We start from the raw sequence: 144179 nt of genomic DNA, 5'->3' as shown, positions 1-144179 counted from the left end.
AGCTTCCTTCTTAAGGGATTGAGGAATCACGTACACATTACAAGGGTTGATTTGGTAAGCTTGGGTTAGAATAAATATCTTTCTACACTTCCTGTCTCTTTATTTCATTTATTTTTCAACTCTGCTTTTTCCACTTCACTTCTTTCCTTCTGTCTCTCTTTTATGGCTTTCTTTCTGTTGTCCTGGGTCAAAGTCTAATGGTAAAAAATAGGTGCATGATTTAAAATTTTGTGAACTGGTTACCCCATCTCAAACTCAAAAGAATACCATGACAACCAAACGCACTGTCTGGCCGCCTCATTTAGACATGGGCAGAATATAAGTTTTTTGCTGATGGAGCCCCCGTTGACTCAGTTGATGGAATATTCATTCTGACGGCCAACGACATAGAGGCCATCTGAGGAAGGGCATTATAGCACACCGCCCTATTTATGGTGTATGGTGTGACATCTTTTTTTCTTGTCCATCACCTCCAGGAAAAGCCTAGTGGTGACGGACAGGAAAAACCATAAGGACCGCCACATCCTGGAAGAAAGCTCTCAGGGTGTGCATGTCATCAGTTTTCCCACTTTGGGAAGTTTTTTGTGAAAAACAAAAAAAAGTAAAAAGTTTGGTCCGCAGCTGTCAAAACCAAACTAATAGGAATTGAGAGGAACTGCTGTGACAGTTGTTCGCTCCAATGCACAAAGATGTCGACTGGGCAGGTAGTCATTTCTAAATTTGGCAGGCGGTACTCCATAAGGATAGCTGAGATAATATCCTTCGCCACCCTGACGGACTGTACGCCAACCACCAAACTCTAAATCAGGCCCTAAGTCTCATTCCCCCAAAATAAGTACTGGTGCCCACCACTTGTGCAACCGCCAGCAACCACCAGCACAAATGTCCACATACCTACAATGACAATCTGTGGAGTAGCAGGCTACCAGTACGCAATCAGCATGAGGAAGACTCAATACAATAAGAAATAGAAGATATAGAATACCTGAGGATGAAGGTAGAAAGAACAATGAAAATATCTACTCTGTGCATCACCCTCTCCTCACTGGTCTTGTGAGGGTTGTGGCTGGCAGAAATTAGAGCCAGCAGTGCTGGGGACCAGGCACTGGAACCCTCCACATTAGGTGACAAGTGGGTGCATAGGGAGGGATTGTGAAACACCTAGAGATTCACTTTGGTGTAAGCCTCTGAAAGAACAATATGGCTATAGCACAGCTAGAAGATGCAGAGAGATGTTCTTGAAGAATTCTTCACAAAAGAGTGACAAGGCAAGAATAACTGATTCAAGGGGACTTTTTTTTAAAGGGAAGAAAAGCTCTTCTTGTTTCTGTGAGTTAAAAACAGGGATGGGTGATACACTCCACTCCGCCGGCAGAGTTCACAGAGTTTTGCCTATTCCACTTGGAACGTGGAGTTACAGCAAAACACTGCAAACCACCACGTGGGGAATTGTTTTTCTTGCTCGTGGCTTGTCAATGCTAAGTGGGCAAGTGCGAGTGAGAATTCGCATTCCCTAGCATGATTTTTGTGCCCCAGTGCGCCACTCTGTAAGATTTCTCAACGCGGGATGTTGCAGCAGGTCACGACAGCTCACGTTGAGAAAGCTGCCACTTGAGTAGAAAATCTACTTGAGTAGCAGAAAGAAGCAGCGCCCTCTGGTGTGCCACGTGGTGCTGTTCGTGCAAATTTTTCATCATAGAACGAGTTACCGGTGCTGAAAATCAACACAAGTAGTGCGACATGCTAACTTCACCAGCTCGCGGACCTGCGCAGAATCTTGCAGAATTTTTATGTAACTCTGCGGAATTCCGCAGAGTGAAACTCCTCCAGTTCCACTCACCACTAGTTAAAACTAGAAGATACAGTATCAAAGTAACATAAGAACTGTACTTCCTCATCAGCTACACCTAGTGTACAATTATTGTTGCTTTAATGCATATGACCACTGTCTATTATTAGTATCCAAGGTAGTGAATGTCTGTCAATTTAATAATGACTTATATAATTCTAAGGCATCTTTTTGATACATATCTTATTCAAACTGTATAACCATATGAACCGTATATGATATTTCTAAAGAATTTGCCTTACAACCATCTATTTTATATGTTTCAAGGCAAGGGTGTAAAAATATAGGCCATAAATAGTTTTCGGTATATGATCTGAAGAAAGTCTAGTATGTGTACCCATGATAGGGAGTGCCTGTCAGGTGTGCTTCAGAGACTGCATAGTGTTAATAGGATTCAAAGAAAATCCGGTTCACTTATATTTCCCACTCCAGTGATGCGCACAACGTTGCATCACACCCAGATAATTGGCAAACATGCCTCCAAGCTGAACACTCCCCTCAAGATAATAACTGTGCACACCAGCAGATCCAAACACATGCCAATGTCCTTTGGCACACACTTACATACACAGCAAGCTCCAAATACACTCAGAACAGCATCTAGCTGGCACTAGCCCACATAATCCATGGCTAAACATTAAACTAGTCTATTCAAATATCGCATAACATTATCCTATATGATTAATCTCTAATCATTATGCAACACAAGCAAATACCCTGACCATAGACCTCAATCACACGCTAAGCAAATGCACCTAACATAACCAAGTAGACCTTGTAGCACCCCCTTCTACCTCTGTATTCTTTGGAGGCCATTTAGCGCTGGGTGAATATGGGCATCCATCAAAAAACTGTAGGCGCTAGATCCACCAAACTTGTGGTCTCTGCGACCCATTCACAGGCAGGGGAACTTCTTTATTTCCAAAAGGAAAGCCTCAGCTGACTCCACCATCAGTCCACCAACTTTACAACATTCGAAGGCCTTCAACTACTGATTTTCCCTGGCCTGAATCGCCATAGAAAGCATAGTAGCGCTTGGCAGGAAAAGAAATCAAAATGTCGCTGACACGCAGGCAAAAACTGCCTGTGTGTCGTGGGCATTCATTATTTTTTGTTGTTTTATAGAAACGAAACACCCCCACCCAGAGCTCGCCTTTGCTCAGATAGCGTCCTGGGCAAAACGCAATTTGGCGCCCCCTCCCACTCGTTATTTTTAATTGTCAGTGTGTTGGGAAAATGGAAGGGATATAGGGAAGATAAGGGGGAAAAGAGTAAGGAGGAAAACAGACTTCAGAGCAATGGTTAGCATACTTTTCTTCCTAGTCAGTTTGGTGGGGAGACTGCTTCAGTCTGCTCCGGCGCCCCTTTGAAGGCCGGCGCCCTGAGCGTTGGCCCAGCTCGCCCATGCTATAGGCCGGCCCTGCCCCCACCACAATTTACACATTGTTTTTGAAAAAGCAAAATGAAAGTCGAGCAAATCGACCACATCGGTGGAAGCACTTTCAGCAAAAATGCTTGTGAATCTGTCAGAGAACTTACAATTTTGTGAGCCAGCTGCTATGTGAGCTGCTGGTGCGAGGATTCTCCCACCCAAGTAACTTGTCGGCCCACTCACCAAACGGTAAAAGACCTCGTATGTACTTATTTTCTGATGTATGTTATATATGACTTTAGAAAGCTGTACTTCAGAAATCGCATTGAAGGGATGTACTACTGAAACTCAACACCAACAATGTTGTGGTACATGAATATGAAGGACAGGATATCGAGGGACAAAATATCAAAAGGTAAGTGCATATAGGGAAGCATAGATTTACTGTCCCAAACTCCACATCCACGTACTTTGAATATATATGCACCATATAGGTACACATATAAGTGGACTTAGGGATACAAACCATAGACTTACTTGCCTGTCAATATTTTTTCAATATTTTGTCCTCAATATTCTGCCCCCTCAGTATGTTGGGCTCAATATTCAGGGTGCACCCCCATTGGATTGGTCGAAGATACTTCTTATTACTCTTAGTATGGGCCATGTTGTCCATATTGTAAACTCTATGAGGCTTTTGCAGTTAAACCAGGAGTGGACCGTGCAGGTAAGAGCGGTGAGGCGGGGAGCGGGGTTAGGGGACAGTAGACAGACGACAAGGTAAAGTTACATTAAAACAAAAGAAAACCGTGTACCTTGCGCTTGCCGCATTGCCGACTCGGCGATGCGGGGCGCGCAAGGTAAGTGTTTTTCCTTTTTTTGTTTAACTTTACCTCGTCGTCTACTGTCCACACCCTGGCCCATCGCTCTTACCTGCACGGGCCGCTCCTGAGTTAAACTAGCATTCAAATTATATCTTCCGACGTGAAACATACCACAGGTCAGCATGAGCAGTTTTTACTGTTTTTCTCATAACTAATCTGCAGCAATACAATACCTAGCCTATCCGGGCTGCTCAACAAACAAATATACATCAGCAGAATACACAGAGGGACGGAAGGACGAGAAAAGAGCTTAGAGCAAATTTCATAGTTTACTGTTCTACAGCATTGGGAGCAGATTGTATTGATAATTTAACGAAAATATGCTAACCTAGCAGTGCGGGGCAGCAGTCTGTCCTCTATGAATAATGGCCTTAGTTATATTGCTGTATCAATAAAGGAAGCATTAGAGATGGATATGAGTGACAAGGTCCGTCAGCAAGAAAATAAAAGCACTCAGAGCCTTATGGCTCTTTTAAGAGCGTACGGGGGGGGGGGGGGAGGAGAGCACCCAGCTGGCAGAGATCCGGGCCAGTCTCCATCGGACAGAGGGAGAACAAAATGGCGACCATGAAGCAGCAATCAGAGGAGGAAGGATGACTTAGCTCAGCGAAGACGGAAAATAGCATCTGACCTCTCCGGGGCCAGGGATAAACATGGCCTAGCACATTCAGGCACAAGAGCTCGTAGGTCTGAAGATAGAACAGCAAGTTCTGATGCTCATGACCGGTCCCTGACAGCTCTCACAGAAGGACACAGTACAGAACTCAGAGTCAAACTTTTAGAACCACCTTTAGTCACCAGTTGCGGATACAGCATGGGTAATCCCAAAGACTAGGGGTCAGATCCCCCCTCTTACCATACCTTTCACTGGTACCCTCCTACATCTGACTTGGTACCCCCTGAACACCCCTTCTGATTCCCTTCGACCCACCCCGCCATTATATCTTTTCCCCCTTGCCCAGTATCTTGCTGCACAACCACTCACTGGTACCCTCCTGCACACCCCTCACAGATCCCCTAGTACAGCTCTACTTGACCATCCTATTTACCGCACTCTGCTGAACACAACTTTCTTTCCCCTGCGCCACTCCTTGGTACACTCATGTGCCATCCCCCTATATCCCCCTCACCTCACCCTGGCACACATTTACTCATCCATTTCAACATCTTACATGCATGGTACATTCCTCATAACCTCTCATTAGATCTCTCCAACACATTTCCTGACACCCTACTTCTATTAATGTATGTATCTATGTGGAGGAGTGTTGTACAGGGTCAAAGGCAAGCACAGACTCAACAAGTGATAGGTGAGGTACTGGTTATTGGATTGTTACAGCATTGTGGTGTAGTGTCCTTTAAATTCTAAATTGGAGTAGTGTTGGGCGGTTCTGGTGGATTCCAGGTCCTGGGTGCATAGTTGGGAAGGCTCTGTGCCTTGTTTTTACTTTTTTTCCCACTGCTTGGTCTCCAGTCTGCTAGGGGCCAACCTGCAGGTGTGTTGAGAGGCTCCAGAAATGGTGAATTTGTCCTCAAGGTAAGCAGGGGTGCTACCTTTGCCTTTACTTTCCAACACAGCCTCATTTTCACTCTGCTCTACACCCCTTCCTTGCACCGACTTGTATCCCTGCTGAATTTCTGCACACTGCCTATTACACTACTGAACACTGCCTGGTACCTTCCAGCTGCACAAATCCATGATATCCTCCTAAAAGCAACCCCTTGAACCCTGCTGTACGCCCCTGCTTGGCTCACCCATTCCTAGAATCAGCATGGCGTAACCTTCCTTGCAACTCTCCTTCATCCTTTCACAGTATTCGCCCTCACAGTCCTCTCTGGTGCCCTCTGCACACTCTCCAGTGTCTCCACTTCCACTTCCACAGCACAGTGGGTTTGTGCACCGCCTCCTTACTATGCTACTGCACACCTCTGATTGTTCCTCTCTTGCACACACCACCATTTTACGCTCCAAGACTTCTTCCTTGTACCCCTTGGGCACACTTATGTATTACCTTACTCAAGTACTCACTCTAAGGGCCCTTTTCACCCCTTGTTGGTATCCTGAAGGCCTGTCTAATGCTCACCTGAAGCTCCACCTCAGGCCTCATGCACAGCTCTCCTCCCTGGCTCTGTTGTAAACCCCCAACTGTTAGGATGCTGCACACATTTGCTTAGTCCCAATTTAAAATCACCCCCCTCCGTATCACTCCACAATACTTCATTCTTTATTACTTCTTCACTCCGCTCCCTAAAACCCCACTGTACACACTACCAAACCGGTACTCTCCTGCACTCCTCTGCCTAGGCCCCTGCATCATACCCCTCCCTGGTACGTCACCCCACCAGTTACCGAGACCCTCACTGACTCCTCCCTGTTAACCTGCTGCACATAAGTCCCCAGGGCTTCAAGTGGGAAAAAAAGGTGGTCTGGGTCTCTAAATAGGAAGTGACTAAAGAGTGTAACAAGAAACCCTTTCCAAGAAATGTGACCTATGTAATTAAGGGCATGGCTTGAAACATATAAACTATAATCCTGTGGTTCACACAGCATGTCATCTGAACAGCATGTGGGTGCCTAGAGGCATGTACAGCAACAAGCATGCCTAAAACAAATCAGATGTATTGGTTTTGCCAGTGCTTGTTAGTAGAACCAATTAAAACGACCAATTTCTTGTGAAGGATTAGAGATGAAAATGTGTCAATTATGAAAATATAATCAGTGAATTAATCATTACTAAGGTCTGTGGAAGGAGTAGTGGTCTTCGGGGTGTCATTCAATTCTCACACTGCTTTCCTATACAGTCGCTCATTCTGCTAGACATGTGTGCACCTTATATTCTCACATAATTCTGAATTCCTTCATCTATATAACAATACATCTCACTCCTCATCTCTGTCTCCTGCAACTCCTTCATTCCCCCACACACAACCCAGCCAGTCCCCTTTAAGCATTGCATTTTTTTTTCCTCTGGTACTGGCCATATTTTGATAGCTGTGCAGATCCCTCACACACTCCCACAGATAGAGTTGCCACAAACCGACCGACAGGCACTGTGAGAAACTAGAATTGCCTTCAGTCTGAGCATCAGAGCAATCAACCGTGCCCTGTCATTAACACCCACCCAAAACCTGAACACACCCAGACACACCCGGAGGAGACTTATTTCACAGTATGTTCTACACCACAGTTGCATATTGCTTGAAAAAAGACTAGAGAAACACAACAGCTGGAAAAAGCAAAAAATCTTAGGAAATTCAAAAGGAAGTATAACATGGACAGGGCCGGACTGGCCGTAGCGGGCACCCGGCAATCCCCCGGTGGGCTGCACGGGTGGGAGCCGGTTTTGGGCCCCTGGGGGCGTTTTTGTTACAGGGCCGTTTTTGCAGCATAGCTGCAAAATTAGCCCTTTAACAAAATCGGCCGAAAACCGGCCCTGGCAAAGAGCTCAGCGGCACCCCAAACCCCGGGGTGGGGGGGCCCTGCTGGGCACTTTGCCAGGGCCGGTTTTGGTTCCCAGTCCGGCCCTGGACATGGAGAACAGAAACAGGAACAGCATTTATGACGTGGATTTCCTTAAAGGTGTTTACAGCCCCTGTTAATAAAATGAACTGTGTTTTACTTGTAAAGTTGAGGGCATGAATGGAGAGCGCAATAGGGACTGCCAGCCGCGGTCCATGCAGGTAAGAGCTTTGGGGCAGGGGAGCTGGGTGAGGGGGGATTTCGACAGAGGACGACGAGGGAAAAAATAATTATTTATTTAATTTTCCCTCGTGGTCATCTGTCGAATCCCCCCCCTCCGCAACCCGGCACCACTGCTCTTACCTGCATGGGTTGCAGCTGTCTGTTTGTAATAACTTCCTAGTCTGAGACCCACCAGGACCCAGCCCACTTAAAGCCATATGTGTCCCTTGACGCGTCTGTGCACATCTGCAATATATATCCCCATGTACACCATGACTGGTGCCCTTCATACATACCCCCACCCACCTGAAACACTTTCTTCACACCCCACCTTGGAACTCTCCTGTACACAGTTACCTAGACCCCTGCGTGAAGCCCACAAGTGGCACCCCTCCACACGGCCCTCCTTGATACCCACGTGATACCCACATGCACAGACCTCCCTTTCTGGCACTCCCATGAACACTCTTCACTGGGGCGCTCTTGCAGGCCCTGGCCTGGCCCTCTTCTGTACACAGTCATGCCATTTGTGCGCACACTGTCCTTTTCCCTTATGCACCCATCCGGCCTGCCCCCTACCACAGTGGTGCATTTATAGCCTCTCACATCTCTCAGATATTAATTTGACTCTGACCTGAATGAGCCCCACCCCCCTCCCGGAGGTTTGGGGCCCGCCTCGCCGCAGGGGCTACAGTGGCATGCATTGCACCCCGCCCTGCCGCACTCACATCCATGCACCTGATGTGCACACTGTCCATATCTCTTCCTGTTCTATCCTTCCACTATCCTTTTCAATCCAAATAACAGCTAACATCTCCTCCGTTCAAATTAATTTCGTATTTCACTATACTAATTCACCAGTAATCCTTCATGGGTTCCGGAGTAGAGTGCTACTCGTCAAAAATGCGCTTCGACGCCTCGTCAGGGGTAGTAAGCGCTGTATCAATGCAATTACCATAAAGTACAATACAGTCTTTTCTCTGCAGAGAACCACGCCTCTGCCGCGCACACAGTCCTGGCCCGCTGCCGCACACACACCAACATGCCCTGCGCTGATGGCCCCCTCAGGTGCGGGTGCCCTCTTCTGATGAATGCAGGCTGAACGTTTCCCATCCTTCCCCGCACGAGTCAGATTTCCCGAGCTACTGAAAATTAATGTTTAAATAGCGGCATTTTAGTGGGGTGAGGGTCAGGGGTCAAATGTGATTAGATCTGCTCGGAGTGTAGTGTAACAAACAAGGCATTGCGTTGCCAATAATGCGCAGGAGGTTTTTCATATATAAGTGCTGAGGCTCGCTGAAAGTAGCCCTTACTATTGGATTTCGTCCCCATTGGATTCTGCAGATGGCCAGGTTAATGCCCCTTTGTGCTCTGGATTTACGATGCCCCCAGTGTTAATGTGCTGCCCACCCTCCCCCACCTTGTACACAAATACACATATTTGTCTCTTTTTCTCGTGCCCTGCTTTCACGTTCCACAATGAACGAGTGATGAATAAAGGGCTACAGGGCGCTACGCTTGGCACACATTTATATAAAAACAACAATATAAACACTAATCTTAAAATTGTAACGCATGTGATAAAATATCCCCTGATGTATACAACAAATTGGAGTCTATTATATTCTAAACAAACGCTGTATTTTCATTTCTTATTTAAGACATTTTGTAATGCCTGAACAGGTCTGCTGTAAGAAAGTGGTACTCGCTTGAAACAATTTATTACATGTTAGTAGTGATGTCACAGTACCGCCATATCCTTACACAGCTGGGTTCGAGACTCCCCTTTCACGACCTCTACAATATAAGGAGAGACCGGTCATCAAACATTGGAAGCATTAGATACCTCGCCTACAGAAGGCAGATCTAGCAGGGTGACACCTCCCCTTTTGCCTTTTTCTGCCCTGCATACGTAGAGGAAGCTGCTAACAGGCTAGCTGGGGAGGATGTAGCCAAGCTGGGCTCGCTTCCACCACTGTAGCTGTCACAGCAACATAAAGGCAACAAGCAGGCAGAGGTACAAGGCAATCACCTTTTACATCTGAATGGTCATGGGACTTCTTGTGACTTGCAACATTTTATGTTATGTCATGTCATGCTGTGTTAGGTTATGCTGTTATGTTTCAGCATCAGCATAACAGCATCTACAACTAGTATGGCATTATAGTGCTTTACCAATCTGAGCATCTTTTTTGTATGGTCCAAGGATTTCTATCAACCGATTGTGCATGCGTTTGGTTATGTTTCATTGTGTGTAGTTGATTAAGCAGTGCTTAATTTCAGCCGGTGGTTTCTGGCGCTCAGCACCAGCACTTAATCATCAACACCAGCGCTTTTCATGAGCACCAGTTTGTAATTTACAGGGGGATTGTGATTTGCCCAGAATCACAGGATGTTGAGCTGACCCGAGAATCGAACCTGGTTCTCCAGCTCTGAAGTTGGCAGCTCTGGCCATTATGCCATATCCTCTCCCTACTTTCATGGTCAGTAGTTGGTTCTGTTTTAGGCAGCGCTAACAGGAGAAATGGGCTGGTGCAAGCTGCCTCCTGAAGAGAGCCCCAGCACATGTTTTTTTACAAATTGACCACTGTGATTAAGTGCTGTTTGATTTCTAATTTTATAATGGTTGAATTAACTAATTTAGAAGCAAACTGAGTTCCATGCTGCGCGAGATCTCTGTAATGTGTTGTGTGTATGGATTTCCGACTTGGGATGGGTGGTTAGTATTCCGTAGTCCGACTTATACATATTGTTTTCTAGACAGAACCAGTAGCTCAGTCATTAGTTATGAGTAACACACTTTAAGCTATCATTATCTGAATTGTCCTAGGATGTTAAGGTATCATTTCCTGTCAAAACGGTGTTGGCTGTGTGCAGAGAAGTCTGTCTTGTGTACTTATTGGGTGGTTGTGTGTTTTTAGGTCTCACCTGAGACAGCGTGCATGCGCTTGGAGACCTTTTGTATCTTAAACCAACCTAAAAAGAGCTTAGAGCCCACCCATGGCTTACCATTGGTTGGCATCCATGTCACTCTCACTTCTTTTGTCTTCATTGGTCAATGGTATCTGGGCCCATTCTGCAGACCAGTCTTACTCCAGACGCTTTGGGAGGATTTAGGTTTAACTTAAGTAGATCCCACGCATGCATGCACACACACACGCGCACACACACACACACACACACACACGCGCACACACACACACACACACGCACACACACACACATATTTTGGTTTCATCATTTTAGATTAAACACACATACAGAGACACAGAGACAGCAGCTCTGAGCCAGCATATATCGCATGAATTTCTCCACATAATGCAACTCTATGCCACTTTACTCCACTCTACGCCACTCCACTCTATTCTACACTACTCCACTCAATGACACTCCACTCTACGACATTCTGCACCACTTAAAGCCACTCTATGCCACTCCACGTTACAACAATCTACTCTATGGCACTCTATTCCAGGCTACACCAATCTACTACAGTCTATGCCACTCTACTCTATAACACTCTACTCCACTGAACTCCATTCTATGCCACTCCATTTTAGAAAAGTCTCCTCCACTCTACGGCACTCCAATCTAAGACAATTTATTCCGTTCTACGACATTCAATGCCACTCGGCTCTACAACACTCTACGCCACTCCACTCTATGCCACTGTACTCCACTCTATCACACTTCAGTCTAAGACACTCCACCCTTCGACACTCTGCTCCACTTTACGCCACTCCCATGTGTGCTACTCTACGCCACTTTACTCCACTCTATGCCACTTCACTCTATGCAACTCAACTCTATGACGCTCTGTGACAATCTGCTCCACACCTTTCTAGAACACTCTACTCCACTCTATAACACTTTAGTCCACTTCATACCACTCCGCTCTACAATAGTTCACTCTTTGACATGCCACTCTACCCCACTCTACACCAATCAGCTCTAAGAAACTCTACTTCACTCCACTCCACTCTATATGTGGCCACAGCCATTTTAGGACGTGCAGACTTAGTCCCCTGTCCTCAATAAAAGAAAAGGAAAAGGATGGGGGAGCAGGGTAGGTGTACTCTGATGCCTTGGGCCTGGTGTGGTGGGGGAGTGCAAAACCTGTATTTTTAGGTCGAGGACCGCCGGTCTGCCGAAGGCAGAACCGGAAGTCGGAGATTTAATGACTTGGAGAAGAGGGGCTTGAACCCGCCCCTCTTCTCCCCTGTTCTCCATTGGCTGGCCTCTTCAATGCTGGCCAGCCATTGGAGAAGAGGTCCCGTCACTTCGATCAGGCCCCGTCCTTTTCGGATCGGGTGGCGTGTTTTTTGCAGAAAGTCTAATTATCTCCTCCAGCCAATGGCTGGAGGAGATAACAGCAAAACACGCCTCCAAATCCGAAAACGACGCTGCGTTTCTCCGAGGCATTTCTGCACTGCCTCGGAGAAAGGCGGCGGTGTTTGATGACTGCTTGGAAATATGCTTTTTACAAAACGCTGAAAAAGCATCCACTTGAAGCCCTAGTGACACCACGACAATGTTACTGCTCCTGAGTTTCAAAAAGAGACAACAATATAATCATGCAGTGGCTGAACTCGACAGATTAAGAAATATATCCCAAATTATATGTAACAGTCGGTAGACGCATGCCTCTACAGTGTTCTCTTATATTTTGAAACCAGAATTGGTCAAGTTCGTATCCTTTCAAAGTTCCCTTTTCAAACAATCATTATCAACGCCAAGTCTGGCCCTGGCACGGTAGTGCGATTTTTGTTTAGTTTTAATAAAATTTGACACTTCAGACAGCAGTTTCAGCAGAGAGGACAAAGAAGGAATGGGCATGGAATCCAAATACAGAAACTGAAACTTCTCTATCAAGGGGAAACATCACTGCCAAAGTTCAGAGCTTGTGAAAAAGCGACCAGCGAAATCACTTGCTAGTTAATGTTCGGGGGGGGGGGCTAAGCAAAAATTTCGGGGGGGGGCTGAATCTTTAAACAGTAGGCAGAGTGGCGCTGATTTCGGGGGTGGGGGGGCTGAATCTAGGCAGAGTGGAGCTGCGGGGGTTCTTAGAAGGGGTGAACCAACAGCGAGGCCTCATTAACATGCAAATGGTCTTTTTAAAGACCTGTGAAGTGCTCGGGCGCAGCTTTGTGTCTGCCCGGGAAGCGGTCTCATCCCAGGCTGCCACACACGACGGGGGGGGGCTGAAGCCCTTTGAGTTCAATGGGTTTTGCGTGCCTGATCACAGGTAAATGCGGGAGAGAACGGGGTTGTTGAGCAGGGCCGGGCTGGCTTGCCCGGGCATCGGGCGTTTCCTGTAGCAAAAGTGCTTCACAGTTAACCTCCCCCATGACCCTCCAGCTGGTCCGACATAATTGCCAGGCCTACTTTGGGGTTCCAGTTCGGCCCTGTTGTTGAGTATCCTACCCAGGGCTTTAAGTGGGATAAAAAAAAATGGGTGGGGGTGGGGGGCGGTGTTGCGCGGGGTCTATATGACTTGTATTTTGCTGTCTCTTTCGTCATTGCATCCAGGCATAATGATACAACAAGTAACATGATACCTACAACAAGTTAGGACTATTGGCTTTGTCAATCGTTGTTAGTTGCATAAGATAAATTAGCAGTAACTGTGGCTTGTATATAATATTGAAAAAGCATCCACTTGAAGCCCTAGTGACACCACGACAATGTTACTGCTCCTGAGTTTCAAAAAGAGACAACAATATAATCATGCAGTGGCTGAACTCGACAGATTAAGAAATATATCCCAAATTATATATAACAGTCGGTAGACGCATGCCTCTACAGTGTTCTCTTATATTTTGAAACCAGAATTGGTCAAGTTCGTATCCTTTCAAAGTTCCCTTTTAAAACAATCATTATCAACGCCAAGTCTGGCCCTGGCACGGTAGTGCGATTTTTGTTTAGTATTAATAAAATTTGACACTTCAGACAGCAGTTTCAGCAGAGAGGACAAAGAAGGAATGGGCATGGAATCCAAATACTAATCATGCATATTAGTCTGGGCCACTGGCATTTTGCGATGCTGCAGCGTTTTCCTCATAATTATGGATTTGCCAAACTTCCTAAATAATGCTCGCATAATAAATCTCGCTTTTGAGAGTGATTAAGCTATTGACATTGTAAATAACAATGCCGTTTCTTTAAATGTTTTAAAAACAAAAACATAAACAAAAATAATGTCATGAGCAATGCCAATAGCTCTAACTTTAACAATGCCGAGACCGTTGCATTGTAAATGCTTGTTTTTATTAGCAGTCTGGTGATCTGCGGTCTCATCCCAAAAAAAGAACAGGCTTCCACCCCGTTTCAATTTTAACCATCCCCAAGTGGGCCAGGGCCTGGGGGTTGTTTTTTACTATTTTAGGAGAGGGGGCATACGGCCCCACTCCTTGAGCCATTGTAAGTCCCAGAGACCCTTTCCCTGGGGCTGCATCATTGTTTGAGGGTGGGGGGGGGGGGGGCATGCAGCTCCTAGTCATCCAGGGCCTAAAGAAATTAAAATGTGCCATGGGTGCCCCAGTCCCACCTGGAACACCCACAGCAATTACAGGTCTTGGGGCTGTGGGGGGGGAACCCCAAGGTCCATGCAGCGCTGCACGCTGCCCTACCTGCACCCAGCCGGCTTCATTGGTTTGCTCCTGCCAGGCAGGGGCAAACTTATGTTTCCTGCCTGTGAGTGTGAAGGCAGGTTGTAGGATTTCGGTTCTCAGCACATGCTCTTCCAGGCAGAGAACAAGTGCAACTCAGTGCCCAGCGGATGGATTCGCCGGGACACTGCTGCATTCAGGCCCCAGCGGATGGTGTCCTCTGAGCCATATTCTGGCTCGGGGAAGGCGACTCTATGCCTTCTCCCCAAATAAAAAATTTCAGCCCCTGGGATGCGGTCCCTGGGGCCTTGAAAATGATTAGTGAGGGAGGCTGTATGCCCCCTCGCTTTTGAACAGTTATTGTCCCCAGCGTATGGGGTCCCTGGGCCCACAGGGTGGCTTGGGGAGGGGGGTGCACTGCTCCTGATAAAAAAATAAAAAATAAAGCAGGAATGTGAAATGAATGGAGTAGCTGCTCAATTAATTCCAGTTGTTCAAGACATCAAAGCTCTGAGACAGGGCTGGACTGGCCATAATGGGCATCGGGCGTTTTCCCGAGAGGCTGGAAGGGTGGGAGCTGGTTTTGGAGCGGTGGGGGCCGGTTTTGCTACTGGGGGGCAGTTTTGCAGTGGTGCTGCAATATCGGTCGCCAGTAACAAAACCAATAAGTGTTTCCAGCCTCCCGGGGCCAGACAGTGCTTCCCCAGGGGCAGGTCCAAGAAAACTGCCAGGACTGCTTTGGGTTCCCAGTCCGGCCCTGCTCTGAGACTCCCATGTTTGGAATCTGCGGCATTTGATATAGCTAAGCTGTGATCACAGTACATAAAAACTACTCTTATGCTTTCCACATGTAGTCAGCCTCTTCACAAATAGTATAATTCTGCGCTCAGTACTCATTCTCCCAATTAGTTTGGAACTGGTACCATCTGTTGCATCATTATTTATAAAGTGGATGTAAAGAGTCCAGCAGCCTCTTTGGCGCTGAATGCCGACAGCTGCTCTTTGTCCGTTGCCAGTGTTTCTGCCGCACCCCAACCTGCCCCAGTCTCACTGGTGGATGGCCCACCTGATCAAAGGGTGCCACCACAGCAGAGGCCGCCATTAGCCCCGGCCTTCCCATGCCACCCCTCGGCCTTGCTCTTAAGTTTGGCTCCCCTCATTCAGCGGGATCCTTGTTGCATTAGTTTGGAACTGCTGACATGAGCAAATGACTCATCAGCAGGGATGTTTAGTGTTACTGTTGTGTGATCTGCAAGTTTTAATCAACCAATTGCCTGAAACCACTTGATCCCACTAATGATCACACCTAACTGTTATTATTTTTAATCTACCACAAAGAAACTGGAGTAGATGGATGGTTTTTCCCCTTGAGAGCACATAACTAATCCCAATAACTAACAATACCACTGGATTAACCAATAACCTTGGGTACCAGAGTAACGTGCTCGCAGTAAAGTGCTTTAACTTCTTACCAGAGGTAGAAAGCGCTATATAAATGCAATTACAATTACAACACTCTGCTCCACTCTAGGAGACGAGTCCAATCTATTCCACTCCACTCTATGTTACTTTACGCCTCCCCACCTTACAACACTTTATTCCATTCTACTCCCCTCTAAGCCACTCTACACAATTCCACTCTACACAACTCCACTCTACAACACTCCACTCTACTCCGTTCTGTGCCACTCTACTCCAATCTACGCCACTTCACTCCACTTTACATCACTCCACTATAAGACAATCCACTCTACGACACTCCACTTCACTCCATGACACTCTACCCCATTCTACGACACTCCACTCTACGACACTCCACTCTACGACAATCCACTCTACGACATTCCACTCTAGGACACTCAATTCCACTCTACCCCACTTTATCCACCTCTACACCACTCCACTCTACGCCACTCAACACAACTCCACTCCAATACACTCCACAACACTCCACTCTACTCTCCGCTACTCCACTCCACTCTACTGGAAGTGGAAGTGGAAGAGGTGTGGCGCAGCGGCCTGTGTGCCTGACTCCAGACCACAGGGTTCACGGTTTGATCCCCGACTCTGGCAGCAGGTTAGCCCAGCACCATGTGACTCTGGGCAATAGCTTGCTTAATTTTCCTGACGGCCCCCCGCGCCTGACACCTCTCCGGAGGTAGCTGTGCACTTTACAAATGCTGGCATTTACAAATGCTGGCATTTACTTCACTCCACTTTACTCCACTTCATTCCACTCTACATTCTATTACACTTCAATCTATGACACTCTACTAAACTCAACAACATTTCTCTCTACACCACTCCATGCAACTTTACTCCACACTATACCACTTCACTCTAGGCCACTCCACTCTATGACACTCTACTCCACCCCATTCTAGAACGCCCTACTTCACTCCATGGCACTCTACTCTACTTAATGCCACTCCACTGTCCGTCAGTGTACTCCTAGACACTCTACTCCACTTTGTACCCCTTCACTCTACAACACTCTACCACTCCACAACACTCTATTCCACTCTAAGCCATTCTACAAAACTCCACTCTACACCATTCTACTCCACTCTATGTCACGTCACGCCACTTTACTTCACGCTACACCACTTCACTCTACACCACTCTACCCCATTCTACACATCTCCACTCTACACCACTCCACCCTATGTCACGATAGTCCAATATACGCCATTCTCCGCTACTCCACTCTGCACCATTCCACTCTTTGCCACTTCCCTCTACAACACTCCACTCCTTTCTGGGGCAGGCTACTCCACTCTAAGACACTCCACTCTACGCCATTCCATTCTAGGACACTCCACTCTATGACGCTCCAGCCTACGCCACACTACTCCACTCTATGCCACTGTACCACATTCCACTCTTTGACAGTCTACTTCACTCAACATCGCTTCACTCCACTCCACTCCAGGACAATCCACTCTACTCTCTGACACTCCACTTTACTTCACTCCACTCCACTCATCTCCACACCGCTATTTTTGTAGCCATGTTGAACAGCAGCCACACTGGTGTATGACATGGCTAAAACACATTGGCAAAGCTATTAGCTCCCACATTGGCAATATCTATTGGCTTTGCCAATGCTTGTCATAGTATAGTTATAGCCAATCACCTGGCAAACCTAAAAGGTTGATTGGGTGACCAGCTAAAAGCAGAATAGGCGAGGCAGAGTAATCTGGTGATTAAAAAGGGTGATAGACCGAAAATAAATCATCTATGTTCATTTGTGTGTGTTAATGAGTGAGTAAATGTGTGAGTTAGAAAGTCAGAGAGAGCCAGAGAGTGTTTCTTTGGTGGCAGAATGGGAGCCAGTTAGGGAATTTAAATTAGAGGGATAACTGGGCCCAGGAGAATTCCCGGTAAATATGAGGCCGGCATTCACTCTATGAGTGTCTGCAATTGAACAACAGCCACCTGTCTCTACCTTAGGGACACATTTACTTGTGGAGCCTAAATGCTGAAGAGGGAGACAGTGAGAGTCAGAGCTGAGGCTGATCAGTTTACTCCCTGTCATTTCTCTCGACTTCTAGGTGGCAGGTTTCAGAAAGGAGAGCACGTGAGGTTGGTGAAGGCCATGCCCGGGTACTCGCCCAGCAAAGATGGGCGGATTAGGCTGCCATTGTGTAGATCCTCACAGTAGGATCCCTGGGAGTCTGTTTTAATGGATGTCACAGGGCGCAGAGACCCCCCAACCCATTTCACTAGACGATTTCAGGATCCTGGATAGCGTGAGTGAAAAATGAGTGCATTGCATTGTGTCTGTGGGGAGAGCAGTACGGTGTATGATTCCCTGTAGGAGGGAGCATAGGGGACCATTTAAAGGTGAAATCTACCACCGCTGCCATGCTCACGGACTAGTCCATTCTGTAAATAAGTATATGATTCCTCTGTGTGCCTCCTAGAATCCTGAGTGATCTGATATTTGAAGTCAAGAATTCTGAATATCCTTCAACTATTCAATGGGGGTCCTTTATCTCGTATTACATGTCAAAAAGGAGTTGTTTTATCAGGTTACAAAAATCTCAGGTGACTTATAATGTATCCCTTTACACCTCCAATCACCCACTGACTGCATTTTCGGCAAGATACGTGCTATACTGATACCAGGGACATACATGCACAGGACAAGAGAATCACCCACCATTTTCATCAGTTCTGTCCCTCAGTCCACCGCAACCCCTACAAAACGTATAGATCTGTCAGGGGCGGAAATGTAGAATTAACATGCAATCTGTATGGTGGAAATAAAAAAAAACATGCTGTCTAGATTTGTGGAAAAACCATATTAGAATTAATTTTATTGTAGATCATTTTCAAGCAAGCTGCATGTTTTAAAATGTGTAGCATCATGGGAGGTACCAGACCTACCAAAATTACGAGAAGGCATAACTTCGTCCAAAGACCTCAGATTCTGAAATCAGCCAAACTCTCAGTGTGAATGCATGGCAAAACAAGGATTGGCACAGCCAATAGGTCTCGCCTATGCAAGTGACATTGGCTTTGCCAATGTGTTTTAGCCATGTTGTACACCAGCGTGGCTGCTGTTCAGCATGGCTAAAAGTTAGTGACATCAAGGGGCATGTCATATAGTGAAGTAGAATGTTGTAGAGTAGAGTAGAGTGTCATAGAGTAAAGTAGTCGGTTATAGAGTAGAATGTCATAGTGCTGTGAAGAGTGTCGTAGAGTAGAGTAAAGTGTCACAGAGTAGAGTGTCATGGAGTGTCGTGGAGTAGAGTAGAGTAGAGTACAATAGACTAGAGTAGAGAACAGTGCAGTAGAGTAGAGTGTCAGAGAGAAGAGTAGAGCGGAGTGGAGTAGAGTGGTGCGGAGTAGAGTGTCATTGAGTAGAGAAGAGCAGAGTAGAGTAGAGTAGAGTGAAATAGAGTGGAGTATCATTGAGAAGAGTGTCATAGAGTGGAGTATCATGGAGTGAGTAGAGTCGAGTAGAGAAGAGAAGAGTAGATTAGGGTAGAGTAGAGTGGAGTAGAATGGCGAAGAGTAGAGTGGAGTGGAGTATAGTGGCAAAGAGTGCAGTACAGTAGAGTGGTGAAGAGTGGAGTAAAGTAGAGTGGGAAAGAGTACAATAGAGTAGAGTGGAGTGGTGTGGAGTGACATAGAGTGTAGTAGAAGACACACAATTGATGGACGGAATGCAGAACAAATCAAAACATTCACCCCCAGGCAAGAGATCTGGGTTAAATCCATCATTCTTTTGCTCACCATTCCACCCCAGTTTAGCCCAGGCCATATGCAAATCAGTCTTGACCCTGTGCCTCATGGGAACAGTCCAGCCCCAACTGCCAAGCCAGGTCCTCCCTGGACCGGAAACAAGCATCCTAGGACCGGTTTCGGGGTTTCACCCCTCTTCAGCCAGGATAGCTTGATTCCAGTGGCACAGTGAGCCCAGGACCCACGTATGGGCATACCTGGCGCACTTAGGGCGAGAAAGCAAAAGACACACAATTGATGGACGGAGTGCAGAACAAATCAAAACATTCACCCCCAGTCAAGAGATCTGGGTTAAATGCATCATTCTTTTTGCTAACAATGCCACCCCAGTTTAGACCTGGCCATATGCAAATCAGTCTTGACCCTGTGCCTCATGGGAACAGTCCAGCCCGAAATGCCAAGCCAGGTCCTCCCTGGACCAGAAACAAGCATCCTAGGACCGGTTTCGGAATTTCACCCCTCTTCAGCCAGGATAGCTTGATTCCAGTGGCACAGTGAGCCCAGGACCCATGGTCCTAGTATGCTTGTTTCCAGTCCAGGGAGGACCTGGCCTGGCTGTTCGGGTTGGACTGTTCCCAATGGGCACATGGTCAAGACTGATTTGAATATGGCTGGGTCCAAACTGGAATGGCATGGCGAGCAAAATAACGATGGATTTAGGCCCAAATCTCTGTACTGGGGTGAATGTATGACATTGTTCTGCATTTTGTCCATCAATAGTTCTTTTTGCATAGAGTGTCATAGAGAGGAGTGTTGGAGAGTGCCGTAGAGATGAGCAGGGTAGAGTACAGTGGCATAGAGAAAAGTGGAGTAGGGTGGTGAAGAGTGGTGTGACATAGAGTGGCAAGGCGTACAGTGGCATGGTGTAGAGTGGTGAGTCGAACAGTGGCATGGCCTGGCATAGAGTGGCGTGGGGAGCAGTAGCTTGGCATACAGTGGCATGGCATACAGTGCTCTGAGGTACAGTGACGTGGTGTACAGTGGCATAGAGTGGAGTGTCTGAGAGTGGAGTGAAGTGGCAAGGCACAGAGTGGCATGGAGTGGAGTGACATGGGATAGAGTGAAGTTGTGTGGAGTGGCACAGGGTAAAGTGCGGTAGAGTGGAGTGGAGTGGAGTGACCCAGAGTGAATTGACACAGAATGACATGGAGTGGAGTATGGTGGAAAGGAGTGGCGTTTCTTGGAGTGTCATGTCGTAGAGTGGAGTAGTGTACAGTAAGGTGTCATAGAGTGGACTAAAGTGGATTAGAGTGGAGTTGCATAGTGTGGAGTGGCATAGTGTGGAGTGGCGTAGTGTGGAGTATGCATGGTATGGTAGCACACTGCCATTGCAGATACCACATTTTCAATTTAAATTATCATTACATTTGCACATACATTTTTCCTAAACTTTACAGTGCATAAACAATAATGTGTTAAAATGGCATCACCTGGTGCACTGATTTGTTTTGATCGTAATAAAATATTATTTTCCTTCATGCTTCTGATGTACAAAAGATTTGCTTTGTTTGTGCTTTCCCAATTCTGATATATTTTGAAATATTTGCCCAGTCCGCTTACATACATTTACATTTTGTTGAGTGCTAGAAAAAAAAAAACTTTTCTTCCTCTCACTTTGAAGTCAGAGGAAGAAAAGTAAACATCATAGTCCTTCGGAAGACACAGCATGGCATTTTCCCTCGGTCTTTGCACAGCGAATGTGACAAGATAAAAATACAATTTAAAGGACTGTTTCCAGAAAGTGAGGATTCATGGAAGAATACAAGGAGCGATGATGAACAAGCTTTGCTCCTCTGGATCGAAGACATGCTGGACAGCCTAAAACAAATAAAAAACAATGGTCCTAACTCAATTATTGACACAACGCAATAGTTTTATCCAGTTATGTCTTTCCAAATTAGAGCTAGTTACACAAAAATCATTTAGAGTAGCTCATGATATTCAATATAACATTATAACACAAAGCGTTTACAACATCCAAATCTTGAATCACCATATATTTATTTACAAAAGTCTCATAGATTATATCATTTTTAACACATGGTTGCTCCAGAGGGAACGTGCATAAGACAAGAGTGCTAAGAGGTGAGTGTGAAGAAAGAGTTAATTAGAAAGACAATAAGGCAAACATTAAAATCTTTTTCAGAGTACACTGTTATAAATCACCGTTTGAACTGGCCTGGTCACGTTTCAAAGTAACACCAATCAATTAAATATTTCATACACAGAATCTAATTCTTGTTATGGCACGTTTTTGGGGAAATTACGTGTACCAGGCTTTACAACAAGAGGGGTGTCGACGTTTCGACCCGTCTGAGGGTACAAAGGTGTTTTGAGGCCTTGACCATGCGGGTCTTCTTCAGGACGAGGGGGGGGGAGTGGGGCAACCTGCCGTGGTCCTCAACTTGATTTGTATCTGGTATAAATCCAGGTATTCAGTTCCCATAGGTAACGTGTAAAAATCAATCGATTAGCATGTAGGCAGTCCTGTCTCGTGTGATTGCACAGGCTGTCAAACTGCAGTCATGGGATCAGTCCGTTCTGCTGTATCACGGGCCTCCCGGTTGAGACGCCACGGGAAGCACGGACCTACATGGACGCAGCGCGGCTGATTCGCCTGGAAGCGAGATGAATAAATGAATTCCGTTTGTCTTAATTTCTTTAAAAAAGGCCCGTGATACTGCAGAACGGACTGATCCCATGACTGCAGTTTGACAGCCTGTGCAATCACACGAGACAGGACTGCCTACATGCTAATCGATTGATTTTTACACGTTACCTATGGGAAATGAATACCCGGATTTATACCAGATACAAATCAAGTCGAGGACCACTGCAGGTTGCCCCACTCCCCCCCCCTCGTCCTGAAGAAGACCCGCATGGTCAAGGCCTCAAAACACCTTTGTACCCTCAGACGGGTCGAAACGTCGACACCCCTCTTGTTGTAAAGCCTGGTACACGTAATTTCCCCAAAAACGTGCCATAACAAGAATTAGATTCTGTGTATGAAATATTTAATTGATTGGTGTTATTTTGAAACGTGACCAGGCCAGTTCAAACGGTGATTTATAACCGTGTACTCTGAAAAAGATTTTAATGTTTGCCTTATTGTCTTTCTAATTAACTCTTTCTTCACACTCACCTCTTAGCACTCTTGTCTTATGCACGTTCCCTCTGGAGCAACCGTGTGTTAAAAATGATATAATCTATGAGACTTTTGTAAATAAATATATGGTGATTCAAGATTTGGATGTTGTAAACGCTTTGTGTTATAATGTTATATTGAATATCATGAGCTACTCTAAATGATTTTTGTGTAACTAGCTCTAATTTGGAAAGACATAACTGGATAAAACTATTGCGTTGTATCAATAATTGAGTTAGGACCATTGTTTTTTGTACTGATTCTAATCCCAGGTCCCTGACTTTTGGGGTAACCCCATTTTTGTAATGGCTAAAACAAATAAAGTCAGCAAATATAAGCCAGAAAATGTAAGTTACAAACCACAAAGCCAATGGTAAGCAATTGGCAGAATACATTCCAAGGGAAGCGGTAGGCCTCAACCTAAAAATGTGGGAATCAGTGCAGAAAAGCTGATTCCTGCATGTGAGTCCCCAAAATCCTGTAAACGGACTGCTTACACCCCTTGCCCCACAAACAACTGATGCCCCTGGTAATGGTAACTCTGGGGATTCAGAGATAATACATATCGCCCCACTTGGAATGTAGCCCATAATGTTGTTTATACCCATCACACGCCTCTGAAGGTCTGACAACCAGGATATTTATTGGAAACTGAAAACATACAATGGAATCTCACATTCAATAAGCATACAGCCATATAAGATAGTCATTTTAAAAGATTGTGCTCTACAAAATATACATTCAATATTTCTTAATGTATTTGTTCCATGAAAGCATCTTGATTTGGGAAAAACCTTTGAAAAAGAAAAGCATTTTTGAAAACAAAAATGTAAGCATTAATTTCAAAGATATATTTGACACATCTTCAACATGCAAACTACACTCTCTTGGATGCTTGCAGTGACATAACTGCATTTACGTGATCGCTGGCAAAGCTTAACTATGACATCCGGCTTTCTCAAAGAAATCAAAATTAATAACACATTTGATGTAAACCTCAATTCCCCACCCGTTTAGGGAATTATGTTTTTATCCTTTATTATTCCCCTCATCACAATAAAGCTTACATAGCTAATATGCAAACCAGAACCCAGGATGTGCACTAATTTTCATGCAGGACCCCTTAATAAGAAAGACTTCCCTATTGTTGGAAGCATAGCCCATAAAGTGACTCTAGCACTGCCATTAAAACCCCCAGACTCTCACTTCTGGATGCTGGCTGCCCTCATGCCTCCCAAACTCCTCACTCTCTTCACTTACGGCATCCTATATGCGGGAGCCCGCCTCATCAAAAGACTGAAGAAATATGACCACATCCCTAAGGAAACTCCCATGGTTCCGCCTGCTGCCATGCGCCGCCCACAAAGACGCATGACTGACACTCCCCTTATAGGACTGATAGGCTTACTATTTACTATTAGCGGTGGAGACCCGAAGAATATTTTGTAAGAGCTGAGTTGGAGCCGAGCCAGGGGTCATGGTTGACCCTAAAAGCTGAAGCACGAGCCAAGTGGGAAAAAAAAAACTTTATGTCAAACCAGAAAATAATATTTTGTAAATCACAGAAATTAGATAAATTGTGACTGTGTGAGACCAGCCCTCCCTGACAACTCTCCTTCCTAATAAACTTGTATCACTTAGGAACTTTCTACATTGCAGCTCACAACCTCCACCGCTCACCCACTTATTCACATGGACACCTACAACAGCACCACAGCAGAAAATGTGCACCCTTTTGAACATCCACAAAGCACACGGTGCGAATCGAACTCCAGTGCAGCTTCAGCTTGTACACCATGCTTAGTATGCAGGGCCAGAATGGCCATAGTGGGCGCCGGGTGTTTTCCTGGTGCGTCGGAAGGGTGGGGGCTGGTTTAGATACTGGGGGCAGGTTTTGCAGCAGTGCTGTAATATCGCCCCCTGTAACAAAAGTGGCAGTGGTGCTTGACCCTTCCCCCCCCCCCCCCCCCCCCAGCCGGCACTTCTGAGTATACCCCCCCCCCCCCACCCACCTCCGGGGCCGGTCAAGCAGAATTACCAGGGCTGGTTTCTGTTCCCGGTCCGGCAGTGTTAGTGAGGACTGAGGGTATACAGGCAATGCCGGCGAAAGGCTCTAAGCAAGGAGCTCCCTGCTTCATTTATCTCTCTGTGTGATCCTGGGTGAAAAAGAATTATACTCCAGGATTAGCTTCGCTGCCCAAAGCCTGCAAACTGTCATATCTGCTCAACAATCTCATTCCTCCTGCACTCTTTCCACAATCAAGAAGTTCATGCAGCTAAGAACAAAAACTAAAAAAAACATGCAGTACAGCAGTGGTCCTCCACACTGTGGTCTGTAGAACGCTGGGGTCGACCATACCTATCACAGAGTCTGCACATGTTCAGAAAGTAAAATGTTGTTAGCAGATTACCAAAGTGCATATTCATGAAAATTGAAAACTGAAAGTGCTTTGTAAATATGAAGGAATTTGAAACTGGAAGCTAACAATTTATTTTTTATTCTTATCTTGATTTGTGGGAACAGAGCAAGTACAAAAAGCTGAATCTAGTAAGGATGATTGGTGGCCTCCGTTTTGTGCTGACAAAACATGAGCATGCATTAGGAGCAAAAAGACTAAGTGGTGTGCTGTAGTCAAGCATATCGCTTCATCTTTTAGAAATATAAGTAGATTTCAAAAAGCTCCAACCTTCCCATTAAAAGTTTTATTTTCGCATTTTTCTGTTTTTGAATTAAATACAATATTTCATATGTGCGCATTGGTTTGATGCATATTTCTCTCTGTATATATATATATTTTTTTTAAAATCTTTTTATTAAATAGCCAAACAAGTTCTGGCAGAAAAGTAGTTGGCCAACATTCACAGTACATTTACATTGGTGTTATTCTTTCTGTATTTTTTTGTATTGTTTTGGGGTTCAAATTGTAGAAAGTGCTAGTCCAGGGTGTCTAGCTCCCAATAGTGATTCAGCGGGGGATCCACAGAAAGAAGTCAAAAGGTCAAGAACTGCTGTGCTAGAGTGCCCTTGGTCTGTACTCTGGACAACAATCTTCTTGCCTACCTGGAGAGTGATGTTGTTGGGCTCCATCCAAATATGGTCACTTTTAATCTGGTGGTTCCTAAATACCCTCCCCACCGCCAATTGACTAGGTAAGCCAATATAAAAATCCCACTACTACCCCTGTTGCACAGAGAGGGATTTGGAGAATGATGGCGTGAAACTACATGAGAGGGATACAAATGTCATTTTTGGCCCTAGACTCCTACATGACCTCAGGCCACATCCTAGCCAGGCATCAGACTCCAGCGCTCAGTGGCTCGCCCACCTGTTCTCACTGTAGCCAGTGGCTCTCAGCAGGCCCACAGCCATCACACTGGAGACACAGAAGTAAAAGAGCGGAAAAACTCAGCAGCAGGTCATCTCTCTATACACCCTGGTGGGGAGCAACACCCACGCTTCAATGTAGAAACAAGCTGCAGAAGCACCTCTTTCTACCACTATACATCACAACACAGTAAACAATCCACCTCCCCTCTCAGAATTCAGCACTTCCGCCTAGATTCATTCACCGACTGCAACTCTCTGCCTTCAACTCTGTACAGTGCTCTGATGCCTTTTGGCAAAGTTCACCTTATACAAATACCACATCCTTACATGCATACATACATTCCGAAAAGGTAGAAAATTGGATAATGTCAAAATCTGGTAAATTACCAATTGCAACTTGAAATAGTTTTTCCTAATTCAAAACCAAAAGGGCATAACATGAGGTTAAGTAAGCTAGTAAAGTAATGTTATAAATAATTGAATCTGGGCATTAAAGTAATGTTTTTAAGACTTCTAAAAATTGTGTAACTCAAAGATTGGCATCCTAGTTCTAAATGCACTAATCATGTCACGAAAACAACATCGATAGTACGCCTGTAACACATCTATATAGCAAAAAAATATTACAAATTTCACATTGGAATCTGTCAAATCATGATTGACAGCATGTAATTTAAAGAAGCACACTGATCATTACCACTAGGTACTTGCAGTAAAGGATATACAACGTCAGATCCATCAGAATATATAAAATGTGTAAACACAGAAAAAAAGGAAACTGACACAAAAAAACAAGTATGAAGAACTTTAAAGTTTAATTAGCATAAATAAAAAAAATAGATAAATAAATCTTGTTAGTAATTAGTTGATCAGTGCAATTGCACACAGGAGTCACAGCAACCCCACAGTGTTTCAGCGAGCACTTCCGCTTTGCGGGCTAAGAAATATTTTAGAATCACCTCTCAATATTTATCACGAATTCATTTTCTATAAGAATAACAATATAAAATCAAGCTTCCAATGTCCCAGATACTGAGGGTGTCAGCTCCACCACATTATAACAACTTTCATGGAGATTATATTTTAACTTTAAAAGGGATCATGTCTTTGCTCATCTACCATGATATGTTTAACAATTCAACCTAAGTTGCTACATTATAATGTGCAATCAGTAACCTCCTGTTTTTAATTTAACAAACTTTTCTGTGCACTATGGACCTCTTCCCGAAAAACCATTAATCCCAATGGGGCAGGCTAAAGCAGGTGAAATGTCCAAACCAAACGCCATGGAAAATGGAAAAAAAAAACATGCAGGCATTGGTCCGGAAACACCAATACATCCATGTTAAATTCCCAAAATGCATACCTGCCAACTTACAAACAGGTTTCACAGTCTGAGGAGGGGATGGGGCCTTGGAGGGGCGTGGCTTCATGCCGAGAGCTACCTATGTGGCACTCTGCCCCTCACCAAGCCCCCCCAACCCCTCACAGAAAACAAACAACCAAGGTTCCTTGAGACTGCAGCTGGTGTCCTGGGATATTTTCACATTGGCTGCTTACTGACTCAGAAGAGGAGCTGGACATCCACTGTTTTCGTTCTCCCTGGCACCGTGTGATTTCAGCTCCTTAATGGGAGAACATGTGAAGAGAGCCAAAATCGTGTGACACATGATGCCACCGTGTGAGATGGCAGGTCTGAAAATTTTGTACAGGGTTTCGACCCCATCCCCACCCCACCCCCACCAGATGGTGCATGCAAGCCTTGGAGGATTGGGCATTCCAAACCATTCTCCACCCACTCACAATGCAGCCCGAGTGTACACATCTAGCCCTGAAACTATTTGTCTGATTCTGAACATGTATCAGAATGGTACCTCCCAAATCGTACCTTTCAACTGAAAGCTAAGGAAGACAGCTCGATATTCACCGTGGCTTCTGCTCAGACTCACATCACCATCACTGAGTTGGGCAGGGTAGTGGTCCTGGCACCGGTCAGTGAGGTTCTCCCCATGAAGTGAGTGCTTCTGGATCAGAGACAAGATCTTCAGAAGACATCCAGGCTACTGCCTAGGCAGAACTCTTCCAGTTTGGGTGATGGTTCCAGCAAGTATGAGATGGTCTGAATGTGATTGCATTCATAGGAAGTACCAGCAATATCTACCAAGGTTATCACTAAATCATGATCTGGTTTCATTGGCACTAGATGTGCAATCAGTGCATTTTTCATTTGGTTTTGGTTTTATTTTGTGAATGGGATTGCTGTATATTCTTTTAATTGCGCCAGGACTCCAAGAATTATTATTTGCTCTTATTCAGGCTCGTAAATTTTATGGGGCAGATTTATGAGCCCCTTGCGCCACTTTTGCGTCACTTTTCCCATGTTAAAAGTGACGCAAAAGTGGCGCAAGGGGCTCATAAATCTGCCCCTATGTATCTCACAAGGAACATTGTCAAATAAATTGATTGTCCTGCTGACCACATGCCTTTGTTATCTTCAATTCTTGTTAACGTCATGTCAGTTAGTGGATTTAATCCTTAGCTTATATTCTGTGCACGTGACCCACATATTAAAAAATTATTACCTGACTTCATATGCTGAAAAATTCCAGAGGGAACATTTTTTTGCTTTATATGCATACTGAGATGTCCTCATAAAATATAGGGCTGACATATTTTCCAAAGGATCATATGCCTTACACATATGAATAGCTCCTGCTCAGTGGTTAGGTTTCCTGCACAGGGTACTTGAACAGATTGTTAGCCTTTTGTCTATGACTGAAGAAATTGTTTTGTTTCTCTCCTCTCTGACCTTTCCTTGTTAGATGTTCAGAGGATGTCCAGAGGGCTGCTGACACCAGTCCAACACCGCATTCCCTAAAGCAAGCCGTTATAATGACTTGTGTTGCAATGGAACTTGTGGTAACGCCACAGTCATGGTACTGCCTGCGTTGTAAAGGCACTATGATGTAATGCCTGCGTTGTAATAGATGTTTCCCTTGGAGATAACTGCAATGGTTTGGAAGACATTTTTTTTTCAAAACCAAACTCTCGCTTTAGGAGTACAAAAAAAACAAGAGGCAATAGTGGAGGTATATAGAGTAGCACATCAATTCCAAGCGATTAGTTATTTTAATCTTCTCTATATCCAAATAACAGTATTGGTGCCACTCAAGGTAACATTACACAAAACACCCTACTACCACGGATGTCACCACACAGAAGATCAAAGGAACTTCCATGCAAATCTTCACAAAACAATTGTACCTTGGCACTCTCCAAATTTTTGTGTCACTATTATTAATAGTGTAACCAGTTTACTTTACAACTACAATATGACAACTCACAGGAAAACAATCCCACAGGTAAATTGCTACAAAGTTCTTTTTAATATCATCTGACTATATTATATTCCAATTGTGGAAACCTAATGTTCTAGGTGCAATCCAAAGCCAAAACATAGAACGTTTTACAAAAATATAATTTTCGCTAGTTGTCCCACGGAGGTCCTGTTCATACACCCTCCTTGTTGGCAACGATGGAAACAGCCATATCCTGCTTTAGGAGTGTGCTGTTGAAAAATTAAAAATCTTTGATGGCTGGGTGTTATGTTTGACAAAGCCATCCATCAGACTTCTCCTACATTGACAGTAACTGCCATGATGGCCATTCCTTCCAATGTATAGAAATGTCAGTGGAACTGGAGGACAGCTCTAATTTTGGTAGTTGGAAACAAAGCTTGGCGGCTGACGTGAAGTCATCAACCACCCTTTACTCAGTCCACCAAACCCTAAATCAAGCTCACTGTCTATAGTGGAGCAGTGGGTGAAAAACGAAGAATTGGAATTTTAGCCCGAGGGATTGATAGTGGTTAGACTATCTGCAAGCATTCGTCCCATCACCTTTTGTATGTTGGACTGCCAGTAGTGTGACTGGAAATTTGAGACTGGTGCCTACCACTGTCAATGTTTGTGAAGTCCCAAAAAATATTAAATTTGCATCCATACAAGGAATGCTTTTATAGGTGCAGATTTACAACTTAGTTGGGAAACCAGTCACTATATATATATTTGTGTTTCTGATCCAAAAAGTGAATAGGTTAAATCCACTTAGTTTAATCATAACAATGAGCAAAACCAACACAGACATAACAAACCCCACTCAAGGCCCGAGACCCAATTGCCAAGCCAAGTATGCATTTATTTGGGCTGTGTCAAACCTGAAAGGCACCCTCCCCAACTCCGCCAAGCTACACCCCTGCATCAATGCTCATTACATTGAGATCTACCCTTTCTCAACACAGACATAGGTTTCCTCCCTCCCTCCAACCAGCATCAGTAGTATCCTTGAATTGTGTGGGTCTGCTTGGTTCTTACAAGTAAGCAAGCTGAGTGACAATTCATGTACTTTGTGCCAGCAGGGAAGAGGAGGAGTGCAAGTATTAGCTACAATTAAAGTATTAACATAGTTTTCTATTTGCTGGACATGGCTTACATTATCTCTGTTAGAACTGTGAGAAGTGTGACTATTTGTAATGAAGATTGCTGGCAATTAATCATAGCAATACAGGCTAGTTCCAATGTCATCCTTGCCTACGATTATGAAATTACTTAAGGGTAATCTTCATAACGCCTGGCAAAGAAATACATCTTACCCTCATGTACCTCTATCTCATCTCAGATTTGACATGATGATGTCTACCAATGAATGAATTAACTAATTTTTATTTGCATTAGTTAATTAAAACCATTGCATACAATAAGTTCATAAAACCGGCCAAGACACATGTTTAAATCAACAATCACAAATGGATTCCAGGGATTTGAAAGAATGACATACAACAACTGACTTTGAATGCTGACACGAGTTACTATAATGAAATCGTGAAACTTTTGACTGTCCCCTTGTCCCTAAAAACCAAATCAGAAAGCAAGGACGCAATCCACCATTAGCCTGTAATGTTTAACAAACATGAGAAGGTCAGCATATGGCTACTTGACCAGATGGACTCCTCGCGCTTCATTCAACTATGGGGAAATTCTATGATTTATCAAACTTGAGTGCCATCCAGCACTGTGAGGCCAGCTACTGTGATGCCAAGGACATCCTTGATCTCTGATGCACCTCACCAAGGTAACCACTTATGCTCTCCTACCGCGGGCCAGATGCTCTAAATGTGACAAATGAGCTGCCAATGTTTCTGAAACCTCTTATTCTGTCTAAATAGAGCAATATTGAAGACCCACAGGGTCTGGAGCCAGACCCGAGGCCAGGGTTAGGAGCACAATCTCTTAGGAATACCCACGAGTAGTTACCATTTCAGCTGAAAAGAAGGATAGTTCCGAACAATTATAATATCCAAATGTACTGGTGAGACAGACAGCAGTAATACTGGAGAAATATTGGCAAATGTCATAAAGTGCAAAATGTGTTCTTCATTTAAAAACTAGAGAGAAGGTTAATTTGCATTGTCTTTTAATTGAAGGAAAGGTGACTCCTCACTGCACACACGCGATATCTGCCTATCGCCAAGTCTGTCTGGGCCTGCCCAACCAGGAATGAAGTAGGACACCAGCTTACTTTGCACAACATTTGTTTTCCCATTCTTAGGGCTTAAGGACTTCTGCACAAATTCATTCCCCATCAACCAAGACTTCGTGGACCAACTCAGAAGGTATAATTTCTAGAATCCAAAATGCTCACTACCTTACTCTCTCCAATAACAATGCGTTCTACATTTGAGTCACGCAAATCTTAACATAATCTGAGACAACAAAATGTTGTTCTCTATTGGCAGTTGTCACAAACATCAACTTTTGAGTGCTCTGCTTAACATACACTCAGCGTCAAACATAGATTTCTTCTACAATACCTATTGTTCGATAAAAAAATGGGTGAACATTTTCTAACTGAGACTTCGCTCAATGACATCTTTAACCCATAGTAAATGTCTTAGTACATTCTGAATACAAACAAGTGATGACCAACAAGGAAAGAGGAATGGCCAGGGCACTGTAGTTATAATAGCGGGAAATTCCACCTCAGGAAGCTGGCGCTACTCATCATATCAGCTGACATTTATTTGTGCAACACATGATCTTGTTGCCATAGAAAAGATTTTGCCTATGTATTGGCCACTTTCAGTGGAGCTTCCCAAAACGTTATAGGGAGGAGCACAGACCTTGGGAGGTAATACAAATTAAGTATGAAAGCCCTCACTCACCAACCTGGTTGGTGACATGCTTCATCATCGGGCTCCACTGGGTATGACCGAGTGCCATCCCAGTGTGCTACAACGCCAGGTTACTGCGGAGCGGGATTTTGTGAGGTGATAGTGAATTTGGAATTAAAAATACCCAATTGAGTCAAAAAATATATAATTTAATAGTTTTGCGAATTGGGAATGATTAAAAAGGAGTGAGGGTCAAAAAATAACAGACCGGATTCACTCCATGGCGGTCAACATGTTTCTGCCTTGGGTATGTTATACAGGCTTTCATCAGGACCAGAGTGGGAGTGTGTGAGCCCCGGAGGTATAAACGCACTAAGGTTTACCCTGCCGTGGGCTCTAATGTGAAAAAGTAAATAAACAATTCAAAATCCGCCAAGTGGTATCAAGGTGGAGAGAAACGAGTTTACTCTTAAAATGAAAAAGGACAAACAAACACAAGACAAAACATAAAAGAATTGTAAATGTGCATGGTCAATTCATTTCTAAATCGCCGTAACTACTGGCACAAAAATTATTATAGTGCAAGGATGGGACTGTGCCAATAATCAGTACCTCAAGTGACAAAGGATGTGCTATCCGTGCTATACGCTTATCCAGGTACTAGTGTCAGGGGAGTACACCAGACTTCGCCTGAATAACGTGACTAGTACTCAATATCGGAACTAATCGTGAAAGTTTGCACGCTACGTGAGGATCTAGATCAAAGAGAGGGGCCGGGAACTCATTGGACATGGCCCGTGCATCAATTCTAGGAGGCAAAGATGCTTAGATGTGAAGAAATATTCTTACTAAGAGGCCAGACCGTTCGTCGCCTCAGGGATCCCGGGGTGGGGGTGCGAACAATATGGCACACCCTGAAGAGAGAAGAGAAGAAAAAGAGCGAGGCCACGAGCGGCTCAATAACCAGAACTGTGGCTTCAAAGGAGAATAAAATAATAGAAAAGAAGCAGGTAACGGGACGTTCACTTACGCCCTCGCTGTTCGGCACCCGTTGTGTACCTATGCAGCCTCGATCCGCCGGGTCCAGGAAGTGACGAGACCCGGAGCGAGCCAGGTATAAACAGGAACGTTGTGGGAGTCAGCCCAAATGTGATTGGGCAAATTCCCTGAGGCTGTGTTCTAATTGGCTGGGCCCCAGCCAATGGAGAGAGGGGAGACAAAGTACGTCAGAAGGGCTCGGCCGTAGAAACCCGAGACGCTGTCATTCGGGAAAACTTTATGTTGTATTGGGCAAACGAACATCGTTCGTGTTGAGCCTGGGAAAATAGAAAAAATGCTGAAACCGCGAGGTAATCGAGCACATGCTAAGTGCTTCAATGTTGTAGAGTGTCAATACGAAAGATGGGAGATCAAATGTTCGTGGAACAAATGACATTGTGCAAAGAAGCCAAAACACAGGTATTTCAGAGGAGAATTATTAATCGTGTATTTCAGAGGAGAATTATTAATCGTGTACAGGGGGTCAGAAATATTACGGCCCAAAAAAAGACCTATGTACTAAATAAGTCTGCGGTGCAACAACCAAAGAAGGGACCGACCAAGATGGAAGTCAAGTCATAATCATAAAGCAGGGGAAGGGTTTACATGGACTGGCAATCATAGTGAGTAGTGAGATCTTCAGTCCATACTTAAAGTATGTTAACCCAAGGTATATTATCGTTCAGACCCACAAGATTAGTACCCAGACGATACACCCATCTTTGTTCCTTCTCAAAAAGGATTTTCTGAGTATTGCTGCGTGTCGTGATTTCTTCAATTATTGTCCAGTGTAGATCGTTAGTTGTATGGTTAGCAGACAGATAGTGTTCACTAAGTTTTGTAGTGACTCGCTTACATCTAATGTTGCTCCGATGTTCACCGATCCGGAGTTTCACTTTCCTCATGGTCATCCCTACATAGCGTAGACCACAGGGACAAGTGATCAGGTAGACGACATTGGATGTATTGCAATTGGTATGTCCTGTCTGGGTCCAGACCTTGCCAGGTTCCAGGTTAAGGCAGGTAGTGTTACGGGCAATTCCTCCGCCTCCGGCGGAACTGTACCTCTTTGGGAGATTTTAAGGCCCAATCCAGTGATCTCACTTCCAAAATGACAGCCAGAGGGTACCCCGTCCCTCTTCTCTCTAAAAGTTACAAACGGGCCAGAAACCAACCTAGAGAAGTCCTTTTAGAGGACTCTGTTAAAGACGTCATGCCCATACCACTCACATGCGTCACGACTTACAGTACCCTGTCAAACGCTATGAAGAAAGTCGTCATGAAACACTGGCGTATTATCAATAGCAACAACCGTAGATGGGAAAAACCTCTATTCTCATTCAAACGAGCACAAAGTCTGCGGAATAGTCTGGTACATACACGCCCTATCATCCAATCAAACACTGCTCAAAGATCCATCACTGAAGCATGGGGTCTTCCCAAGATCTCTGGCCATTTCCCATGCTCGGACTGCAGTATATGTCACTTGACCTGTCACACTACCTGCCTTAACCTGGAACCTGGCAAGGTCTGGACCCAGACAGGACATACCAATTGCAATACATCCAATGTCGTCTACCTGATCACTTGTCCCTGTGGTCTACGCTATGTAGGGATGACCATGAGGAAAGTGAAACTCCGGATCGGTGAACATCGGAGCAACATTAGATGTAAGCGAGTCACTACAAAACTTAGTGAACACTATCTGTCTGCTAACCATACAACTAACGATCTACACTGGACAATAATTGAAGAAATCACGACACGCAGCAATACTCAGAAAATCCTTTTTGAGAAGGAACAAAGATGGGTGTATCGTCTGGGTACTAATCTTGTGGGTCTGAACGATAATATACCTTGGGTTAACATACTTTAAGTATGGACTGAAGATCTCACTACTCACTATGATTGCCAGTCCATGTAAACCCTTCCCCTGCTTTATGATTATGACTTGACTTCCATCTTGGTCGGTCCCTTCTTTGGTTGTTGCACCGCAGACTTATTTAGTACATAGGTCTTTTTTTGGGCCGTAATATTTCTGACCCCCTGTACACGATTAATAATTCTCCTCTGAAATACACGATTAATAATTCTCCTCTGAAATACCTGTGTTTTGGCTTCTTTGCACAATGTCATTTGTTCCACGAACATTTGATCTCCCATCTTTCGTATTGACACTCTACAACATTGAAGCACTTAGCATGTGCTCGATTACCTCGCGGTTTCAGCATTTTTTCTATTTTCCCAGGCTCAACACGAACGATGTTCGTTTGCCCAATACAACATAAAGTTTTCCCGAATGACAGCGTCTCGGGTTTCTACGGCCGAGCCCTTCTGACGTACTTTGTCTCCCCTCTCTCCATTGGCTGGGGCCCAGCCAATTAGAACACAGCCTCAGGGAATTTGCCCAATCACATTTGGGCTGACTCCCACAACGTTCCTGTTTATACCTGGCTCGCTCCGGGTCTCGTCACTTCCTGGACCCGGCGGATCGAGGCTGCATAGGTACACAACGGGTGCCGAACAGCGAGGGCGTAAGTGAACGTCCCGTTACCTGCTTCTTTTCTATTATTTTATTCTCCTTTGAAGCCACAGTTCTGGTTATTGAGCCGCTCGTGGCCTCGCTCTTTTTCTTCTCTTCTCTCTTCAGGGTGTGCCATATTGTTCGCACCCCCACCCCGGGATCCCTGAGGCGACGAACGGTCTGGCCTCTTAGTAAGAATATTTCTTCACATCTAAGCATCTTTGCCTCCTAGAATTGATGCACGGGCCATGTCCAATGAGTTCCCGGCCCCTCTCTTTGATCTAGATCCTCACGTAGCGTGCAAACTTTCACGATTAGTTCCGATATTGAGTACTAGTCACGTTATTCAGGCGAAGTCTGGTGTACTCCCCTGACACTAGTACCTGGATAAGCGTATAGCACGGATAGCACATCCTTTGTCACTTGAGGTACTGATTATTGGCACAGTCCCATCCTTGCACTATAATAATTTTTGTGCCAGTAGTTACGGCGATTTAGAAATGAATTGACCATGCACATTTACAATTCTTTTATGTTTTGTCTTGTGTTTGTTTGTCCTTTTTCATTTTAAGAGTAAACTCGTTTCTCTCCACCTTGATACCACTTGGCGGATTTTGAATTGTTTATTTACTTTTTCACATTAGAGCCCACGGCAGGGTAAACCTTAGTGCGTTTATACCTCCGGGGCTCACACACTCCCACTCTGGTCCTGATGAAAGCCTGTATAACATACCCAAGGCAGAAACATGTTGACCGCCATGGAGTGAATCCGGTCTGTTATTTTTTGACCCTCACTCCTTTTTAATCATTCCCAATTCGCAAAACTATTAAATTATATATTTTTTGACTCAATTGGGTATTTTTAATTCCAAATTCACTATCACCTCACAAAATCCCGCTCCGCAGTAACCTGGCGTTGTAGCACACTGGGATGGCACTCGGTCATACCCAGTGGAGCCCGATGATGAAGCATGTCACCAACCAGGTTGGTGAGTGAGGGCTTTCATACTTAATTTGTATTACCTCCCAAGGTCTGTGCTCCTCCCTATAACGTTTTGGGAAGGTCCCGACTCTGGAGACCCGTGCTTTTCGGATGGTAAGTGCCTTGCAGACACTACACTGACTTTGTTGTTCTGGAACTTTTCCCTTGAGGGGACTAGTCGTGTTTTTACCCTTCCTCTTCTGTTGTTGATTGACACTTTCAGTGGAGAGCAATTTTACAGAAACTATCACTGATCAAAAGAAAGACGGTTTTAAACATAAATACACAAACACATATCACCTTTGGCGATTTTAAAATCTGGGCTGGCCTTATAGACTTAAACCCACCTAAGCAATCTGTTATGGTATTATAAGGCTCCCTGTTTTCCGTTTTTACTGATTTTTACAGATAAATACAGACAAAAAAACATTTAATGTCATGTGTTTATTTATTTTTAAATGTGGATTAAAACTGAAATTATGGTCTTTTTTTAAGTGATTTTAAATACTATCAGCCATGACTGTCAGGCCAATAAATGTGCAGATTGACAGGTATAGGCAGTTAAACAATTAATACGTTTTAGTAATGAGGCTCAATCATCAGTACATATTCATAAAGTTAATATTAAAACTTTAATATTTTCGTATACATATATTGATTTACCATCTGTGGGTCTACATATCATTGAAACCTGTCAGACATTCAAATAAGAGCGTACATTTATTGGTTAAATAAATGCAGAAATATACCAGTTTCAGCTTCATTTATTCACAAAACCTAAAATAAATACAGATACAATTAACAAAACATAAATATGGATAAATACAGATGGAAATATCAACAAAAAAATGCCCTAAAACCGGGAGCCATAGTTGTGATGTAACTTGTTAGGGCATCTGAGATGGAAGGCTGGCAGCACTCTAAGAGAGTGAGTTGCCCCTGGCTCCTTGGAGTGGATCGATGCCAGGTTGTGTGCTGCATTAAATCATCTTAACCCCTTCAGTGCCCCGCCCTTTTCCCGCCCTGTGCTGGGCGTTTCATTAGCGGGCGGGGTTTATGACGAGCTGGACTCGTCATGGGCACAGCGCAACCGCGGCCCATGACGAGTCCAGCTCGTCATGGGCACTGAAGAGGTTAAACCACAGCCCTTACAGTGCAAACGTCTCTTTCTTTACCACACAATCTCTTCAAAATATTGTTGCGTCATAGTCTCCTATATCACCCACTTGAGAAAAAGAAACAGCTCCACGCGGTCATCCAAAATAAAAAAGGAGCACCCTTGACCTCCATGCCAATCAGAGTGGCTTAAAAGGCACCCAATCAAAATACATATATCCAAATTACACCTCTGACCACTCTTGTAACTAGTTAATTAAGGATTTTGATAATTCGGTCATGCAAAAAACAAGATGGCTTATGGTGAAAGAACAGTTGTATGAGAAATTGCTGTCTCTAAACAACTCAATTAAACTTTGAAAAGAAAATGGAAGGCTAATCTATGACCCCACAAGCCGAATATACGTCACAACATTGTGTTTATCATCTGTTGATAGTCAAGAACACGGGGAGGAGGTCTTTGCAAGCCAATAATAAAATCATGGCATAGGTGGTATAAGATCAAAAAAGCAAAGTGACCTACCATAGGCTTGTATCACTAAAGTAAAGAAGGCCTGTTTTCCTCTGGTGTATACAGCTGCATGGAGGCATCGAAACAACTTCGACACCTCTTGGAAGAACTACCTACCTCTGATGCCATTAAAATCCCAAGCCGAGAATATCAAGACCTTTGGAGCTCTTTGGATCCTTCATTACACAGATGATGTCATCCATGAATAAATGAATTCCCAATAATGTGTATTCCCCTCTTTGAGGTTTGCAGGAGTCTTAGGTAGATACAATTTCCCCCCACCCTCCACGAACAATTTCTTACTAATTGACAATTCACTCTTCAGGTCAACAACAGTAAAATCTTTGTTTATTGGAAGATATCTGCCCAGAAGGCATTTGTAAAGCCATTCTATTGCTGACTTTTGTAGTCCTTAATCTGCAGAATATTTTGACATTCCTCCTTAGTTACTGGCATTGTTCCTAATAAAATGAAAAGAGCACCTGCCACTCTCCTACTTCCGAAACTGCATGCCGAACCTCTAAATAATTTAAAACTACAAGTCCTGCCAAAACTCTAATTCACCACTAATCCTTTATGGGTTCCGGAGTAGGGTGCTACCCGCCGAAAAAGTCCTTTGACACCCCCTTTTATGGGGTACTAAGCGCTATAAAAATGTAATTACATTATATACAAAATGTTGTCATGTTCTTTAGTCAATGTTTATGGTGTTCATCAATTATGTCGAATTGGAGGTGTGGCTTTTCTCAATCTGTCAGCAGCATTCAACACTCAGCAACCACAATGTTGGGGAGGTTTGAGGCCAGTGGAGTATCAGGGCTGGCTACAACGTTCACAACTTACTCCCTGTCTGTGTCCTGAGGTGTACCTCTGGTTTAACTATTTCCAATGCATTTTCAACATTACTTGATCCAACTTATGAGAACATTGCATGAAAGGTTAATACACATCTTCAGATATGCAGAGGAACCAAGCAGAAAATGTAAAGTGTTCTTCTTGACTGCTGAATAATGATCTATGAATCAGGGCCGGACTGGCCGTAGCGGGCACCGGGCAATCCCCCGGTGCGCCGCCCGGGTGGGGGCCAAAAACCAGCCCTGGCAAAGAGCTCGGTGGCACCCCCCCCCCCCCCCCATGAGTGGAGGGGTTCCCAGTCCGGCCCTGCTATGAATGGAAGTCATTTATTAAATCTGACACTAATAAAACAGATTATTGTGGTGGATGAGCCTGTCTCCATTTGACCAACTGAAATGTAGCCTTAGCTATTGGGAACTGAGTAAAGCACAACAATTTAGGAGCGATCATCAATGTCCAATTGATACTGTGGCAGAAAGTCTCTGGTGTGGTTAAAATCGATTTTTTTCTATCTTCTTACTCTGAGGCAAATTTTTACATGTCTGAGGTTTCTCCATCAAGATCAGGCAATCTTGGTGACACTGATGTCTAGACCCGACTATATGAACTTTTTAATCCTGCTTAAGTACAATTGACACAAGAGTATGGCGCAAGCTTGACAATGCCCCGGAGGAGGAGCTGCCATGTATCTCCTGGCTCGTCGCCACATCATTGCTTGACAATTAAAGTGAGGACTGATTTTAAGCCTGCATGCATGATTCACATGGCTACTTATCAGCAAGACCTCTATCTCTACTTTATAAATGTGTTCTACACTGTTCACGAAGATCGTTAGATAGAAGGACTGAACTGATTTCCAGGTCCAGGCAAAGCTGATGTAGATACTCTGCTTTTTTTATTTTGCAAAAAGAACAATGATAGACGGACTGCTGAACAATGTCAAGCATTTAAACCCAATACAGAGATCTGGGCCTAAAGCCATTGTTTTGTTGCTCACCATCCCATTCCAGCTTGGGTCCAGCCATATGAAAATCAGCCTTCACCCTGCTCCCCATGGGAACAGTCCAACCCGAACTGCCAGGCAAGTTCCTCCGTGGACCGGAAACAAGCATCCTATGGCCAGTTTTGGGGTATCACCCCTCATCAGCCAGGCTAGCTTAACTTCAGTGGGATGGGGAGCATAGGCCCACGTCTGGGCATACCCGTCCCTCTCAGGGTGACAAATGCAAAAAGAAGAGTTGGTGTACAGAATGTTGAACAATGTCAAATGCCATGCCACCTCCCAGTACAGAAAGCTGGTATTAAATCCATTGTTATTTTGCTCACCATGCCATTCCAGTATGGACCCAGCCAAGGGTATCAGGGTCAAGACAGATATGCATATGGCTGAATCAAAAATGGGGTGGCTAGGTGGGCAAAAAAACAATGGTATGGTATGCAGCCAGAGCAAACGCCAGTGGTTGAGAATAATTCAAGCTTTCAATCTATCACCTTGTTGTTTTTGCATTTGCTGTCCTAAGTGCGCCGGGTATGCCCAGATGTGGGTCCCAAGCTCACTGTGCCACTGGATTCAATCTAACCTGTCTGATGAGGGTGAAACACAAAAACCGGTCCCAGAATGCTTGATGTCCAGGGAGGACCTGGCCTGGCAGTTCAGGCTGGACTGTTCTCATAGGGATTTGCATATGGCTGGGTCCAAACTGGGGTGGCATGGTGGGCAAAAAGACGATGGATTGGAATGCGATCCTGAACAATTGCTTGTAGCTGAGATTAATTCAAACATCCCATCCATCACCTTGTTTTTGCATTTATTTTTATATTGCAGCTGGCTGCACACCCCTGGGACTTGCTTATTTTCCAATGTAGGCCTTTGGGTGAACATTAGTCTTCAAAACATCTTTTGAAAATGCATATCTAAGACCTAAATTATATGGAATCTTTCTGTGCTGCTGCATTAAATACCCTGTTGAATCTCAGTGCCAAGGTCACCTGCTGCACCAGGATATTTTAGGGATCTAGCTTGCTCTTTAGAACTCATTATCTATCTATCTATCTATCTATCTATCTATCTATCTATCTATCTATCTATCTATCTATCTATCTATCTATCTATCTATCTATCTATCTATCTATCTATCTATCTATCTATCTATCTATCTATCTATCTATCTATCTATCTATCTATCTATCTATCTCTGTCTGTCTGTCTGTCTGTCTGTCTGTCTGTCCATCCATCCGTCTATTAACCTGCATGTTTATGCCCCATCCCCACCTCTGCCTGATCAGTTGTGATCCTCTACATAATTTGTCCTCTCAATCAATGTGTCCCCACGAGAGCTGGAGACCAAAGGGCCACAAGACTTCATTACGCATACATTTGCATGAAAGTGTTCAGCCGGAGAGCCTTGCCCTTCAGTTGAAATTTGTGGTGTCACGTGCCCTCCTCTTGCCCAACTTCTGGTACCCTCGTCTTTATAGTTATTCTGCAATATTCCACAGTTATTCATCTGCAAGCGCTCCCTCATGCACTGCACCCACATGAGCGGTCCACCCAGACACAGGATGAAGGAAGGAGGTGGCAAGGGAGATCAGTGATTATTGCCCAAAGCAGCAGGCATGTACAGGCACTTAGTGACTGAGGCAAGCACCACCTGGGCTTAATAATACCTATTTTATCTACCTTGGTAAAACGAAAAGCTGAGGTGAGCCATCGAGGCTAAAACCTGTGAAGTGCTTAATTTGTAAAACATTAACCCCTTCCCCGCTCATGACGGAACCGCTCCGTCATGAGCCACGGTTGCCGTGTGCTCATGACGGAGCGGTTCCGTCATGCCGCGAGCGTTGGCGGCCGCTCCGCCCACGCGGCGCTGTTTCCCCGCCTGTGCGGGGGGACAATGCAACTGGGCGGAGTCATGACGGAACCGCTCCGTCATGAGCACAGCTCAACCGTGGCTCATGACGGAGTGGCTCCGTCATGAGCACAGCGCCACCGCGCTGCCCCCCCACACCCCCAGCGCTGCGGCGGAATTCCCGCCGCAGCGAAGGAGTTAAGGGGCAGATTTACAAGCAACTGACACATATACATAGATGCGTCAGTTTCCTTGCGTCCGCGCCTAATGTCCTTGCGCCACTATGGATGCGCTGTTTTTACAATACAGTGCTCCATGGTGCAAGGATTAACAAATGCATCAGAAAATCTGACGCATCTGTTGGTACAAAAGTGACACATTGCTGAAGTTGCTCATGAAAGTGATGCAACTCCAGCAATGTGCCACAATAGATGGGTGAGTCCCATTCAAAAAGCCCTGCGTCATTCCTTATGCCTGGTTTGAGCAGGCATAGGGATTTTGACGCCGTGAAGGCGTAGAGTGACGCAGTGAAATTGTGTAGATTTCTCTGCGTCAGTTCTACATGGCTTTTTGCGTGGGAACGCCCACCCTGCATACATTATACCTGACACAGGTATAATGTGACACAGGGCTTTACAACGTGACACATCTCCCTAGATGCGTCATGATGTAAATGGGGCGCAACATTTACGCCGCAGCTGCGTCAAATAACTGACGCAACAGCGGTGGAAAAGTCACGCATTGGGCTTGTTTTGTGCCAGGGCTCTCTTCAGAAGGCCACTGCAGCTTGCACCACCATGTGCTCTGACAGAGCTGCCAATGTTAGTAACAAAACTGCTACTAACCATCACACTCCTCCTACAAGGGTGGCATTTCAGACTATTCCAGGCCTCCAAGCTATACAATTAGCATGGGTGGCAGGTAATAGTCATTTTTAACGTATATTGAATTAGCAAACAACTGTTGTTGTGCTCCATCTAAATCAGATAAACAGGCCACCATGTGGCAGATTGTCATAAGTGCCGGCGCTGCCAATTAAGTGCCTGTGCCCAGCACCAGAAACCAATGGCTCAAATTAAGCCCTGCACCTGTGATGCGCATGCGCAATCCATTCCAGACCCCGGCAACGGACGCACAGTGTATTATTACACCACAACAGATGACTGGGCAGCCTTTCAGTAGGAGCAGCAGAACTCAGTTTTCATCATGTTTCCTGCAAATTCACTCAAAGTTGACATTCAAAAGCATAAAATAAAGACAGACTCCGGATGAAGAGAAGTGCAGTTTTCTCCCAATAAGACTAGGCTCAGAAAAAGGCTTCTGACAATCTGTCTACCTCCCTTCTCCCAGCATTCAGTGACCCTTGAAATAAAATATCGACCTTTCATATATTGCTCTTCAAAGACAGAACTATCTCTTCCCCTAAGTAACACATTTAAATATTTATTATGCATCTCAATGCACTTAATTTATTGATTTCAGTCTCATGAAAGGCAAGAGAGAATCTGTTGTGATCTGCAAACCATACACAAAGCCCGACCAGAGGTGTTCAACCTACTGAGGTACATCACATGCATAATAAAAATAATATAATTAATCTGTTTTTGTGTAGAAAGTGCTGCCACAGGCTTTTGGCTTTTTAGCACTGTAAGCAGCATAGTCTCCTTTCACCAAAATTATGTTTCAATCTTGTTTGCCCGAAATGGCGAGTTGGCTCTGGAGAAAATGTCCTGTGCACCTTAATTTATGCACTGATCACTGCTGCTTACTGTAGGAAACTCGTTTTTCTTGCCGTACCCCTCTCCACTTCTTGCCTGGTAATTGATGCAACTTTGACTGAGTTGAACTGGGTCCCTGCTAACCATGTCCCCAGTACCAGTGTTTGTTTCCTAACTGTACAATTGTTCCCCAATTTGCAAACCCTTTAGCACCCTCTGTAAGTCCAAAGTAAATAGTACCCCAGGTACCTAGGTCCAGAGGTACTGAAGACGGACCCTAAGGGCAGCAGCATGAATTGCGTCACCCTAAGGAACCAAGCATATGAATGACTGTCATAACAGGCTGCGTGTCTTGGTGCAGACAAAAGTGAAAACACGACATGTCACAAATACCTGTGTGCCACATTTTCTACCATTGCATGCAATATTTGTAGGTCAACCCTACAGTAGTCCTAACAGCCCAAGGAAGGGGCCTGAATGTTACACGTGAGGGCATACCGGCATGAGCAGATATGCCCCTGTGCTGGTCAGTCCTATTACTGCCAGTACAAGTGACCAGGGAAATCATTTTAAAACATGTGCTGGACACTGGTAAAAATGTTTTCCCCAGCTACATGATGGATTCACTCAAAATAGGGATGTTTGATATCAAAAATTTCGTATTGGTAAACCCACACTGATGCCAGTGTTGGATATACCAATACATGCACCCAAAGGGCACCTTCAAGGTGCCCCTTGAAAACCTACCAGCCTCTGGTGTGCTTTCTGACTGTTTTTTTCCAGCCTGCCACCCGAGACACTGTTCTGACCTCCTAGGGTGAGAGCCTTTGCTCTCAGAAGACTCAGAACAAAAGCCTGTCTGGGAAGAGCATGTAACTTTGGAATGTGAATCTGGCTCCCCTCAAAGGGAAGGAAGCCCCCCCCCCCTGTCCAGAGCCTCCTTTGTACCTGGACAGGCGGAACAATTGGCTGGTCGGGTAGGATGCCACCTCCAGGCTAGTACCACCCCTAAGGTGGGCTACTGTAAGGTGGCCATGAATTTTCAGAAGTAGCCATCTTTGTGATGGCATACTTAGGAACTCTGGGACAGGGTTATGCCTGCTTTCCACAGGAAGTGGTCATATAGGGGGCGTAGTGACCCCAAAGTTCAGTAGCCCAGTGGTTACTATACTACACTCCCCTAACCCTAATGTCAGTATTTAGGGGAGTCCCTGGCACAAGAGAAGCACATCCTGATGACCTAAGAAGAAAGAGGACCTCGAAGACCTACAAAGGCAGAAGAAGAGAGAAGAAGGAGCTGATATGGGACCAACCCTACCGGCTTGTCTGCATACCTTGTCAAAAACTGCAACTCATCCTGCAGCTGCGAACTCCAGAAACATGGGAGTACTGCCTCCTTTGATAAAATCTCAAGACATTCTGTGAAGAGTAGACCTGCTCTGAAGAAACTCCAAAAGAAAAGACTCTGAGGCCTCCAGACCCACCAAAACCCGATACCAGGAGCCACCATTGCACCAGAAGTCTCTGCCGCTTGTTGAAGTGGGCCATCGGTGTAAACAAGGTCCTCCAGAGCTTGAATCCATCGTGGTTTCACCCCTCCTGGACTCCCTGACGTCGCCTGCAGCCTCTGCATGCAGGTCCCCTCAACTGCAACTGCTCCAGTAATAAAAAACACGACGTCTAAGGACACCCCTGCACCAATCACCCCTGGGCCTTGGAGAAGAGAACCAAAGGGCTTCCCCCCGTCCCTGAGCATCTCAAGGCCTGAGCCCACTTGCTTGTTCAGTACGAATGGCTTCCTTGCCAGACCCTACATTCTCTTTTTACAGTGACCAATCCCCACTGAAATGCATTGGGCTCCCAATGCTGATTTGCACCTTTCACCTGGCCGCCCTTGTGCCGCTGGTGATGTACTGTTGGTGCTGCCTTGAACCTGTCGACTGCTCACCTTAACTCCTGGAGATTGGTCCTATAAGTCAATGTATTGTACATGTTTGCAGAACGTGTTCTTCCTTCTTTAGGTTAACACTGCAGAACTCAGAAATTGCACTGTGTCCACTTTTTAAAGTGACAAGAATTTATATTTAAAAACGTACTTATCCGAATAATTTTTCTCTGATGCCAAATCATATATAAAGGTACTTGGTATTTTTAAAAATTGGTGTGGATCTCCTTCTTGAGTCCTGTTGTCATTTATTAATCATCGCATCTATTTAGCGAATGTCTTGCACTCCTCTGTGTTAAGCCTAAGGCTTCTTGACCACTCTACATCCTAATAGAGCACTTTGAGATTGCACAGCAAACCCCTGTCCACTCATAAGGGAACCCCTGGACTTTTTATACTGAATAGCAACGTATTAATATATCACATAAAAAGTCAGCTTCCTACTCTTACACATTATCTCACTGAGCAATGGTGCTGACACTGGAACTGGGAGCAATAAATTATGAACAAGTACTGACAAAGCCTGTACTAGGTCAGCTTTGAAAAGCTGGTGTGATGGTTACTTTTTTGATTTTACTGCAAGTAGATGCCGCAAAAATAAAAACAAGAAAAAACATGTAAAAGGCTAAACATTATGGCATATGCTTGCAATAACATTTTTCGAATTATAAAAAAAGAACTATTGCTTATAGTTTTAATAGAACAGTCTGGGTGAATTTTGTCAGGCAGGTGAACTTAGAACAGGCACAAATACATGTTCTAATTTTAAAGCACAGTACAGAAAATATGTTTATTTTTGGTGCTAAGAAAAAGTACATATGACTTTGCATTATAGTGGCCTGAAGTTATAATGTTAAACACACAACTGATTAAAAAATACAAAGGCTAACAAGTGGAAATTTTAGAAAATTGGCAAAGTATTGGCTCTACAGCTCTGGTGCTGAGGAGCAATTATTTTCATTTTATGTAATTGTGATCAGGAAAAAATAGTGTCACTCACTGCTAAACAGTCAATGGCAGAAGTGGACTGGGTCCATGCTCCATATGGCGTGCTGTTGTGGGTGAAGCAAATTTTGAATGACAACTTCAAAGACCAATGGATGAAGAGAACTGACCCAAAGACCCTCTGTATGTACATATGTTTTTTATTCATAATATTTTAGGTCTGGTGCTAACCAAGATCTTTTGATTTTGCTAAAATTATACCTATACTATGCTTACTTACCCAGGCTTTCAGTCAGCCTTCTTCATCCATTCATCTGCTGTTGTGCAGGGCCGGACTGGCCGTAGCGGGCACCGGGCAATCCCCCGGTGCGCCGCACTGGTGGAGGCCGGTTTTGGGCCCCTGGGGGCTGTTTTTGTTACAGGGCCGTTTTTGCAGCATAGCTGCAAAATCCGCCCTGTAACAAAATCGGCGAAAACCGGCAATGGCAAAGAGCTCAGCGGCACCCCCAAGCCCCAGGGGGGCAGGCCGAGCACTTTGCCAGGGCCGGTTTTGGTTCCCAGTCCGGCCCTGATGTTGTGCGATAAACATTTCTCCTCTACTTACTACAGTATAAAACATGGGACAGGGGTCTAGCCACTTCAGCTGGCTTCTCTTTGAGTGACTGCATTTTGACATTTCACAAGGAACATCCACATAAAAAATAGCTTCCTTTAGTGCTAGAGACGAGTATACTGTGAAACGTGGACTTTTTGACGCCAAAAAAAGTTTGTCTTTAAGTAATGTCCTTTTTTATATTGGCAAGAGCTAGGCAGAGCCTCCAAAAAGAAAAGTTTTACATACACTGCAACAAAGCAAAATAAGCACTGGCAAAATTAAAAGGGTGGCGGCCAACATCAGACGGATTGGCTTTCCCAATGCTTGTTTATTTTATGAGGCTGGCAAGACAGCTAAAGTTGTTTATATTTTTTTCTAATTACATGAAGCTGATGAGATAGCTAATTCTACATCAGACCCAGAAAGTAGGTATCCAAGTCCGGAGTGGAGGAACCACACGGCCTGCAACCATTAGCTTTCATGAAAGCCTTGCCTTCAAGCTAGGGTTCCCTAAGTTCTACTTACCAAAAAATAACAATGGCTGCCTGCCCGCATATACTTATGGAAAGCACAGTGCCACAGCATCGAATCCTTGATTGTTGCACCGCGACTGACCCCGACAGTATACAGGGCCATCTTTGATGCTGGCACTGCCAGTCATCCTGGTTACCCTGCCTAGTGTGCTGTTGCCGAAATCAGGCTGGTATAGACACTGCCATGATTCACTAGGCCAGGACGGACAGCCAGCAGGGGTGATGTTGCAGAACCTAATATTACTCCGTGGCAGCTTTAAAGAGAAGTTTCTAAGATACGTCATGTTTGAAGAAAAAACAAAAAAATAAAATTCGATTCACAAGCATTTGTCCAAGGGAAAAAGCGAAGTACGCCCTAGCAAACTAGGGGGCATATTATCAAGCCAGGCGATACAATTGGAATTCCAATTGAAGCTCAGGTTAGATGTCCTTCGCATCTAACATGGGCTTCAATTGGAACTCCATAGAGCATATTATCAAGCCCATTATCGCCTTTTTAGCGGCAGTTTTCTGCCGCTAAAGCGGCGCTAATTTTATCGCCTGTCTTGATAATATGCCCCTGGGTTCCTCAGGAACACTGCCCCAAGTGGAAATTGCATTGTGTAGTATTGCACAATTTATATAGCGCTTACTACCTCTATGTGGGGCGCTTGCCTACCTGAGTCGCATGCTACACTGTGCAGGGTGTGTGGTTGGAAGGAGGTTGTCTTGATTTGATCCTGTGTGGGAAGTGTTTCCATGCTGTGCGTGATGACCACTGAGGTATGATCGTGTATCGTGCCCGTAGCAGTGTTGGATGATGAAGTGGAATAGAGAGACGAGCAGTTCTATGGTGTTCAGTATGCTGGTAGCTTTGAACAGCTCTGCAGGCTCCATTTGTAGTATTTCATATAATATAGTCTGCTCAGCTGCATACTGTATTGGACCTTACCCTACCAGTTTAGTGCTACTGCAAGGCCAGCTTGACTGAAACACAGTCAAGTCACATGCAATTTTTACTTTTATATGCGACTAAGAGTGCTTCATTTGCTTTAAAAAAAAAAAAGAGCTGTGGCTTAAAGTTTTTCTTAAGAGTCTCCAAATGCCAGGGTGGCCGATTGTGAACGCTGTCTCACTTTGATTCGACCCTGTGCCTCTTTCTGTAGTGTCCCTTTTACTCACTCTTGCAGGTTCTTTTTCATCTTTGTTTTCTCCCTTTGTCACTATTTGCTCTCTTTCTCCTGCTCTTTCTGTCTAATTTTTCAGCATTTCTCTCTCTTGCGCTGGATGCAAGTCTCAGGATGAAAAATAAGTTGCAGTCCCCATAAATGGCTGCGGGTGCCCACCACCTGTAAACACGGGCACACATTTAAGAACTGGGCTACCTGCCCATCAGGCCAATTTGCCTTTCAGAAGCATAGCAGGGAAACATTTCAGAAACACTGGAGATCTGTGCATTCTACTTATGTTTCTGCTCTCTTTGGGATCCTTTAGTATAACTTTGCACGGATAGCCCTCCAGGTCAACCATCTCTGCTGCATTGTGTGAGTAAGTCCCTACGGCTGGCACGGCTGGATCCTGGTGTCAGTCCTCCTCCCGTTCTTCGCGCTGGAGCCCTCCAGAACCTTCGCTGGGGGAGTTCCAGCACTTAGTGCTGCTTCCGCGATCAAGTGAAGACATCTGCTTTTTCCTTAACCTAATTTGACCAACGAGATTTTGTTAAACAAGATCAATGGGAGCTCAGAGACTGGCGAAATTGAATTGTGAGCCCCGAGCAGACGTCCAAGCCTTGTCCGCCGAACCCTCTCTTCGAAGACCCCCGTCAGAGATCGCAGTCGCTGGCTAGATCATCATGGAGGGGCTACGTCATCCTTAGGATGATCTTGATCCACAACCCTTCATGCGTTGAGCAAATACACAAGGACTTTACAAGTAAAGAGATGTTTATTAACACCAAGAATAGCCCAAATAGTCTCTTCTCAAGGGGCCAAGTGAACCCAGTGAGTAGGACATCAAGCACAAACTGTGCAACTAATTCTACAAATGCTACCAGTGCTGCCAGGATTATCTATGCCACTCTCCTGGTCCCCTTAAATTTATCAGTAGTTCAGCCTTAGATGCCGGGCTGGTGGAGCGCCATGTCTTTCTGCTAGTACTCCATTTATCGCCGTGGTGCCCTGATCACAGATGAAGGGAATTCTACGCTCTCTATCTCTACCACACTTGTGACAAATGGAGCCCACAGGCTAAATTACCATCACACCTCTTCATGTGCAACAATGATTCCCTAGCACAGTGTTTAATTTGAGCCGGTGCTTTCCGGTGCTCAGCACCGGCACTTAATTGGTTTCCGGTGCTCGGCGCCGGCACCTAATTCTCAACATCATACTTAGAACAGTCCACCACATGGTGGCGCTGCTCATCTAGTTTAGAGATGAGCAGAACAACAGTATTTTAGGACTGCAATATCCATTAAAATTGCTAATACCTGCCTACCCAGCCATTCCTTCAGCTTTGGGGACATGGAATAATCTGAACTTTTGCATTTACATGCGAGAGAGACGGTTAGTAGTTGTTTTGGCAGCGGTGACAGGGGCGATGGGTGGTGCAAGCTGCAGTATTTTACAAATTAAGCACTGCCCTAGGATTTATTTATCAAAATTTTAATGTAAACATTTTATCATTATATGAATGGCTAACAGGATTGAAAACTGGAACCATTAGTGAGGTAAATCAGCATAAAGAAAATGTGTTTATATATGCTACCTTTATCTCAATTATTTTCTTGGTTGCAATTAATGCAGACGATCATGAGGGTGTTAGTAAAATACACACAAGCTGTCGACGGTGCAGTGCAGCAAGTAATGTATGGGGGTAAATCAGCTTATAATTTGCAATAAATAACTCAGAGCCCCCTGGTTCAATACGATTTTGGGTTTAACGATTCAGGATAACATTTCCAATATTTTATGGTATGTGATTCATCAAAAACAGTCCAGAAGTGTCTTTGTTAATGTTTTAACCCGTTCACTTTCCTCCAATTAAGAGATTTTACCCTGTTGTGCTGAATTGGTAATTGCCAAATGTGGATTGTATCAAATGTGTGCTATTTACTGGATGTAGTAAATATCGCACCTGATAAATAGCACGTTCACACCTGATAAATAGCTCAGGGACTAAAGAACAGGAATTGCTGTTTTCAAGCATGTGAAGTTCCTGGAATCATTCAATTAATATCCAGAGAGCAGAAACCGCTTGAGCAGCACAAGGAAGGACCTCAGGACACCCCCAAAGCACATCACCAAGCCCTTTCTGTGTAGAGTGATCAGGCAGTCATTTTGTGAGGCCACGGTACCTTTAAACAAGGAAAACAGAATCCCTCTCCGTCCTCAGACATAACTCAGTCATCACAAGCAGAAACCTGCCAAACTTCCATCATGGACCCCAGCAGGGTTGAGAAGTAAAGGTTTACGGATCCTGAGCTGGAGATAGTAAGACACCATAACTGCCTAATGTGACCTCTCATGATGAGGATAGTTGCACATGGGTCCTTCCTATTCAGTCCATCAGGACTTTTCACTTTTTGATTATCCAGTGTTAGAAATGGGGATTCTGGTTGGCTAGGGAATGCACCTAAGCCAAATAGAACCCACCCCTCTAGTCAGGGTAAGGGAGTTGCACACACAAGATAACCCCTGCTCACCACGTTGGTAGCTTGGCAGAGCAGTCAGGCTTATCCCAGAGGCAATGTGTAAAGCGTTTGCGCAACACACACACACCTTTGACACACTGCAAAAAGAGACTCCACACAAGGTTATATAAAAATGTCCTTTGTATTATACATAAAACACATTAGACCACAGTCACATATATCAATAATCACCTTGCCAATCAGGCAATAGTCATGACATTACCTAGGTAATAGATCACTTTGCCATAAGGCAATTGTCATTCACACGTCACCTAGTGCACTAAAGCACATACTTAGAAGTTGCACATACATTAAATACCATTACTTTACATGTAAAAGCAACTTCTGGAAATGATACTTGCTATCTGTTCTTAATAAGGCATAACCCATACATCGCCAAACATCACTGTGCATAGATCACCATACTACTGGCCATGAATCTCCAAATATCACTGAACATGAATCACCATGACATTCCATAGTCACCCATGGGGCATCCCCTGTTCTCTTAATCTTGACATTTCTCCACAGAGTCGGATCCTCGTTGTGGGTCTACCCCATCCTGTTACCTCCCCGGCAACCAGCCCCCCCCCAAGGTATGCACCAACACGGGGCTACATATGGCTGGCGTCTGCGGAGAAACCTTGCTGGGTCTCCCACGTATGCTACGTATCAGTCCACGAACTCACGGAGCAACTGCAGGGCTGGCAACCTTGCAGCAATTTGTCTAGAGCCCTCCGGGGCCACACGGACCGCTATGTAGAAATGAAAAATGCCCCCAATGGATTTCCTCAAAGGGGGAGGGGACGGACGGACTCTAGTGGCCCCACTCCTCCTCAGGTCCCTGGCCAACAAGCGTCCTGCTCTGCCTTCGCCAGGGACTACTCTTCGGTGGTGCTAGCTGTCTAGGTGGGCGTGGATGATGTTGTGTCCTGGTCAGCCCCCTTTTGTGATGCTGGGTGACACTGAGCGACGCCAGGACCTCCGGTCAGCGTGGTTGCGTAGCAACACTGCCTCACTACGCGCTGGTCTCGCTGGCAAGCGGTCGCGCTGGCAGGTGAGATGTTCCTCGGGCTCTGCACCCAAAGGGGTAGGGGCTCAGCACAGAACTTTAAGCGGGATGAACGCTCAATTGGATCCCAAGGAGAGAAACGTAGGGAGATTCTTCCTCAAAGTGAAAGCACCCAAGAAATAAAACACTCACCACAAGCTTGTTAATTCTGGGTGCAACTCTTCAGTTGAGTCCTAGAAATCCAGCTCTCCACACGCGCTTTAAAAGTAGCATTGTGTTGAAAACAAAAGGTGAAGAACACTCCAGTCCTTCTCCTGCAGGAGCAGCAAGTGCAGGCCAACTCACCCCTCACCCAGCAGTTGCAGCGCTCCTCACACAGCACTTCTGCCCTCCTTTTGGGCAGGTTTCTTAGTGATCCGGCAAGAATCCAGTGAAGTCTTTTTGCTCCCTGAGACTTCCAACTGGAGGCAAGTGCACACAAGCCCTTGCAGATTCTTCACAAGCAGGATACCACAGCAGGGCAAAAAGAGTCAGTCCTTTTTTTCCACCATGGACAGAAGCAGCAGCTTCAGGCCAATCCACCCCTTACTCAGAAAATGCAGTGCTCCTCACACAGTCCTTCCATTCTTCTTCTTGGCAGGTTCCTCTTCTTCCTTGAAGCAATCTAAAGTCCTTGGGTTTTAAGTCTAATTCTTATACCGCATTTTGTCATTGTTCTCTTTGCTGTAAGGGTCTCTGAACCCAGTCCAAACAAGTCCTGATCTCCCTGGTGCAGCATGACCACAGGGCGTGGAGATATCATTGTGAAAAACGAGACCCCGCCTTTTCAGGTTCAAGCGAAACTCCTCCCACCACTCTAAATGCAGACCAGGTCTATTCAGCCCTGATATGAGTCACCCAGGCCAGGCAGGGCACACCTCAACCCCCTCCCCCCAGGGACTGTCTAGAGTGAATGCATGTCCCAGATCCTGTCACTCAGACTCCAGATGCTGAATACACAAACAGCTAGAGGCACACAGAATGGTAATGTAAGAACATAGCACTTTCTAAAAGGGCCAGTTGCAAACACAGAATTTAAAAAATACCTTTTACGAAAAGGTGCATTAATAAATTCTGAGTTGAGAGAGCCTAAACTCAATTTTTCTGTCTTGTCCCTATGGAAAGCTACACATATAAAAATTTTACAGTGCAACCCCAATGACAATCCTATGGGACAGATAGCCTTTCAATTGTGAAGAACGAAATACACAGTATTGAACTATCAGGGCATGTCACAGACACCAGTTCCAGTCCTACCTTACACATACACTGCACCCTACCCATATGGATACCTTGGGTCTACCTTAGGGGTAGGAAAGGGAAGGTTTGGGCCTGGCAAGTGAGTGCACCTGCCAGGACAACATGGCAGTTTAGAACTGCATGGGCAGACACTACAATGGTACGCCTGAGAAAAATGTACAGGGCTACTCATGTGGGTGGCACAACCAGTGCTGCAAGCCCACTACTAGCATTTGATTTACAGGCCCTGGCATACTCAGAGCACTTTACTAGATACTTACCAGTAAATCAAATATGCCTATTTCATGCATAGAGCCTATGCACTTTATCACTGATCAGTAGTGGTAAAGTGCCTAGAATCCTATAGCCAACAAAAACAGGGTCAGAAAAATAGGAGGCAAAAGGCAAAATGTTTGGGGATAAACCTGTCAAAAGGGCCAGGTCTAGCAACCAATTTTTGGACCTTTACTGTGGGTGAGTCTCGCTAACTGAGTCTCACTCACAGTAATTTCACAATAATTGTACTGAGCATGTTTACCACAAGTGTCTGCCTTTTAAGATAGCACCACTGCAGCTCAGCTAGGGTAAGGGTCACTGGGCTGGCTACACCTGAGTAAATGTGCACATGTGTGTGTGTACCTGTGCAGGATGTGCGCGTGAGATTACTATTCGTTTGCAGCCCAGTAAATATATATTTTTATAGGCAAAATCTGCCTTACAGTGCAGTTTTGCTCTACTTAGGCCTACTTAGTCTAACAAGGTGTCAAACTGGGGTAAAACATACACATCGAGTTGAAATTGCAATTCCCAACAATGTACATCTACACTTGATGGGACTTCAGGATTTGTCATAATTCTGTGGCTCAGCTAATAATCAGATTCCAGGCCTTTGTTCTGCCCCCTTTTTCTGGACCAAGGTAATTGCTGTGCTCCCCGGCACATGGAACAAAGGCCTCCACCACACAAAAGAAGCATTTATCAGGGATTGAACCAGTTCTGAGAGAGGGACGAGATGAGGGGAAAATCTGAATATGAGCTGTCACATTGCACCTGTGCTGGGTCAGCCAGGCCCACTGAACAAAGGATGAGACCCAAATCTCTGGAGCCAGCACAGGAGTGGCTAGCCTTTGAATCTGTGGCTGGAAGGGATCTGACAGTGATGTCAGCTAAGGGTGGAGCTGAGGCCCTCGGGGTGCTCTGTTCAGAGAAATCTTGATGGTGTTTTCAATTGTCCCAGAATGCAGTGCAGGAGGTTTGTGACAGGGGTAAAAGGGATGATGTGGCATACTAGGACTGGCTCAGGGTGCCTGGGATCTATAACCTTCCAACCCACTTAGAAAAATGTGCACAAGGGAGAGACGGAGGAGAAGACCATGGAACCTGGAAGCATCAACATCAGAAGAATGAATAACTGAAAAGAGAAGCCATCTGAATCCCTGCCAAGATGGCCTAAGGACTTTGACTCCAGCTGACGCCAGGACTAAGATGGAACTCTCCAGCGCAGATGATGTTGGACCACTTATGTCCCCGAGGACTTGGTGGGGAAGACCTGGTCTGCACTGCCACCCTGGGTGCTCTACAAGAAAGGCAATGGGATTCAGGGCCTAGGAGTGTAGGGAGGATGGATGATCTGCTGACTGGTTGTGGAGGGGTTGCACAAGATGCCTGCACTGGGTGGACAGGAGCGCCTGGAGCCAGACAGAGCAGAATGCAGTCCTCTAGAATACAGGAGGCCTGCTGAAAATGCTCCTGCTTTCTAAAGCTCACCACCAGGAGCAAAGCATGTCCAAGACAGAGACAATTGGCCCAATGGGGCCGGAGTTACTCTCCTGTAAAGAATTGACCTTTAACCCCAAAAGAGAAATGTCATAATGAGTGAAGAGTTCCCTTCATTTTCCCTCAGACAGGGCCAAACCCCCAGGGGACGACAGAATGCTTTTAGCATTAATTTGGCCAATTTGGCATAGGGCCTCTTCCCCAGACTTACTCTTGGCTCTGGGGATTCCATCCCTCAGGGCGACACACAGTTGTGGTGACTACAGGGGCCTCATTCCCGTGACCCAGAAACAGAGGGGGCCATCCGCACTCTCCCTGCAAGCAAAATGCCAGCGTGGGTGGATGGGAAAGTAAATGAATTGTCCCAGCTGCCACGGGAGCTGAAGACCAACGAGTTGGACAGCTGGGGATGCCCCGGGTAGGACCAGGGCACCCATTTTTAAAAAAAATTAAAAAGTAAGAAAAGACGCGTTGCAAGGCCCTGATGATTGAAAATAAGCAGCAGGAAATCCCATTCATTAGTTATGCGCTGCTCGTGAAGGAGCACACTGCAATGTCCTGTGAGGGGGTGCATTTGCATATGTTGTAGCTTCTGTGGTGCCCCCAAAATGGCAGGGACACTCCCTGCATTTCTTGAATGTGTTGGGGCCTGCAGGCAGATCTAAATGATAACCCTCGGGAGAGCTTCTTCTTTCATTTAGGCATTCCCAGAGCTTTAGGCATTCCCAGAGCTAGAGCATTTGCTCTCGGAGTCTGGTGTGCAGAGGATCCTTAGATGTCAGGCATATGGCTGCATTATGTGGCCCAAAGGATGTAGGATAAAAGCTCAAATGCACATGTTTATGGTTGTTTTTAATAAGAATGTTTTATTTAAAATATGTTATTGACAATGCTTGCATTATTAATGAATGTATTTGATTGTGTTTATTCAGTCCATTGGTTTTAATAATACATCATAACATGTGGCTGAATTTGTGGTGACAAAGCCAATAGCCTTGCCATATATATATATGCTGGGTGCAAACATCAGGACACTCCGTTCCTGCATGTCCGAGGCCGCCCTGTCAGGGTTGGGAGCCCCCTACCACCGAGAAGTTTGTGTTGGAATTGAACTTAGGGGACATGACCCGCCCGCCTTCAAGTCGGAAAAGAAAGGATTTTCCTGATACATTTTACGGCATGGAGGCGAGCAAGGGATGCTTGGGGAGTATTCTACTTCCTAAAGCTGGCTTCAGGTGCTTTTTAATGACAATGACACTTCATCTGTGGCAGCACAACGAGCAAAGATGCCCTGTGAGTGCACAAATCAATTTGTTGTACAAGACTGCTATGCACAGGAACAATTTACATAAGATAATTTCATGGCAGCGTGAAAAGGAATTTGCATTTCACTTCCATAGTGCATCCTGGGAAATGGAGGATTGAGACACCAAGCAGTGCATCCCCATTGGTTACCAGAGAAGGCTCTCCAATGATTAAGACTGAATGAACACTGAATGCACTTTTAAAGCACTTTATCTCCGAAGTCGAGCCTCGGTTGAATGTTTTAAGTTGCTGGGTGCTAACAGCAGGACACTCCGTTCCTGCATGTCCGAGGCCGCCCTGGAGAAGTTTGTGTTGGAATATACATATATATATATATATACATAGGCTCGCAAAATAGGGTTTGTGAGTCAGTATTAAGAAGGGGCGTGCCAAGGGCAACCCTTCCTACTAGTGTGTCGCAGGGGCATGTATGAATGTTTTAAGACAGGAATGCAGTCTTAAAAAATCATATTTTATTGACTTTGTGAAGAAGGTGATAAACCATACACAAACAGGAAGGGGTACCCAAGGGAGCCCTTCCCCTTTGCGAATGTGGGCGCCACGGACCACTGACTTCTCTTAAAAAATGAAAAGGTAGCTTTTCATTTTTCTTTTCAAAATGTATCCTGTTTCCTTTAAGGAAAACGGGCTGCATTACAACAACACAAATTTCTTTATTGAAAAAGCAAACATAGACATGGTGGTCAGCTGACCCCAGCAGGCCACCATCTCTGTGAGTCCAGGCCATTCCTAATGGGTCGCAAATTGTGATCCACCCGATGAATATTAATGAGGTCGGTCCTTTGCGACCCCAAAGGGAGTCACTTAATGTGTCTGAGACACTTTAGTACATTTCATTTTGTGACACGCTATTTGTGAACTGCAAAAAGTCCCAATTTACAAGTCGCAAAATGAGATTGTCTTACATTTCGCCCCAAGTACTCATGGTAGATTTGCAGAAAGGGGCAATACGACTGGAAACTGGGGAATAGCAAGGGCACTCTGGCAGTAAATGAAGGACACTGGTGAGGTTTAGACCTGCAGATAGCTGTACATTTTGAAGAACAGAAGAGCATAGAACTCTGCTGTTGCACAAGGGCCTGAGTTTGTGGTGTAAACCAAGCAACCACCTCTAACCTTGGAGTTGATCCAAACCAAAAATAACTGAGTGTTGAAGAGCTGCGCTCTTAGTTTCTCTAGGGAGGCAGCAACAGGTCAACAGAGGCTAAAAAACAATCAAGACCGATCCGTCTATCCTTCAGCACGCAATAACAAACCACACTGAATCCTAGAGGCACGTCACAAATGTGTGTGCTAGCAGAAGTGGCAAAAGGCACGGAGAACATCTGGAAATGCGGACATTTTGGAGGAGTCACATGTAGTGTGGTTGAGAAATTTAGTACTCAGGGCCGGACTGGGAGCTGATACCGGCCCTGGCAAACTGCTCGGCCGGACCCCTCTGGAAGGATAGGGGGGGTGCAGCCAAGTGGTTTGCTAGGGCCGATTTCGGCCTATTTTATTACAGGGGGCCGATATTGCCAACCCCCGGTAACAAAAACGGACCCCAGGGGGCCAAAACCAGACCCCACCCTAGCGGCCCACCGGGGAAACGCCCTGTGCCGGCTACGGCCAGTCCGGCCCTGTCAGTACTGGTCTTTAGACATGACAATGACATGTCCCATGGATCTTTTTGTAAAGTGTAGCTAAATGTCTGGCTCTGGTTAGGTACTTAAACTGAGCTCAGCTTCACAGATCTATCCCAAGAAGAGACTGAAAACTGAGACCAGCGCTTATATGAACCAGTAGTTGCAGGCGGGGGTCACCGGCACTCATTTTTGGGGACCAGCACATATTTTTCCTCAACAGACTTTGATCCAGAGGAAAAAAGAGAAAAACTTAAAACTGGGTAGGGAGAAGAAAAAGATGGAACGGAAGTAAAAAGAGAGGAAATGGATGAAAGAGGACATGGAAAAGTGAGATAAAGAGGCAGAGAGTGTCTGGTGCTTTATTAAGAAGCATGAGGAGAATCAAGACTACGCAGCCTTGACATATGGCAACCCCAACAATCAGTAGCGTGGGTTTCTGAGCAAATCTTTGAGCTTCAGAACTTATTTTTATTACAAATTAAGCTGAAACCACGCTCAATGCACCACCTCCATGTCTTGTTAAGTGATTTTATTGCACGCATTCAAGTGCATGATTTTTGCTTAAATATATATGCTGGTTTAGTCATTGGAGGTCAAAGATAATAATAAATAAATACAGTGAGTTGTCTTTCTTGCATTTATCTCCGTACTATGGTCAGGGTCACAGTGCTTTAAATGGGCCGGTACTGTCCGGTACGGGGTATCCACACTTTTTAATTTTGAGGGGGAGAGTACATAGGCTTGAATGAATTGTAATATAAGGAAAATCAAATAAAGGTGCAATGATGCACCACAAGTATGGTGCATTTCATATTTATTATGTACATATCTTACAAAGATGTAAATTGCGTTTCAATACACCATAAAAAGAGATGCAAAATATTTGTGATTCTTCTAAAGTCTGTGTATCCAGTTGTATTGGAAGCAGCTGTGAGAACAGTGTTTGTGAAGTGAAAACGAACTTGTATCGTTATTAAATAATACAGAAACATGACAAAGAATGAATCATTCTAACCACCTTGTTCGATTTACATGTAAAGTTTTTTAAGACATTTGATTCTTTCTGCAGACAGAAGTATTCATCCGCTCAATTAAATGGGAATGTTCACCCTTTCTTGGAAACATTGTCACATCATTAAGTGGCTAATTACAGTAATCAACAGCTCAAGGTCTCCGTTTAATCTTGGCCAAGTCAGTATCTGGAAAGACATTGCACTCCGTGTTCAGATATTTTAATAACTTTTATTCAGATTTAGCTAAAAACATGTTTTTTGTATAGATCTACAAGTGGAGAAAATTGCAGAAAAATCCACAGCCTTACACTCATTTTTTGAAAGGCCCTGATCATTTAGAAAATAATAGATATAAGTCATGTTTTTTGAAAGGCCCTGATCATTGAGAAAATAATAGATATAAGTCATGTTTTTTGAAAGGCCCTGATCATTGAGAAAATAATAGATATAAGTCATGTTTTTTTAAAGTCCCTGATCATTGAGAAAATAATAGATATAAGTCATGTTTTTTGAAAGGCCCTGATCATTGAGAAAATAATAGATATAAGTCATGCAGTTTAGTTGATTCATTTTGCATATGGCTATTCTCCGTTGAGCTCCCGCCTGGCTGTGGTCGAATCTTTTATATTGTTAGACTTCTTTGTCATGTGATTTCTAAACATTTCAAGTCAGTGTACTGAGCACTGTGCTCTATTCTAGTCCCTGAAGGACAACAACACACAAAGCGTTGTCCTTTCCAATGAAACTAGAGACATTGGGAGATAACGTTTGTGTCTGAATTACAGACTGTGTGACAGGAGAAACCTGTAATCAAATCCCAGCTTCTCCCTGGCCATAAACAGTGATCCTGGCCAAAACAGTTTGCATGGGATCCGTGTTACTTAATGTAAAATTTGGGAGCACCTCTTGTGATTCGGGTTCGTACGTGCTGTACAAAACGCATGCTTTTGTGGACTATACGGTGTTCTAGAGGATGTGGTGCAGCGATCAGAGCTGCTGACGCGGCAGTAGGGGATCCTGGATCGAGTCTTGGCGTCGGCTCGACGTCCTGTGATTCTAGGCAATTCACTTAATCTCCCCAGTGCCCGTGGACAGCGCCTGGATTCCCTCACGGATGATAAGCCGTGCTATATAAATCTGCAAATTTATATTTAAAATTACTTAGCATTTATGAAGAGACAGCAAACTGTAATGGTCTATTGTTCACTCATAGCCATGTAATATACCTCCACCTCAAGTCAATAAATGATTCTCAATGCAGTAATATAATCTAATAGATGGAGCCGATACATTTACAAATAGTAGGTATTTCTTAATAATTAAACATAGTAAAACAAAAACACAATCTACTGGTATTTGAACATTGGTGCAGCGAGAGAGAGGGAGAGAGCGAGAGAGAGGAGGGAGAGAAGAAAGAGGAGAGAGATAGAAGAGAGAGGGAGGAGAGAGAGAGAGAGGAGAGAGAGGGAACAGAGAGAGAGAAGAGAGGAGAGAGATGGAGGAGAGAGAGAGAGAGAAGAGAGGAGAGAGAGGGAAAAGAGAGAGAAGAGAGGAGAGGGAGAAGAGAGAGAAGAGAGAGAGGAGAGAAGAGAGAGAGAGAGAAGAGAGAGGGAAGAGAGAGAGAAGAGAGGAGAGAGAAAGAGAGGAGGGAGGAGAGAGAGAGAGAAAAGCGAGGAGAGAGAGGGAGAAGAGAGGAGAGAAGAGAGAGGGAGGAGAGCGAAGAGAGGAGAAGAGGAGAGAGAGGAGAGAGAGAGAAAAGAGAGGAGGGAGAAGAGAAGAGAGAGGGAGAAGAGAAGAGAGAGGGAGGGAGAAGAGAGGAGAGAGGGAGGAGAGAGAGGGAGAGAAGAGAGGAGAGAAGAGAGAGAGAGGGAGGAGAGAGACAGAGGAGAGAAGAGAGAGAGAGAAAAGAGGAGGGAGAAGAGAAAAGAGAGAGAGGGAGGAGAGAAGGGAGGAGAGAAGAGAGGAGAGAAGAGAGAGGAGTAAGAGAAAGGGAGGAGAGAGGAGAGAGAGAGAGAGCGAAGAGAGGAGAGAGAGGGAGAAGAGAGGAGAGAGAGAGAGGAGAGAGAGGGAGAAGAGAGGAGAGGAGAGAGAGAGAGGCAGGAGAGAGGAGAGAGAGAAATACCCAGGAGTGGCATAGGGTACAGAACATGTTGGTAATATGTTATTGTTGATTGGAATAGTTGGGGCAGGTGTCGAAGCAAAGGCAAACGCATTTCACAGTTGGGATGGTTTCACATTGCACAAAGAAAAGGAAATTAGTGACCAATCTGACAGAGAGTTAATGGCATCACCCCAGGTGGTGGAACCAGATAACAGATTAGTAACCGAAGAAAATAATTAAAAATAATGGAAAGGTCGAGGGTCAATGACAGGAGGAAGATTTTGACTATCTTTATTGAGCGCTAGACCCAGAGTGGGCGCGCCCCCCATTCATCAGGGTGAAGGGCAGGCAAGAATGGCTGGCTAATCCTAGATTCGTTCCCACTTTTCACCCAGTTCACTGCAAGCTTCAGGTTAGAATGTATCTTGATTAAGTCGTTACAAACCCCAAATAAGTCCCAGTGCTTTCGGATGAGCACCAGCCAGTGATTGGTTTGAGCCAGGTGGGGCTCTCCAGCACTCATTTTTTGGGACAGGCACTTCTTATTCCTAAAAAGACTTCGATCTACTTCAGGAGAGAGAAAACCATATACGGGGGAAAGATGGAGGAAGAGAGAGACGGAAGAACAGTGACAAATGGACAAAGCGAGGACGAAAGAAACCCTGCAAGAGTGAGATAAAGAAGCAGGGAGTGTCTGGTGGCGAATTAAAGAGGCATGGGTTGGAAACAAGATTACGCAGGATTATGCAGCCTTGGTATTCCGAAACCTGGCCTTTGCTAGCCCTGGACTTGGGCTTTAGTGCTGCCCTGTGTCAAAAGAAAAGGGCAGGAATGCACCTTATCAATGCGATACGGCGCATTCCTGTCCTTTTCCCAAGCGTCAGCACATAATGGACAGCCATACGCCAACACAGGCATCTTTGCGCCATGGTGAAAGGGTGATTGCTTTTGTGCAGGAAGTGACACCTTCCTGCGCAAAAACAATCACAAGAGACGTTTTCCTCTTTCTATGTGGGCTGCAGTATGCCGCACAGCACACATAGAAAATGGAAAAACTAGGAGAAAAAAAGGTATTTCTCCTCGTTACGCATCCCTTATGGCTCCCTGTAGAAATCTTATGCATTACCAGGTTTAGAAGACCTTGTAAATCTGGGAATGCATCAGATTTCATGGTTGCAGTGTGGAAACACCCACAGCAACACCCATGGAAAGCCCATTTCATGCAGAGTATTGCGTGAAAGCGGGCCATATTTACAAGGCCATGAAAAAACATACAGGGTGGCTTTACATGACCTTGTAAATAAGGGCAGGCACATTGCGCCGCCGGTGCATCAATAAAAGTGATGCACCAGTGGCGCAATGGGCTTGTAAATAAAACCCTAATTTGTTTACAAATTATGTACTGGCATCAATCCATGCTCTGGACCCTGTGCACCACTGTCTTACAGTCCGACTCTTTTAGGGTGCACCAGGATTGAAGCATTGCCAAAACCCTATTCTATCCAGTGCTTAATTTGTAAAATATTAAGTGCCAGGACTCTGGCCAGGAGGCCACTGCAGTTTGCACCACCCACCGCCCTTGCCATTGTTGCAAAAACAACTACTAACCATCTCTCTCGCATGTAAATGCGACAGTTCAGATTATTCCATGTCCCCAAAGCTGAAGGAATGGCTGCGTAGGAAGGTATTAGCAATTTTAATGTATATTGTAGTCCTAACATACTGTTGTTCTGCTCATCTCTAAATTAGATGAGCAGCGCCACCATGTGGTGGACTGTTCTAAGTATGGTGTTGAGAATTAGGTTCCAGTGCCGAGCACCGGAAACCAACTAAGTGCTGGTGCTGAGCACCGGAAAGCACCGGCTCAAATTAAACACTGATTCTATCTCTAGTCTAGGGCATCTTTAAGGTTGGTTTTGGAACATGGTCATTAAAATGTTTCTTGGCTGGAAGAGTTATTTCCATCGAATATTTTCACAGTGGGTATCAATGCTTTCATCTTCACAAAATATTCCAGTGCCTTCCTCCTAGAAGCAGGCTCCTATCTCCACGCCCGACTCCCTTCTGGCTGAGTTTCCTGGCTGCTCAGAACTTGGTCTTGTGCAGTGCCTCCAAGAGACCCCCACATTTATTTCTACTCTGGGCTATTTAAAGGCATCAAGATGACCTCTGACTGCTATTTGTAAAGCGGGGAGCTGGTAATTGCAGATGTTTGGGCCTCAGCACTCATTTTTGGGAACCAGGATTATTTTTTATCAGACGATGACGACGATGAGAGAAAGGCAGAAAAGGGAGAAAGAAAGAGGAAGAGAAAGATCAAAGTGTGCGTAAAGTGGTGAAAACAAGGATGAAAAAGAACCTACAATAGCGAGTTAGAGACACAGGAAGTGTAAGGGAGAAGTAAAAGGTATGAGGTTTGATCAAGTCCAGGCTGTCTTGGAATTCAGCCCTGGCATTCATCAGCTTTAGCAGCGGGCTCCTAAGAAAAACTTTACAGAATACATTTTTGTACAAATTATGCCCTGCGGTGAACGCTACAAATGGTACTTTATGGACCTCTTTTGGCAGAGGACATCTTTTGGAAATGTCCCAGTTGAGTTCCAGTGCTCTCGCATACGGGCCTGTCTGTACTGGAGCGCTTGTCTGTGCGACAAGAATAGGTTTGATTGGGGCGTGGGGTAGAATTTAGGGTCAGTGGAACGCCTACCGAGGTAACATTTGTACGCCCCCTTTTGAAGATACTTCTGATATTTCCCTGTCCCCCTGATCCTGGGGTTCCCTGAGTACTGTACTCTTTACGCTGATTGTTCTGGCCTCCCCGCTGCCTCCCCCCCCCCGGTCATCTTTATTGACCTCCTGATTCTTTACCTGGTAGGGTGGGGTCCCCCCGTCGGCGCTTGACACTGTCTAGACTGTTTCTCACCTTGAGTTTTGTTTTTCTTCTTTGTTCGTTTTCCTTTTTTCAAAATTTAAAATATCATGATTCTGCCTAACTTCTGCGTTGCCGAGCATAACTTTGTAATCCAGCTGTGCCTCTGGGGATCAGTCGCTCCTTTGTGACGTCACGTAATTGGCATGCATGTGCTAGCGGCCGGCCCTGGTGGTTGTAGGCCCACGTTTGTACTGTTGCTCTCTGCACAATAAAGTTTAAAAAAATAAAAATAAATAATAGGTTTGATGTCATTCTTGCCATTTTCCTTATCAGGAGGCTCCTCTTCTTTCGCCTTAGTAAGCCAGTCAAACAATGCAACAGCTATTTCTGCCTGGCACCAGCCTAGCTTACAAAGTGGGCTCCTGGTGTGAAGATGGAACAGAGCATTGGAAGCTGGCACCATTGACATTTATTACCATATTGGATTAAATGATGTAGGATATTGGCGAGCAGGATCCAGATATCAAGTTGTTTATTGGTAAGAACCACAAGGACTCATGTACCTCGAGGGTGCATGCACGGGGGAATGAGGACTCCCCTTCTACACACACATTGGTGCAGAAGGTTGCACCCCTGCTTTTCCCTCTCCCAACGCTCCACTGTGCCCCACACTCCCTGCTTCTTCTCCCTGTCCATTCCCCCTCTTCTTCCTTTAACTGCAGGCCACATTTAGCTCTTTGAGGCACTCACATGATCATGGGTTTTTGGCTGCACTGACTTCGGAGGCCCTTTTAAAAAGTGGGAGTGAACTGATGCTCATGCTGGTGTGCAGCTGAAACAATGGAAGCAGGGTGGCGCCTCCTTTCACCACATTGTCCCTTTTTACCCTGAGATCTCATTCGGTTCTAATAATAAAGTGGAAATTGTGTGAGAGGAAATTCTAGAAGGACAGGATGATGACACCACATGGGAAGCTTGAAAGAGCAAGGTTTTGGGGATCTAGGAAAAAGTACTGGGTCTAGCAACGAGGCATAAGGACAGAAGAGTAACACAGATGGGCTGATTTGTTGCTGTGCAGTTATGGCAGGAACCCACCAAGCTCTTCGCTTCTCATCCTTTCATGTGCAGGGTGATGGTCTGCATACGGTTTAAAGGATGACCCACTTAGGGCTCGCTCAACTTGCGCTCATCGTCCTATATGTGTACTTTTGGCACATTATACTTGTTTGCTCATGTTGCCATAGGCGTTACTGGGCTTTCTATGATTATTCTCTTTTTGTGCACACATTTGAGCCCCTCTGCCCCTCAGGCTAGGATGGTGCTGTGTAACTATTTATATGCTGTAGCCCTAAGAATAATTATTATTTATCTGCACCTCCCTCATACAGCCATGGCACATTCACACTGGTGAAGGGGCCATTTCCCCTCACCTTTTTCCAGAGAAGAAGAGTGTCTGTCAGGCTGAGCCTTCCGCCTGACAGATCGAGGCAGGCAGCCAGGAGCTAGACATGCGCTAATGGCTCAGGTGCCTGGCTGCTTGAGCTGAACTTTGCCAGGCTGAGGATTTTACAGCCCTGTGGGTGTGACCTCCTCAGTCTGGCAAAAGTGACTTGAGGTCCTCCACCTCATGGTGAGGGGGAGTGTCACTGATTGCCTCAGCAAAAGACACACAATTGATGGACGGAATGCAGAACAAATCAAAACATTCACCCCCAGTCAAGAGATCTGGGTTAAATCCATTATTCTTTTGCTCACCATGCCACCCCAGTTTAGACCTCGCCATATGCAAATCAGTCTTGACCCTGTGCCTCATGGGAACAGTCCAGCCCCAACTGCCAAGCCAGGTCCTCCCTGTACCGGAACCAAGCATCCTAGGACCGGTTTCGGGGTTTCACCCCTCTTCAGCCAGGATAGCTTGCTTCCAGTGGCACAGTGAGCCCAGGACCCACGTCTGGGCATTCCTGGCGCACTTAGGGCAAGAAAGCAAAAGACACACAATTGATGGACGGAATGAAGAACAATTAAAAACATTCACCCCCAGTCAAGAGATCTGGGTTAAATCCATCATTCTTTTGCTCACCATGCCACCCCAGTTTAGCCCTGGACATATGCAAATCAGTCTTGACCCTGTGCCTCATGGGAACAGTCCAGCCCATACTGCCAAGCCAGGTCCTCCCTGGACCGGAAACAAGCATCCTAGGACCGGTTTTGGGGTTTCACCCCTCTTCACCCAGGATAGCTTGATTCCAGTGGCAATGTGAGCCCTGGTCCCACGTCTGGTCATACCTGGCGCACTTTGGGCGAGAAAGCAAAAGACACACAATTGATGGACAAAATGCAGAACAAATCAAAACATTCACCCCCACTCAAGAGATCTGGGTTAAATCCATCATTCTTTTGCTCACCAAGCCACCCCAGTTTAGAACTGGCCATATGCAAATCAGTCTTGAACCTGTGCCTTATGGAAACAGTCCAGCCTGAATTGCCAAGCCAGGTCCTCCCTGGACTGGAAACAAGCATCCTAGGACCAGTTTCTGGGTTTCACCCCTCTTCAGCCAGGATAGCTTGATTCCAGTGACACAGTGAGCCCAGGACCCACGCCTGGGAATACCTGGTTCACATAGGGCGAGAAAGCAAAAGACACACAATTGATGGACGGAATGCAGAACAAATCACAACATTCACCCCCAGTCAAGAGATCTGGGTTAAATCCATCATTCTTTTGCTCACCATGCCACCCCAGTTTAGACCTGGCCATATGCAAATCAGTCTTGACCCTGTGCCTCATGGGACAGTCCAGCCCGAACTGCCAAGCCAGGTCCTCCCTGGACCGGAAACAAGCAGCCTAGGACCGGTTGCGGGGTTTCACCCCTCTTCAGACAGGATAGCTTGGTTCCAGTGGCACAGTGAGCCCAGGACCCACGTCTGGGCATACCTGGCGCACTTAGGGCGAGAAAGCAAAAGACACAAAATTGATGGACAGAATGCAGAACAAATGAAAACATTCACCCTCAGTCAAGAGATCTGGGTTAAATCCATCATTCTTTTGCTCACCAAGCCACCCCTTTGCCTCAGGCCAGGCCACTTCAGTTTTAAGCCCTGAGGTGCCCAATGCTGAGTGTCAATCACTGACACCTTGTCACAGAGTGGGCTGGGGTCAGCAAGTCTCACTGACCCCATCCCACTTTGTGACGATAGAGGGACTGCTGCCTTCCCTCATTGGCTGACCCCAGGTCAGCCAATGAGGGAAGGCAGCAGTCCCAACCCTCCTGGGATCTCCAAGGCTTTCCTCTCCAGGAGCTGCAAGGCTGATAAGTTTTATGTTTTTGAACGTTTGGTGCGTTCATGTATAAATGTCTAAATTTGCTGTGAGTGTTGTGAATGGGTGTGTGTGTGCGCATTGGTGAATGCATGGGTGTGAATGAGTGTATATGAGTGCATACGTGAATCAACCTCCCTGCCAAATTTACCGGCCATTACTACCCTCATACCTCCTTCTCCATCACAATGCTATAAGCTGTGCTCCAAGCCATGGTAAGAGCGTCTCTCTGGTCACACTGTATCACAAGTAATACAACACTCTGTGAACCACGCCCTCACCCACGTTGTAAAGTGCTACCCATGGAAAAATCTGCTTTGGCACACCACAAGTACAAATCCAGGGACATATCTTTCATTGGTGCAGCAGATGCAGTGGCACATGGTCCAGCGACCAAATGGGCTCACACCCCTGCTCATTGCTGTATTTTATAATTCAAACAGACCTAGGGGACCCATTTTCTTCCTTGCACCAGGGCCCATTGCACACTGGCTGCGCTTCTGAATGTATCACCATATATATTAGGCGTGGGTGTGAAATTCTACTCCGCTCACAGAGTTTCTGAAGATTTTGCCACTTTGCGCTCTGCGTATTGCCTTGAGTTTTTTCCTCACTCGCAAACGTTAAGTTGGTGAGCGCGAGGGAGGAAAATCTTACTCCAGACCACTTCCCTTCGAGATATCTCCACTTGGGCTCGCATTGAGAAACTTTCCATTCGCATTGAAGAAACTGCCTCTCGAGTAGAACATCTACTTGAGCGGCAGAAAGAAGAAACACCGTCTTGTGCTGCATTTGTTTCCATTATCACAGATTTTACAGCATGGGACCAACACCCAGGTGCAACGTAACGCACTTTGCGGAGTTCCGCATAGAGGAACTCCGCCCAGGCCAAAAAAAATGCTACATTACAACAAAAAAACAAAAGGCATGAAATAATTAAATTAATTACTATGTAAGGCGACTTACCACTGCTACGGTTAAACTTGTGATTCCTTCATAACACAACACTTTATTTTGGTATTCGGCTCTGTTCGAAATAGGGTTTCTGATTGGCTAAGGTATACACCCCGGCCAGGTAGAACCCACCTCTCTAGTCAGGCTAAGCTGAATACAAAATTAAAATAACCTGTGCTCACCCTGTTGTAGTTTGGCACAGAGCAGTAAAGCTTATCTAAAGAGGCAATGTGTAAAGTATTTGTGCAACACACACAGAGTAACACAATGAATACACAACAAAAAGACTCCACACAGGTTTATAAAAGTAGGTTATTGTATTATAAACAAAACTAGACCAAAACAGAAAAAATACTATGTATGCTTTTCAAAATATCACCTTAAATGGCCACGGTAATCACAGTGCTAAATAAAACACGTTTTGCAGTCATTAAGGTAAACCCTGTACTAGTAGCACGTTACTGAGAAGTACTACTTCCTCTCTGTCTCAATCAACAAATGAGAAAGCAACCCTCCAAACAAAAGGGACAGGGTTAGAACCACTATCAACCAGGAAAAGGTTCCTCTTGTGTCTAATGAATGTGTTATTACCTTCAACTTTTCACACAACATATATTCAACAATACTCTTTCATCCTATCAACCATATGATGAGACCTGTTAATTGCAAAGATGTCTGTCATTTTATTAAAAATACTATTTGTGTTCTCTAGTAAAATAACATAAAAACAATATCAACAATTTATAGCTTAAAACAATCATGGAAATATCTAAAGAACAGAGAGAAAAAGAGGGTTAATTAACCCTTATTGCATATGGACAAATCACTAAAATGTTTTTACTATATTCTATCGATCTTGTCCTTTATGACAATTTCACAGCATTGTTTCAGTAGAACGTCACTGTTTTATACACATGAAATATTTTCCTACAAATTCAATGCATCTAAAACTTGTCCTAAAAGTCTACAGAAACATAATATTCTATTCACAAAAATACCAGAAACAATTTATAAACATATCAAGTTGTCGAAGCGGTGTTTTGGTGGATCACAGTTGGTCTGCTCCGCCTTCTTCAAGACAAAACTTAAAAAACAAAGATGTTCTTTTTGATGTCTTTTCCAACTTATAAGGCATCTGCTAGGGAAATTAATAGATCACCCTCGTAGTGTTGTTAGTACTTCCTTTCATTAAAATGTGTGTGCATCTTCATGTCCTGTGGGGCGTCGATACCTCCCCATGCCTTGTTTTTTACGGAATATGGTGAACTCGTCTGGGAACACTCGATCCGGAAGTCGAGTTCACCGTATTCTGAAACAAGCATTGGCATAGCCAATAGGTCTTGCTTTTGGGACCTTATAAGTATTTAGGTATGCAGCACAATATCCCTGGTGCAACAACATCAACTGTTGCATGGCTAAACACTTATAAGGTCCCAAAAGCGAGACCTACTAGCTATGCCAATGCTTGGTTTTTTTGCGTGCCCGTGCCGATTTCTAATCACAATCCAACCCTGCAATGTACCACCCCCAGCTGCGTTTACTGTAGCTTTTATTGGATTTGGATGCAAGGGGGCATGGCACGCATCGGAAACACACGATCCTCCTCCTTCCTGAAGCCCACCCCTCTAGCTGTCATCGACCACCTTTTGTTTCCTACTTCCAACCCGTGAGTGATTGGCACAGGAGAAGCGGGGCATTCGAGTGGGCGCTGCTGATGAGGCCCCATGCAGAACGTGTTAAAGAGTTAAAGAGTTGTCCCCGCCCTTCTCGTTTCTGCGACCATCTCCTTTCAGAGTGTGTGTTTAATGCTGGGGAGGGGCCTGCAGGGGGAAGGGTGCTTATGGGTGAGAGGTCGTTGTGCAGACACCTTGAGTACACGAACTCGAACTCGCACAGCCGCTCTCGGCTCGGATGCGAGATACGAGCGCCACCTTCAGGCTGTTTCTCTGCGCATCTGTTTGTGAATTTATGGATTTAGGTAATTCTTTCTGAACTCCTAAGCAGCTAGAAGTGTTCTTTTGCCTGGTGTAGCCTGCGCACAAAGCAACTCTAAAGCTAATATAACAACAATGCACATTTCTTACTGCCCTACTTGTGCCTTGTTTAATTGGTCTTGTCGTTCTTTGATTTTTATTGGATGCTTTTATGTGTTGTCGAGCTAATATTTGCAGTTTGTGTCACTCATATCGTGCAGGTAAGCCCGTTTAACCCCGAGATGTATTATTTATTTACTTGTGCAAAATGCCCAGCATTGATTAAACCATGTGTCTCCTCTTATCGCTCACTCTGCCTTCCCAAGTCTCTCCACCGTTCCTCCTGGCCATGAACGTTGACTTTTCTGTCCTTGGCTCGCCGGAGTGGCTTGTCGCTGACACAGGCGTCGTATATGGGTTTACCCGGTGACTTGGGGGTTCAGGTGGCAGCCGCAAGTAATGGGAGGGTGGTCAGCGCGGGTGACCCCGAGGGATCAAGGCGAGGATGACCAGGAACAGTGTGCGACAGGAGCAGGCAGCAATGGCGGCTTGTGGCGCGGGTGAGCCCGAGGGATCAAGGGCAGGGCGACCAGGGACAGAGTGCGGTAGGAGGGTGGTGAACCCGAGGGATCAAGGCAGGATTGACAAGGGACAGAGTGCGGCAGGAACAGGCAGCAGCAGCGGCCGAGCCCGGGGAGTGAAAGGGCAGCATGAGGTGGGTTAGGTTAGCGCTGACCAAGCAGCGCTACAGCATGCGGCCCCGATTGCCTCCGTACCCTGGAGCAGCGCCCATGCACCTTAGCAGACCCCGCACCGTCCACGAGCACTAACTCAGCTCCCTGGGGTCTTCACGCCCGCAAGTCACCACCACGCGTGCTTTCACTCTCGAGCTATCTATCGCACACGGAAGAGCGAGGGTTTGTGGACTTCCATTACGAAAGTGACAGCTGCCCCAAAATGCATGTGTGAAGGTGTTAGATTAGATTCAACAGAAAACGGAAACACGTTTCTTTCTCGAGCTCATTTATTTCAATTTAAGCGAGTCATTCCAGGAAGTAAAGTTAAACAAGTATTAGTGGAGAGGCTATGGCGCTGCTGACTCGAGAGCGGGAGATCTCAGCTCGGGTCTCTGCTCCATAACATCTTGTGTTTCTGGGAAAATCACGTAATTTCTCCCTGTGACTTTATGGCTACAAAGGGACAACGGAGGAACGAGGCAAGTATGCGAGGGAGAAGAGAAGTGGGATAAGGGAGGGGGTGGCAAATGGTGATCACTTTCGCGGCCGATTTGATGTTCTCAGTGGCCGCGCGGCTCACTGAGAACATCAAAGCGGCCGCGAAAGTGATCAGGCAGGCTGACAAATGGTGCGCGCGCCCAGCGCACATGCACAGCATTTGGAGGCCTGAAAAGCACTGGCTTGCACTTCCAAATCCCCCGTTTACAAAAGCTCTCGCGAGAGCAGCGCTAAAGCGCTGGCTCAGGCGAGACCTAAAAACAAGACAAAAGGGAGGTATCGACGCCACACAGAATATTTAAATTCGAAAAAACGGGTCTGGCTTAAACGTCAACTGCTTTAAAATAAAGCACAGCTACGATCCAACGACGGGTTGCAAGCCATAGTACAGAGGATTATAACATGGACATGAAGATGCACACAAATTTTAATGAAAGGAAGTACTAACAACACTACGAGGGTGATCTATTAATTTCCCTAACTGATGTCTTATCATTTGTATGTGTGTGTGTGTGTGTGCGTGCACGCATGTGTGCACGTGCGTGTTAGTGTGTGCCCGCGTCCTTTTGTCTTTGTCTGTGTGTGTGTGTGTGTGGGCATGCATGCATGCTCACCCACCTTGAAGTGCGGTTCAATAGCCTAAGAAGGTCATTTCATCGTGCCTCCACCTTGTTCTCCCAGCCAAGGAATTATACAGAGATGGTAAATACAGACTCACACATGGATGGCTATGTGCCATGCTTGGTTCTTTAATTCAAAACAGGACCGCTGTTGGAGGGGGGATCCAGCATGAGCTGTCTCGATGGCGATAAGCATACCACAATATTTACCAGAGCATGATTCTGACCATCTGGAACAGCCAGGTCTACGGTGACTCCATGTCACTCGCCATACTCTGTCCACCCTTAGTGACCTTGTGCCTCTCAAGAATGTTGTTGCTGGCTAGGGAGTTTCTTCTTCACATGGGAAATGAGCACATTCACCCTCCATGCAACTTCTAGAGTGTTCCATCACCTTCCCCGTGATCCCTACCGCGCTATCTTACCTATGATCTGGCACTACAGGGTCTGGTGAGACAAAGTGAAGAATAAATGAATACAGGATACAGGTCGGTTCACCTGAAATGGAAAGCATGTGTTCCATATCTTAAAGGTTACAGTGCACACATGCTGCTATAAAAGAACTTCTGGTAATGGGAGCAGGTGACGGATATTCAAAGCTTTCTGGGAACACACCTCAGTTTCCCTCACACAGCTCTGCAAGAAATGGAAAATGGATTTTAACAGGGTACTGCACAACTTTGAGTGGAGGCTTACATATTAAATGTTTTTTAATATGTATAACAAAATTGCATTGTACTGGTATGCACGGTAAAGGCAAGCGTGGTAAAGGTTGTTTCCATTTATGTCTATGGGCATGCGTGGTAGTGGTATGCGTGGTAAAGACATGCGTGGTAGAGACATATTAATGCTTTAGACTGCTTTGAAATGTCACGCCTGGTAGTGGTCTGCGTGGCTCCATCATACAACCGAGTACTCCCATCAGGGATCCAGAAATGCCCTCTTCACGAACATCCAATACTCGATACTACACAGAGTGCACCTCACCCCTAACAAATGAAACCTGATTTTTCCAAATGCTCAGCCTCTTTGCTTGTGCTGTCGCCTGTAGCTCCACATATGCTTTGGTTCTGCCCTTCCCTAACAGTGGCATAACGCAAAATGATTGGGCCCCCCTGAAGAATCTGATGAAGGCCCCTGGGTCTCTCATATCTCAGAGATATTTATTGGCTTTGAGCTGATTAGTGGCCCACATAGGGGTTGGGGGCCTCTGAATGGTTGGAGACTCCCCTGCACCACAGAGGTTGCAGGGGCCTGTGTTACACCCCTGATCCCTAGCATGAGCACCTTCGTTGACACCACACACTGCAAGGGGCTTAGTACCTAGGCAGCCAGTGCCCTCGGCATTTACAAACGCACTAAGAGAGATAGAGTAACAGCTTGGTTCATAGCTAAACGGACAATAACCCTAAAGTGGCACGTGTACCCCCTTTGGTAGCCTTCTGGCATGGCTCACTGGCCCGCTGGGCTGCAGCAGAGAGGACTGCTATTTGAAGAGAAGAGTTTACAGGACTCTGTATCACGTTTCTGAGGAATCGGACGCCATATTGTTTCTCCTCCTTGGCAAAACAAAGATGACTCCCTTCCCCCTTGAGATAAGTGTCCTCTACTCCACTCGGTGTAGTTCAAGCTTCGCTCCCAGTGATCACTCTTTCGCGCTCTGACTCTACCACATTGGCAACCCCTCCTTGTGACAACACTGCACCCCCTCAAAGCTCCCTCTGTTGGTTTCCATCCTTTCTTCAGCACTTGGACCTCCTTTCCTTCTCAGTGAGATCCCCATATTCTCACAGACGGCAGCTAAGCGACACTGGTGTCTCTCTATGTTGGCAAACTGTTCGCTCTTTCTTGTTTCATTTTCAAGATGCATGTTACATAAATTGCTGCAAAACATGATTGCGAATTTTTCTATGCGCCAACAGTTTGACTGTAGTGCTTAACTGTTACATCTGGTTAAACCTTGAGCGCAGAATATATAATGTTCTTAATTTAAATTTTAAAACGCTTCATAAAATTAAAGGTGACAGCGCTGTCCTAGCTCAGTGTCTTTTCTAATGCTCAAGGAGGGGAATCTCAAACTAACCATAAAGGTGCAAATCTGAGGCTAATAGTTGTTAAAATTTAAAAAATATTGTTAAGTATAGGAGGAGATGCTCTAGATTGTAGGCAGTAGTGAAGAAACAGTATCCTTTGGGCAGTATTATGTCATTTAGACATCATCTATTCTATATATTTCTCATTCAACCCTCAATTCTCTCATTCCATTACACACAGTACATACTCAAGAAGTTTTGACCATATATCGCCCACAGATAATCTGAACACCTGCAGTTCTAGAAAAATATAAATCGATTTATTGATTTAAAAAATATTTCACAAAAACACAATATTAAAAGAGGTGATTGACATAATCCAACAACATTCTATTACAAATTGTGCTGTCATAAAACAATGTTAAAAAAGTTAAAATTCAGTTAACGAAAAGAGAGTACATAACCTAGACACACACACTATGTCATTAGCAGAATACACATCCGTGATAGACCAGATTCATGGGCATGGAGCCTGGTACTTTTTAATTTGTTTAGTACTCATTGGCCGCAGCCCTTGGACGGATTGTGTTGTTCTTAAAGCGTTGACGCGTTTCGATGGATATCTTATACCACCATCTTTTTCAAGACAGAGAATTTGACTCTCTTTAACATAGAACTTTGGCTTGAACAGTTAAAAACACCTGTGTGATAGAACACAAATATCAATCAATAACCCTGAAAGGCATAGTAATTAAGACTATCATATAACTACATACCTATGTGTTCTATAAGTTGTAAAACTTTTTATGACAACGCCTTTTCCTTTGGTTTGGAGGGGTCCCTCTTTTTTTTCATTAATCTCTAGATTGTAGGCAACCAAGAGTGGGAATCCATGGCAAAAGAAATGTCATTACAGATATGGTGAACTGTTGCTGTCAGAACCTATGGATGCTCTTGCAAAAAACTTTGAATCTGGTTGCAGAGCTAAATCAGCCCCAGTGCGAACAGATCACAGGATCTGAGACATATCCTTATAATCAAATGAAAAAACGACTCCACAACCACAGACTGCTTTGTGGTTGAATCAGAGCAAAGAAACCTCCACTCGTCTTCTTTGTAATTGTGATCCTTTGAAAAAATGTAAGGGCCCGATTCACAGAACTAACTTAAGACAAAATCCTAAACTTACTACCATTTTCGTATTCACAGAAGACACTTACTCACTTCGGTATTCATAGAAGTTAAGAGTCCTAACTTTGGGACTCCTAAATGCCTTCTGTGAATACCGAAAGTCTCAAAATTAGGATTTTTCTCAGTTTAGGAGTCCTTGTGTTAGGACTCCTAACTTTACTACTACTAAACTGAGAAAAATCCTAATTTTAAGGCTTTCGGTATTCACAGAAGGCATTTAGGAGTCCTAAAGTTAGGACTCCTAACTTCTGTGAATACCGAAATGAGTAAATGCCTTCTGTGAATACCAAAATGAGTAAGTGCCTTCTGTGAATACCAAAATGGTAGTAAGTTTAGGATTTTGTCTTAAGTTAGTTCTGTGAATCGGGCCCTACATCTTATTGTTTCAGGTTATCCTGAAAGAGTCACTTTGGCCTATTTCTAGTTTGGTCAAAGCATGGTTGAAGACTCCAGAATCAAATCAAACACGGAGATGAGTGGTAAGTAAGACTTATTTGTCAGTTCTTTGAGTTTCAACATCTGGCCTGCTAATGTGTACATTAAGGATTGTCATTTTAAAGCTGCTAAACAATCAATCTATGTTTGTTTTTTGCCTTTATGCCTTTTCCTCCAGCTAGGTTTTTTTCATGTTACTTTTTATATTCACCAGGACTTTTCCTCTATGTTTATTTTTTCACTAAACTGCCTTGGCTTGTGTTTTGTCATTGGTTTAAAAGACTCCGAGCCAAAACAGCTTCAACTGATAGATTTGAAACAGTAAATTACCGCACATATCGGAATTAAATATGTTCTGGTAAAAATTGCATTCCTGGATTCATTTTAGCAGGTCCAACCTGTTATCATTTATCATGGGAAACTGTTCAGTAAACACTGAAGCATGTGGATTTTGGTGTAGTAAAATGTACATGTTATTCCCCATTATTGAGGAAACTCGTAATTGGATGGTAATTATCGCACCCAATAAATTCCAGCTCAGCAGTCAGATTTGATGAGGAGCAATAAAGATTGCACCAGTTACTAGATAACTCATATAGAGGGCCTTAGTTTTGCTAGTGTGACAGATAATCATTTTCTTTCTCTTGGTTGGGGGGGGATACTTTACCCTCATAAGATTTGATCTTCTGGAACAATTTCCATATTGCTTTATTTTTATTACTATAATTGTTTCATTTTACTTCTTAAGTAATTCACAACTCACCTGCATGAGGACAGCCTTGTTGTTCAGGTGAAGCTACCAAAGGTGAGCCACATTTACTCTCATTGAAACGTGTTTGGCTATGGTACAATTCAAGTGAATAATTGGGAGCTCGGCTACAGAACACGCAAGTGGTCTCTTTCGCTTCCATATCCTTCCCGTATATATTTCTCACATCTCATTTCCCCAAGCCCCTGTCTTTTCCTCTGTCCTTTAACTCTTTTTTGACCCAACTCTGTTCCACTTTTCTCTCACTTTACTCAGTTTCTCTGCAGCTATGTCCTTTCTGTGCCACTCCCAAGGGGCCCTTTAGCCATATCTCCTTGCTGTTTGCCCACTCCATATGCCTTTCTGGGTGGATCACACTATAAACCCCTTCTCAGTGTCTCTACTGTATGCCCCCCTGACTGTGCCACTCTGTGTAGTAACTTCTCTCTTGTATCCCTTCCTCTACCACCTCAAGGTTCACTGTGTCTTTTCTCTCCACCCTGTACCCAATTTGGAGTCCCTTCCTGTGCCTCTAACTCTGTGTCTCTTTGTTCAGTTGTCCCTGTGCCCTCTTCGCTGTGCCTCTCCTGATAATAAATTTGCTGAACCCCTTCCCTTTGACACCACCTTGGGGCTCATCACATATCCCCCTGCAAGCCTATATGCAGGGTTGTAGCTTCAGGGGGGTGTTTGAGGTATGATATCCCCAAATAAATGCATTCATAGCTTGGTTGTTGGGCCTGGGATCCTTGAGTCAGTCTGCTGTCTTTGTGTTCATTTTTCTCATCTTGAGCCAAGATTGAAAAACAAAACAATGGCATTTTTACGTACACAACAGAGAGCAAGCGAAAAAGAGATAGAGATACCAATCTGCTGGCTGAATTTCAAAATGTGAAACCAGATAACCAGATTTTATCAACCGAGTTCAAGATGTGCTCTGTGCAAGCCCCTCTTACATTTGATTGAATAGACTGTAATTGTTCTCAAATCTATAAGAAGAATCTACGCCACATATGGGGTTTACATGACTACTGACTTGCCTCTTAGTTCACTAATGGCATTATCGTTCGGGGTGAGGCCTGAATGGTTCTAAAAACTGTCACTTTCAATAAATGTATTTTCAGTGATATAATCTGATGTACTAAGGAGAAATGCTTTCACATGTTAAAGAAATACACTTTTTTGTATTATGAAAAGATTGTATTATTTTGTATATTATGTTCGCTGCACAATATACACGCCAAATGCTTTCATGGCTCGGCTCATGCACGGACTCTTGGAACCAAGTCAGACACATGGCTCTGCTCTCGCTCGGCCCACCCTTGTTATTTGCCTGTGCTCCCCTATTTGCGAATCGGGCTTAGTAGATGGGGCTGTCAGTCACTTGAGAAAATCATTTGTAAAAGGCGAGGAGTAGAACCACAGAGTCCTGCCCACTTGCACCAATTTGACAACTCTGCCATCAAGTCTTCTTGTAGAACAGTCGAAGAGGAGTGCCTGCAGTGAAAATAGATTTCAAGTAAGAGATTCAAGGGCAGGGGCTCCAGGTTGTTGTGCTGTTGGTGACTCTAGGCATGAGTTACGGGGGCGTACTACCAGACCCAGGTGAGACAGGCTTCCGCAGGGGTCTTTGTGGGGTGTCACCCCCTCAAATGCAATCTTGGTTGGTAGTTAGGTCTTGAGGCCATTTGTCGGGTCTGCTATGCCTGTGTAGGTTTTTATTTTTGTTCGTATTTCATTGAGAGGTTTTCATATGTCAATTTTTTAATGGGGTTCTTAAATATATAGTGACCGTTCTTATTAAAAAAGTAGTAAATCTGCTCCTTTACAAATACTCCTTGTTTTGGTGCAAGTGCACTACATTTTGGATTTCACAAGTATTGGCAGTAGAAAGCTTGGAAAGCTGCGCTAGTCTCAACTTTTCAGGCATACTGCTGGCAATGAAACACCAAAAAGTGATGGGATGAAAGCTTGCAAATAGTCTAACAAGTGGCAATTCCTCAGGGTAGCATTCCAAACCATTGTTTGTTGCCCACTGTGCCACTTTAGACTGATTCTCATCTAATGCAAATCACTCCTGACCTTGTTTCTCATGGAAACGCTTCATTCCAGACCTGGATCATCTGATCCCTTCCACCCTGTTCACCACTGCTTTTAAAGTTGGACATTTTAGATTAGAACCTGGGGTCGGACTGGCCTATAGGGCAATCAGGCAGTGCCCAAGTGCTGGTATCATAGGTCAGTGTGCGCACTGGTTTTCTAGCAGTTTGTGGGCCTGTTTTATTGCCTGGTGGTACGGTTTTTACTGTTGATTTCTCTACTGTTTCCACAAACGTTGCATGTACGAAATACAAACAGTTGCAAACGTACATACCTTACAAAAGGTAAATGGCCTTTACAACGAGGCCTGAGCCATGCAAGCTGTTTCCCCGCAAGCAGAACCACGCTTGCCATAACTACAGATATACCTTAACCATGCATATGCGTGGTTGAGGCAGTGCTAGGTTTAAATATGCAGATGGGCGGGCACAGTAAGAGGAAGGATCGAGAGATGTGGACGTGGTCTGGTACGGTTTTTTGGGGGGGGGCTGGGTTTTGGGGGTAGTGGTAGTTTTTAGGGATAGGGTAGTTTTTAGGGCTCAGGTGAGGTCGAGTTGTTTTTACGGCACGGGGTCGGGTTGTTTTAGGGATCAGGGAGGGCCGGGGTGTTTTTAGGGCTATGGGGGGGGATCAAGGTTGTTTTTAGTGCTGGGGGGGTCAAGTTGTTTTTAGGGCTCAGGGGCTCAAAGTTATTTTTAGGGCTCAGGGGGTCGGGTTGTTTTAGGGCCCAGGGGGGCCGGAGTTGTTTTTAGGACTCAGGGGGGACGGGTTGTTTTTAGGGCTCAGGAAGGGTCGGGTTGTTTTTAGAGGCTCAGGGCAGAGGGGCTGGGCTGTGATCTTTACAAATCACAAAAAGGTATGCTGTTCCTCAGGGGTTTAGATTAATAAAAGGGAGAGATATATGTGGAAATGCATACCGAGAGGATAGTTATACCCATCACCTCAACCAGTAATGTGGGTCCTAAGGGGAAATTCCCTTATTCGGAACTAGGGCCCTCACACACCCAGCCAGCTAGGTGTCATGCTTCATCATTGGGCCTGCTCCTCGTTGGGTTGGCGCTGCAATACCCAACGGGCTCCCAATGAGGGGCTCTTTGGCGGAGATCTTTTGTTCCTTGCCAATTCGTGAGGTGTGAGTGAGGGGCCTAGAAAGTGTAGGTGTATGTGAAGAGTGAAAGTTAAAACAGGTTAGGTAACCAATATAATTTATTTAACTCTGGTTCCTACCTGATTAAAAGACAAAGGAGAGGCGGTTTTGTCTGAGATAATGAATCAGAACAAAGCGGCACTCTACTCCAATAGGTCAACATGTTTCTTGCCTTAACAGCCCTACCGGGTCTATGGCAATTCGTCAGGACCAAAAAATACATAATGTGAAACTACCTACACCGTGGTATATGTGAAAAAACTACCTACCACTTAATGTATTGCTGCAGGTTAAGTACCCTTAAGTGTGTTCTGAAAGAAAAAAGGGGTTACAGCATATACATCAATTGCTGGGTATACTAGCATTCAATATCTCTCTATTATGGGGGTTACTTAAAAGAAATAACCCTGTAATTCAAAGGGAATAGTTCCCTTTGACTTTATATTTATTTGTTAAAAATAGCTTACGTAACCAAGTCGCCAAATGAGCAACTTGAGAAAAAGTTCATATTAGAGCAATGGCTCTTAAAAGGAATAGAGACTCACCAAATCAATTTATAAAGCCACCCCTCAACGGTATCCGGCGGGCTAGGACACCAGCGGGCTCAGTATCCTGGAAAATGTATATAAGTGGGATAAATATAGCAACCAAATAACCAAAGTCATAATTGTCATTCCAACGTACTGGTTATAGTGGGTGGCAAACGTGTGTCCAGCAAAATAGCAGATTTATTAAAACCCCCCCAGGTGGAAATGTTGCAAAAAGCAGGAATTAGCGTGCATTGACACTAATGGAAGAAGCAGATGCCTCATAACTGTTTGCATGCTGTAACAGGTCCTAGTGAAGATCTCCCATCATGATACCTGCAAGTCTAAACATGGGGGTGAAGGCAGCCAGATTAAAATAGGAGGACGAGCGCGCCTCAAATTACAGGAGCGTGTGTCAATATTAATGTCCAACTGGATGTAGGAACACCGCATAGTGGCTCATGGGTCACTGCCCAAGGAAATGACCCACCACTGGGTCTTATAGCATTGTCAAAAGTGAATAAAAGTTTGCGGTGGACTGTAGAAAAGGGGGGGGGCCTACTTACCCAACAGGGTGGTGTCGAAGTGCTTGAGACCTACCCATCCCCATCGGAACCGGGTGATGTAAAGGAGGCGTCTTTTTCCTCAAGATATACAACCCCCAATGAGTGCGGCATCCCGGAAGTGACGTCACATGCGTCACTAGCGTCTAGAGTGGTAGCATCTAGAAAGCTAACCTATCTACTGGAAGGAAGGGTACTAGAAAAAGATCTCAAAACCAGCGGCCATATTAAAACGTGCAAAAAGGTACCGCAAGTCTGTTAATGAATCTACTTAAGTGGCTGCGAAAATACACAGCTCATAATATCAGTCGTGTTACATCCAACTAGAGGCCCTCACTTGATGGTACATGGAGGGGAATGGTGAGTATATATATCCACACTCAAGAGCCATGTTCATGGAACCAAATGCATAAGAGCGTTATAAATGCAATGTTCACGGAATCAAATGCGTGAAAACGATTCTCATGCAAGGTTTAAAAAAAGGTTGAAGACAGGAGAGGCCATTCGCGTCACTGGTAACCTTCCATTAAAATATGGGCCAGCTTACGCAATTTGCGTCTCTGGTAACCTATAGATAGAACCCCACGGGGGTGACCCGTGCTCAATATCATTAACAAAAAGGGGGGGAAAATAAGGGCTTTTAGAGAGCTCCAGCATACAGTGCCCAAGTTACAAATCACAAAAAGTATGCTGTTCCTCAGGGGTTTAGATTAATAAAAGGGAGAGATATATGTGGAAATGCATACCGAGAGGATAGTTATACCCATCACCTCAACCAGTAATGTGGGTCCTAAGGGGAAATTCCCTTATTCGGAACTAGGGCCCTCACACACCCAGCCAGCTAGGTGTCATGCTTCATCATTGGGCCTGCTCTGTGATCTTTACCACACGTATCCCTTTACCGGTCATGCATTTACCACGAAATTGTGTGGTAAAGGCATGCGTGGTAAAGGAATGTGTTGTTAAGACTCATTTGTTGTTCGGGCAGCGTTGTAGAGGCACTTGAGGTTTAGCCATGCGTGCCTGTTCTACAACCATTGCAAAATATTCACACAGGAGTCTTTACAAGCTCAAAACTGGCCTCATTTTAAACTGTGGGAACTTTTTTTAGCTATCTGGTTCGCTAATGGGGTTACTTTTATTTTTGTGCCCAGGCTTATATTTTGCCCAAGTCCGTTCCTGATAAAACTGCTTGCATCTCACTGACTAAGCTACACCCAGGGCACGAGTAGGGGGTACACGCAGGTCCACGGCGTCCACCCTCTTTTTCCACAGGGTGGACGCCTTCCCCCCTGCCAGAAAGCTGGACCCCACGAAATATGTTGAACTTGTCCCAGTGTAAGACACCAGGACACATTCAGTGGCGCCTGCACTTTTCTGCTTTCCCTTTCCAGCAGCAATGTGCAGGCAGCAGGGGCTTTTTTTCACTTCCAGCCAGGCCGAAGTTAAGGGGCCATCAGGCCTCCTTTTGTTTGAATATCCTGACTGGAGGGGGCCCTGGAACCTCACACTTAAATGTAAATGCACTGGAGGGGAAACAAAGGCACACAGCTTTGCCATCTCTTCACAGGTACTTAACCCCTTGTGTGCCCTTGACAGAACCACGCCGTCATGAGCACAGCTCGCCCGTGACTCATGACGGCGCGGTTCCGTCATGAGCACCGCGCCACCGTGCTGCTCCCAAACCCCCCCAGCGCAGCGGCGGAATTCGCGCCGCAGCAAAGGGGTTAAAGGAGGCATGCTTTTACCTTTGTTCTGTGACTCTATATAAGTGCAGACACTGTAAGACTGTCAGATGGGGGGTCTGTTCCAGTATTTACACAAATAATTTAAATAGCATTATTTTATTTCTTTTATAGCGCTACGTCGTGAGGTCATTACACGCGTCATGAAGTCACTTGCATAGTGTCTGACTTAGTCAGTCCCCCCACTTCTTTTTATAGGACTTGTGCCCTGGCTACACCCCTGCCTTCATGTTATCACCCACTACAGCTTTATGCTTCCTGCCTCCACTTACAATCCCCTTGCTGACTTTTCGTTGAGTCCTTCTCACTGCCCTTTAACTTCAAGCCACCCTACTGGCCCTTGGTGATGCTTGCCAACCCGGGCGCTGCCACCACACCGCACGAGCATCAGCCCCCGCTCCTGGCATCCCTGCGCCTGGGAACGGCCCCCCCTCCCTTGTACCACCGCCGAGAATTGTTAACACAAACCATATGCTTTGTTTGAAATTAATAATTATTGTGAGGCTCTCGGCAGCTGCTTGTAATTGGCTCCCCGTCCGGGCAGATAACTGAAAGCAGCAGGCTGGAACCAGAGGCGGTGCCCGGCTAACGAGGTGCGGGCACGGGGGCGGCGCTGCGCCGAGGGCCCGCTAATGGGGAACGGCTGAGGGCATCTTCAGACCTGCAACTATGGCCCACAGAGGCCCCGAGGCACGACGGTGGAAGAGGCCAGCCTGTGTACATTCATGTTAATGCGCGCATTACAGGCCTGAGTACCGGCGCCAACAGGCCTGGAGGGGCCTTTAAAAACTATGGTGGTACCATGCACGCGCATAGCATTCTTCCCTCCAACATCCTCGGGCTAAGATCGCTCTACCTCGCTCGTGTTTCTTTTACGTGAATATTTGTTGATGATGCCCACAACCTTACATCGAACCATCACAAAATCAACACTGCATTTGGCTGTCTCAGTCGAGAGATCAAAGATTGGTTGGGCACGGAGTCTGAATTAACTTCTTATCCACCTGAGCTGGTTTGAGACTTACCGGGGGTTGGGGGCAGTTGAGAGATTGGCAGACTAGCATTAGTGAGTAGTGTGGGAGTCTGATTTTCTTGTGCATCGAGAAAAGATGAGACGGTACTTGTGAACGTCGTGAGTGCTCTACTGCCGGTGGCCTTTCAGCAGCTTGTACAAGTGATCAATGTGGGGATTCGGTGCTGGTGGATAGTTTGAGACTGCACACTGTTGCAAATTATTTTCAGCACAACAGTACTCGACTTTCTTCCTTTCATAGACATGACATCTGCAACCCACAATCTCCAGTTTGCCGTGTATCTTGTGCAAGAAAACGCACACGATTCAGTGTGGCCTTGACCATGAAGATGGCCTTTCTTTTAGGGACGACGGTGAACGCCACCCTACATACCCATTCCTTTCTTGGCCTCTCTCATCACAGTCCCCATCACGTTTAGATAGGTGAAGATTCTGTACCCTCAACCAATTCAGGAATGATTGTGGAATTGTAGAAGGAGGAGGATGTGAAGCGCTGAAAATGGCTTAATAATATAATAATAATAAATAATAATCCACGTTTGTAAAGCGCGAACAATCACCCGTAAGGGTCTCTAGGCGCTGGGGGCCGTCGGGAAGATTAAACAAGCTATTTCCCAGAGTCACATGGTGCTGGGCTAATCTGCCGCCGGCAATCGAACCGTGATCCCCAGATCCCGGAGTCAGTCGCCCTGGCCGCGGCGCCACACCTCCTCCGCTTATAGACAGGGCCACTGGAATTATGCACTTCTACAGTGATTTTCACATAATTATGTATTTGCTGAATTTGCCACCTAATCCAGAATTTGCTGCATAATCTGCAGATTTTAACAACAACAAATATGTTTTTAACTCAAACGGATCAGAAGTTACAAAAGATATAGCGACTTTTGTTCCTGTGCACCGAAAAGCTTTTTGCTGAGCTTGATTGGTCATCTTTAAGTTGCTTATTGCTGTATTTGGGTGTTAAATTGTAATTTATAAACTGCACTCTGTTCCCAGGCACTATTACCAGGTGTAAAAATGACAAAATAATGAAGTCATACTATCATAAAATGTGCCGCATAATTTGCCTTTTCTGGCTGTATAATTTGTCCCTGCTGCCACATAATTTGATCTTCCTCCGCCACATAATTCCAGTGGCTCTGCTTATAGATAAATGCTAAGATCACTTGCCAGCACATCTCTGATAGGTTGGTTGGGGTGTGGCAAATTCATGCTGGGTTTGTGGCGGAGTTCGTCTCAGCCCTACTGCCCTTCCAGTGGCATTAACCTTTCTGTAGCTCTCAAAGCTTCTTAATAGAAATTGCTGCTAGAGTGGTATGGTTCTGTGCCACTGTGTTTTCCTCATATTAACTCACGATTTGCATACACCTAAATTACAGTTTTCAATTAAAAAAAAAATACTTTGTTGCTCATATGTGTTGAACTTTTTTTAGAACAGTGCTTCTGGAATGCTATACAGACTGTAGGAGAGCAGGATCTGCTTCTTATGGTTACCCCCACTTTTTGCTGATGTTTCACTGTTTTTCGACTTTATTCTGGCTGGGACCCTGCTATTCAGGGCCCCAGCCTAGCTGCTTCCTCTCTAACTTGATTACATGTACTTTAGGTACACTACATATTGGATTCTGGGGTACCCTAATAAGTCCCTAGTATATGGTATAATATGAACCCAGGGTATAGGTACCCCAGAGGCCTACCAGGGGCTGCAGCATGTATTGTGCCACCCCTGGGAAGCCATTTAAAATTACACAACAGGTCTGCTACAGCAGCCTGTATAAGGTGGTGTATGCACCCCTTACTGAGATATAGGTTACCTATATCTCTCCATATCACTGCACATGTAAACCTATCAGTCACCCCTACGGCAGGCCTTAACAATCCTGAAGGCAGGGTGCTGGGTTTCATATGAGAGGGTGCCCATGCATGAGCAGAGCCCCTCTGCAGCTTTTGGAACCTTTATTCCGGGGTTGTTTGTGATGCAGCCAAACAATATACTCTTAAGTGCATTAAAACCTTGTGGTAAATGCTAACTTTGGAATGGCTGCATGGAAACATGTCGTGTTTGTTGTCAAACACCTTGGAATCATACCCACACACCAGTAACTGGTGTGGGAGGTATGATTCCACCCTACTAGAGGGAGAAACATGACAGCACCGGTCTACCCGGTATCAGCTTGTCAGACCCGGGCATCACAAAATGGATGCTGCCAGCCACAGACACGAGTCTGCCCTCCTGCTGCTTGACGACACTCCGGCAGGGGAGGCCTGACAATAGGTTTCTGTCACAGGGAGGTGTAACCACCTCCCAGACAGGCTTTATTGTATTGGGACTGGGTGGGTGCACTCCAAGAGTGGTTTGATGTCTGTACTGGGGCCACATTTGGTGTCCCTGTGCATAGTCCAGCTCAAACCGGTTGCAGGGCTACCGGCCCCTGCTCTGGCGCGAAACTGGATAAAGGAAATGGGTGTAGCCACCCCTCTTTCCTGACCCTCCCATAGGTGGGTCCCCAGAGTTTGCCCAACCCATTCCATGGGTATAACGTAGGAACCCCTAACTACAGGACTTTAGATTTAACTGGACAAAACATTGCTACAGAATCCCATAACTTCTACTATCTACACGACGTTGGATGACTGAAGAATCTCCCTCGGAGTAAAGGAGTTACTCCCCTGCAAGGCAGGCACCAAAGACGCATCTCTCTGGTTTGCATCGACGCTGCTCCCGAAGGACACCGATGATTTTGCAACACAGGAGGTGGGTTTCCAGGCTTCCCCGAGGCCGATCCGTGCTCTCAGCAACTCTGAGATCCAAAGCCCTCGTTGGGACCGTGCAACGCGAACCCCTGGACACCATGCACATTTGCAGCAGCATATGCTTCTTGGCAATCCCTGAGGCTGTGCTATGGGCTACTTGTAGTTCAGACCCCGAGCAGTGATTCCATTGAACATTGCCGGCCTACACTCCTCGAGTGACCCATGGGCTGGTATCTAGTGATTCCTCTTGATGTCCCTTCGCGATCCCTTGTCTGTCAACTTGTGAGTCCCTGAGAAGGGTACTTATACTTTCAAAGAGCTTTCCTGCTTACTACAGACGTGCCCTGACTCTCCATTGCTTGGGGAGTCCATAGGACCTTGCTGGTCCACAATGAAGCCATTTTTCTCTCATCGTGTGGGTTGCAGTTGCCAAGGCTTGTTGGTCTCCAATCCAGGAACTGACCCCCCAACACTCGACATCCTTTGTGGGACAGCTCACCTGAGGACTGTGGTTATCATCAACCCCTCCTGGTCCCCGTGGCAGTGGAGTCAAGCTTCACCTCTTCGCACCTGAAACACCCGACATCAGTGGGCATTCGTCTATCGTGCCCCTGGTCACTGGCAAGTGACACAGACTTTGTTCCCTCTGCTTTCAGGTTCTTCACATCTTCGATACAGGCTTGGATCACACCGGACACTTCTCCTCTCCACATCAGCAGCACTTTGCAGCACATCGCCATTGAAATCAACGACGATTCCCGACACCATTTGACACCTATGCAACCGGCTTCCCTGGGTGAGGTAACACGAGTACTGCGGTGCTCCTGTGGGTGCTGGCCCTAGAACCCCCTAAGTCTAAAGGGGTTTGCTCAAAGTCCTCTTCTAAGTGTCCTTATTCTTTAAAATTCCAACCGCAACTTTCCTATTGAATTGTACGGGGCTCGGGCTGTGTTCTCACACTGCACACGTCCCCCGTGGGTCTCCTGTCTCACTACCTTGGGTGGTTCCTTGCGGTCCCAGCGATTCTCCTTACTCTATGCACTGTGTCTTGTCAAGTCGTGGTTCTTATACCACTTTCTTAATAAATGGTTTGATCTCCCCCTGGGGCCCATTGTATATTGTGCTATTTACGGTTGTTTATTAACTGGGTTGTATGACATAATTTCGACAGACAGAATATCGACATACAAATATATCGCAACAAAAATATCGATGTCAAGAATATCGACATCCTCTCTACAACATGGTAAGTACAAAAATATCGAAAATTAAATATCGATGTCAAAAATATCGTTATTAAAAATATCGTTTTTCTTTTACTTTAAAAATACATGTAAAATAAACCAAATTATACTTAGAAATTAAATAAACATAATTAAATATATTGTATAATATTTAAAATGTATAATTAATATATATAATTTAATAAAACTTTAATTAAGCATGTACATATAATATATAATATATATACTTACTGAATAATTAATTTTACTAATAATTTCTGTAACGTATAAATTATTAAATGTTTTTAAAAATTACCAATACATCTATACACATAAAATAATAACATTAATAAATATTTAATAATTACATATAGCAAATAATAATCAATATTTTTAATGTGATTAATTTTTATTATTAATGGTATATTACAATAGCAAACAAAATACAAAACATATGAAATATCAGACACAATAAAACTACTAGTCCAACTCCAACAAAAACAACAATAAGGAAAATGTTGGATACCGTAGGGGTAAAAATTACTATTCCAACTCCAAAGAGTGCAACAGTAGGGAAAGCGTTGGATAGCGTAGGGTTAAAATTACTATTCCAACTCCAGAGAGTGCAATAGTAGGGAAAGCGTTGGATAGCGTAGGAGTAAAAATTACTATTCCCACTCCAGAGAGTGCAACAGTAGGGAAAACGTTGGATAGCGTAGGGGTACAAATTACTATTCCCACTCCAGAGAGTGCAACAGTAGGGAAAGCGTTGGATAGCGTAGGGGTAAAAATTACTATTCCAACTCCAGAGAGTGCAATAGTAGGGAAAGCGTTGGATAGCGTAAGGGTAAAAATTACTATTCCCACTCCAGAGAGTGCAACAGTAGGGAAAGTTTTGGATAGCGTAGGGAAAAGAATTACTATTCCAACTCCAGAGAGTGCAATAGTAGAGAAAACGTTGGATAGCGTAGGAGTAAAAATTACTATTACCACTCCAGTGAATCCAACAGTAGGGAAAGCGTTGGATAGCGTAGGGGTAAAATTTACTATTCCCACTCCAGAGAGTGCAACAGTAGTGAAAACGCTGGATAGCGTAGGGGTACAAATTACCATTCCCACTCCAGTAAGTGAAACAGTAGGAAAAGCGCAGGATAGCGTAGGGGTAAAAATTACTATTCCCACTCCAGTAAGTGAAACAGTAGGGAAAGCGCTGGATAGCGTAGGGGTAAAAATTACTATTCCAACTCCAGAGAGTGCAACAGTAGGAAAAGCGCTGGATAGCGTAGGGGTAAAAATTACTATTCCAACTCCAGAGAGTGCAACAGTAGGGAAAGCGTTGGATAGCATAGGGGTGCAAATTACTATTCCCACTCCAGTAAGTGAAACAGTAGGGAAAGCGCTGGATAGCGTAGGGGTAAAAATGACTATTCCAACTCCAAAGAGTGCAACAGTAGGGAAAGCGTTGGATAGCGTAGGGGTAAAAATTACTATTCCAACTCCAGAGAGTGCAATAGTAGGGAAAGCGTTGGATAGCGTAAGGGTAAAAATTACTATTCCCACTCCAGTGAGTCCAACAGAAGGGAAAGCGTTGGATAGCGTAGGAGTAAAAATTACTATTCCCACTCCAGAGAGTGCAACAGTAGTGAAAACGCTGGATAGCGTAGGGGTACAAATTACTATTCCCACTCCAGTAAGTGAAACACTAGGGAAAGCGCTGGATAGCGTAGGGTTAAAAATTACTATTCCAACTCCAGATAGTAAAACAGTTGGGAAAGCACTGGATAGCATAGGGATTCTATAAACATAATAACCAATTAAATAATTAGTTATAAATAAATAGCATATTAATAATTAATTTACAAAATATGTATTATTAAATACCAATTATTTAAAATAAATATTTATATAAATAACTTTAAATTACATCCCAAACTATTGCCCCTTTAACACACAACACACTACACATACAAAATACACAATACATTTAAATATCAGTTTATCTATTATTTACAATTAATAATACATTCTTTATAATTAATATACTTATTATTTACAAATTTATACATATTAACTACCAAATTACAATTATTCACAAATTTATTATTATTATTTAACAATACATTAATTAGCAATAACAACAAAGAACATGAAATAATAAATTATTTATATTTACTATATTTAGCGTACTAATAACAATTAATTACCAATTAATAATTAATTAACAAATAATTATTATTAATTAAAAATAATTAAAAATTATCAGTAATTATTTGAATTTAATTACATCCCACCCTATTCCCCTATAAACCCACAACCCACTACACATAAAAATTCACATAATTAATTTAAGCATCAATTAATCACTTAATAAAATTAAATCACCAATTAATTAGTAATTAACATATAATTAATTAACAATACCAATAAAGAAATATTAATATTAAACTAATTATAACTTATATAAATAACCAATTAATACAATTAATTTACAATTAATAATTAATTAACAATTAATTAATCAATTAATATATTTAATTAACAATTAGTAATTAATTAACAATTAATTAATCATAAATACCAATTAAACAATACATATTAATTAATTAATTATAATTAAATTACTTCCTACCCTATTCCCCTATAAACCCACAACCCGCTCTGATACTAAAACGCTAAATTATATTTTAAATAATTATTAATCTCTAAACATTTATTTTTAAATGTATTAAAATACATTACAATAATCTTTCACATACAAATAAAATACATATTAAAATACATTACACTAATAAAATATCGATATTCTTGACATCGAAATTTTTGATTACGATATTACTTACATCTATATTAATGACTTCGATATTATTAACTTCGTTAATACTTACCTTGGGGTCGATATTCTGTCCATCGATATTCTTGACTTCGATATTCTTTACCTACGATATTTACAACTCGATATACTTGTAGGTCGACATTTAAAACTCTATATTTAGACTACTCACCTATTAACTGTGCTATTATGTGCCTTGCTCTCTAGCTTCATAAAGAGGTTAGTAGAGAGTGTTTAGAAATATATACATATATTTTATATATATACCTTGTGTGGTTCTCCTTTCATTTAGTTATTCAAGAGGTTATAATCTAGTAAATCAACCTGCTTTACACTCCTTCAAGACTGGTGCCGATTACGATCCCGCAAAAACCGGGTACGAACCGTCGGACGGAGGCTTTTTTCCGTCCGACTCGTACCCGGTCGTAAAACTTTACAAACATGCAAGTACGATTCGCACGGAAACACCATTTCCGTACGAGTCGTACAAAACACCGACCGACGAAAAGATACATACAAATGGGATCCGAGGAATGCGCCGACGTGACGTCGGGACGCTCTCAGGCCGCGTTTCACGATCCAGGAATTACGATTCGAACCGACAGCAGTCCGGACGGCAATATTTTTACGGCACCCAAAAAGTGCCGGAAAAGCGAAGTACGGCGCGAAACGACCAGAGTAGGTGGCCCGGTAAGCGGCGTACCCCCCACCCCAGCCCCCTCATGTACGCGCCGTACCCCCCCAGCCCCCGCATGTACGCGCCGTACCCCCCCCCAGCCCCCGCATGTACGCGCCGTACCCCCCCAGCCCCCACATGTACGCGCCGTACCCCCCCCAGCCCCCGCATGTACGCGCCGTACCCCCCGTGTATGTACACCCGAGTACGTGTCGAACTGTACGTGTCGAACCCCCCCGTGTATGTACACCCGAGTACGTGTCGAACCCCCGTGTATGTACACCCGAGTACGTGTCGAACCCCCCCGCGTATGTACACCCGTGTACATTCGACTCGTACCCCCACCCGACACGTACTCGGGTGTACATACACGGGGGGATTCGACACGTACTCTGGTGTACATACACAGGGGGGTTCGACACGTACTCGGGTGTACATACACGGGGGGTACGGCGCGTACATGCGGGGGCTGGGGGGTGGGTACGGCGCGTACATGCGGGGGCTGGGGGGGTACGGCGAGTACATGCGGGGGCTGGGGGGGGTACGGTGCGTACATGCGGGGGCTAGGGGGGGTACGGCACGTACATGCGGGGGCTGGGGGGGTACGGCGCGTACATGCGGGGGCTGGGGGGGGTACGGCGCGTACATGCGGGGGCTGGGGGGGGTACGGCGCGTACATGCGGGGGCTGGGGGGGTACGGCGCGTACCGGGCACCTGTTTGGACGTCTCCATGGTTGCTATCGGAGTTCGGTGCGGACGGTCTTTTAACCATACGGTTGTACATTCGGACGCCCGGGACGGTTCGTGATTCCCCGGTCGGACTTCGCTTTTCACGTTTGTACGGTAAATCGTCCGGGGACGTGTCGGACACATTTTCCGACCCGAGGACGTGTGGGGAATAATTCCCAAGGCGGTTCGTATGGACTTTTTACCATGCGAATCGTGATTGCCAGTTTGTAAGGCACTTGTACGATTCGTACGGTAAAAAGACCGGATACGAGTCGTACGGGAATTGTTTTTTACCGGATCGTAATTGGCACCTTAGCCTGAAGGCTGCTCTCCATAGCTACCACTAGCATAGCTTTCAATAAAGCTTGTCTTAAACCTATTCCTCAATAAGGGTTGTTTGGACTGGTACAAGGTGCCCACTATAACTAGTGGACAGCATATACCAGGCCAACTTCTCACACAGACCATGACACCATGCAAGTTAAATGTTCTTCTTCATGGCCACTGGAATTATGCGATACTTCAGCCGCAGCCTTTTCTGCATAATTGTGGATTTGCCACATAATCCATCATCGAATGCATAAGTGTGTAGATTTTAACAAAAAATACATTTTGGTTCTGGCTCAAACGCGTCAAAAGTTACTAAAAATGTGGCAATGTGTTCCCACGCTGTAGAAAGCCGTTCGCAAACGTTAATTGGTCATCTTTCTATTGCTTATTGATGTACCTTTGTTAAACTAGTACTAATGAGGGAAAATCTTTTCACAGGCCATGTAAAATGTCAAAAACAAAGAATAAATACTATCACAAAATGTGCCGCATCAAGTCTCATAATGTGCATTTTCTTGCCGCATAATTTAATGAACCCTGTGCCTGCTGCATAATTTGGTTCTCCTACTGCTCCTGGTCTCCTTTAACCTGTTGATTGATATATTGATATATTTAGCTGTCAAAGAGGGGTTTCTCTAAGATGAGCTTAATATCCATAGGGTACTTTGTAGTTTATCCAGAACACTGAATAAAAGCCGTGCATACATTGTATAACATGGTGGAAACATTGGTTCGTTGTTTTCATCCACATCATCATGTTTAAACTACTGATGCCAAATCATGATAGCATTGCAATGTACTAAAAGCGGTAGTTATTAGAAGAGAGAACTCAAATTTCAGAAAAGCCCAAAATAAAGTATCTCTCTTTTTAGGGTATAGTGCTGTGAATCGTAATGTGCTCCCTGGTGAGACATCTTACTTACCTAATGAATATGCAACGCAAAATGTTTGGAAAGCCACACGATGTGAACATAGAATAATCATGAATGGGGGCTTCGGTGGCAATATTGACTAGTATCTTCTGAAGCTGTACTTTGTGCAGCAATTTAAAAAATTGTTCATCGATTCCGTTGAGTCCTAGATATCTTACATGTTCCATAGTGTTTCCATATAATGTGTCCGTATAATTTGGATATCCCTTGCCGCATAATTTAGGCAGTGGTTAAACGTAGTTTTTACAGCGTCTCCACAGGGCGCTCGCGGCTCAGATTATGGGCCGCTCTGATCCCGCTTCTGGCGTTGTGAAAGAACGGTTAGAAGGGTCAGGTTGTGCCGCTTGGGGTGCGCGTGGACGTGCGCTGGCACGCAAGAGTCGCATGGGTCGTGCGTCGCGGGCGCGTGGCTCCACAACCTCGAAGCCTTCAGCTCTCTGCTTCAGCCCGACCTCACTGAGCGCGTCATTGATTCCCAACGAGCTGATTGCATTGATCAGCGGCTGCATCCGCATATCAATCAGGAGGAGCGGGAGGATGGCTTCCTCCTCGGCCTTCATCGCCCACCTCTGTCAACAGCCGCTGCAACCGGCGGAGACGGGTGTGCGAGGGGCGTTGATTTGGGGAGCGGCGGATACCGGAATAGAGCGTGAGGGATGAAGGATGATGATGGTCAGGATGAAGGGTTAACAGTTGGAAAAAGAGAGAACAACGAGGAGCACGCAGGGAAGGTCGAAAGTGAGAAGCAGGGACGTCGTAATTAATAGTACAACAGGTGCAGTTGCACCACGCCTAATGGTCTGCGGAGCATTTTAACCTCAGTTATGGGTCAGGGCGGTCTTTAGCATGGGCGAGCTGGGCCCAGGCCCAGGGTGCCAATTTTCTGAGGGGCGCATGGAGCTGTGTGCATTAAGGTTATGCCAACAACAGTGCCCTTCTCAAATTGCTCCAGCCTTGTCCCTCCCTGTCTGTTTCTGTCTGATTTTGCCAGTTTAAGGTGGGTTTAGTCCTTCATTATCACAGGGCAGCAGTTTTTACCACCCCTTTAACCCACTTCCTTGCCCTTCCTTCACCCTCTGACCCATGCTGGCACACATCAACAAAAGCATCATCTGCGTGAGGCAGCTAAGCTATCAGTGATTTAGGTGAGCTGAGGGAGGTCTGGGGATGTTTGTGTAACTTCAGGGTCCTGTCCCTGCTCATCCATGTACTTACCAGTAGGCACAAAAGAGACCCCCTGCTGCCTAATTTAATTCACTACCATCCGCAAGAGCCCCAGATTTCTCTCCGCCCATGCCCAGGGTGCTATCTTAGCAGAGGCCGGCTCTGATGGCAGTCCTTTACTAGTAACTGCTGAGGTGGGGCTAATTTCATGGTTGGTTAGGGCCTATGGCACCCTTTCTTCACCGCTAATGAGAAGGACTGGAGAAAAACGGAGCACTAGGAAGGGAAGTGACAGAAAGTGGGGGAACCGAAGAGAATGACACAAAGCGGAAACCGGAGAGGGTGAATCTCCGGTCCTGCAGCAGGGGCGTAGCTATCACTAGCGCAGCAGGTGCAATGGCACCAGGGTCCAGAGGTCTGAGGGCCCCATCGCACCCCAATTACAGCTGTTTTTACTGCCAAGCCAGGCGTCGAGGTTGTATTTTGCTTGCATTAAACCACCAGGCACCCTTAATACGCCTCTGGGCGCTAGGAGAGTTTAAGAAGGGCTAAGAGAAGCACGGGGAAAGAGAGAGGGCAAGAATAGAGGGGAGAGAACGAGGAAAGTGCGGGAGAAAGGATGGAAGGTGGTGGAGGAGTGAGGTGGGGTATGTGAAACAGTGGAAGAGGTAGCTAATGGAGAAGGAAAACAGGAAAAGAAAGAAACACGGCAGATGAGGGGCCTCCGAGAAATGAGGCGAGGGAACGAATGAGACGAATTGAAAGGAGGAGCCTAGAAGGAGGATCGCAGAGTAGAGATAAAGTTAGGAGAATGGAGAACATAGAAGTAGGGATCCATGGTATTAAGTTGAAAGAGAGGCAAAAATGTCCCCGGGAGGCAGAGGCCGGGTTCAATAGAAAGGGAGAAAGGTGAGTGCGCGCACTGCCGCGGGAGAGGGCGCGAGAGGCCTCGTGGGTGATTTATCGCCGCACCGAGATATTCCTTTTACGCAGGCCTCGCGGATCGATATTGGGTTGCAGATGGGGCTCGAATTAGCGGATCAGCGACATTGCAGGAGGGTCCCCGGTGACAGGGACACGGCGGAGGAGGGCACGTTGCCAGGTTCGTCAGAGACAGAGAGCACGAGACCTCCGCCGCCTCTTTCTGGTGATACGAGTTTATCCTTGTTTAATGGCGTCGGATGGACTCATTATCATCTGTGAGAGCCTTGTTACAGAGCCTCGCTTCTGTGAGGTCGCTGAGGCCTGTACCGCTGTTTCCTTTGCGTCACCTGTAGTTTAGTTATTATCAGGCTGATTTCTTAAAATGCTTTTCACCTCAATTAAGGCTTTTCTAGGCATAGTGCGACATAACATCGCGATGTATTAAAATATATTTTCAACTGGCAGCGTCAACATTGCTGGAAATAGAAAAGGTAAAAAGGCTTTCCCACTTTCTTGTACTTCACCAAGTAATGTGGTCGGAGAACATGGAAACATAAACGGGAGTCCTTGCACGTTGGTTGTGGAAGCTGCCAGTGCAAGAGGGGGATGAAAAAAACTGGGTGTACTCTCAAAGGGGCGTGGCCAGTGTAATTAAGGGCGTGGCTTAAAACACATAAGCTAAAAATCTGTGCTTAAAATAGTGTGTCGCCTGACTGGTATTTTGCTGTTTCTGTAATTGCATCCATATACATGATACAATACCTACAGCAAACCAGAACTATTGGCTTTGTCAATGGTTGTTAGTTGCATAAGATAAATAAGCAACAACTACGGCTCTGTTGTATATAATATTGAAAATGGTTCGGTTCTGAAATCATGGGACTGTGAAAGAACTAAAACGAGTCTCTTTGAAGTTACATCAAAGGTAGTGAAGGGCAGTACTGCTGGAGAGCTAAAATGATTTTTTCACCCTGAGAGTGAGGGTAAAAATGGAGAGCCCCATAGGGATCCGTCTCAGCACCTACTTTTAAGAACTGCTAGTGGTGAGCACTGGCAGGACCCGGCCCACTTAAAGCCCTGCAGATAGCTACCACCAAGCGAAAGGCATCTGTGAGCATCTGTGGGAGGGAGGAAGAGGCAGCAAGCCTGTAGACCGCTGGCTTCTCCCCTTCCCATATTTTTCTTGCAAAGTGGCTGCTTTTTTTAGACCTCTCTCCGCGAGACAGCATTGGCTCTCTCGCCAGCTCCATGTTTTCTAAAAAACTCTCTATTTTTATATATGTACATAAATATATACACATATAGGGGCTTGTAGCGGCTGGACTCGCAGCAGAGTGGCGGGCGGTGGAGGGTAATGAGTGGGGACGCGACAAAATAAACAAAAAAAGAAAATAACCTCTACTTCTCGACGATCACTGCTCTGCCGCTCGTCTCCTTCCTGCTGTGTACATGCTGAGCCTCCCAGACTCCTCACAGCCAATCTCAGCGCTTCTCTCATGCTGGTAATAGCATGAGAGAAGAGCTGGGATTGGCCTGAGCAGGCTTGTTTTCCGCTCCAAAGGGGCCTGGGAAACTGCGCCTGCTGTTCTTTCTACCCGGGAATGCAGCTCGGGTGATGAAGATGTCCTAGCACATCACGGTTTGGCCGTCCTAAGATGGCCGGCCAAACAATCATGCGCACTGACAGCAGTGCCCACCTCTCCCTTTCCATGCCTGTCATGGCCCCACCCCCAGACACTGGGCTCCATCCAGAGGAAAAATAACATGATAATAATACTGTTTTATTATCATTTTATTTTTCCTTTTCCTCAGTTGGCCAGCAGGGCGGGGGGTGACGCACCCCTGCCATAATGGAGGAGCCGCCGCTGATAAGGGCTCTAGGTCAGTCCTCGTCATCCATTGGTCTCTTCAAGTCTCATTCACATTTTACTTCCACCCACCACTGCGTACACTTGAAGGTAACGTGGTATCATACTTCAGCTACTGGTAGTCTTCACAGTAAGTGAAACTATTTTGCTTGTGCGCATGGGCACATCCTGATATTAAGTACCAAGGCTAGGAAGCCAATCTCTGATTCCATTTATGAATTTTAAAATATATTCTATGGCGATTAGATCATGGGATATATTATTTACTTATTTTTCTTTCAAACGTATGCACATGACCTATATAAAATTGCATTTTTACGTCATATTACTTTCAAATGTTTAATGCATTTTGCATAGGTTGTCAAATATAAATGTTTAAATAGATGCATGCATGCCAAGGTCAGACCTATTGACTTTGCCAATGCTTGCTTTGGCAAGGCATTTGTTTGGGCATCTCAACGCCTATTTTTTATGGAAGAAAAGTTGCAATATAGACACTTTGTGAAAGCGAGTGGAGAGATGGAGGTCTGCAGTCTCTTGTGGGTCTCCATCTCTAGATTCACAGCTGAGCCAAAATCTTAAACAATCAATGGCAAAGCCAATAGGTTTTGCCTCTGTGAATTCTATTGGCTTTGTCAATGTTTTTTACGTGTTGCACAGCACGTAAAAAACATTGACAAAGCCAAAAGGTTTTGCGTGGGTGAAACCTATTGGCTTTTCCAATGTTTGTTTTACATGCCTCTTAGTCTAAGTGGGTGATGTAGCGAGCGAACTGTCCTCGTGAGCCCCATCAGATGACCACGTGCTGGTGTGGAGGTGGCAGAGCCCGTCTGGGTGCCACATGAAGTAACCGTGTGCTTCTGTGGGTAAAATGACCCCACCTGTCTTTCATTCGGTTTCACTGCTCGAGATCTAAGTCAAACCAAAGCATATAGAAGCAACTGAAATACATATGCAACACTGGTGCAGTGTCTTTAAAGTGAGAGTTCTTTAACCCCTTGCATGCCCGCCCCTTTCCCCGCCCAGTGCCGCGCTTAACATTAGCGGGCGGAGTTCCTGACGAGCTGGACTCGTCATGGGCACAGCGCCACCACAGCCCATGACGAGTCCAGCTCGTCATGGGCACTGAAGGGGTTAATACACACTGTGCTCTTGGGCATTTCATGCTGCTTATAGAGATCGGGACATTCCAACGAATGCTACCTAAATGTTCTTTTAGTTTCTGATCTCAAACCTTAACATTGTTTTCTGTCTTGCAAGTTACAATAAGCAGACCTAAGTCGTGCCCTACAAGAAATCAACGTGATTGTGTCTAGTTTATTCAGTGCATAGTCGTGGCATACAAACAAATAGGTTGCATGTCAAGTACTGGGCATGAATACTAGTAAATAACATGTACAAAATGTATATAATGGGTGCGTTTGTAACTACTGCATTACCTCGTGGAATAGAGATTCTGGAAACACTGCACTTTTTTTGTTGCAGTTTATATAGCTCAAACTTGCCCCGAAGGTATAGGAGCTCTTTACAAGAACACCAGTTACATTACACAAGAACACATTTATCTTGACACATTGATCTTTTGTTTTAGGAACAGGGAGATTAAGAGCCTTATTTAGATCTCAGCGGATGGAATACTCCCTCACAAACGTGACGGATGTACCCAGTGCTTAATTTGTAAAATATTAAGTGCCAAGGCTCTGACCAGGAGGCCACTGCAGCTTGCACCACCCATCGCCCCTGTCATCGCGGCCAAAACAACTACTAACCCTCTCTCTCGCAAGTAAATGCGACAGTAAAGATTATTCCAGGTTCCCAAAGCTGAAGGAATGGCTGGGGAGGCAGGTAGTAGTCATTTTTTTATGTATATTGTTTACCTAAACAGCTGTTATACTGCTCCTCTTTAAATTACATGAGCAGCGCCACCTTGTGGCAGACTACCCTAAGTGTGGTGTTGACAATTAGGTGCCGGTGCTGAGCACCGGAAAACAATTAAGTGCCGGTGCTCAGCACCGGAAAGCTCCGGCTCAAATTAAGCACTGGATGTACCGTCCGCCGTATTACGATCTCCATAGCATAGAATGAGATCGTAAAATGTACGGGGATATCCATCATGTTTGTGATAGAGTATTCACCTCTGCCAAGATCTAAATCAGACCCTAAGTGATTTGCCCAGAATCACATGTGGTTGAGCTAATGCCAAAACTGGCACCTGGTTACCCGGTTCCAAAGCCGGCAGCTCTGGCAGTAGCGTTAGATCCTTTCCCCACACTTATGTTTTTTACAAGACCTTCAATTGGGAGTTAAGTAGGAATACACACTTGATTGTGTGATTGTGCTCTGTGACTTAAAAACATTGAGAGGACATGGGAAGATTAAGTGATAGGCAGTTTAAAAAATGTTTATAATTAACAGAACACGCAGTGGCCATGTGATGTGTGTAAACGTGGTGTTCCCTGCCTGGGTATCATATGAAGTGCCTGTGTGTGTGTGTATAAAAGCAACAGAGCACCCCTGGGTGCCACACAACTGATCGTGTACGTGTGTGTGTAACAAAGTGAAAATGTGGCTTGTGAGTAAAGACTACAGAGCCCGCTTGGGTGCCACATGAAGTGGTCCTACTGTGATCTGCTGCCCTAGAAATTAGCAGATAGCCACGTCGGACTCAAAGGCGCTGCAATAGCAGTGGCATTTGTGCATTGTGTAAGATGTCTGCCGTAGAGGAAGGAGACTGGGACCATCTTCGGGGTTCTCTTCTTTCCTATATCCCCATGTTCTCTGGGTTGTCGGGTGAAACTGACTTTTAGATCCTGAATTGTTTGTTCCGTTTCCTTATTCCACACAAGGAGAGTGCTCTTTCTCAGGAGACAAGTGATGAGTTGCACAATATTAGAAATGTCTTTTAGGAAACGTCTATAAAAATTGGCAAAGACCAAAAAGCTCTGCAGAGTCTTGATGTTTGCAGTAGCTGCTCCTACCAGTCAAGTGTGGTGGGGAGACAAAGAAAAAAAAGAAAAAAACACTTACCTTGGAAAGGCCGGCCACCGCCTCGCCCCATCCTGTTTGTCTTCCTTCTTTCCTGTCTCCAGTCCTGGCAGCAGGAAGCAGTTGGAAGCACCCAGGCTCTCAGGCTCCCAATAGCCAATCACAACACTGCAATGTATCGTTGTGTTTGGTCTAAGCACTGTGGTTCGGCACTCAGACAGGGACAGGGAGCCTGTGTATGTTTCCCACCAGGCTGTGCATTACAGCCTGCCGGTGGAACATGAAAAGTACGCATGGACTGTTTGGCAGGCCCAAGAGGGCCGACCAAACAGTCTTGCACTCTTAAGATGTGCAAACCACTCCTCCCCTGCTCTGATTATCCCCACCCGCCCCACATTGAACAATGACACTGACTGCAATAGGAAAAACAAAATGATAATAACGATAGTTACTGTCATTTTTTTTCAATTTGAGTAGTGAGACAACGCTCCTCTGCCTTAGCGAAGGAGCCGCCACTGGATGTCTGTGGGAAATTTCCACTCGATAATTGCTACCAATTTCTTGTCATCCTTCTGAATTCCTCTTGGGCTTATGATGTAGCCTAAAAACTCTATTTCCGTGACATGAAACTGGCATTTCTCAAGTTTTGTGCATAAACAATGTTGTCTTAATCTGTCAAAAACAGCCCGTACATGAGTCTCATGTTCTTGTAGTGTGTTGAAATTAATCAAAATATAGTCGATGTAGACAATGAAAAAACTATACAAGTATCCTCGGAGGACATCATCCATTAAATACTGAAATGCTGCCGAGGTGTTGCACAGGCCAAAGGCCATGACCTGATTTTCGAAGCTGCCAAACTTGGTTCTGGACTCCATATTCCACTCATTGCTGTTTTTTACACAAACTAGGAGACACACCGCCCGGAAGTCCAGTGTCGTGAAGATCTTGGCTCTTTTTAGTTTGTCCAGGAGAAACAGTGGCGGCTGGTGACATTTCAAAGTGGTGAGGCATAAAACTAGGGGCTGAGTTTTACATCGTAAGCGAGTGAAGTGAGCCAACCCAACTACTTAGAGATCATAAGCAGTAGCAAACCAGACAACAACCACCTCCAAGAAGGAAAACTCCTTAAGTTCCAGCCAACAGACAGACTCCTTGTATGCACACACAAATGCAGACAAGAACAGCAGACACACACTGGCAGGGATAACACAACACAACACCACACACTCACCAGTCAACACACACAAACAACCCAGTACACACACATACTAATGCAGACCACTCAACACAGTGCGTACTGTTTATATCTTATCAGATGAGTGTGTGCTGTCAGACATCAAACATAACACATTCTGTAAATCCATATGCCATTTTCACAAGAGTCTTGTGACATGCGTTGCAGCACGTCATCAGTCTTCACAAATGACAGATTTGTGGTTAATATTTTAATTAGCTCTTCGCAGCTTCTGGAATATTTACATAACAAATTTATGACAGTTTCTGAGTTACACATGGAATGTTTAGGCAGAGTCCAGCTTCACAACAAAAATACAGCATATCGAATCTTATGGACCACATGAGAACTTCGCACAATTTCCAAAGTCCCATTTTCCCAAAACTCCAATCAATTAGGTCTTAGATGCGAGCATCGACACCTCCTCCTCTCCCCATCGCCCATATTCTGAAACTAAACAAGCTCTGACCGGAACAATTAGGCGTGATAATTAATTTGTTATTACTGCTTTGGAAAATAGAGTTTAAGATCAGCGCTGCAAATAGGGAATGAAAATGTGTCACAAAACACCGTGAAGGTTCGCCGTTGACACCCCACTTCATTCAATCGATTACACAGTTAATATAAACACAATATTTAATGTGAGCCCTATAAGTGCAGCTGAAAAGAGACACAAAGCAGAAAGCTGCCGAGCACTCATCACTGTGAAGGAAATCAGCTCTTTTATTCTAGCCTTCGTCCCGTCAGCTTGATTAGCAGCAGAAAACCTCCAGCTCCACCATCTATCCCCACACTACTCCACCACACACACGTTTCCCAATAAGTGTGATTATCTATCTGGCATAACTGACAACAACACCATTGTGATTGTGCTTTAAAGATTATAAAACCTCAGGAGTTCTCGCACTTACGCGGGATAAAGACTAAGAATTCATTCATGCTGAAATGCTCACCTTTCCCCCAGTAGCACCTAGCAAGAGGCGAAGGAGCCCCTACTGGACACCGGACAGCGAGAGCAATTACAAAGTTGTAGTTCAAAATCTGAGGAAAGCTGCTGCATGTTTATAAAGCACTGTGCACAGCAAACTTTTTTGTCTGAAACATGTCCATGTTAAAAAAAGGCTTTCAGAAATTGCACGTTTACACATTATCAACGTGTCTTGGAAGCAAATATTCACAAGTATCTTACAAGTAGTGGAGCAGGAAACGGACATTTATTTTTCCCTCATTAGAGACGACTGCGGAAATAATTCACACAAAGAAAAGAAGAGGGAAAAATAAACACAGACAAACGAGAAGCAAGAAATCGGATTTTTGGGGCCACAACAGACAGGCTAATTGTCCACAATAATTTCACCTTAGCAGATGCTTTCTGCTGGAGGAAAGCCGTGAAGGAGAACACCAGGCCGAGGAAAGAGAGGGAAGGCTGCGAAGAGTTCTCGAAGAATTCCCAACCAGTCGGCGCTCGGAGTTGCTATTTTAAATGCTAATTGCACCTTTTTGTGTAGAGCTAATGGGCAATGAAAGACAAAAAGACGTCACAGCAAACAAATGAACATTACCATGCTTAAAGCACCATATGGGGCCACAATACCTACAGAAGCCGGGGCAGCATATTGACCGAAACTACACAGTAACTTACTTAACTTCCAGCTTGCGCCGTGCAGGATTTCTTCCCCAAATCTCAACCAGCTGGTAACGATAGTCGTTCTGTCTCCATCAAGCCCGCGCTTCCTCCGAGGCTGCTGTGCGGTGATTGGTCACGCTCACGATGCTAGTCACGGCCCGCGAGTCATGATGCCGACTGGCCGGGACTAAACATGGGAGCCAATCACAAGTGACTGGTGAGGCGCAGCAGGAGAGCGCCCCAGCCGCGCCATTTTTCCAACGCAGGAAAAAGGGAGAGTGGGCGGTCCTGCTCAAGGGCACGGGGGGGAAGTGGCTTACACACTGTTGTGGGTACTGACTGGGCGCTCCAGGGCCGACCAAACAGTCAGTACCCACAACAGTGGACAAGCCACTCCCCCTGCCCTCGAGCAGGACCGCCCACCCGCCATCCCACAACCAGGCACTTCTGCTTTCTCGCAGCGCGAGAAGCAGAAACATAAAATGGTAGTTATTACCATTTTATGCTTCTGCTTTTTGCACTGCGTAGAAAGCAGTGGGGCAACTCCCAAACGCCCCTATGGGGGAGCCGCCACTGAGGAGAAATGGAATACGCGGGAACAAATATCTGTTCTTAACTGTGACCCTGTTCATGGCACCATTGTCAATACAAGACCTCAGCTCCTCTCCTTTGTTTGTCACAAAGAAGAGAGGTGAGGAAGATGGAAACTGTGACGTATGAATCCAGAGGCCAAATTTTCTTCAATATATTCTCGCAAGTGTTGCATTTCTGGCTCCGTTAAGGTATGTATCCAATTACAAGGAATGGTAGCTCCTGGAACCAATCCTATTTTGCAGTCATACTCCCGGTGAGTAGGTAGTTGATTTGCTTTTTATTTGTTGAAGAGTGTATGATACTCCAAGTAGACGTTGGTTAAGGTTACTGTGCAGCAAACCTGTGGGCCCACACTGACTTACATAAGGAGTTTAGCAGGACTGTCAGGGCCTTTTGGAAAAAACATCTGGTCCTTGGAACAATGTTTATGACAGAACACAGAGTCCATGAGTAATGAGCAAGCTGCCCAGTGAACAGTGGGATCATGAAGAGTAAGCCATGGCATTTCCAGGGAGAGTCGGAATTGTGTGGCATCAATGAGATCAAATTGTACTGACTCAAAATGCTCGGTGCCAAACTGCATAACAACCAGATTTGTATAATATATTGGATAGGGTCCTAGGTTAGTGCCGTATCATCCACTGCCTTGACATGTTCTGGGGTATGTTTTTTTGTACAGGGAATTTCCAAGTCCTTAACAAAGCTTTGGTCAATGATATTATCGGTGGCTCCTGACCCTAACAAAACTGGGACCTCTTTTAGGTGTCCTTCCAATAACCACAAGGTCACATGCACATTTATGTGTGCCACAGATGTTTGTAGTGTGTTGGTTGTTACCAGCGAGCCCTCACTGTCCTCTGCTCCTGAACAAGAGACCTCATTCTTCTTTGAGGAAGGTCTTTTCTGCATCCATATCTTCCTCAGTGTCCTTTCAGGCGACCGCTTGGTCTTTCTCCAGGGGTTTGGTTCTGGCCCGGCCGTCTTTGATGAAGTGTCTGCTTTTGCCACAGTACATGCAAAGCTTCTGGTTTTGCATTTTTTCCCTTTCTTCGGGGGTCAAAGGCCCTTGCACTCCATTGACTTGCATTGCTTCAACCCCATTGGTATTGCAAGACCCTTCTTTGCGTACAGTCTTTGGGCAGACCACTTTGAGTTTAGCTTCCCCCATGCCTTGTCACCTCATCACTCTTGTAACCTGTGATCTAATTGTACTATCCAATCTATTCATTCCTCACAGGAGGTGGGCAGATTCACTACCTGGGCCAGCAGATCTTTCAAGTCACTGCACTGTCCCTGATAAAATAAAGAAGTCAGTTTCTCCACAGGCTATTCCGTCTCCGCTTCTGTTTCAGAGTGATTCATTCTCAATCGAATGAGAGGATGTGGGTCTTACGATTGAACAATTTCCTCATCTTCCAGCAGAGGGCTGTGAAATTGAATAGTAAGGGTCATACCGTTCGATTAATGGGATAGACCAAATGGCTGTGACCCCTGCCAGGTAGGTGTGGACTTGTGGGTAGGGCGGACCGGAATAACAGGCAGGGAGGCCGAATATAGTGAGCAATGTCTGTGCTTTAATCAACAGCTGAACAGATATACAACGTCAGAATGGAGGAAGGGACGGTTGACTTGGCTGGTGACCCGGGTCGGCGTGGTGGAGCCGAGGTCGATTCTTGCTTCTCCTTTTCCGCCGACGGTCTCCTCGGAATGGTACTGGAGCTCCACGGAGGCTTGAAAAAGGGAGAGAAGCGTAAGGGCTTTTAGTCCGAGCGACACCGTCAGAATACTTCCACCGACACCCGAGAGTGAGGGTTTACGAAGGAGGGAAGTGAGGGCGGGACGGACAGGGGCGATGGAAGAGGTAAGTAAGAGAGGGGAGGGGATAGAGGTGCAAGGTGTTGGGTAGTGATCGGAATTTATACAGTGCTCGTGAAAAGGGGGATAAGTATACAGTGTCTTAGTGCGCGTGTCTCCTATGCTATGTACAGTTCTATATTTACAAGAGGGCCACGGAGAAAGGTGACGTGTACTCACGTGCCCCGCCGCAACTCTCATCCGAGTTGCGGCCGCTCTCCAGCCTCCTCCTGAGGATGCCACCAGGCTTCCGTCCAGACGTCCTCGTCCTCTTCCTTGCTTCGGTCCAGCCGGGCTATGCCGCTCTCAGTCGGGGGTTCGTCGCTCTCCGTTTTCTCCTGCCACGAGTCGGTTGCTCCGAACGCCTCTCCGTCGTTCTCGGGGCCTTTTCTACCTTCCGGCTTGTTGTCTGGCGGGTCCCTTCCGGGGTCAAGGTCGGGTGCTTCCGGGTCGATCGAGGTCGTCCAGTTTCTGCGTCCGGGGTGACTGGCGAGTGTTTCCGGTTCACCCAGTCCAGGAGGCGGTACCTGCAGGGAACGAGAAAGAGAGGGTGTCCTGTGTGACCGGGACGTTAATCGACCGGGCGCGGGGGACAGGATCCCCGCGCCAGGACATCGCGGTAATGGGGTACTTGTAGCCTCCTTTCCACATCCCCTTTCCCTAGCTGTCTTTCTAGTAGGGGGGCTGGGGAATGGATACCGGGACAGATAATCAGCGTTGCCCTGTTGTAGTCCTTTCCTGTGTACGGTTTTAAATCTAAAGGGCTGTAGGGAGAGAAACCACCGAAGGACTCGGTCATTGTGACCCCTATTACGGGCCATCCATTCTAGAGGGGCATGATCGGTGTATAATATAAATTCACGCCCCTCCAGATAGTACCTAAGGCTTTCCACTGCCCATTTAATGGCTAGGGCCTCTTTCTCTATCACTGCATAATTGACTTCTCGGGGAAAAAGTTTCCTGCTGAGGTATAGTATTGGTCGTTCGATCCCTGTCGAGTCCTTTTGTGAAAGAACAGCCCCTAGACCCTGATCAGAGGCATCAGTCTGCAGGATGAAAGTCTGGGTATAGTCCGGGCTGACTAACACCGGCTCCGAGAGTAGGGACTGTTTCAGTCGTTCAAAGGCGTGGACCACCAGGTTTGAGGGATGTCTGAGTAGGTCTTCAGTTTTCGTGGATTTCTTCAACAAGTCCGTTAAAGGGGCCGCGGTTTGGGAGAAATTCGGGATAAACCTCCTATAGTACCCTAATAAACCCAGAAAGGCACGAAGGTCCTTCCGGGTTTGGGGGAAGGGGATGGCCTGAATGGCTTTGATCTTATTGTTCTGGGGCCGTATGAGCCCTTCCCCCAACAGGTATCCAAGGTATTTCACGCTCTGGGCAGCTAGGGTGGTCTTGGAGGGGTTGATGGTAAAGCCACTGTTTCCCAGAGAGGCTACTACGGAACGTAAGTGGTGTAAGTGCTGCTCCCAACTGTCGCTATAAATGACGATGTCATCTAGGTACGCCCCGGCATACCTTAGGTGGGGCTGTAGTACCAAGTTCATGGCTCTTTGAAAGGTAGCCGGGGCACCGTGAAGCCCAAAAGGCATCACCCTAAACTGAAACAAACCCTCAGGGGTGGAAAAGGCAGTCTTGGGTTTATCTGTTTCTTTCAGGGGGATTTGCCAGTAACCCTTGCAGAGGTCCAGGGTGCTTATGTACTTGGCTTTACCTATGCGTTCCACCATTTCGTCTACGCGGGGTAAGGGATAGGTGTCGAAGGCCGATATTTTGTTCACTTCTCTAAAATCTATACAGAATCTGGTGGAGCCATCCGGCTTGGGTACTAGCACTATAGGGGAATTCCAGCTGCTATTGGAGGGCTCTATGATGCCCATTTTCAGCATTTGATTTGTCTCCTCTTTGATGATGGCTCTACGAGCTTCCGGGATGCGGTAGGGCCGTTGTCTCACGGTTTTTCCTGGTTCCGTGTGGATGGCGTGTTCGACCACCGTGGAGTGTCCTGGAAGGGAGGAAAAGACTGTTTGCACCGAGGACAGGGCTCGCCTGAGATCCTGTTTGTTAGATTCGGGGAGGTCAGGGTCAATGCACCCTTCAAAGGGAGGGGGTATTGCATTAGACAGGACAGGACGGGGTCCCTCCCACTTCTTCAAGAGGTTCACGTGATATATCTGCGTGACACCTCGGGTGGGTTCCGTTTCCACTTCATAGGTAACAGGAGTCACGGCTCTTAGTACAGGAAAGGGGCCCTGCCACTGTCCTAGTAACTTGTGGTCGGAAGAAGGCAATAGTAACAGTACTAGATCGCCAGGGCTGAACTTCCGGGCTTTGGTTCCTTTATCGTACTGGTGTTTTTGGGTGTCTTGAGCGGCTACCAGGTTTTGCCTCACAATGACCCTTATCTGTTCCAAGTGGGTCTTTAGGTTGTCCACGTACTCAGGTAAGGGTCGGGTTCTGTCGGGTTCGGCTTCCCACGCTTCCTTAGCCATATCTAAGAGTGTCCGTGGGGCTCTTCCATACAATAATTCGTATGGTGAGTATCCTGTGCTGCTTTGAGGCTTACACCTGATGGCAAACAGCGCCAGGGGAAGCATCTCCTCCCATCTTTTACTTTCGAGGCCCAAAAGCTTTTTAAGGGTCGTCTTAAGGGTGGCATTGTATCGCTCTACTAGCCCATCTGTCTGGGGGTGGTAGGCAGCTGTTCGTATTTGTTTGATGCCTAGCTGGGAGCAGACTTGGCGCATCAGGGAGGACACAAAGGGGGTCCCCTGGTCAGTCAATATCTCGCGTGGGAAACCAACCCTCGAAAAAATGGATATGAGAGCTTTGGCAATGTTTTGAGTGGTGGGGTGGCGTAAGGGTACCGCTTCCGGGAAGCGGGTGGCATAGTCCACCAGTACGAGAGCATATCTACATCCGGACCTCGAGGGAAGCAAGGGGCCTATAATGTCCATGCCCACTCTTGTGAAAGGGACATCAATGATGGGGAGGGGTTGGAGAGGAACCCTGGGGGGCCGATACCGACTATTCCGTTGGCAGACCGGGCACTCCCGGCAATACTGTTTGATCTGTCCGTGTACCCCTGGCCAGTAAAACTTATCTAGGATGGTATGACCGGTTTTTTCATCACTGAAATGCCCTCCCAGCAAATGGCTGTGTGCTAGGAACAGTACTTTATCACGAAACAACCCAGGGATAACCAGCTGGGGAGGCTGTTGGGGTCCTCCCTTTCTGTAGAGGAGTCCGTTTTTCCTGAAGAAATAAGGACCTACATGTAGGGGATCTTCAGCATCCAGCGCACGCGCCCATGCTTCCTGCAACACCGGGTCTTCTTGTTGCGTGGCGCGGAATTCCCTGTCGGTTTCCCATGGGTGGATATCAACTTGGGCAGGAAAGGCCATAGCGAAGTCCTTCCTTTCGTTCCTCTTCTGTCTTTTGGTCTTGGATAGTTTGACCGCTGGACGCCCCGGAGGGGATTCACGGGAAAACGGAGCTTCGGCCCACCATTTCCTCAGAGATTCGGTGGTGTCTTGAAGGAGAGGGGGTAGACCACTATAATCACTTCCCAATATCGCTTGTTCAGGGAGGTTAGGTATAAGGCCCACCGTCAACAGACTACCCATGTCCGTGGGATTTTGGACATGGACCTGTGTGGTCGGATAGTGCTTGGTGTCGCCATGGACACATTTGATAGCCACGGTACCGGTCACTGGACCGACCGGGTGAGGTAGTTCTTGGGGTCTTAGGACGCTTTGTCTGCAGCCGGTGTCGGCCAGGGCCATCATTCTGTGGCCTTCAATCCGCACTGGGCATCGGAACGGAGGAGGGGTGGTGTCAGCGGTGAGACATACATAGTTTTTAGCCATCCCTATGTCCATGGGCTCCTCCTTTTGAGGACAGACGCGAGCAATATGTCCGTATCCACCACAATGAAAACATTGGGGTCCAGGTGGATGGGGGCGAGGCAAGACAGGATAAGGCATGAGGGCAGCAGGCTCGGGTTTCCTGACCACCTGAGGGGGTCGTGTGATCCGGGGGTGGTTCCCCGGAGGGGTGCGGGAATGGTGTTCCTCCTTGAGTCGCTGGGATTCCTGGGCTCTGCTGTAGGCGCTTGCTATTTCCACCGCACTGTCGAGTGTTAGCCGTGAATGTTGGCGTACCCACTTCTGGGTGGCAGGATATAAGGAAGCCAGGAATTGCTCCAAGTATATTTTGGCTAGAATGTCTTCCTTGGTGGCTGTAGCAGACTTCAACCACCGATTGGCCAGATCTTGAATACGGAAAGCCAGAGCCCTAGGGGTTTCTTGGGGTCCTTCCCTTGCTTGACGTAGTCGGACCCTATATGTCTCGTCGTCTATCCCTAATCGTTCCAGGATGCAGGCCTTGATGTCGGCGTATGGGGTTTGTCCCTGGATATTAGCCTGCTGGTAGGCGGCCTGTAGTTCTCCGGTCAATAGGGGACCTAAGTAGTGGCCCCACCGGTTTTCGGGCCAGGCAGCTGCCTGGGCTAGGCGCTCAAAGTTCGTGAAGAAGTAGTCGGGGTCCTCTCCAGGTACATACTTCTGTACCACGACTGAGGGCAGGGAGGTGACGGGTCTTTGTTGCCCCATGACAGTGGTGAGTTTCTCGAGGGCTTGGTCCTGCGCGGTACCCTGGCCTTTCAGCACATCATGCAGCTGCCCCCTATCGTCTTCCGCTGTCTTGAGGAATCTCTCCATCATCTTCCCCAGTTGCTCCTGGCATTCTGCCAATTGTTTGACTGCGGCCTCCATGCCTCCGGACGATCCCACTTCTGACACCACTTGTGGACTTGTGGGTAGGGCGGACCGGAATAACAGGCAGGGAGGCCGAATATAGTGAGCAATGTCTGTGCTTTAATCAACAGCTGAACAGATATACAACGTCAGAATGGAGGAAGGGACGGTTGACTTGGCTGGTGACCCGGGTCGGCGTGGTGGAGCCGAGGTCGATTCTTGCTTCTCCTTTTCCGCCGACGGTCTCCTCGGAATGGTACTGGAGCTCCACGGAGGCTTGAAAAAGGGAGAGAAGCGTAAGGGCTTTTAGTCCGAGCAAAACCTCAGAATACTTCCACCGACACCCGAGAGTGAGGGTTTACGAAGGAGGGAAGTGAGGGCGGGACGGACAGGGGCGATGGAAGAGGTAAGTAAGAGAGGGGAGGGGATAGAGGTGCAAGGTGTTGGGTAGTGATCGGAATTTATACAGTGCTCGTGAAAAGGGGGATAAGTATACAGTGTCTTAGTGCGCGTGTCTCCTATGCTATGTACAGTTCTATATTTACAAGAGGGCCACGGAGAAAGGTGACGTGTACTCACGTGCCCCGCCGCAACTCTCATCCGAGTTGCGGCCGCTCTCCAGCCTCCTCCTGAGGATGCCACCAGGCTTCCGTCCAGACGTCCTCGTCCTCTTCCTTGCTTCGGTCCAGCCGGGCTATGCCGCTCTCAGTCGGGGGTTCGTCGCTCTCCGTTTTCTCCTGCCACGAGTCGGTTGCTCCGAACGCCTCTCCGTCGTTCTCGGGGCCTTTTCTACCTTCCGGCTTGTTGTCTGGCGGGTCCCTTCCGGGGTCAAGGTCGGGTGCTTCCGGGTCGATCGAGGTCGTCCAGTTTCTGCGTCCGGGGTGACTGGCGAGTGTTTCCGGTTCACCCAGTCCAGGAGGCGGTACCTGCAGGGAACGAGAAAGAGAGGGTGTCCTGTGTGACCGGGACGTTAATCGACCGGGCGCGGGGGACAGGATCCCCGCGCCCGGACATCGCGGTAATGGGGTACTTGTAGCCTCCTTTCCACAGTAGGATAACACAAAAGCAGTTTTGGTTTGCTCATATGGGAAAGATGCAGGATTACACAAAACGCGCAGCCTACACTGATTAAGGAAACTGACAAATTTCTTGAGGCCTCAATAGAATTGCTCCAGAGAAGCAAAAGTTATCTGTGGTGCATGCACCACTTGAATAGATGAAGGGACTGTGGAAGACCCTGTAGGAGCTTGCAGAGGTGAATTAGTCGATGTTAATGAAGCACTTAGGGGTGGTAGTAACATCTATGGTTTCAACTGCACTCCACCCGTTCTACCATCCTCTGGTTTCCCCTTGGGCATCAGTCCTGCCTCCCCCATACAAACAGAACTCAACTCTTTTCTGAGCTGTTGACTCTCAGCTCGTGAGGCTTGCACATTAACCTGCAAACTTGTGATTGTTTCTAAAATCGTAGTGAGTAAGGTATTCAAATCCATTGCTCGAGCTGGCTAACTATGTGGGCTTGACAATCTTTTAGAAGCCTACACACATTAACAAGCATTAACCTGGTGTTCTGGGCCAGAGGGGCAATGTGTAATCACAGTCTATTCACTCTTGCCAGGGGATCAGGTTGAACTGTTAACCAAGGAGCGCACCTGAGGTCGATTCGCGGCCTGACCCGATCATTCCAATATGGCACCCGCAATGACCCCGACCGGAAGTGCAGGCAACGCTCCAATCTCGGGAGAAAAGTACAACGGAAAAAGGGTGGAGAGGAGGCAAGCGGGAGATTCGGGAATGGAGAACGCGGACAACGAGGAGGAGAGAACGGAGGACACTATGGGGTCGGGACAGACCCGAAAGCAGGACACCAGCGGCGGATATCCTCACAAAGAGTTGGAGGTTGACGATGATGTTGGATCCCAGGGACCGGCCGTCACCAACGATTGATGCTCAAGGAGCAACGCGGGCGAGTCCAGCCCTTTCCCAGGTGAAGAGGAGGCTGCGGCTCACACCCCCACGGCCCAGGAAGGTCGTGGGTTCAGGCAAGTGGCACAGAAACCTTTCTATTATGTAAAAGGGTGGTGGGCAGGGTTAACGGGCACCCAAGTATGAACCTGGCACAATTTATCCCCGCACTAAGGCATGAGACACAGCAGGGACGGTGAAGGGCGCACTTAACCTCTCCCCCTTGTTTAACCAGTAGAAACGTTTCCCCATATCCTTATCCCTGTGTTTCTTTACTTTGTTATTCTGGTACCTTTGAGAGGAAGAGGACCCAGACTGCGTGGCCATCGGGAGTACAAGACAGGAGCCGAGAATACACCTGACTTATCTGCTGGCCTGGACTGTAATTAGGACCACGTTAAAAAGATGCCCGTACATTGTTTGTGACTCAGTATTGCCCCCGCTTTCCGCCACATCAGAAGGATTGTGCTTATATTGCGGTCAATAAATATCACTAACCTCTGTCCTGGGTCGTGTGTCTTTAAGAGAGAAACCTGTTGCAGACCCCTCCTGAACTGGGGAAGATTACAGCACCCAAGGGAATGGGGGTGTGGATAAAATAATAAAGACAGCATACTAGTTCTGTGTAATCAAATTGCTTTCCCAAGATGTGTCATCCGGAGTCGTCTCAAGGTAGTTCCTTGTGGAGAGGACCAGACTACGTTGTGAGTTAAATGTTACATCCTCTTTTCTCACCAGAATCGTATATAGTCGTCAGAGTGTCTCCTCATAAACAATTCCTATCCAATTCAAGATCACCTCTCTGAAATAAAATTAAAAAAATAATAACACAATTATCCCTCCAAATAAAATAACCGTGATTTGTCAGCAGACACTTTTCCGTCATAGTAAGGCTCAAAAAATATATCAATTATGTCCTCAACTACATCCCACAGTGTCAAGTCACCCAAATCTTTTCGAAGGAGATCCAGTACAAGGCAGCCATGTAGTTTCAAGCACTGTTTGGCTGCATTCTACGTTTTGCTTTGTTTTGGGTTATAGTCTTAGATATAGGTAAGTATAGGTTTTATTGTTGTTCACTTCCTATTACAACTTTATTAAAGTGGTACTAGATAGAGAAATCTATTTATACATTTATATATATATTTTTACAGCAGTTTAGGGAAAATTGAAAATTGAAAAAAATGATTTTAAGTAGCACAGTAATTTTTAGATATTACGCAGCACTGTTTAGACTTTTTTGTGCATATTTAAATATGTTAAAAATAGAAAATAGACTGTAGCACACCTAATTATTTTAAATATTGTGTTTTACAGTGTGTTTTAATTTTTTTCACAAATGTATTTACTTTTTATTAATTTTACATACAGCAGTACTACCAAGACAGTACCGCAGCACAACATACATTTGTTTTTTAATATACAGAAACTTATAAATATTTTTCCCTACTTGTTACCACTTTAATGAAGTGGTAATAGGTAGGGGAAAAATATCATACCTAATACTTACCTATATCTGAAGGTGTAATGCAGAACACAGCCAAAGTGTACCTAAAAATACAGAGACTGCCTTTAATCTTTGTAAAAGCAGTCATTAGTCAATCATATAACAATTTCTCATCTCTACATACTGCTGAGAAAGGGACCGATTGTCCCATATAATTATCCTGAGACATCCCTATCACTTAGCCAGCATGAAACCCCTGTGTAGGCCCTTCTGTTCAAAATGTAGGACTCTTTGTTAAATTGACCATAGCTCTGCCATTTTACTGTATAGCAGGCTGAAGGCAGGTCTAACCCAAATCATATCCAGCTCCTCTTTCTGCGAGGCCTCCTGCTCCAAACTAGGAGCCCCACCCTACCCGTGTGCTCAGTTCACTGTATCAAAGTTCAACATCCCCCTGAAACTTTCGACATACAGTAGGCTGCATCCTGGACTATTACATGCTTCCTGGGCTGGTTCATGCTTTTAAGGAAGTGGCAACCGCAGATGTGTCAAGCTAAGAAACAGAAGAGATTTATATATGTATATATTGAATTCCCGTACAATACCCATTTTTTTCTGCTTGCTCTATGCAACTTACGACAAGCGATTGGCCTGAGAAACTGACCTTTTCACCTAGTTTACGGTCAGCATTAAGTGGGTAAAAGACGAGACGTCTGGTAGAATTGCAGACAAAGCTTTTTGGGGTAACCTGACGTAGGTAGAAGTGGCGTGAGATGATGTTATTGTAGGCGCCTCTCATAGCCTAAAAATGATATAAAAGGGGAGCCCACACAGTCATCGGCGGACTACCTTGCTGTCTGTATGTAGGTAACAGACAGTGTAGGTTTTTCCCCAAGTGCTAAGAAACTCTTGTCTTGTTTATTCAAAGTGTCTTATTCTGCTTTGCTTAGAGTGTTATGTTCTATTTAGTCTATGTGAAATGTCATGTTATGTTTAATCATTGTTCTCTTCACTTTTGTATTCAAAATGTTTTGCATTGTAATTGCAGGATTGCTCGCTCTTGAGTAAACGTGAGTGGTCCTAGGTAAAAGTGTTTTACATTCTGAAACGTTTTCCTTGTTGTAATTTGTTTCTCATGATGTATTCATAAATGTGTTCATTAGACTTAGTCTCTCTCTCTCTCTGACAGTACAATAGTTTAGATACAGAGAATATCAATCAATCCATCTGGATTCTGTATTTTGTATTTTATGTCTTTGTCTTGCAGTTTCTTTGAAGTTGCATCTTCTCATTAAACTGCCATTGTATTCTGCCTCCAATTCCGTGCCTCACATGTCTGTTTTCTTAATTTTTAGTGTGAGTGTTCCTAGGCACCCCTGCTCAAATTAAGGTGCCCCTTTTGTCCCTAAATCACTCCCTCGCTCACTCCGTGGTGGCTCCTGGGGATCTGTGCTCAGCCCCCTGCCCCCTTGACCCATAGTAAATCTTCCCTCCAACATTTTGGTGCTGTGACTCGGATTGGCAGTACCAGCAGACCAGACAGCAGAGACAGCTGGGACCGAGGGGACGCAGAGCGCAGACTGACCACTTGTGACTCCTTTCTGACTGAAGCCTCAGAGTACAACACTTGGGTAAGTCTATGCTGCCTGATGTGAGTGTCTTTTGGTAACGGTTTATGAGAGGAGTGCTTGTGAGACCTCTGTGTTCTTTCTCCCTCTTTCAGTGTTTCTTCCCTGTCTGGCTGGTCTCGCTAAAGGACATTCTAAGGCTGGGGAGGCTTGTGTGCGACATGGAATTCTGAGCTAGAGAGTACAGTTAGGAAGTTAGGTGATTTATGTGTTTTCCTTGCTATTAATAGACGTATGCTATTGTTTTATTGCTGTGCCTCTAGTAGAGCCAAAGGGAAAGACTGCGTCTGGCGTCTCTCAAGAGCTCACTTTGCTTCATTGATGTTACAACTTTTTAATAGACAAAGACAAAAATAGCCAAGGGAAAGACTGCGTCTGGCGTCTTTCAGTGGTGCTCATTTTGTTAATATTTGGTATAGCTTGCTATGGTGCCTCTCTGAATATAGTGGAATAGAGAGGGCCTCTGTACCAGGGGTCAAGAGATCGCCTGACAGGGAAGGAAGGGTTGGATTTACCATCTTAATCTTTCAGCAATTCTTTATGAGTTTTTATTTCTGATGCTCCTCTGAAAATTCAGCGGAGACCCCTACTTCAGTACCAGTAGGGAAGAGGCTGATTATCCCGGCTCGCTTAGCTACCGAGCTGCGGGGTATCTTCTGTTTGTGGATTATAAGTGGTTTCCCCGGGATGATTTACTAGATGTTATTTCCTATTAGTTATAGGTATTTTTGTGTCGGTTTCCTTTTTTGTGTGTGTACCATTGTAATAGGAAGCATTTGTTTTGCTTCCAGTGAGCAAAGCGCGCAGTCATTGTTTAAAATACAAACACTAAACGTGTCTGGATTGCTTTCTTCCTGAAACACATGTACAAGAATGTCTGCCAATTACTAGGTATTTTCAGGACTATATGATTTTGGTTAGTGTTTATTGATGTATATAGAGCTTTCTATTAAAGTGTAGCAGCAGAACTTCTTTGTGATTATTGCTTTTATGGTTACTGCATTAAAAGTCACTGGCTGGCACAGAGGCTGATTTTGGTGAGACCATAATATCTAGGTGCAAAGTGATCAGTTATTCTTTTGATTGCTTGTTTAATAATATGCAGATATGTATTGAATGTACAAGAGCATAACACTTTTGTGAAATTTATGTTGACTGGCCTCATACCAATCCTATCAGTTAAGGGTAAGGGCCCGCTAGGTAGGGCATTGCTACAGGATTTTCTTTTGTGATCCTTATATTAGAGACTGGTTTATTAGTGAGATTCAATAACTAGGGAGGTTTTTAAATGCGCCTTTTGTACTTCCACATGTATTGATCTGCCACTGATAACTAAAGAGATTCTGTAGTTTAAAGATGTTTGAGCACCACATTTGTTACAAGAATACTGTTTAGTGCTGCCTTCTTTCCTGTGTGCATATCTGTCATACAGGATTACCCCCCCCCCCCATCAGCACTGCAGACCTCGTTTTTCGTAAAACAGCATAGCGACACAGATGAATCGAATACATGGTTACAGAACTTCTAAAACTACAGACACCATATATGTGCAGGTTTCTATGGTATCACCAGGATTAGAGCTACAAACTGTGGTAGCCAGCTCTTGGCCCCGTAACTCCCTGCGAAGCAAGGTCCTTGTTTATTGCCTCGGTGAACACCCTGGTGCCCTACAATTTCCTGACTTCTCACCAGAAGGTGTTTATAACGGCCAAGATAAACAGGAGATTAAAGAGGCATTTTATTTAATCATCAAAGAGGCATTAGGGGACGAGCTTATACTCGACCACCCTACCTCCTTAACTACTGACACATAAGGATAGCAATATATACATATACATATATAGTACTAAGAGATACAGATGAGCTGTGGTGAACAACAGTCAGTTGGGATAGTTCTACACATACTAGACGACAGAATAATAGCGGTACACAATCCCGGCGCACAGACTATAACAACATTTAAGAGACGTCAAAGTGCCTTGATAGCCGAAGTGTGGAGCCTGCTGGGAGTCACACTAGCACAGGGCATTGAGGTAAAAGTATCTTCACTACACCTTGTGCAACTGCGCCTCCCAGTGCGAACCTATAGACCCTCTACCCTGAGCCCAGACCCTACACTTGGGGGGCCACAATATTCACAAAGCACCACCTCCGTGGGAGACACTCCAGATATACCAATGCAGTTGCCACCAGTGTCCCCATCAACAGCATATACTACTAGAGACTCCTCCACAGAATTGATTCAGTCAGGGAGCCCTGATCTCACCCACCAGCTCTTATTCACACTGTCTCCTTCAAGCACCGACCACCTGGAGCAACAGGGAGGTTCACAAGTCACTAACGACGCACTAGGCTGTGAACAGCACACGTTGTTGCTGCAGGCACTTAACGACCCCAACCTTCCCCTGGTTTGTGAGCATCACGCCCAGCAGCTGCATGAGCAGCTGCAGCAGCAGCCCTCACCAAGTATCATAGAGCAGTTGCAAGGACACCCCTCTATAAAGCACTACCCGTTATTGTGGGGATACTTGCAAAACCACCAGTTAGGAAGAGAATAGTATTGTTAATTCGCTGTCACAAATTTCCCACCTCAAAGATAGCTCCAGGAGGTGAGCAAACAACCCACACAATACCCTAGGTAATAGATAACGGCAGCAGGTGAGGCTGATAGTAACACCTAGTGGAGGTGCACTGTTACTCCATACTACACACAACGCTAGAGAATAATGGCAACACCACTAGAACACGTGAGAAAGAATTTTACCTCTCAGGAAAAACGTATAATAAAACATTGTGGAGAGTTGCACAAACTCACACAGACTATGCTGTACCCATGGCCAAAAGAGGGTACCTTCGACAAGGCAGTACTAGATCATGCTGCAACATTCCTGGAGGGGAAGTACTTCGGTAACAAACTGCATAAACGTAAAGAGACCCTGGCTCTGTGGAGAGTCTTTAAGGACAATGACGAAAAGGTCCCAGTACCTACCGCACCGCCACCAGCCTATAACGCAGATGGCATGTACACAGAGCGAGTTATCAAGGCTGACCTAGAACCTAATTCAAATAACCAGGCAGCTGTAGGACATGAGGATATTTCCGTCCAAGACCTCTCAGATGACTCACCAGACAGCAGGCCAGAGGATACGCAGGGCCAGCTAACCCTAAGCTCCCAAAGCCCAGGGGTGCAGTGTGCAACGTCAGGAATGCCAGGTCAGATTGACGCGCTATTTACAATAAAATTGATACCAGCATCCAACTCTGCGGCTCACCAAAAGGAAGAGGACCCAGAGAGTGATGGGGCCTCTGGTGGTTCGCAGCACAGTTCCCACCTGCCACTTCCTAGGCCTAACCCTACAGCACCCACATTCGTCACTGAAAATAGCGAGCCCTTAGAGACAAGGACTAGACATTATGGCCCATTCCTCTCCCCTGGCCAGCAGCACTACAATACACAGGCACACCATAATGGGTGGCGGCCCGTTAGCACAGGTCCCAAGCGAGAGGAAGGGCACTTGCTCCAATTCAATGAAGGAAACAGGGATAGTGAACAATATCACCCTGAAACAGCCACTGAGGCAGACATTAGCAGGTGGAGAACAGAGCACGATTTACACCAAAGCACAGGTAGAGAAGCAGGGGACATGACACACGAGCAGCACTCAAGAAGCCCCACTGGCAACTCCACAACAATACAGCGGTTGTCATTACAAGTGGACAGGGTAGAGGATCAACTCACTGAACTGATGGGTGGTTTAGGCCAATTTAGTAGAAAGCAGCCACCAACACTAAATGAATTAGCTGGTGCTGCAGGCCCGGGGGGTTCATGTAGTGGTGGGGTCCCAACAATCCCACCACAGCAGGAGCCATAGATAGACTTCCATCAGGAAGTCCAAAGCATAGCCCCAGCCCCACCTCAGAGCAACCCAGCAGCTCCTCTGACAACCAACCCAAGCATACCGCAAGCTCTGCCAACAGTTGTTACACCATCATCTTTGCACATACCTCAGGCAGTGCCACCAGTAGTCACACCGCACAGGCCAGTGGCACAACGGTTAGACCTTGATAATTTTGATCTGCCAAGTGTGCTTGAACGGGCAGAAACAAGATGGAGAAGGCAGAGAAGAACAGAGATAGAAAGACTTGCAGTGTTAGGTAGCCATGGGCGACCTGATGACATCCCACAGGAATATGATGTATCAGGTACTGCACAGCTGCGAACAACAAGATCTAGAGCCCTGCATTGCATGGCCCCTAACAGGCCAATACCGTCAATGACCAATGGTCTGACGCCAAATGAGATAGTGATACTTGGAGAAGGGTCTGACTACTATGTCAATCCATTCTCAGATAATTTGGCAGGTTGGACAGAAGCTAATGCACCACAAATGAATGTCTGGCCTCGAGACGGGTCTTTTGAGCCAGAAGAAATGGCCACTGCTGAAGAATGTATTCTGCAGGGGGCAGGAAACGACGATTGGGAATATGAATACATGAGCCAAGGCCTAAGAGTGTGGCAGAAATACTCACGTAGATATGATCACACAAGGCCCACAGGGGTGACACGCCAGCTGCCCCTGCTATTTAAAAATGTCAAAGACCCCCCCTCTATGTCCCTTGGTCACTTATGGACAAGGACAATTTGAAGAAACAACTCCCACCCCTCACAGAGGGTGCTGGATACTGGATACAAGCCTTTGAAAAGCACACTGCAGGTGTACCATTGGCTATTGGAGATGTAAAAAGTCTGCTCACCTCTCTGATTGGAGAGGATGCAGAGGATATGTTCACATGCATTGACACAAGACTGTCCACTACTAATACACAATGTGATGGTAATCCTTTCAATAAGATCAGATCACCCCTATGGAATGAATTGCGCCGGAAGTTCCCCGATGTCCCGGACATTGGATCTCTGATGTCACAAACAATGCAAAGCAATGAAGACCCAGCACAGTACATTTCAAGAATGAAGCGAAAATGGCATCAGGAGTTAGGAGAGAAATGGGACGTGACTGGGGGTAATAGTAGGTTCTTTTACCAGACAGTTAAAAAGGGACTGCCCACCGCAGTACAGGACAAATTAGTTGGAATAGTAGCAATGGAATGCAAACCATGGCCAGAGATACAACACCACATCATTCATTATTGAAAAAAGGAGCAGGAACAGGAGAAGAAAAGACTATTAGTAGGCTGTCCGGATTTCGGTTAAAACCGACTCTAATCGAGATTACCCTACCGATTGCAAATCAGCTGACCCGGTTTAAACCGAGTATCGCTGAATTTTCCATATTGGATTCACCACTTGGCCATTTGCACCTTTTGGCCACTTGAGGGAGCCAAAGCAGTACATATCGAGATCCCCGCTTTGGGAATGCCGGTTTGCCCTAGTTAGCCCTACAGTGTCAACTACTATCTTCTACGGAGGCACCTAATGGCTTTCGGGCAGGATACAACAGCTGGCGGATCGGCCACAGACTTTCTGGCGTGATGGCGGCAATATGACTCGCTGATACAAGCGCAAGTCCTTCAACTCTGCACTAAACAGAGCGGATCTGCGAACATAAGCGCCCACTCGCAGGGAGGAGAAAGAACACTCCGGGAGACGGCAGATAACTGCAGGCACTGAGGCCGCGGCAGTGCGAGAAAACCGTATTATTGTTGGACCGCCCTAATCAGAGCGAAGCGCTGGGAAAGCGGGATATCGTGAGCAGACATGCCAACACTCCCGATTCAGGCGGGAGACTACTACCGATTTGAAGGCTAGTCTCCCGCCTCCCGATTCCTGCAAGCAAAAACCTGATTCCTCGGGTTTCAGCAGACAGGGCTTGGTATTGTGTAACGTGGTGATTCTTCCAGCAATAGTCAGAATTGCGATGCAGGAGGTCTAGAAGAGGTGAAACACCAACAAAGCCTCTTTAACAAGCGAATGGTCTGTGAAGTACTGGGGGGGGGGGGGAGGGGGTGCAGTGGCTGTGTGTGTACCCGAAGCTGTTTTCAGCCCGGGCTGACGGGGGAGGGGTGTATGCACTGACCGCAACCTGCCAGGCCAGTGCAAACTCTTGAATCCCCCTCTTTCTCTGCCTACCATTGCGCTCCATGCTTCTGAAAGGTGATAAAAAAAACACGTGAGTTTGCTTTCTAATGGCTAGGGGGAGCAGAGAACTACAGCACATGCTACACCGTCTGCTAACTCTACTGCTTGCAGTGATGGAAGGGAAGCGACAGACCGTCACAAAGTCTCAGATGTGCAAGCTACCCTCAGGGCAGCTAGTGCAGGGGGCAGGAGAATGCTAGGTGCAAAATAATGTAAGTAATTCAAGCCCACATTAAGTAGAAGGCGGAAGAGTACTGCCAGTTGGTAACTACAACCATCGTTACTTACTGGTAAATTGGTAAGCCCTGGTGGCAGTGGGATGTGTCCTCTGCTGGCAGCTTTCTCCTGCAGGTGAAACACATCACTCACCTCCGCCCGTTATTGGATGTTACAATTTCAAGAGCGTTTGAGTCTTGCAAATGCAGTTTCCCACTCCATAATGTTTATGTAACTTTTTAGAACTACAGTGACTGACTACCTTACTCCGCTCTCTCCGGGTATGACGTCCATACAGTCTCCTTCTCGCTGTGATATGCGCATTCAATGCAACGCTTCATTCTTTTTTGTTTCTGTAGTTTTAGGGCCATGCAGCCAAGTAGCCTGGGACACTATTTAAGAATGTTGTCATTAATAAATGGTCAATACTACCAGGGTGACTCATTGGAAATGTCAGTGGTCTCACTGGTTTGCTGCACCCAGCAGGCACGCTCCTTTTTTAGTGCATGACTAGTAAGTACTCTTTCTTCTTTCTCTTTCCTAGGTGTTTGCATTTGATTATCCTTTGTCTAGGCCTTTGAGCACAATAGAAGCCTTGGGATACTACTTTCTTTTGAGCCATCATATGACAGCATGTCTTAATAAGATATGGCATATCACAGCATTACAGAACTGGGTAAGTGTGCCCTACTGAAAACCTTTTAGCAGTCCAACCCAATAGTTAACTACATTTTACATTTTGTGCAGTAAAGCTTTATTGCGGTGGTAAAATAGTTGGTGAATTTGCCGTTTTGGAATAATGGCATCAAATATTTCTGAGGCTTGTTGGCGTGCCATGATTCGTTTGAATGGTCCTTGTCGGAGAGAGAGACAGAACATTCAGCGCGTTACAAACAGAGATAAATGCAGCAGTAACGTGAGCTTTGCGATGAGCGAGGCTTTCCATCATCAAAATATCCAGCACCCGCTCCATACCGTTGATTAAAAAGAAAAACAAAAATACCGTTGAAATGAGTCAGTGATGGAAAACGCAATGATGCGTGTCTTGGAGGGCACGGCACATTTTGATGAAAATGGTGGCACGTTTATTGTTGCTGCACAGGAGTGAAAGCAGGGTGATGGCAACTCGAGTTGCACCTCGATAACGGCAGCAAGCTTTAGCGCATCTGTAGTCGTGTCTCAGGGGCTAACACAGGCCCCCGCAACCCCCGCGGTAGGGGGAGGCGGAGGCGGGGGGGGGGGGGGGGGGAGGGGCGAGCTGCAGGGGGCTCCCTCAGCACCGTAATCAGGCCTGAGAGCTCCATCTTAAATACTGAGTGGGGGCCCCTTCATGTACCTTGAAGGGGGGCCCCCTCAACTTTCGTTACGCCAGTGTCATGTCTGTTCATGGTTATAGAGGACGTGGCTTAGCGGTCCCTTCAAGAGCAGGGCCAAGAGAGATTTGCATCTAAATGCACCTACACTATCCTTCCACAGTAAAGCGCAGTAGGTGCTGGATCTGGACCCTTTAGCAGGAACGCCGCATTTTGCCCAGAAGGCATAAACAGGACACAGTTTAGTGTGCAAGCGGACTGTGCAGTGAATCCCTGACCAGTTTAAGCTTCACTGTCACGATTAAAAGGTCATGGAACTATAAATCACTGCTTCCTTGAAATTCAGAAGGCACTACTCTATGCAAAGGGGTAGTTTAAGGGCAGGAATGAACACCTGAGCAGGTGAACCTTGGCACGGGAGGATACCCGCCAGTGACTTCTGCCACTGCTGCTCCAGGACGTGGAAAATTGCGAACATGGGGAAGACTGACACAAAACAAACAGGGGGATGGGATTGTTATGACTGGCATGATTGGGATGCTTCAGTGGGAGGGGGGAGGAAAGGGGGATGTTTTACTGTTTATTTATATGCAGCACGACAGACAAATATATGAGATTTTGGTACAGGCTACACGCAGGAAGCAAAGTCTGCAAAGAGTACATTAGTGTAAGGTTACCCGATGTACCCATGGCACCGGGGACATTGTTCTCCTCGCTTGAGTGTAGTTCAGCAACCTAATGCATTCCGGGACGTGTAGTCCTTGTTCACGTCCGTGGAACAAACGTACCAGAACGCAGAAAAAAGGCCCAGGCCTGGAGCACAGCATTTTTGGTGACCTGGGTCCTTGTGCATAACGCACTTTTATCATCCCCACGTTCGACCTTAGGCGAGCGAGGGAATACTCGACGGTAGCTCAGGCAAAAGCAGAGTTGTCACGGGACTCCTGCAGCTAAAAATTTTTGAAAAACACGACGTGAATTGTGCTACGTAAAACAACATTTTTGAATGTCTGTATAATTTATTTATGAGGCGATTAAAGAGGAACACGCGTTTTATGTGGCCAGGACATTGGAGCCTGGGTTTCAAATCCAAGACAGATGATACTATGTCGTCCGAAGCTCCCAGTGATATTGTAGGGTAAATTATGAAAAATGATCCGAACTGTGAGACGTTGCTGGCTGCCACAAATGATTCATTGTAGTTTGTACCTATATACACTGCTTGGTCTGGTCAGATGGTGACATTCTGGCATTCATCTCTTCAGCACACATCATGATCGCCCTCTTATCCACTTTAAATGTCATACAGTCTGGTCCTTACCATGGCTGGGGCCTGACGAAGAAAGCAAGCAATAATAACAGCAAAGCGTTCCATAAACACCGGTAAAACACTGTCTCAGTTGTTTTTTATGGCGCGAAAATGAGTAACCACTGAAAAGCACTGTTTTTTTTTAGGTATTGAAATCACTGGAAAACACTGAAAAAACACCACCAGAATTTACCAAAAATAGAAACTGAAAACAGGAAAGCCTAACTATTAGCAATTGAAAATGCAGCAGCTAAATTAGTGCGGCAAAAACTTAAGAAAAGAGAGGCCCTTGACACAATGATGGTAGCCTCACCAGTGAGTCAAATGACTGCTGTTACCAATTTCCCACAAGATGCCCAGAACGCACTAGGAGGTAACACACAGGCAGCAGCACCACGCATGCAGGCACAGCCCATCAATAACAATGCACAACAACAGACATACACCAATGAGCAACAACAGCAGTATTATGGTAAAGAGCAGATGAGGTATGCAAATACTGGGATGCGGTGGGAGAGGTAGAGGATTCGGCTCCCAAAGACCTGCGTCACAGCCAGGAGCACGACTGTGCTTCTACTGTCAGCGACCAGGACACTTTGTAAGGGAGTGCCATACTAAAATGCGGGATGAAGAGAGGTCGGCAGGTAGAGGACACCCACAGCAAGCTCAGGTGCTAGTACAATACTTCCAGCAGCAGCCACAGCCGCTGCCACCCCAAGCAGTGTACTCCTATCCTTCTCCAGCACAGCAGCAACCAACGCACCAGTGTTAGGCTCTCCTGACTACACAAAAGAGTTCTATCTATTCACTCACTGTAATGGACAGGTCATGGCAGCAGTCCTCACCCAGAAGTACCCCATGGGCCACAAACCCATTGCATACTTCAGTGGCATGTTAGAATCAGTAATGAGAGGCCATTATCCCTGTGAACAGGCTTTATCGACCGCAGCATTTGCTGTTGAGAAAAGCACCCCCATAGTTATTGGCTCCCCTCTGACACTGTACACTGAGCATGCTGTCTTTGCATTAATACAAAAAGCTAAAACAACTCTTACCACACAAAGAGTGTCAGGATATGAAGTGATACTGTCATTACCATCCTTGAAGGTTGTTAAATGTCATTCTGTGAATCCAGCCACGTTCTTTGCCCATCCCATTGCCACCACTGATGATGACAGTCATGACTGTGCCACATATTGTCCAGACGAGTCAGGTACAGCAAAAGAGGACCCATTACCAGATAGTGTAATTTACTTTGTTGACGGTTCCTCTACCATTGATCAAGAGACAGGAATAAGATACACAGGTGCTGCAGTGGTCAGAGCACAACAGAGGGACTCCTCAAACACTCTAGATATCATACGGCAAATAGCATTGCCATCACATTATCAGGCAGCAAAATTAGTAGCTTTGATTGCAGCCCTCAAACATGGAGCTGATAAGAGGATTACTGTGTACTCAGATTCTGCATATGCCACCACAACGACACATTCCAGCATCCTGAGATGGAAAAGGCGTGGCTTCCTCAAAACACGATGGCACGCCTGTAATTCACAAACAGTTACTTGAAGAACTAATAGATTCATTAACGTTGCCAGCAGAAGTGGCTGTAGTAAAGTGTGCTGCACACACAAATGGCCAAGATTTCGTTTCCAGAGGAAATGCCATGGCAGATTGGGCTGCAAAAGCAGCTGCCAAAGGGCCCCGACCTGTACCATCTCTAGTCACAGAGCAAAAAACCTGTGCCCCCATCCTGCTTGCTCAAGATGCAACCTTAGCAGTACAGGTAGATACACAAAGTACAGTTGATGACACAAGTGAGCCGCCGCTCTCAGATACCCCTGATCCAACACTTCCATACACTATAGATGACACACAGCAATATGATATCATTGCACAACTACACCTTCGAGAGATACAGGAGAGTGCCCCCCCTGAAGAAAAAGAGCTGTGGAAGAAGAGGGGAGTGCAACAAGACGCCTCAGATTTCATTTACAGACAGACAATGACAGGGAAGCCAGTCATGCCAAACGCACTATTGCAAGTGGCACTCACTCAGTTACACCTTCCTGCACATGTCCCTCGTGACATCATGTCCACAACTTTGCAGACAGAGTGGTTCATCCCCAATGCATATGAGCAGATACAACTCTTCGTTCATCAGTGCCTCATCTGTCAACAGTATTCACCTAACCCAACTATGAAAACAGTTGCCTCAACAATACCAAGGCCCAAAGGTCCCTTTAGAGAGCTCCACATTGATAACGTAGACATGATTGACAGGTGCCATAATTACAGATACCTCATTGTAGTGGTATGCCCTTTTGCACGGCGGATTGAAGCTGGACCATGTGTCCATTGTGATGCAAAGGCCGCAGCTACCTTCCTGCTTCGTGAGATCATATGTCGCTGGGGATTACCGGATGCCATTCGGAGTGACAATGGCCGCCATTTTTCAAACACCATCTTTGACATAATTACCACAATGTTAGGAATAAAACATAAGTTGACGTCAGCCTATCACCCACAAAGCAATGGTATTTGTGAGCGCCTCAACGGCCTGCTCAAAGCCAAAATCAGTAAGATAAGTGCCACAATTGGAAAGAAATTGCTCTATTGCCTTCCCATTGCTCTGTTCACACTCAGAAATGCTCCCAGTTCTGACCATCACCTCACACCTCACCAACTTGTCACGGGCAGATCAATGAATGTGGTTGTTCCCTTCACCAGACCTAAAGTAGACACTGAAACGTCCGCCGCTCTCAGATACCCCTGATCCAACACTTCCATACACTATAGATGACACACAGCAATATGATATCATTGCACATCTACACCTTCGAGAGATACAGGAGAGTGCCCCCCCTGAAGAAAAAGAGCTGTGGAAGAAGAGGGGAGTGCAACAAGATGCCTCAGATTTCATTTACAGACAGACAATGACAGGGAAGTCAGTCATGCCAAAGGCACTATTACAAGTGGCACTCACTCAGTTACACCTTCCTGCACATGTCCCTCGTGACATCATGTCCACAACTTTGCAGACAGAGTGGTTCATCCCCAATGCATATGAGCAGATACAACTCTTCGTTCATCAGTGCCTCATCTGTCAACAGTATTCACCTAACCCAACTATGAAAACAGTTGCCTCAACAATACCAAGGCCCAAAGGTCCCTTTAGAGAGCTCCACATTGATTACGTAGACATGATGGACAGGTGCCATAATTACAGATACCTCATTGTAGTGGTATGCCCTTTTTCACGGTGGATTGAAGCTGGACCATGTGTCCATTGTGATGCAAAGGCCGCAGCTACCTTCCTGCTTCGTGAGATCATATGTCGCTGGGGATTACCGGATGCCATTCGGAGTGACAATGGCCGCCATTTTTCAAACACCATCTTTGACGTAATTACCACAATGTTAGGAATAAAACATAAGTTGACGTCAGCCTATCACCCACAAAGCAATGGTATTTGTGAGCGCCTCAACGGCCTGCTCAAAGCCAAAATCAGTAAGATAAGTGCCACAATTGGAAAGAAATGGCTCTATTGCCTTCCCATTGCTCTGTTCACACTCAGAAACGCTCCCAGTTCTGACCATCACCTCACACCTCACCAGCTTGTCACGGGCAGATCAATGAATGTGGTTGTTCCCTTCACCAGACCTAAAGTAGACACTGAAACGTCTTCTGAGATTGTGAAAGCTGAACTGTTTGATTACTTGTGTGCTCTAACTCGTGCTGCAAAGTTCCTTTCTATTCAGATATCAAGGACACAGAACAAGGGCCCTATTTCTGATGAACTTCCACCTATTTGCCCTGGGTCAAAGATCTTCATAAAGAAACAAGTCCGGAAGTGGAGAGATCCAAAATTTGAAGGACCCTATCAGGATATAGACTCTTCACCCACTGCAGTCCGAATAGCCGAGAGGACGGCATGGATACATCGGAGCCACGTGAGGATGCACCCAACACCATCCCAGGCCTGAATTATGAACGAGAGGAGGGCATCATGTTTCCACTGACTATCCAAGAGAAGGAGTATGGAGATCGCATGATGATCTATGGACTGAGACACAGCAACAGACGCCCCACGCATATCGAACTGTCACTGAAAAAGATATGTACAGTCACCATTATTTTCTTTGTTGCATTTGTTGTCGCAGTAACTGCATTTCACTGGCTTGTAGTGCGTTCAGAGAGAGAGAGAAGTGCAGCTAGCAATATTAGATCCACCCCAGGATGACTTCAGTCCAAGACACTTCCTGGTACCTATGCACCGCCCACCCTAGCACCTTCGACACTCCCTCCCAACCCTACAGAATGGGATATGGTACTTGATATCACCCTAAATGCCCCTGTGCCAGATACACATAAACGCTCCCGCCAGAATAAGCGAAGTGTTGGGAATAAGTTGAGTGCCAGAGGAAAGAAAGTGGCAGCCCGGTTTACGCCACATACCGCTCGTAAGCAAGCAATAGCGGACTGGGTCAGTAACCTTCAAAACACAGTTGTGTACACCTATGACCAGCACTCCATGCCTGGTTTCCACTCCCAGCACCCTGATAAGATAGCAGAGGATAGTGGGGTTCACAACGCACTATTAGACAACATGTGGTACAGAGACATGAGGGAGGTTGGGAGAAAGGTCACAAATGAATCCTGCTTTGTGTGCTCACACATCCCTCACGCTGTAGGCGCAGACAAATTGATATTTTCCAAAGAAGTGCCACCACCCACCGCCAAATGTCTCCTACACCTGTTTCTTTGCTGCATACATGGTCAGATACAGCTCCACTCAGCCACAATAGATGGTGCGTTTGTGAATGCTACAGAGTGGGATGACAAGTATATTCCATTTACAGTTGTAACGGATCCATCAGAGTTTGAAAGGGGACTAGAGGTTTACCATGTTATGGAAGTGCCCACCGACCTAATGCAGGTCTGGGAATATCAATTTAAGAGACTAGGGTACTTCACCTTCCCAACACCCCCATCAAAATGCCACTCACCCGTACATCGCCAAGCCAACCATAACGATCCCCAGTGCCCTTGTCAGTGGAGGCCAATATTGCGCCTACAGGCCAATATTTATTTTAACAGCAAGTGGAATGGCCCACATGACTTGATACGTAAGGCAGCCTCCTTAGGGGATGCCATTGTGGAGGAAGAAAACACACATCATATTATTAAGGAGACAGGGGAGGAGTGCGCTGAGGTATGGGCACAAGAGACTAGAAGATACACTTTCAATGAGGGGACAAAATACAAACCAAAAAGAGCATACAAGCTAAAGTCTCCTCTCCTTTGCTTCCTAGGTAATGTAACAGTTTCTGTGGGTCGGAACACTAACTGCAGCACCACAATTTTTAATTCGGACCTTCAGTATGGCACCTCCAGCCTCATGGACATCTATTGGGCCTGCGGTGAACACATTTAACTGCAGCTGCCTCCCCTCTGGAAAGGACTCTGCTCCATCGTTACGATGCATGAACTGCACCTGGTTGTACCAGCAACGAACATTTCCCGCATCCATACCCACCCGATGACAGGTGATGTGACCCTGCTCCACCACCGAAAGAGGAGCATCTGGAAATACTTCTCAGATGACCCATTTCACGAGATTCCACAAGAATTCCTCCTTTTCAACGAAGCTGAACTATTCTTCAGGGGCGCTGTCCCCATGTTCCAGACAAAAGCCAATGCTCGCTGGCTCCAGGTGACGCGGTACGAGCTGATGCAGCTCATCAACAACACCTGTGATGGGTTCAATGCCGTGAAAGAAGAACTGAGATCTCTGAGACTTATGGTTCTAGAACACAGATATGTTCTAGATCAGCTAACTGCAATGAGTGGTGGCGTATGCGCAAGGGTGGGGAAATCCTACTGTACTTTCATTTTGGCCAATGATGCAGACAATGGAACACTTACAAAGGCCATTGAGGACCTGGACAATCTGGGGAAACAGATGCATGAGGAGGGAGGTGCTGAAGCAGATGCTTTGGATAATTGGTTCCACTTGGACTGGATGCCTTCATGGCTGTCTGCTGTACTAAAATTTATGATGCCTATCATTTGTGTGTTGTTGCTGTTGTGTTGCGGTATACAGATTCTAATACATTGTGTGAAAAGATTCAGCTCTAAGGTAATTGGTATGAACTATGCAGACTCAGGAGTATACACTGGAGTACGCAAGGAACAAGAGGACGGGGAAGAAATAACTATGTTAAATATAGTAGAGCTCACCATCCCTGGCTCCAACACGTCACAGGTTCCCCTTGGTAGGAGCTACCAGCCCCAGGTGCCTGGTAGCCCCCCAGTTCCCTCGAGGAAAGACTTGGTGCACCCGTATGAGACAATGGCTGACCAAAAAGGGTAATCACCGGGAGTGATAGAAGCAGACCCAAATAAGAGCAACGGAGAGCCTTCTCCTCGTGACGCAACATGGCCACTGCCCCCACCGCCAGCTAAATATGCTGTAAGAATGGTGTTCATGAAAGATGAACAAGAGGAGGGAAATGAGAAAGGGACCGATTGTCCCATATAATTATCCTGAGACATCCCTACCACTTAGCCAGCATGAAACCCCTGTGTAGGCCCTTCTGTTCAAAATGTAGGCCTCTTTGTTAAATTGACCATAGCTCTGCCATTTTACTGTATAGCAGGCTGAAGGCAGGTCTGACCCAAATCATATCCAGCTCCTCTTTCTGGGAGGCTTCCTGCTCCAAACTAGAAGCCCCCACCCTACCCGTGTGCTCAGTTCACTGTATCAAAGTTCAACATCCCCCTGAAACTTTTGACATACAGTAGGCTGCATCCTGGACTATTACATGCTTCCTGGGCTGGTTCATGCTTTTAAGGAAGTGGCAACCGCAGATGTGTCAAGCTAAGAAACAGAAGAGATTTCTATATGTATATATTGAATTCCCGTACAATACCCATTCTTTTCTGCTTGCTCTATGCAACTTACGACAAGCGATTGGCCTGAGAAACTGACCTTTTCACCTAGTGTACGGTCAGCATTAAGTGGGTAAATGATGAGACCTCTGGTAGAATTGCAGACAAAGCTTTTTGGGGTATCCTGACGTAGGTAGAAGTGGCATGAGATGATGTTATTGTAGGCGCCTCTCATAGCCTAAAAAATGATATAAAAGGGGAGCCCACACAGTCATCGGAGGACTACCTTGCTGTCTGTATGTAGGTAACAGACTGTGTAGGTTTTTCCCCAAGAGCTAAGAAGCTCTTGTCTTGTTTATTCAAAGTGTCTTATTCTGCTTTGCTTAGAGTGTTATGTTCTATTTTATCTATGTGAAATGTCATGTTATGTTTAATCATTGTTCTCTTCACTTTTGGATTCAAAATGTTTTGCATTGTAATTGCAGGATTGCTTGCTCTTGAGTAAACGTGAGTGGGCCTAGGTAAAAGTGTTTTACATTCTGAAACGTTTTCCTTGTTGTAATTTGTTTCTCATGATGTATTCATAAATGTGTTCATTAGACTTAGTCTCTCTCTCTCTCTCTGACAGTACAATAGTTTAGATACAGAGAATATCAATCAATCCATCTGGATTCTGTATTTTGTATTTTATGTCTTTGTCTTGCAGTTTCTTTGAAGTTGCATCTTCTCGTTAAACTGCCATTGTATTCTGCCACCAATTCCATGCCTCACATGTCTGTTTTCTTCATTTTTAGTGCGAGTGTTCGTAGGCACCCCGGCTCAAATTAGGGTGCTCCTTTTGTCCCTAACTCACTCCCTCGCTCACTCCGTGGTGGCTCCTGGGGCTCTGTGCTCTGCCCCCTGCCCCCCTTGACCCTTAGTAAATCTTCCCTCCAACACTCCAGTTCCTCCGTGAAATGCCACAAAATACAGTGACATGTTGTGAAAGTACCATGACAACAGATATCACTAAGTTAAAATGCCTTTTAACTTAAAAAATACTCATCCTACTTACGTTTAGTACCCAAAAGCACACTACGCATAAGTACAATGGGGCAGATTTATGAGGCCCTTGCGCCTCATTTACGCTGCCGTTGCGTCACTTTTGTGACGCAGCGGCGGCGCAAATCCTGCGCCGTGCTGCGGGGTATTTACAACGTGACGCATCTGGGAGATGCGTCACGTTGTAAAGCCCTGCGCCAGCAGTAGGCGTACCGGTGCAGGGGGGGCGTTCCGTCGCAGGAACGCCTCCTAAAAGTGGCTGAGTGAAATCTACAAGATTTCACTCAGTCACTTTTGAGCCCATGCTGCGTCAAAACCCTGCGCCTGCTTGAAGCAGGCGTAAGGATTGACGCAGCATTGTGAAGATAGGTCCCCCCAAAGCATTGCTGGAGCTGCGTCGTGCTTGCGACGCAACTCCAGCAATGCGCCACTTTTACGGCACAGATGCGTCACGCATCTGTGCCGTTTTTGCCCCATGGTGCGCTGCATTGTAAATTCGGCGCATCCATGGTGGCGGAGCTGTGGCGCACAATAACTGGCGCATCCCTGCTGATATGCAGGGATGCGCCAGTTATTATAAATCTGCCCCAATGTCTATAAGAACTGCATTGATGCCCAAACGTGTTTGGAGAGCATCCTTTTTGTTTGCACCCCTTAACAAATCTCTGCAAAAATGTAAATATTCTGCCAATGTAAAAAGAGGAATAGGTCTGCAAAGTTTTGTGGAGATTCGTTAAACAGGCACAAAGTTATTAGCAACCAGAATTCAAAGGAATTCCTATACCTGGGAATCCTAACTATAACTAGAGAATGACTACCGCCATTCTGTAATATTGACTGCCATTGCACCACTTGTCCTTTCTCGGTCGTCAGCCCTGACCCTGAGATTGAAATGTCATCCATCACTGGTGTTTAGACGGATTCTCTTGTGACGGGCCCTCGCTGGCTTGGTGTGTTTCTTCCTCGCCTTCCATACCCCTATAGCTCTCTTTCCCTCTTCCGGGCTGATCCAGGAGGTTGTACTATCATCCCACCTCTCAAGAAGTCCATAAAGGGAAATTGTTGGATTATTGCCAGAGCCTGTCTCTCCCTAGCAAGAATGAGTGCATTCCTGGCAATAGGGTAGACTGAATGTCAATTTGCCGGGCCAGGTACTCCTAAATAATTTTGGCAGAGTGCCATGCCTGCCAAACTCTAATTAAAGCTCTAAGTGCCCATATAGCTCCCCGAAGCACCGAAATCGAAAAGTCCTGAAACAATCTGTTATCTATTTGAAAAATGTCATTATCATTGGTACACTCATATGGGCCACAGACAACTGCATGGTATTCGCTATCATTTGACAGCTAACATAGCGTCTTCACTTGACTATTCATCTCCTTTCCTAGCCCATGAATGTAGTTTTCCGCCAGCTAATATCATTCCATATGGAACTTTACGGGTGCTTGATTTCTACATACTCTAGGTTTACTTCAACAGTCCTTAACAGAATGACCTAACCTTCCACAGTTCATGCATCATTTCTGTGTTTGTCTTCTTTCTCTTTCATTTTTTTGAGATGGGACTTTCTTACTACCTCATTGGACAAGTTGTGGAATGTCTGAGGTTCTAGTTTCTTATAAATGTGGGCGCTGTACTGATGTTTTAGGATCTGCTTTAGTTTTCTCTTAATGGCACCACCCGTGCCAGAACATTCTTCAAACCTCTTGAAAGCCCTTGTTTAAATAATGATGCTCTTTTGTAATCAGCCAGCCAGTCTAAAAAACTAAATGATTAAATGTTGTATTATAACTCAACAGATCTTAATGCCCCTGTTTTTGTTGTTGTTCAAATTGTTTTAATGGGTTTATTTAGAATACACAGTGACAACCATACAAAAATACCATAACTGTAAGGAATATAAATGGAAGAATAACTTAATAAAAATAATGACAATTCCACTACATACAGAATATCTAATTGGCTAAAAGGAAAACTAAGAAGGGCTACTATAATAAGTAGAAAACAAATTATGATATGCTTTACTACGTAATTGTGCTGGTAACATAGAAGCCAAGAGAATGCCGCATGATAGCTACAAGTTTAGTAAAGCCTTCACCAAGCATTAAAATATAATACATTTGCATTTTTCCAGTTTGAAGTTATTGATTTACCAGCAGTAGAGACAAGGGAAAAAGCTTACAATCAGCATTGGAAAATACATTTTAACAGTATGAGGTTCATAAATAGGTACATGAACCGATTAAGGGATTTGGCGAATAAAAAGCTGTAAAATAATATTCCAAGCATTTGTCCCAAATTCAAAAATAATAGGGCAATCATACATTATATGTTGTAACCATCCTAAAGCAGTTTTACAATTCAAGCAATTTTGTGTATTTAATAATTTTGATTCAAACATTCTAATTGGAGACCAAAAACACTGGAATGAAGGATATGCATTAGTTTGTAAAGGAGTAGCCGGGAGATAGCTAGCAATATCATTTAACCAAATAGCTTTCCAGTTCATATTAGGTGATTGTATATCTATGTCTGAAGTCAATTTTAGGGCCAAAGCAGTAAAATGAGAGGAAGTAACTGTGAGAATTGTATATACTTTGGAGGCAATGTGACCTGACCGACCAAAAAAGCTTATACAGAACTCCATATTAGATATCTTTATCGAAGGTAGTAAATTAAAGTGGGCGTTGAAGATTGCTTTACATAACAATTCATATTTGGAGAAATCAGATTGAAGGAGGTGGTATTTAGTACTTAGGTCAGCAAAAGAATAATACATATCCCCTTGGCAAATATCACAAATATAAAAGATACCAGAATTTATCTATGAATTCTAGTAAGAGATACATTTATTGAGTTTTGGGCTCGTTTAAACCAAAATGAAACTTTTTTGGACAATCTAATACTGATGTCTAATTTGTCATTGAAGGATTATAGTGCACCTTTTGAGGCTGTGATGATGGGTGAGATTTTATCAACCTTGGTGTTAGCCATTTTCAAAAAAGTAGGTAAAGGAAATGGCTACAGGATTGTTTTTCTAATAAGAGGCACCGGGAGCAGTGAGAGTGTCAATATTTTGAAACCACAATGAGCTTTGTGTAATTAGAAAAGAGGTAAGATATTTCTTAAAATCAGGTAGGCCAACACCACCGTCTTTTATGGAAATTTGTAGTGTTTTAATGCTAATGCATGGAGGTTGGTTGTTCGAGATGAACTTAGTAATTGAGTTATATAATTTCTTAAAGAAAGTGGAAGGTAAATATAATGCTAAAATAGAAAAGGTGTAGAGAATTCAAGGAGTAATAATCATTCTAATCCCTTCAATATGGCACAACAATTTAAAAGAAGAACTGACTATTTATCTAATTTCTCTTGTGTGTTAGTCAGCACTTCAGAACAGTTGACTTCAATGTTGGTAGTAACGGAGTTGGAAAAAATAATACTCAGATATTTTAGGGATATAGAAGTCCACTGAATGGTCGGATTTGTTATCATCATAGCATTCCGTAAAATATTTAATGGTATCAAAATCAGTTTTATTGATGTTTAAAGAATAGCAAGAAATATAAGCAAACTGATGAATGCTTTGAAAAATAATAGGTAATGAAGCAGCAGTGTCATTACAATGTAGCAGTGCATCATCAGCATAAGCAGAAACCTTTAAAACAGTATTCTGTAAAACAATTCCTGTATATTGTTTATTGATCCGGAAAGAGCATAAGAGAGGTTCAATGTTAATAAGAAATAATAGGTGGAATAAAGGACATCCTTGTCAAGTACTTCTGAATAAATTAAATGGAGAGAAAAGGGTACCATTAAAATAAATTATAGCGGAGGGGGCTGTATATAATGCTTTAACCATACTTAGAAAAGTGTGACACGAAATGGAAAGCTTCTGATGTTTTAAACAGAAATTGCCAATCCACTTTATCAAATGCTTTTTCTGCATCTAAAGCCAACATGCCCACCGGACATTTGAGCTTATTAGCAGTAGAAATGATGTAGCACAGAAGATGGGGTGCTATGTATAGCCAATCTACCCTTCATAAATTCCATCTGGTCTGGCAGTAGGTCTGGCAGTATAATAGAATTAAGAAGGGAAGTTATTCTGTTAGCCAAGATTTGGCCTAGATTTTACAATCATGGTTAATTATGGATATTGGTCAATAGTTAGAATCTAAAGTAGCGACTTTGTCTGGTTTCGGAAGAACAATAATAGTGCCCTCTTTAAGCACTCACCGTGGAAGTGTTCTAAAATTCAGTAATTAACGAAAGTAGAATGGGAGAGAGTTGGGACTGAATACATTTATTGAATTCAGCTAGGATGGCATATGGTCCAGCTGATTTATTGGAGTTTAGAGATTTGATTGCTATGTTGAGCTTGTGAATATCAATTGGGTTGTTTAATGCAAGTCTATCATCAGTGGAAATTTGAGGTAAATTGCAATCCTTTAGGAATGTATCAATATCACCATGGAGCTCCGCAGGTTTGCTGTAGGAAAGTGGAATATTATGTGGTATGGCTTGGTAGCCTTATCATGTAATACTTTTACAATACCTCAAAGATGATCCTTGGATTGACATTAATAAATCCTCAGCTCAGTCCTGGTAGAGTGGCAAAGCGCAGTCAGGCTCTGCTAAAGGAACATGTGTCAAGCATTTCAGAGTACCAACATGGACGATAAGTAATTGCCAAAACTTGTGATAAATCTGACACCAATTTATAAAAATAGAGTGCATTTTTATCTTAATTTATAACTAAAATAAACAGAATAGCATATATATAACCAGAGTTATAGATGTTTTAAGTAATATTAAATCAGTGCAGTAAAATACAATAATCACTTGCAGTTCGAGTTAAGTGGAACCCATACAGGGTTAAGGTCAGGCGGGCCCCAGGACTAGGCCACGACAGTCAGATCGATTTCATCTAACCCGTGGAGTCTGGGTGCTAAGTTGTTCTGATTGTCCTTGGTGCTGAAAGGGAGCTGCGTGGTGCTGATTTTATCACTTACAAGAAACAAAATGCACAAACATAACAGATACAGAGCTGCTGATAACCGATGATGGTCACAAAGTGTTCCCTGTAGATGGGATGTTGAGTGTACAGGTCGATTTCCGATTGGTGACCAACAAGCCTTGGCAACGGTAAGCACAGCAAAAAGGTATTGGAGGATCACTGGGTCTGGGGCAGTAAGGTATCAGCCTCAAACTTCAGGATAGGCGAGACTGCAACTCCAACAATGCACTGTACCACCTGGATTTTGGAGATGCCACAGAGGGCCCGACAGCCAGTGGTTCTTTGGATCCAGCAAGGGTTTACCTGCAGTTTTCAGGGGACTAGTGCCACTAGTCCAGGGGAGTCTGAGGGTGTTTCTGGCTTCCACAGCAGCACCACTCTTCAGGAATTTCTGGGTTTTAGCCAAGGACATGGGTCGTTCACTCACTTCCAAGTCTGTTGCCACAGGGACAGAGTTTCCTTCTTTTGCTTTGGTGATGTGGGCAAAGTCCTGTTGTCAGCGACACAGGTCTCTTCTTGGACCTTCCGTGAAATAAGTTGTTCATATCTGAGGTTCTGGTGTCAGGGGGGTACCTTAAATCTTAGATTTAGGAGAGCTAGGCGTGTGGGAGCGAGTAGCCAATGGGCAGCTAGTCCCTGCAGCTAATCTGCCCCTAAGGTGACCACATCTGGGGGTGTAGTTAATCTTTTCTACCTAGAACCCTCTATTCTGTTATCCCTAAAGAAGACAGAAATCAAATTGTGGTGTACAGACCAGACTGCTCACCCTGGAGGTGTGGCCATCCTTCTGGGGATGTACACCTCCCTGCATAGCTAGTTTCCCAGCTGCCAGGGTGCAAGTGTGCCTGGGGCAGGGGGAGGGCTGTTTCCTCCACTGGGAGTCAGCACTGATACATATCAGAGACAGTGCAGTCTTTGAAGCTCACTGTCCTGATGTGCCACTTGACTAGTTGCTTGGGAGGAGGGAGGTGTGACCTCCTTCCTACCCAAGCCTTGTTTCTGACTCCTGGGAGTGATCACACTGACTTGCAGGAGGTCAGAATCCTGTCTTGGTGGCAGCAGGCGCTGAAAAGTACACACTGATTAGCCAGAGCACAGTGAATCTGAGGCTACTATAGGGACATATAGGCTTTCACTTATATGTCCTCACCTTCCCAGGTCCAGCGCAACCAGATAACTGCGAGTGACACTTTCTGCTTCTTGGCACTATTTTCACCTAAAATGTTAAAAACTCACTTAAAGAGAAAGAAAGTGGCTCTGAAAGTCTACATATCGGTGGCCAGGAACTGAATGAAACGGCCGCAAATAAAAGGTATTGCGCTATTACAAAAATATATGCCATACGCTAAATGGGGAGAGAATGCTAAAGGCGGATGCAACCACGTTACAAAAGCAGCGCACAACAATAGTACAGTACAAATGAAACTGAAAGGCATGTTTTACAAAGCAGGGATTAACCAGGTATTTGTGAAGAAACATTTAAGCACAAAGCCAACCAAATATCATAACTTTAGTTGTGTTTGACAGCTGCGTGGCCCACCACCAAAGCAGCCATATATGGGCCCAGACCAACTCCGTAGACCACCCTCAAGCAAGATGCTCCGATTGCAAGCCAGGGCGAGATCCAAGCTCCAAAAGTCATTTTAAGCTGACCCTAAAGCCAGCACATCACAAAGCACTAGAGAAGCTCTGCCTGATCAAGTTACACAAGAAGCACAAGAGAAACCACTACTGTCCACCATGTGAACTGCTACTGCATTCTTGAAACCACCATCTGCGTTTGATACTGACAAGAAACACATTATTTGCAAAAGATGGACTGCAAGGATAGAGACTTTTAAAGATTTCATAGATGCAATAGATGAAAAAGATCATAAAGTATCTGAAGAACATGGCTGCTGAATGAGCGAAGGAAACCATGAAAAAGATATCACAGGAATGTGAAGTGGCTCATGATCAAATTAAAACAGTCTCGAATGTCACATTTAATCCAGTACCAAATGTGGATTTTATATATATATATATATTATCTACTGGCGGTCGCCAGTAGATAGTTATAGTTAGGACCGAGTTTCCATAGGAAATCTCAAAATTCTATTTTGAATAACTTTGGCGCCGATTGACGAATCCTCGCGAAATTTTCAAAACTAATGGGGCGCTCTGCTCCGCTCCTACCCTGAAAGTCTCGGGGTTATTCGTCAAGCGGGGGCCGAGAAAAAAGGGGGTCCCAAAACACGTTTTCCCCATGCATTTTTCTATAGGGACTTTAGTCGCAGCTACAGCCCGAACGGCTGAACAGAATTACTTGAAATTTGGCAGAGAGGTAGCCCTCAGGTCAGGGATGTGCCTTTTGAAGGTCTCGTGTAAATCTGTTCAGTATTTCCTGAGAAAATAGCATTTAAATCAATATATATATATCTATGGGCGCGCTCCGAGCGCGTACCGTAAGCTTACTGTACGCGCACGCCGCCGTGCACAAGCGCGATTCTGATTGGTTGTTAGATCTCAGTAAACATTCAAATCGGTCGAAACCAGGAAGTGTCAGCCGCCATGTTGTCTCTCGCAGTCTGAGGGGGTGAAAAACAAAGGTGGATAACGTGAAAAGGGGGCAGGCTGGACAGTTCCTGACCCCCTAGCCTTTGTCAGGGGGTCCCAGAAGGACCCCCAAGGGCAAAAATAAATTTTAATTTTTTTTCAAAAAATCGCCGAATGCGCGTAGCGTATGCGCACGGCGTAAACGGAGAAATTTCGCGAGGAGAAATTCCGCGAACTTCGCGTATCTATTACGCGTACCGTGCGCGCACGGCAAAAAATGCATAAAAAAAAAAATTAACCATTCCATAATGCAGGATATAGTACATGTATTATTTTATACATAGGTTTACCAAAAATCTCAAAAAAAAATTTGCATTTAAAAAACCGTTCAAATTCACTGAAAAAACCATAGGTTTCACACACGTTATAGTTAGGAATTAGCATTTAAAAAACCTTGCATATTCACTGAAAAAACCATAGGTTTCACACATGTTATAGTTAGCTGGACATTTCACTCGTTAAAAACCAATGAAATTCCCCCGTTATAGTTAGTGCAGGCAACTATAACTCACGCGACCGCAATCCTCTGTTGATGCTAATACTGTATCTTTAGCTATACATATATTACAAATATTTATTTTTCATAAAGACACATATGTCATCAGTGATGTAATATCTGACATCATCAGCAGAGGATTGCGGTCGCGGGAGTTATAGTTGCCTGCACTAACTATAACGGGGGAATTTCATTGGTTTTTAACGAGTGAAATGTCCAGCTAACTGTAACATGTGTGAAACCTATGGTTTTTTCAGTGAATTTGCAAGGTTTTTTAAATGCTAATTCCTAACTATAACGTGTGTGAAACCTATGGTTTTTTCAGTGAATATATATATATATATATATATATATATATATATATATATATATATATATATATATATATTACCTACTGGCGGTCGCCAGTAGGTAGTTATAGTTAGGACCCCTTTTCCATAGGAAATCCGCAACATTCTATTTTGAATAACTTTGGTGCCGGTCGACGAATCCTCGCGAATTTCTCAAAATAGGTGGGGCGCTACGCTCCGCTCCCACCCTGATAGTCTTGGGTGGATCCGTCAAGCGGGGGCTGAGATAAAAGGGTGGTCCCAAAACGCGTTTTTCCCATGCATTTTTCCATAGGACCTTTAGAACGAGCTACAGCCCGAACGGCTGAACAGAATTACTCGAAATTTGGCAGAGAGGTAGTCCCTAGGTCAAGGAAGTGCCTTTTGTAGGTTTGGTGTAAATCTGTTCAGTAGATTCTGAGAAAATAGCCTTTAAATCAATATATATATCTGAGCCCGCTTACGGTACGCTTACCGTACGCTTACCGTAAGCGTACGGTGGCGTGCGCGAGCATGATTCTGATTGGCTCTTAGATCTTAGTAAACATTCGAATCGGCCGAAACCAGGAAGCGGCGGCCGCCATTTTGTGTGTTTCACTCAGAAAAAAAAGAGTGAAAACAAGAAAAGGGGGCAATGAGGAGAGTTACAGACCCCCTTACATTTGTGAGGGGGTCAAAGAAGGACTGTAAAGTACAAAGAAAACATTTATTGATTTTTTAAAAAATCACGGGGTACGCGTACGGTGAGCTTACGGTAAGCGTACGGAAGAAAAATGGCGTGCGCGAGCGAGATTCTGATTGGCCCTAAGATCTTAGTAAACATTCGAATCGGCCGAAACCAGGAAGCGGCGGTCGCCATTTTGTGTATTTCACTCTGAAAAAAAAGAGTGAAAACAAGAAAAGGGGGCAATGAGGAGAGTTACAGACCCCCTAACATTTGTGAGGGGGTCAAAGAAGGACAGAAAAGTACAAAAAAAAACATTTATTGATTTTTTAAAAAATCACGGGGTACGCGTACGGTAAGCGTACGGTTAAAAAAAAATAAAAAAAAAATAAAAGAAATGAAGAATTAAGAGTTTAGATATTAGGGAGCTCTAAAAAGAGCTGTTGTGTTTATGAAGTCATTTTTTTAGTGGTACCTACAAGTAAGTACCGATGCAGAGTCTAAGGTTCAAAAGGAAGACTCTGTTCCCTTCATTATTGAAGTGCACACCATCTCCTCTATAAATGTCTTGCATGTCATAACGCAAGTTGTTGTGGTAAATGGCACCCATACCATAGTCACGGAGGAAAGCAGAAACAGATTTGTTGACGTGCTTTCTTGCTTTGTCAATCTGTGGACAGAAATGATTGGACCAGTTCCATTTTTGCCTTTGGCATATTTTGGAAAACACAAAGGCAGTTTTAGGGAAAAGTGAAAACAGTTGTGCAAAGGTGTCCTTCATAAGCATTTCCAGACCTACCCCAGTCAAAGTGCCTAGGTCATTGCCACCACAGTGCACTATTATGAGGTCAGGGTGTTGGATTTGCATGAAGGATTTCACCAATGGCATCAATTGGTGCCACTTTAACCCTTTCTGACCAATCCATTTAATGTCTACATTTGGCAAAGCAAGGTCTCTCACCATATCTGTTTTCTCTGCAAACTTTTCACTCCAGAAGACATAGCTGTGCCCTACAATCCACACTGTGAACATCTTCAAAGGAGAACTGGATGCACTCAGGAGGTGTCTTTCAGTAGAATGGCAATATGAAAAGAAAGACAGTTTGGAAATGGAGGCATACATATTTTTTTCAAAACAAAAAGAACTGATTGGCTGTTTCATACCATTCTAGAATAAAAACTAGGCTGTATGTGTAAATTAATAGAAGCATGTTTTGTATTGGTACAAAAAAATGTGTAACCAAAGAACAGTACTATGGATTTGCTGTTAGGTTTGAAAAGTCAAGCACTCTTGCTCTGTGGAATTGAAACATTGTTTGGCGAACTTCTGACCTAACTCCACACAGCAGTGTTCCATGAGCTGTTGCTATGGTAGCAGGCAGAAGTCAAGTTGGGGGAAGGGTACTAGGCAGAAGTCAAGTTGGGGGAAGGGTACTTTTGGAAAAGGGTTGGTTTTCAACCAATAGAAATGTGTGATTACATTTGAAAAAAAGGGGGAAGCACTGAGATTTGAAACTTACATGTATATGTGTGGAAAAATAGAGGGAAAGTTTGCCATTATCTGGTTCTGCTGAGAGGAGAGAGGTGAACACAACAGAGATCCTGGCTCTGATAATCTGCTGTTTGAGTGTCACATTTCTTTCACAACTAACTAATTTTAAAGGTGAGTTTAGAGTTTGAGAGGGGATGTATGTGGTAACTTAAGAAATGAATAATAGAAATGGAAATTGTTTTTGTTGTAGTTGCGTTTATCATTTTCTGTTTTGGGAGAAATTTAAATGTGAGGAACATGTAAAATAATATGGAGTATGTTTTCCCAATAAATTAAGGTGTACTGGAAAAAAAAAGAATAGTTTAAGGGTTTGAGGTTGGACTCAGTAATGCAAATACATTCAGCATCACTAAGGCTGGTTGCCCTTGCTGGAGTGTAGGCAGCCACCCAGGTTACATATGGAGGTGGTCTGAAAAAGAAGTTTGGACATGTGCATTTAAGAAAATCAAAAAAAGTGGTTTCATAATGTGTCAGTCTGTAAAAGTGATTTTCACTTGCCCCAAAAAAAAAGAGCAGTAAGTGTGCTTTCAAATTGGCAAAGAAATTTCGTTTTGGGACTAATGTGAAAACATGACTCTGTGTGCAGAGAGGAATTATAGGCAGAGATTTATTGCGTATTGCCCTGGTGATTTCACAGTTGCATTAGATGGAAAGGGGGAGCGAATTTTTGGGGGAAGAAGCAGACTCTTAGCACACACCCATGTGCTTGCCATGTATAATCATGCACAGTATTTACAAGCGACTGGGGTTTTCAGGTTTCAGTCTGTAATGCAAATACATTCAGCATCACTAAGGCTGGTTGCCCTTGCTAGAGTGTAGGCAGCCACCCAGGTTACACATGGAGGTGGTCTGAAAAAGAAGTTTGGACATGTGCATTTAAGAAAATCAAAAAAAGTGGTTTCATAATGTGTCAGTCTGTAAAAGTGATT

Source organism: Triturus cristatus, chromosome 11, assembly GCF_964204655.1.
Source record: "Triturus cristatus chromosome 11, aTriCri1.1, whole genome shotgun sequence".
NCBI classification, from domain to species: domain Eukaryota; kingdom Metazoa; phylum Chordata; class Amphibia; order Caudata; family Salamandridae; genus Triturus; species Triturus cristatus.
This window is presented reverse-complemented; position numbering follows the sequence as displayed.